Source organism: Homo sapiens, chromosome 2, assembly GCF_000001405.40.
Source record: "Homo sapiens chromosome 2, GRCh38.p14 Primary Assembly".
Classification (NCBI taxonomy): Eukaryota; Metazoa; Chordata; class Mammalia; order Primates; family Hominidae; genus Homo; species Homo sapiens.
The window spans coordinates 137,958,818-138,102,996 of record NC_000002.12 but is presented as its reverse complement, the minus strand read 5'-3'; the positions used below and the strand labels follow the sequence as shown (position 1 = coordinate 138,102,996).

Below are 144,179 nucleotides of genomic sequence, written 5' to 3'. Positions count from 1 at the left end.
AGACAAATATAATTTGATTAGACCTAGCCTTCAGAGATCAGTTTTCAGACACTGTGATCAAACTTTTGTGATGTTCTTTGAGTTAGAGGAGGTAGAATACACCATAAAGCATATCTAAAAAATATGTATGAGTCAGCATTATGGATATAATGGATATCAAGGCAGGTTTGCAGGCTTTGTCTAAAAATGGTGAAGCTCAATTGTTATCTTTGTAGTGCCTAGCAGTTTATTATTTGTGGGCAAAGTATTTGTAGATGTCATTAGAATGGCTATTATTAGTTTTTTTATTTCCACAGATAACCTAAAAATGAGAAATGGATATCATAGCAGCTGAGCAGAATGGTAATTGGGGTATCTGGGGACTTTTCTTGCATATCTCCATTAGCATGGAACATTTAAAGGCACACTGCACACTTGGGTGTAGCTAGAGATAGCTGAGTCTCAAAGATGACCCCGAGCTTCTTATGTGGGATGAGAGTGAACATGTGCAATTTGAGTACAATAAAGAACATATGCAACTGTGTTAGAAGCATAGAACATGAAACCTTTCTCTGTTCCTCCCTTATTCCACCTAAGAGAAAACCTGTACCTCTCCCTCAACATCATCTTCAAATCCATTCCATTCCCCTTCTCAACAAAGCAGCCCCCCTGAATCTTGTCTGGATACTGTGGAGGCAGAAGGTAACAGGGAAGAGTAGAAAGCAAGTTAAAAGGATGCGATGGTGAGAGAAAGAAAAGAGCCATGATGGGCCATCATGGTAAGGAGTGTGACTACTTAGAGCAGAAGCAGAAGGCTCAGATTCAGACGGCAGGTAGCTTGCTGGCTTGAATCAAGCCGAGATTACCATTCCTCTGACCTGAATTAATACAAGTTTTGCAATAGCCTTGATCATGGATAGCAGATAGATTTCTTCTGGAATGCTGGTGGCATTTGATGGGCAATGTATCTGGCATATTGTGTTAAAATAGATTTTAAAGCTAAATTTGGACTGAGGGGGAGAGAAAGTTGTGATTCATTAACAATATCTACCACAGACATGACAAGGGAGATTGCAACATGTGAGATATTTACCACCTCTGCTCCACATGGGTCTGGGGTAGCCTGCCAAATGTGTGTCTTCTTCTTTCCACATTCTTAGGTTCTAAGGTCACCTTGACGCTTGGTGGCATTGTCTGTTTTAAGAGGTTGGCATGTGTATGACAATTTTTGCATTAGACTATTGCTATATTTTTCTGTCCTTCCGTTTCTAGAAGGCACAGGGGATTCAAGTCTCCATGTTCATTTTCACAATCCTCTTCATTGATCCTGTTCCCAGAATAATTTTCCTAAGACTATTCCAGAGATGCCTACATCAGTCTCTGTATTCTTGAAAATGTATGACAAGGACAAAAATGAAACTATTATGAAAGAGAGAAGACTCAGGAGGATTCTTTCCCTAGGCCCTGAGATCCTCACAATAGTTCAAGGGAAATGACAGCCAAGGGCTTCCTTATCTGTTCCCTTTGCTTGACCAGCCCCTAGAATGTGAACAGTTGTTCAGGAAATCCACATTATACATTGCCTGTTCCCTCTATTTATATTGCATTTTAATGTAATTGGTTGCTTTCCCTCATTTGTTTCAGGGTGGTGACACAGCTCTGGGGGCCTAAGGATGATGAAGTGAATGAGGACGGAGAGAGAAAGAGAGTACACACATGAAAAGCCCTATCAGCAATACTTCTTCTTATTTATAGTGACAACCCCAAGCAAAATATAAAAATATATTTAGAGAGATGACAGCTTTGCTGCTTCTTGATCACAAACCAACACTTAGGAGTTCCCTTTTGTGACCAGATAAAAAGGGCTGCACCTCGATAAAACAGGGTGAGAAAAAAGGAAAGAGAGAAACTGGATGAAGGGCACTGTGTCCTGGATAAAACCAGTACAAGAACCAATACATTAAATAGAAGGAGCCTCAGAATATTGCCTGTGGGTGCCTTGGAATGAAGATGGATGGAAACCTCCTCCCATCCAGAAATCATAATGCCAAGAAAGCAAGAGGTCTTTAGACTTGCCTTCCAGTCCTAGAACTTATATTTAATAAATAAAACAATTAGTCTTCAATTTATTTCAAAATAAGAGAGGGGAAAAAGGTGCATGAAAATATTTGAGAGGGGCATTAGTTATTCCTGTGTTAAGAAGAGGCAGTCACAACTTATAAAAAAGTCCACCTTCAAACAATTCAACTTAAGTGTGCTCTCTGCAAAACCCAAGTGGTACAATGATGAGTAAGACACAGACCCTGTTCTTAACAAAGTCGTGGCAATGGAACCAAAAGTTTATTTGAACGTTGGTTTGAAACTTGTAATGCCATCTCCATAGAGTTAGTGTTAAATATGGCAGTTGGTTTTCAGTTCACGATTCCTTTGTTCCTAAAACATAATTCTGTTATAGTCTGAATGTTTGTGTACCCCCAAATTCATGTTAAAATTCTAACCCCCAGGGAGATGGTGTTAGGAGGTGGGGCCTTTGGGAGGTGATTAGATCATGAGGGTAAAGCCCTCATGAATAGGATTATTGCCCTTATAAAGGGATCCACAGAGCTACCAGGCTCCTTCTACCATGTGAGGAAGGACATAGCTAGAAAGTGCAGTTTTTATAAATCAGGAAGTGGGTCCTCACCAGACACCAAATCTGCTGGTGCCTTGATCTTGGACTTTCCAGCCTCCAGAATTGTCAGAAATACATTTCTGTTGTTTACAGGCCACCTATTCAGCTTATATGTTGATATACCAGCTCTAACAAACTAAGATATATTTCTTTTATTTTCTTCCTTTATCTTCAATTTTCATTTTAAGCTCAGAGGTACATGTGCAGGATGTGCAGGTTTGTTACATAGGTAAACATTTGCCATTTTGCTGTGGGGGTTTGCTGCACAGATCATCCCATCACCTAGGTTTTTGTTTTTTTTTCTATTCTTTTCTTTCTTCTTCTTCTTTTTTTTTTTTTTCTTTTTGAGACAGCTTCTCACTCTGTCACCCAGGCTGGAGTTCAGTGGCACAATCTTGGCTCACTGCAACCTCCGCCGCCCAGGTTCAAGCAATTCTACCTCAGCCTACTAAGTAGCTGGGATTATAGGTGCACACAACCACACCCAGCTAATTTTTTTCTCATGGAGACAAGGTTTCAACATGTTGGCCAGGCTGGTCTCGAACTCTTGACCCCAGGTGATCCACTCGCCTTGGCCTCCCAAAGTGCTGGGATTACAGGCATGAGCCACCATGCCCAGCCTCATCACCTAGGTATTAAGCCCAGCATCCATTAACTATTCTTCCTGTTGCTCTTCCTCCCCACACTGGCAGGCCCCAGTGTGTGTTGCTCCCCGCCATGTGTCCATGTGTTTTTATCATTTGGCTCCCACTTATAAGTGAGAACATGCAGTGTTTGATTTTCTGTTTCTGCATTAGTTTGCTGAGGATAATGGCTTTCAGCTCCATCGGTGTCCCTGGAAAGGACATGATCTTGTTCCTTTTTTATGGCTGCATAGTATTCCATGGTGTATATGTACCACATTTCCTTTATCCATCAAACTAAGACATACTTCTATAAGGCTATTTCAACATTTATTTCTCTAGCACTGTGTTTATATTATTCTTTTTTAAATGTGGGCAAAAGAGTATTTCGAGCTCCAATCTAGTACTAAAAAGTGCCTTTCTGAATGCATTCATTCAAATATCTGACTTCTCTGATATTGATTCACTTTAAAAGTGAGAAGAGCTGGGGGTGGGGAGAAGGGCAGAAGGCTCCCTGTTGCAGAGAGTTCAATGTTCACTCTGTATGTGAGGACCTGAAAATGCCAGTTCTGCCTTTGGCTGAAGACCTCTCACCAATGCTTTGGACATTTTTCTCTGGTTCTGTCCTTGCTATCCATGCACAGTTGGTTCACTTAACCTGACTGGCTTTGAGGGCACATGCAAGTTTACATAAATGCCCTTCTGCAGGTAGTACCATGCCCTATCTGCTCACCATGCATCCACATGCCAACCTTTATTTCCACTCCCGGTTTACCTCTTCATTTTTTTTAGCTCTTTTACCCTGACTCTTACTCTGAATACTCAATCTCCATAAATCTGCTTTTACCTACCAGTTAACTCTTATTAATCCTATACTTGCTTAACAGAGTTATCTCTCTAAGTCAGATCACCCACCCCTGCCAACCCCACCAGTTGATTTGGAATGGCATATGTTGGTTGATATGGGAATTACTAAATCCTCAGTTACCTTTGTGAAGGAAGCATTTGTTTGGTGACTGTGGTTGTCAAACTTTGCTCCATTAGAATCATCTTGCAGCTTTCAGAAAATCCAATCTAGGTTGCATGTCATGCCAATTAAATCTGAGTCTCTAGGAGTAGAACCGGGGCATCAGCATTAAAACTCTCTAGGTGATTTCAAGGTGTAGACAAGTTTGAGAAACATGGTTTTGGCTGAAAAAAGCAACAGAAATGGAAACACTGTGGAGATGGAATTAGATGTACTGTGCAGAAAACTGGATTCAGGATCTCTTCACCTCACTAGCTTTGCTCCTTTGGATAAGTCATTAAACCTCTTACTGCCTTGTTTTTGTTAATGAGAAAGTGGAATTAATTATTACTTCCTAGGCTAACCCTCAGAATTCTGCAGGGGATTTAGGATATCATGGTTTTGTGGTTTTGGAAACACTCTGTGATTATAACACACAATTTAAATGTGAAGTGTTTTAATAGAATGTTATACGGTACAAAGGCCAATTTTTCAAATTGTCCTATCTCTCATTTCACTCAAACACCATTCACAAATTTGTAAGCTGCATGAAATCTGTGATAGGCAGACTCTCTCAAACTTGTTTTTTGGCCACTCCCTTCTCTCTCTTGGTGCTTAGGACAAGATTCACAGTATCTTCACAGTATTCACTGACTATCCAGGACCATAGCCCTAATCACCATCCTGCTCTGCTTTCACTGTATTCAGAATGATGAGAGGAAGAGGGTGACTTAGGCAGCCAAAGGCTAATCTTTGAGCCTGGAATTAGTGAATAGAATAGTTCATGATGTTTGGCTAGGATTCCAAGGACTGCAAGTAGTGTCCTCCTTTCTGGGACTATTTTGTTATTTCCATTATGGTACTTCCTTTTTAAAAAACTTTTTGACTGGTAGCTTAACTTCTATGCCACCTTATTACCTTCTTTCTCTGTCTTGAATTCTTTTGAAATTGCCATAATATCTTGTATTGAGTCTTTCATTTTTTATCAGCTAATGCTTCTGCTCAACACTTCTGTTCAGTGACTAACGACTATATTTCTGGTTTTGACTGGGGCCCGAGCCTCTATTTCTCACAACTATTTGCTTAATGCATTGGTTTTAGATCCACATCACCTCAGAACCATGGTTAGCACAGGGATATTAGGACTGGCCTTGTCCTCTAACACACCTGCATTATTATTGGTCTGATCTTGCTCACTCATTATCAATTCTTTGATCCTTTACCTACTAAAATACTTAATGATACAATATTAGATAATAATTGTGTGCATTTTTACAATGGATTTTTCAATATACCATACCTTAAATCAACAGAATGACTGCTGCTTGATACTTTACATATTAAAATATTTAATGATCTGATTCTAGATGATAATAATAGTGTGCATTTTTCTCTATTTATTTTTTGAAATAAATAGAGAAACATAGGTTCTTGACTTGTAACCGAAGACTGAAATTATAAAAGTATAAAATTCTACCAAATAAACTTGTAGGTTTCATATAATTTCAATAAAAAATTGTTAACCTGTTATAACTTAAATAGTCTAAATTTCCTCTGAACGAGTAAACATATAGAGATAGCCAATACAGTTTTTAAAAAGAAAAAGAGCTCACTTAAAAATGGAGATCTCACTTTGATGACAAACCATGTAGTAATTTATCTAATAATCTTAAACAGAATGGTGTTGGTGCTAGATTCAACCAGTAAATCAGAATAGAACAAGCAGCACTGCCTATGGAATATTTAGTACATGGAGGATGAAAGCAAACATGAGCATACAATGTTTTAGTTAGATATAGGAGTGGGGAACAAGTAAAATTTCCCCTTTACCTACTGAAAAACATTCAGGCAAATTAGAAGTTAATGAAATCCTATCAGAACTGGGGGGAAAAAAGAATATCAATAATTATTTGATCTAAAAATTAGGAAGGACTGTCTAAGCATAACAGCAACAAAGAGAATCACAGCCAGAAAAGTCATCAATAAATAAGCTTAAAAATGGAAAATTCTGTGTCATATATAACATTTAAAGATAAATGTGCATTAGGAAAGTATTTGAAACATTCATGACAAATAATAGAAGCTATCAATCTATAATATGCTCACGCAAATTGATTAAATGAAAAAAGTCCTTAAACCCAAGAGAAAAATGGTTAAAATGTCACAGCAAGCAATTCTTTGAAAAAGAAATACAAATATTCAATAAATACATAAAAATGCTCAGTTTCATTTATAATCCAAGAAATGCACATTAAACAACTATAGAAAATTATTTCCCACCCTTAAGAGTGCTAAGGGAAAAAAATTTCTCATGCAATAATGGGAAGATGTTACCAGTCTGTCATTTTATTCAGAGTAGCATAGAATTTATCTTTTTATGTATTAATTTTTGGAGACCCATCCTGAAACAATAATCAGATAAATGATCAATTTATTATATTATGGAAGATTTAAAATTATGCATCCATACATTTAAAAGGATTTTATGTAGTCACTAAATTATGTTTGCAAAGAATATTTGATAATATGCAAAAGTTCTCATAAAGTCTCATATAGAAATAAAACATGATACAACATGAGATAGCAAGGCATAATAAGAGTTTACCCACCAAATGATCATATTAAATCACAGTTTGTATATTCAGGGCACTTCCTCGTTCATCACTCATTTAATCCTTATTTGGTAGGAAATGGAAGCATTACCTACTTGTCTTCTTGAGTTGATAAAGAAATAGATTCAAAGCTGATGTTTTCTCATCCTGGCCCCCAACTTTTTCCTTAAGTTTAGTGCCATGGACAAAGAGCTACATAAAATAATTACAGGGTATGTCAATTTTCTGGAACTGTTCCTGAGTTCCTTGTACCATTAAATATAAGGTAATGTATTTTTGGAGTAGCTAATATGTGGTAGGGTCTTGTCTGGGCACACGAATACTCTGGTGAAGAAGAATGAGATGTTTTACTTCTTTTGGAATATAACACTAAGGATGAAAGAAGATAGACCAAAAGCAAATACAAAAATAAACAATATAATTTCCAGACTTGATAAGTGCCAAGAAGAAAACAGAGTGGCTTGTTAGAGAATCAGCATTTGTGGAGTGACAGGAACAGGAGCTTTATTAGAGTAGTCAGGGAAGACTTCCAGGAGGAGGTGACACTTGAGCAGAGTTTTAAATGATGAGAAGGCAGCCATGGGAAGATCTGAGAAGGAGGGTTTCTATCAAAGGAGAGAGCATGTAAGAAAGGCCCTGAGGCAGAAAAGAGCTAATAAGAAAGCCAGTGAGACTGGATCATGGTGTCTAAGGGAGAGAATAGTGTGAGAAGAAATTGAAGAATGCTGAGTTCAGATCATTCTGAGCTGTGGGGTCTAGAATAGCTCATAATATGTGATTGGTGTATATTCTACTGGAAGGCAATCAGAGGAAGTGGAACTTAAACTGACCAGTTGCTCAAATAAGTAGTATTTATGTGGACAGAATGGTGAGGAATACCATAGCATCAACTAGAGCAAGATCATGATATAAAGCAGATTTATATGATAACTATGTGATACAAAAATACATCTGTTCCTTGAGTTATTCCATTCATTAGATAGGGAGGGAGGCTGACTAGCTTTTGCCAATAGCACTTTTGTTTTAACTAACATTTTAAGAAAGTTCAGGTATAGTTGCTGTGAAGCTCTTTTAGAATCCTAGTTTTTCCTTTATCATACTACCTTATATTTAATGGAATGAGAAACTCAGAAACAGTTCCAGAAGATTGACACCCCATATAAATCAAAAATATCAAAAATTGTTCCACACTTTGTACAAGTTATAAAAATTAACAATAGAAAGTTTAACAATAAAAGGCAAATAAACAATACTGTCCAGAGTCTTATCAGTCATGTGAGGCTAATAATAAATGCAACTCAACTGATCATAAATTTAAGAAAAAGTGAAATATTTATTGTTAAAGAATAAATATGAGCCTGAATCCTTAGCAATGCAACATAAATGAACAAAAGATTCCCATTAGATTTCAATGCTTGGTCGATTTAATTTTATTGCAACTAAATTCATCTCTTTTCTGTGAGCAGATTGCAATGTAAACGAATATTTATGATGTTTTATAACTATTCACAGTTCAGTGTTAAGAAAACATCTAAAGTGCTTTTTAGTTATGTATTTTGAGATAGGTAAATTTGAATACCTACAGAAAAAATAAGCCAGGCTCCCTGTTGTGCCTTTGTTGTATTTTGCTAACTGCTTTTTGTATGCTAAAGTTTAACTGACTACAAGAAGAAGAGGAAAAATAAATTTAGAAAGTTTAGGATCAGTTCTTTCCTATTCAACCAATATATCATGACCCACATTCAAACATCCCACTCCTTTTCACCTCTTTTGCCCCTTAGCCTTCTGAAGTCCTCTCCTTACAGAAATCTGATGCTGGAAGAGCTCAGCTATTTGCTTTCTCTGCTTCTCTCCCAGCCTGCCATTGAAAGGCGCCCCAGGAATTATCACTAATACAGGACCTTCATCCTCTGCTGAGCGCCTGACGCTGTACATAAGCCTGAACTTTCCCATCAGCATCTTATCTTTCCCCATGCCTACATTAATTTCCTCAAGACCTCTCTCTGCTCAGCATTCTGCTTCACACCCAATGATTGCCTTTCAATGCATTTCTTCCTTTGTCACAGAAAACAGATGCCTTCCTAAGGGTCTCCTTAAAGTTTTTTTTTTTTTTCCTAGCCACTCTGGTCTTAACACTTACCAAATTATCTTTGCAGCCTCCCATCCTTGCTGCACCCCAAACACTGATGTAGAAGAAGTTCTTGATCTCATCTAAGCTGTTTTCCCCACATCTTCCTTAAACTGTGTTACCTGCCTGCTTATCTAGGCTTAAGCAGACACACTTCCCAGGAATGACCCTTTACTCCTGTCTTCTGTCACTGAATCCACTCAAAGAGGTATTTTAATTTTACCTTTTTTACCTTTTTAAATTTCTTATATCTTGTCCCTTTTCTGCATTGACACTGTCCTGTATTTGGCCCACGTTCTTCAGTTTCTTCTTAAGACTTGTTACCTGAAATTCGTTCAGTCAGCAAATATTCATTAAATGCTGTTGTAGGCAGACTCTGTTTTAGGTAGATGAGACACACAGGGGAACCAAATGTGTTCTTGAGGATCTCTACTCTCTCCTCTTGAGGAGCCTATATACTCGTTGGCAGAGAGCAATAACAAACATAAAATATAATAAGCGAATACCTTATTATATTGTAAATTAAAATGTGGCAAGTGCTATGGAATAGAACAGGGTAAGGAGCACCACGACAGTTGGTGGGGTCAGGGGTTACCATTTAAGATAGGATGCTCAAACTAGGCCTTTCCAAAAAAAGGTGACATTTGGGCAAAGACTTATATGAGGTGGGGGAATATAGAGAGGAGAAATTTGGAAGAAAAACAGAAATGCTCAATAGAAAGAACCTAAGGAGAAAGTATACCTGAAGAGTTTGAAGACCCACCAACCAGTAAGAAGGCCAGAATGGCAGAAGCAGAGTGAGCAAAGGAGAGAAAGTAGATTGAGGTTTAAAAGGTGAAGGGAAAGGCAAGGTAGGTATTTCAGGTACCTTTGCTGTTACTGAGGATTTTTTTTTTAAGCAAAGAGTGATATTCATGTTTCAAGAGGATTGTTCTATTACTGAGTACAGATTTTTAGGGAGTAAGAATGAAAGCAGAGAGACCTGTCAGGAGGTTTTTGAAATAGGTGATGATGGCTCTCTGGTCAAGTAGCAGCAGTGAAGGCGGCCAGAAGTAGAAGAAGTTTAGCTACCTCATGACAGTAGAATAAGATTTGCTTAAGGATTGAATGTGGGACATATAAGACAGAGGTAAGCTAAGGTAGTCCCCAAGAGTTTTGGTCTGAACAACTAGAAGCAGTGAAGTTGCTATCCCTGGAGATGGACAAGGCTGCCAATAGAGCAGGTTTTGTAAGGTAAGACCAGGAGTTCAGTTTTGGACATGTGAAGTTTGAGGTTTCTATTAGATGTTCTAGCGGAGGCGGCATTAAGGAAGCAGTTGCATATGTGAGGCTGGAATTTGAAGGAATGGGTGAGATTTTTATTCATATATATATGTGTGTGTGTATATATATATATACACATACATATTTGAGGTGTTGACATATAGATGTTACAACTGTAGAGAGAGAAGAGAATCAAGAGTGGTACCCTAAGGCTTTCTAACATAGAGAGTCGTGGAAAAAATCTGAAATTCTCTCAAAAACAGAAAAAGAAATGACCAGTGAGATAGAGAAAAGCATAGATAGATAAAGCAAACATAGCTAAAGAAAATATGTGCCTTGGAACCAAGATCAAGCAAAGATATTTAAGAAGAGGATTTATGCAACTGTATTATGTTGATAATAAATAGGTCACTTAACATGAGGACTAAGAATTGTCCGTTGGATTTAGATGAATAACTTCTGTGGAACAGAGGGGCCTAAAGCATGATGAAAGTAGGTTTACAAAAATAAATGGGAGAAGAAAAATTGGGGCAGTGAGTATGGACAACTCTTGTGAGATGTCCAACAAAGAGAACAGAAAAACATGACAGTAGCTGGTGGGAAAAACGAGTCAAGAGAAAGATTTTTAGGATGGGAAGAATGAGAGCATATGTGTATGCTGATGGGAATAATCCATGGGAAAAGAAAAATGTCTTGCAAGAGGCAGGGAGAATTGCTTGGAGCAGGCGAGAGGGAATGGCATCTAGTGCCCACGTGGAGAGATGCTTTTAGCAGGTGCACAGGAAGCTCACTGCTGATGTCTGGTAGGGGGTCCAGGACATGCAGGCTCTGAAAGTGGTAGATGTGGTGTTGAGGGTCTGTGGAGGTTCCCTCTGGTTGCTTCCATTTCCTCAGTAAAGTAGGAAGCAAGGTCAACCACTAAGTATGAGGTTGGGGAGGAAGAGGCAGTTTGAGGGAAGAAGAGGGGTGATAAATATCTGGAAGGTGGAGGAGTGAATGGCCATGCAGCCTGATTGCTGGGCAGCACAGAGAGCCCATTCCTGGTCATGCAGATCAAAGGCGATCTGTCAGGGAAACTTTATCTCTCCAAGTACCTGGTTCACTCCATCTTGGTCTTGTTCATAGTGAGAGTTCTGTAGCTAGGACAGTGCCTGGCACACAGCAGGCACCTCATCCCCATCCTGCCTCTAACCTGGCCTCCCTCGAATTCATTCTTCACACAGTTGTCAGAGGGAGTACTGTAAAAACAATGCTTATCTAGTTGCAGTGATTTTCCTTAGTCCTCAGTACAGCTCAAACTTGTTACGGCAGGACAGAAAGCTTTTCATGGCCTGGTCTTTGGTTAGGTTTGAAACTGCAGCTGTTGTGTTTATCCTCATGCCCCACACTGTAGGGGCAGTCGTATTGGCCACCTAGCAATTGCCATGATGTTCAGTGCTATTTCTTTCTGGACTATCCTCATCACCTCTAGCTTTCACCTAACTAATTCGTACTGATGCTTCAGAGATTCAGCTCAGACATCACCTGCTCCAAGGAGCCTTCACTGACACTCTCTCTAACACTTCCTCCTCCCAGGCTGCACTGGATGCCCTACAGAATCCTTCGGTGACTTCTATCTCACCCTTTCTTATGTGTCTCCTCTGTTCAACAAAATAATATTGGTAAATTCTAGGATGTCAACATGGTATTTATCTGTATCCTGAGCTCCTACCATGGTGTCTGGCATATAACATGTTCTCAAAAAATGTCTGTGGAATGAAGGAAGAAAAGACAAGAACCAGTAATGACTGTCTATTGTCTATCAAGACAGGTTCCAGTAAACATTAATACATGATACATAGCAGTAAGCTCCAAGGCAGCCATTCTGGACTTCTTGGATTATTTGCTTAATTCTTTGACCCTTTCCTACTCCTAAAGTTACTTTATGTATATCTCTGATTTTTACAAGTAGAATAGTTGTGATGTGTTTAAGATCTGATTTGCAGACATGGCATCAGTAAGACATACCCATTGAACAGTTTTTCAGAGTCTGGAGTTAGGTGGCCCTGAGCCATGCTCACTTACCTATGTATGATTAGCAAGGAGCAAGAAACACACATCTAGAGGCCTTTAGGCTCAGGCTGAATCTACACTCCCTCCCTTTACCTCTAGGAGTCTCCATTTCCTCATTTGTGATAAGCTTGCCTGGAGTGATATTCTAAGGATGGCATTTTGTAGATGAACAAAAAATGCTAGTTCGCTGTTATAATCATGACCCAGGATTCTCATTGTTTGGGCAGCTGCCCTAAATAACAAGTGGCTACAGATCTGAATAAAACAACTCTTCCACTTGACAAACTGCCTTTCTCTACTCTCTGAGGTCAGCCTGCTTCTTGTTCTTTAGGTCTTAATTTGAATGTCCTCACCTTCTTCAGTCACTCTGTCTAAATCAATTCTCACCACACCTTCCCCATTCCCCACTTACCTCCCCCTTGTCATCTCAATGCTGCAGTCCCTTCATAGTGTTGATCAGCATTTGCAATTCTAGAGTTCAAGTCCCATAATTATCTTGTTCAGCGTTATATGTCCAGTGCCTAGAGTCCAAAACATAGATAACAAGCAATCCATAAATACCTGAAGAATGGATGAATTGCACTATGCTTTGATCATACTGGACAGCTAATTTGCCTAGGAATTCTAGGAGTTGTTTAATTTTACCAAGTCACCTAGAAACTTTGAAGAGAATGTTTATCTCTCAGCTTCAGGTATAAGGATCATCCCTTCTAGACTTTTCTTCTGTCTCCCATTCCTAATGGCTTCACCACTGAAGATTACGACAACTATATTCTGTGCTTGCAGAACAATTTGTAAGTCTAAACCATCTTCAAAAGTTCTTAGCAAATGCTTGGAAACAGAATATTTAGAAAAACAGGTAGCTTCTTAAATGAAGCCGCTGTATGTATGTATGTATGTATATATATACATATGTATGTATGTATAATAAAATCTATTGGCCGTGCTTTAGGATTAGAATCCCAACCTGCCTCCCCATTCCACCAGGAATTGAAGGAGCATGCCAGAATGCGTTGGAAAGCTGATTACGCCCTGCAGTCGCTTACAAACTGGCTCAACACGTCAAGACTGACGTGCTTGAAATCTAGTGAGAATCTAAGTCAATATAAATCACTGGCTAAACTGTGTTTTACTGGAGAGTCGTGAAGTTACTCTAACTTAAATACAGGACGCCCCAGTGGGGGAAGATCATTGAAGGCTAAAAGCTTCCTCCAGGAGGTGGGGCTTGAGAATGAGTGGAAGAGGCTTGGAATCTGGGAGGCATGGCTAGAAGGGGTCGGGGTCGGGGTCGGGGGCATGGCCCCTGCCGGTGATAGGCTTGCAGTTCCCAGAAGGAGGTAATGCAAGGACGCGAACCTAGGTGGGCGATGAGGGAGGTGGGAACCTTGAACAGCCCCGGGTCTGGCACACTGTGCCGCATGTTGGATGGTTCTGCAAAAGCTGTGACTTCCCCTCTACTTGTTTATTGCCTCCTGCCTTCCCCAGAACAAAGCAAAACTAAACCAACACCACCAAACAAAAAAAATCTCTTCCCGCAGGATGGGCAGCAGGTGGAGATTCCATGCTCTTGCTAAAGGAACCATAAGGACAAGTGTTTATGAAAATGTGTCTGGCTAAAGAGTTACTTTCCGTAAAGGACGAGAGATTAAAAACAAATGACAGCAGGACGCAGAGCATGACTGTGTGTGCATATGTGTGTACTGTGTGCACCTTTGTGTGGGTGTACAGTATATACCCATGTTGTGTATATGGGTGGTGTGCTATAGAGTGTGTGTGTGTGCGCGCAGGTAGGTGGGTGAGTGTACAGTATATACCCATGTTGTGTGTATGTGTGGTGTGCTATAGAGTGTGTGTGTGTGTGTGTGCACAGGTGGGTGGGTGAGTGTACAGTATATGCCCATGTTGTGTGTATGTGTGGTGTGCTGTAGAGTGCGGGTGTGTGTGTGTGCGCACAGGTGGGTGGGTGAGTGTACAGTATATGCCCATGTTGTGTGTATGTGTGGTGTGCTGTAGAGTGCGGGTGTGTGTGTGTAAGGCACACATTTTTCTCCTTCCTCTGGCACCTGCTTGGGCATCCTCAGTTCTTGGCTTCTTCACAGCCAGGAGGTTTGGGGCACGGCCCCTGTTTCCTTTTCTGCTTCTCTGTGTACCTGGTGTCCCCTTGTGCTCTGCTGCCCACTGCAGGGACCCTTCCCCTCACTGCTGCCTGCTTTCCTTCCCAGCCAGAGGAAGGGGGCCATGTTCCTGGGGAAGGCGGGAAGGCCAGCAAGTGACTTTGATGGATCGCTTTGCACGGGAGACCCAGCTCTCCCAGATTAGAGAGGCTGCAGCTCGGCGCCGGTGCCTCCAACTGGGGGTTGTTCCGATGAGATAATTTTTCTCATTAACCTTGATAACTCTCTGCTGATATACGGATCTGTTTGCACTAACGCAGAACTTTTTTTTTTTTTTTTTTTTTAATATTTTTCGGTCTTCTACACCTTCCAGGCAGGAGAACTCGGAGCTTGGTGTCAGCCTCCAGGCTGTTGAGTAGCCTGGGTGCCAGCTTCTGGGTGCCCCGGCAGACCTGCAGGGTGGAGCTTAACAAGTCCCTGTGTTCAGTATCCTGGATTTTCTTGGCCATAAAGCTGTCAACAAATGTGGAATAGGTGTTGGAGTGAATGAGCAGTTTAGAGATTTAAGAAACCCATGAGGCAGAGGTGGGCTCATCTGCTCCCACTCCCCCTTCACTCCCTTTAGCCTGCAGCAAAACCCAGCTACTTGTTGTGGCTCCTTGCAATAGCTCTGATTTCAGACACCTTGGCTTCTGCCAGAACTGTCCCTGTGCTGCAAAGTGTAATGGCAATGTGCCAGAACCATTACTTGGGGCATGTCTTTTTCAGCAAGCTTTCTCTTCCCTAATTAAAGTGAATTTCTGTATTGTGTACATACTACCCTTACGGTATTTATTATAATAAATTGTGCCTATTGGTCAAGTCTTTTTCCCTGGCAGTCTGTGAGCATTTTGAGAATACAGTCTGTCATTTTCATTTTTGTTTCCTCAGCATTAATACACGGTCTGGCAACAGTGAGAATTTGGGGAATGTTTGTTGACTTTTGAAGAGAATTAAACAAGACACAAAATTAGGAAGTGCCTTGAATGCTTCATGGAGTTTAGTTTTATGGGGGAAGTTATTAGCATAGGTTGAATTGTATCCATCTGGGGCCTAATGTTGGGCCCTTACACATAGAGCATCCTAAGTATCTCCCCAGAGCCCCTCAGAGTGGACAGGGCAAGTCAATATATTGAGGATCCTGGTCAATTACAGTGAATAATTGCAAAAATGGGCCCCAAGAATTTAATAGACTAACAGATTAAACACCTTTATGAAAACCCACTGCAATACAATTATGTTGTCTATGAGGTAAATTTTAATTTTTTAAATAATTCACAATACACTACAGGCAGTGTGATCCAGTATGAGACACAAGAGAAATGATGGCCATCTTTCAATTTTGACAGTGTACTTCTGTGAGTTTATACAAAGTGATTTAAAAATTATGTCAAAGTTCTAAGTTTAAGCTTCTTCATGAATGTGATGCCTGCACAGTAGCTTTGCTTGACTTTTAGTCTCTGATTTGATCCTTCACTACACACGCATACAACAAACACCCTCTCTCCATTTTTTCCTTAGCCAGGCAGCCTTTGCTTATCAACTGACACTCCATTTTGGAAAGAGGTTATGTATTTGGGGGGAAGTAAAATTAACCTTATAATTCTTTAATGAGGCTGACAAAGACATTGTGTTGGGTCATAAAGGCAGGACAAGTAGAATGTAAAGAACTCTCCAGATGCTCTCCTCTCTGAAGAACACAGGGAGGTGTTTGCTGGCAGCTGCTGCAGTGTTGGAGCCAGTGTTGATGTTTGAAAAAAGGACTCAGACTGAAGGGAGAGGAATGATGTCATCTCTTGAAGCAGGGGCCAGTTCTTAAACTTAACACTCCTTAGAATAGACTGTGGAGATGGAGTGAATTCTAAGAATTTGTGCTTCTTACAAGTTTCTGGTTGTTGTTGATGTTGCTAGTCCATTGCTCTAAGGGAAACTGCATAAGAAAAGTGTGCCAGGTTACCCCAGAATTATTAGAGATAAGAGGAACCAGTGGGTGCTATTTGAATTATAGAGAATTTAAGATGCAAAGGATCTGATAAATCATTTGATCCACACCCTCATTTTATAAACAAAGAAATAACAGAGATCTAATGAGGGGTAGTAATATCATTTTAAAAATAAGTGAGTTGATGTTACAAATATTTGGTCACAAAGTCATCTAAAACCACCCGAGTGGTTGTTTCAGCTACTAAAGATACTAAAAAGATTATAGTGATATACAAAATAAAATTAAGAAGTGAACACTTTTCTTTATCTAAAGATTCTGGTTGCTAAATTCAATGTGAGGAGAACTATGTTCAAATTGTGCTTCATCTAAATGATTTCTTCCTACTATGTGCCAGGCACTGTACAAGGTCCTGGGGAAATAGCTTACAGTCCAGTGAAGGAGATTCACTTTTGACAGTATAGAGTTTGCCGAAGAGAAGTTTTCAGAAAAGCTCTGCCTGCAGGAACTTTTACGGAGTATCAGCCAAGTGACAGAAACTGAAATGGTTGCGAAGAAGTGGGCTTACCAGCAAATGTACCCAGTCCTTGGCAAATGTAGAGATATGTCTAAGGTCTAAGGTCAATAAAAATTATTATGCTTAAAATTGAGAAATGGGGTCTAATTAAACTAAAAAGCTTCTGCACGGCAAAAGAAACTATGATCAGAGTGAACAGACAGCCTACAAAATGGGAGAAAATTTTTGCAATCTATACATCTGACAAAGATCTAATATCCAGAGTCTACAAGGAACTTAAACAAATTTACAAGAAAAAAACACACTGCCCCATTAAAAAGTAGGCCAAAGACATGAACAGACACTCTCAGAGAAGACATTTATGTGGCCAATAAACATATGAAAAAAAGCTCAACATTACTCATTATTAGAAAAATGCAACTCAAAACCACAACGAGATACCATCTCATGCCAGTCAGAATGGCTATTATTAAAAAGTCAAAAAACAACATATGCTGGTGAAGTTGCAGAGAAAAAGGAATGCTTTTACACTGTTGGTGGGAGTGTAAATTAGTTCAACCACTGTGGAAGACAGTGTGGCAATTCCTCAAAGACCTAGAGGTAGAAATACCATTTGACCCACCAATCCTATTACTGAGTATATACCCAAAGGAGTATAAATCATTCTATTATAAGGATACATGCACACATATGTTCATTGCAGCACTATTCACAATAGCAAAGATACAGAATCAACCTAAATGGCCATCAATGATAGACTAGATAAAGAAAATGTGGTACATATACACCATGGAATACTATGCAGCCATAAAAGGAACATGTTTATATCCTTTGCAGGGAAATGGATGAAGCTGGAAGCCATTATCCTTAGCAAACTAACTCAGGGACAGAAAACCAAACACCACATGAACTTCTCACTTGTAAGTGGTGGCTGAATGGTGGGAACACATGGACACATGGCGGGAAACAATACACACTGGGACCTGTCAGTGGGGTTGCAGGAAGGGAGAGCATCAGGAAAATTAGCCAATGCATGCTGGGCTTAATACATAGATGGTGGGATGATCTGCGCAGCAAACCACCATGGCACACGTTTACCTATGTAATAAACCTGCACAGCCTGCACATGTACCCATAAACTTAAAATAAAAGTTGAAGAAAAAAAATGTTATGCTGTTATCTCATATATTTTGAGGAAGCCTGGAAAAATCCAGCCAGAGCAAGTGCTTCTTGATTTCCACTCTCATTACAGGGCTTTCACTCTCTCTTGGCCTCAGTTTCTTGTGTAGCAAATGGTGTGAGGATTTAATAGAATGAGATGAGGAGAGTAAAGAGGCCTCACTCAAGGCCTGGCATGTGGAAGACGAGCAATAAAATTGTAGTTTATGCTATAACTTTAGAATGTTTAGAATTCCAGATATGCTGCTTTGCCTGTGTGCTATGAAGTGAATAATATTATTATTCTTCCTTTGTTAAGAAAAAAAGGTTCAAAAAGGTGAAGAAACATGCTTACACAGTTAGTAGCTGTAGATCATGAATTCAAAGCTGAAGCTCCCTAAAACCAAGTTTCTTTCTCTCTCTCTCTTTTTTTTTTTTTTTTTGAGGCAGGGCTCATAGTCACTCAAGCCAGACTGCAGTCATGTGATTGTGGCTCACTGCAACCTCTAATTCCTGGGCTCAAGTGATCCTCTCATCTTAGACTGCAGAGTAGTTGGAGTAGTGGTACTATAGGCATGCATCAACACTCTTGGTTATTTTATTTTTTGTAGAGGTGGGTCTCTCTATGTTGCTTAGGCTGGTCTCAAACTCCTGTTTCGAGTGATCCTCTTGCCTCAGCCTCCTCAAGTGATCTTCCTGCCTCAGCCTCCCACATTGTTGAGATTACAGGTGTGAGCCATCTTGCCTGTCCTATTTTCTTAATTATTCTTTCTTAATGATACTGTAGCCTATGGGATGTAAAAGTTCTGGAAAGAGTTGCTTGTTATCTGATCCAAAGAATTAGTTGATCTATAGTACTTTTTGTTTTGAGGGGGTTGTGTGTAATCACTTCAGCTTTCTTCACATTATTTCCATAAGTTAAGAGTTAAAAACTGGATTTGCGGCAAGTTGCTATAGTCCTCATCATACCTTTTATCTTATACCTAATCTGCTTCACTTATTTGTGTTACCTGCCACTTCCCTATGGCATCTGAACTTATGGTCCTGGAATATTCCTTTTCTATTTCTTCTTGCCAAAGAATCCTGATGTATCCACATAAAGATTTATACATATAAGCTCATAACAGATTTACTTAAGTAATAAAACAAAACAAAAAAATAGAAACAAGTCATACATCTATCAATGAGTGAATGCATAAAAAATTGTGGTAAGAAAAGAAAGGCAAGAACATGGATGGATATTAAAAACATAGATAATGACTGAAAGAAGCCAGAAATAAAAGGACACAGTGCATGATTTAATTTGTATGATATTCTAGACCTATAGTTCTGCATTGAAACTAATCCATAGCAACAGAAAGCATATCAATGGTTGCCTTAGGTCAGGAGGGGAAGTGGATGGGGGATTGACTTCAAGAGACACAAGGAGCTTCTGAAGAGTAATGAAAATTTTCTGTATCTTGATTGTGGTGGTGATGATTACACAATTGTATACATTTGTCAAAATCCATTGAACCATATACTTAAAATGGATGGGTGCATTTAATTACACGTAAATTATACATCAATAAAATTGATTATTTAAATTAGCTCTTGAAGGGCCAAAGAGCTTTGCAAAAGAAACAATGCATGTGTCTGCAGAGTATTGGACTTCCAGCTAGGCGACCTTAAGGTTTCTCTTAATCTCATCACAAATTAGAGCTAAAACTGCATAACCCAAATAAAACCAACTGCCTTGTGGACAGTTCAACAATATTTAGGTAGAATCATTTTATATTTGCTAGAGATGCTCCTGCAACAAATAGTGATGGAGGCAAAATTTCAGAAGGTTTGTCATGTGTGGGATATCACTCTTCTTTAATTGTGGGGGATGGCACTGCCCTTACTTATAAAAGATACTTTCTGTGTGGTTTTATTTTTTTAAACTGAAATACAACCTGTATACAGTATACATATCATTAGTGTATAGCTTGATGCATTTTCATAAACTGATTACACTCATGTAATTTTCACCCAGATTGAAAATAGAGCAACCTCAGCATTCCAGACACCCTCTCCTGCTACTTGGCACCCCATTATTCACCTCAGAAGGGTAATCTCTCTTCTAAAAGTTGGCACCATAATTTGATACTTTTAAGACATTATGTAAATGGAATTGTATAGTATGTACTCTTTTGTGTCTGGTTTCTTTGATCAACATTCTATTTATGAGACTCATTCATACTTTTGCCTGTTGTGAAATTAATTGTTCTCATTACTGTGTAATATTCCATTGTGTGAATATACTATAATTTATCAATTCCTAAAGTTGCTTTTTGACTAATGAAACCTTCTTTAAAATATTTGTAGCTTGACATAAAAAGCACAATTCATGAAAGGAAAAATTGATAATTATTTTTTATAAATTATAAATTATAATTGATAAATTATTGAACATCTCCAAAATTAACTTTTGCTCTGTGAAAACTCATATGAAGAGACAAAAAAGACAAGCTACAGACTAAGGAAAACCATTGCAAAATCCATTATGACAAAGGACTAGTTTTTAGGCTATATAAAAAACCATGAAAACTCAACAGTAAAAAACAAATAATTCAATTAAAAAATGAGTAAGAAACATGAAGAGATTTCACTGAAGAAGCTATACAAATGGCAAATAACTACACAAAAAAGGTTCAACATTATTAGTCATTAGGGAAATGCAAATTAAAACCACAATGAAATATTATTATCCACTTACCAGAATGGCTAAAATAATAAATAGTGATGATACCACATGCTGACAAGGATGCAGAGAAACTAGATTGTTCATATATTGCTGGTATAGATGTGAAATGGCACAGCCATTCTGGAAAAGAGGCAGTTTCTTATAAAACTAAGTATGCAATTACTGTATGTACCATCGTTTGCATTCCTGGGTATTTATTCCAGACAAATGAGAACATTTGTTCACACAAAAACCTGTACACGAATGTTCACAGGAATTTTATTTGTATTAGCCAAAATCTGGAGTCTGCCCAGATGTTTTTCAATGGGTTAATGGTTAAACAAACTGTGGCATAACCATACTGTGGAACACTAGTCAGGAAAAAAAAAAAAAAAAAAGGAAAAAAACCCACTGAACCACGGATATAAACAACTTGGATGAATCTCACAAAAATTATATGGAGTGGAAAAAGGGTACTCAAGGAAAGCCACACCTTCTTATTTCCCTTTCCCCATCTGTAAACCCCAGCAACCACTGTCTGTTCTCCATTTCTGTAACTTTGCCATTTCAAAAATGTTATATGAATAGAATATGAATGGAATTGTACAGTGTGTAACCTTTTGGGATTGTCTTTTTCCAATCTGTATACACATACTGCATATGTGATAAAACCGTATAGAAGTAAATACGCACGCACAAAAGTGTGTACATGTAAAACTAGAGAACTCTGAGACTGGTGAGTTATATCAGTGTCAATATTCTGATTGTGGATTTTGCTATTACAAAATGTAAGGGTAAGACTGGGTAAATGGTACATGAGCTCTCTCTGTATTATTCCTTATGACTTCATGGAAAGCTACAATTATCCCAATATAACTCAATAAGAACTTGTATTTATTAGGTTTAGCGATCATTTCTAACTTAGAAATAAATTACTATAATGCGATTGTATTATTCCTAAAAAGCTGAGATCAGCTTCTTTCATGATTGTTTTTGATCAATAGTAATTATTATTGATAAGAAATAATAATAATGGTTACTAAAGACTTGGAGTGGGATCATTTTGAAGCGTGAAATTCTTGAAATAATCTAGGATTTATCAAAGTGGCGAGCTTTGGCCAGCAAACGGCACTTGGGAAAGAAAGGTACCAGGTAATGGAATATGGTAAAACTATGTTCACTTTGCAAACATGCTGAGGGCCTGATGACAGCAGGCTTTCTCATCCGCCAAGGGATAAGTGTGTCAAGGGCTGAGCCTGAAGAATTCTAGTCTCATACTCCAGATTTGTTTCACAGAGGCTTTACGAGAGAGCAAGATGAGAAACATATAGAGCTCATATTATGGTGGAAAACATAATTAAAGAAATAACCCCTCAAAGAGACTTTAACATTCCCTTGGATTCTGAGAATTTTATCAGGAACTTGAGCCCATGGTGGCAAAGGACTGGTTGCAGAAGTGACAGAAAAATGTGAACGAATGGATTGCTTCTGAAAAGGCAGTTCGTACAAAAGGACAGTCATGGGGGAAAAAACTCAAACTGTTTTTCCTCTGTTCTCATATCACAACAATAATCAACACAGAAGACTTCTGTGACCAAATGTGTGGGGGGGTTCTCCCCACCAACAAGCAAGCAATCAACCTGCAGCAGACGCCAGCTGGGTTTTCTTAATTAATTTCCAGCACTATCTACCTGGGGCTAGCATCAGATCCCACAAGGTGGGTGCTCAGTCCACAAGACTACTTCTCACTTCCAATGACAATCCCAAGCCCCACGTTATTTTTCCTGTGCTTCTGACTGACCAGCTATAAATTCACAACTGTCTCCTTGGTTATGATTACATTTGCTGGAGTAGCTCACAAACCTCAGGGAAACACTTACTCTCATTTATTAGTTTATTACAAAGGATATTTTAAAGGATATAAATAAGTAGCCAGATGAGGAGATACATATGGCAAAGTCTGGAAGTGTCCCAAGCACAGGAGCTTCTGTCCCTGTGTAGTTGGGGTGTGCCATCCTCCCAGCACATGTTTGAGTTCTTGCTCACCTTCCTGTAAGCCTCCATATGTTCAGCTATTCAGGAGCTCTCTGAAACTAGTCCTTTTGAGTATTTATGGAAGCTTTATTACATAGGGATAATTGATTCAACTATTGGCCACTGGCGATCAACTTAACCTTCAACCCCGCTTTCCTCCCCAGTTGTTGGTAGTGGGGATTAAAGTTCCAATCCTTTAATTCTGCTTTGGTCTTTCCTGGGATCAGCCCCATCCTGAAGCAGCTAGGGGCTGTCAATTATCAGTCAACTCATTAGCATACCAGAAGACATCACTTTGGAGTTTCTAAGGATTTCAGAAGTTGTATGCCAGGAAAGAGGATTGAACACCAAATATATGTTTTACAATATTACAAAAAGAAAATTATATTATCCTTCATCTGAAATTAAAAAATAATTCCAATATTTCTGAATGAATTGTTGAGATTGGGTTAAGGAATCTAGTTCTCCAAACAAGCCAGACTAAGTATGGTCCAACCATAACTAAAAACAAAACAAAATCTAAAATTGGAGATTATTCCACCTGTGAGCTTTTATTTGTGATATTTGATCTGAAACTTGATATCCCATCAATACGCAAATAATGGAGGAACTTGAAGATTGGCGAATGGCAATGTAGACAGTTTGTGTATAATACCTGGAATTCACCAAAAATGCTTTATTTTATTGGTAAGTCACAGAGATTCCCCAGCATGTACCTGGCATAAAGTAGGAACTAAATAAATCTTTGCAAGAAGAAAGGGCACACAAAAAGAAGAAAGGAAGGAAGGAAAAGGAGGAAGGAGGGGAGAAAAGACCATATTTTAAGCTTTGGCTGAATTTATACACCTAAAGACAAAAAATAAAATGTGTTTGATTAAACTATTCAGTAAGTAAAAGACATCGACATTTCCTCACTTACTTCATACCTTCTAACCCTCTCCCCAGTAAACCATTGATTAGTGAGTTAAAATATACATTTAGAATAAATTCAAAAGTTCATAATTATGAAAAGTATAAATTGAGATGACTGTTTAAAATGGATTTCTTTCTCTCTCTCCCTCCCTCAGAGAACTCCAGGTGAGGAAGGAAGAAACATGGTTAGACTACAGTGATGCCATTTCCTTATGTAAGCATTTGACTTCAGAAATTGAAACTGGCCATGATTATTGAGTAGGCACGGCAGTTCAGCTGAAGGATGATCAATGGACTTCAACTCAGATGCAGATCTTGACTGACAGAAGATAATTATCATTCAAGCTAATGGGGAACTTGAATTGGACTCAATGGTGTTAGAAAGTGAAGAAAGGCTAAGTCTTCCTAAATAAGAAAAAAATAATAATATCTTTGGTGAGTTCATCCTTTTAGCCTGAGTCTCTTTGATAGTTGACAGTAAAAAAGTTTGCATCTTCAAATAATTGTTTTCAGTTTAGATTATTATCAATGTTCTTTGTTGCTGTTATTTAGTATATTTCCACAGAAAGAGGCTAGAAATTGCCTTCTTCCCTCTAGGTGAGAGTAACTGAGCATTATAAAGGTTTTCTGCCAAAAGCATGGAGCCTCAGATAAGTAATCTCATCCTTCACCTATGATAAATAAGCTATTAAAAATCAAGAAAAAAAGAAACAGAATGTGTGAAATGCACAGACAATGTTGTAGAAACCTCATTTGTGAGACCATGAGTCTTCCCCATTGTTTCGCCACAATGCTGAATCTTCTCTATTTATATTTTTGTTTGGGGATTTTTTTCTTTCCCAGGCTGAAATGTTTTGTGCATGAGACTGAAAAGCTGCCAGGACTGGTCCATCTGGCTGGCCAAATGGATTGTGCTCACTGGAGCAATGCCACACGTATACCAGCAGAAAGTTTAATTTCTGGGCAGTCTAACACCCTGCCTCTTTTTCAGTGTAATAGAGACCACATTTCTGTTTTCCAGAAACTTCTCCAATTGACCTGAATGTTGTCACCTCGTCTTGCCTCCCATAATCTTAATCCCAGTCTCTGGAGAGTTCAAGAGTGCAAATTCTTCTTTCTATCAAGTCCAAAGCAGTGAAATGAGTTTGATGAAAAGGGTTATGGCAAATGAAAAATAACTAAATTATATTTGATTACATTTGTCTGACCTTGAACAATCTTAGGAGCCAGAGTAGTCATTTCAGTTAAGTAATTTAGTTTAAATTACTTAATTAAGAAATAAAATTTCGTGGAATTCCCTAGATTAATTTGCACTTATACTTACAAGCATCAACATTTATAATCAATTTAAAGAGGAAATAGGCCTAGAGTATTTTATAGTTTGCAGTGAAATCTAATTGGATTCATTTGGGCTGAAATAGGAAATACAGAGAGATCTGATATATTTTTAATTTCCCAAATCTTAAGAACAATAATGGCCATTTAATCTTAGTGAGACACTGAGTTTTGGACCTGGAACTGCGGAAATTGTGGATTTTGGAGATAAGTGGCTGATTCCCCCCATGTTCTTACCTTTCAGGGAAGGTATTCACCAGTCTAGATTGCAGCAGGAACCCACAGGCTGTGTTGGCTTCTGCATCAGCAGAGCAGGGAGGGTGCCTGAATCTGCCAGGGCCTGCTCTTCTCAGCCTCTGCAAATGTTCTCTATCCAAACCTTTCCTTCCCCTCTTTCTCCAGAAAATTTAAATGAGAATGTCAAGATTAGATATGAGTGTTTAAGAAGATTCTGTCTGATGTTCAGGACAGTGATTTGAGAGGGAACAGACTGAGACACAGTGGGGCATTTTTGAGGCCACGTGTCTGTCCTAGTCAGAGATCCTAAGATCCTGAAGTAAGACAGCAGTAGTAAAAATGGAGAAGAGATATTCTAGAGGTCATATCAAAAAGCTTGGTGATCTATTGGGACAAGTTGGGAAAAAAAAGGATGAGGGAGAAAGAAAAAGCAAGGATGGCTCGCAAGTTTCTGTCTTGGGTGACAGCTAGTCCCCCATGCATCTGTATATTCAAGCTTGTCTGGAGCTGGGCAGGATTATGCCTGTAGTACCATCCTTTTATTTTCCAGTGTGTTTCAGTTTGGCGGTCAAATTTATGTGGTCACTCTAGTAAAAGAATGAATGGCAATCACATTGGGAACTTCAGGGAAGAGACGAGCTGAAAGGAGGTTTTAGACCTATTATATCTGAAATGCCTATGTTACAATTGGATTTATTTTCTCACTTCCTTTAAACCGTTGTTCAAACATTCCGTTTTCATTGAGCTTCCCCTGACTATCTAATCCTTCAACTTCCCCCTTGACCCATCTTTAATCCTCCTTTTTTTGCTCTACTTTTTCTTTACTCATAGCACTTTACACCTTCTGACATGCTGTATACTTCACTTATTCAGGATGTTCATTGACCACTGCTTGACCTCTGCCAGGATGGAAGCTCCCTATGGACAAGGATCTTGGTCTCTTCTGTTTAATGATGTATCCCAAGCACTTAAAACAGTGCCTTCTATTTAGCAAGTGATCAGTGAATAATTTTGGAAAGAATGGATGAGTGAATGAATTTACAAGTATAGATTGCATGCCTACTGTGTCCCAGGATGTTCAGCACAAAGTGAATCATATAATTTCAGGAACAAGAGAAGGTCTACACTAGAGTTATGAGTGTGTGTCTGTAGCAAGTAGATCATGTTTGAAGTTGTGGCGTGATTTCCATAGGGAAATCATTTTAAGTGAGGTAAGAACAGGGCTCGGGACTGAGCATAGAAATTAACAACAATTAGGGAAGGTGTGAGAAGAGAAATTTGGATGGAAAATGAGTAGGAGTGGCCAAGAAAATAAGCAGAACCAGGAAAGGATACTGTTGTAGAAACTGAGGGGGATTAGAAGTTTTTTTTAAGAAGGGAGTTGTCAAGAGTATGAAATAAAATGCATTATTCAAGTAAAGCCTGAATAATTGTTACCAAATTTGTTAGCAAGATGGTTGTTATGGGCTGAACTGTGCCCCTTCCACCAAATTCATATGTTGAAGGCTTAATTCCCAATATGACTGTATTTGAAGACCTTTAAAGAGGTGATGAAAGTTAAATGAGATTATAAGGATGGGCCCCTGATCCAGTGGGATTGGTGTTCTCATAAGAAGAGAGAAAGACATTAGTGGTGCACTCATACAAGTGAAAGACCATGTGAGGACGCAGCAAGATAGTGGCCATCTGCTCGCCAACGAGAGCGGTCTCAAGAGAAACCAAACTTGTTATTACCTTGACCCTGGACTTCCAGCCTCAAGAACTGTGAGAAATATATTTCTATTGTTTGAGCTACCCAGTCTGCGGTATATTGTTCTGGAAGTCTTAGCATACTAATAAAATTGTCATTATCAGAACGTTGTGATTGAAATCACAACATTTTTCAACAATATCTAAAGCTGATACCACATAGCAGTAGGGTAAGGAGTCAAAGGAGGGGTGAGTATAATCCCCTCTTATGGAATGGTAATTATATGGGAGGAGAGAAATGACCCAGGAACCAGAGCCTGTGTGGGAACCCCAGGAAAGAGCCATAAAAAGTTGTTGCCATGAAGTAAGACAAGTTGATAATTTTCACACTATAATTTTACAATATTATGCATATCGATGAGGGGATATTTATTTGTTTTGTAACCAAAGGAAATTCTTGGTAGTTTTAAATTTGAGACAAGTAGGAAACTATTATGACTATATTAACAATGAAGCTAATACTCTTTTGGCATGATTTCTGGGTCACTGAAACAGCCTAGACCTATGGAGCTAAAAGTTGTCTTAGGTGGTGTTTAAAAAAAAAAAAACCAAAAAACTAATAGTATTTAAGGCTACTACCCACCTTAATTCTTTCACACTGCTGAGTTTAAAGACTGCCATATGAATATAAAAGCATAGCCCAATTAAGGATATAGTCTCTTACTTAGAAATTGATAGGTTAGACAATGCTGTAGTATCACTGGAAATGGAAAGAGAGAAAATTAAATTTACCAAAATTTCTCTTAGAATGAGTATTATTTGTAGTTAAAAGGAATAATGTTATAGTCTGCTTCTGGGTTAGGATGGGGAGGCCATGGAGAATATAGCTGAGTAACAGCAGATGATCACTAGACCTACTTCTTTAGAAGGTGGAAGTTAAATGCAAGGATTTATTTAAATTAGTAAATATCCAAACTAGACTACTGTTTTCAGCATTCTTTTTTTCTTCTTTTCTTCCCTCAAATGTCTTCATTTCTTCTCTAGATAAACAAGGAGCAAATACTTTTAAAATATGGGTTTAATGATGTTCCAGGTATGAGCATCCCTGGACTGGCCACATTATTATCTCTATCACCACCTCAAATCTTACCTTCCTGAAGGGTATTGATTGCTCCTGAAGGGTCCTTTAACCCCATCCAAGATTTTGCCTTCTATACTAATTGTGATGGACAGATTCTAAGGTGGACTCCACCCTCATACCCCCTGCCTCCTGTCATGAGTGGGACCTGGGACTTGCTTCTAACCAATAGAATATGGAATATTAGTGGATATTACTCCATGATTAGTTACTATCAGAGTTGCTCTAGAGATGCACCTTGCTAACTCAAAGTTAGCACCTTTTTTGGAAATATCCATAAGGTGAGGAACTGAAGGCAGCCAAAGACATCAGTTTGTTACCGTAGTTACTAAAATCAGTAGGAGAAAGAATGAAAATTCCAATGTTTGAGCCAGACAAATTCATGTCTTTTGAAGGCAATTTTAGGACAGATTGATAACCTTAAAAAAAGAAAGTGAAAAATACCAGTGGATAAACTCAAAACAGAATACACATATACACACTGATTAATCCCATTTCAATTCTATTATCCTTTACCTATTATAAGGGATCAAGAGAGTCCCTGTACATGCACAGTTTTTAAAATGATGCCATTTTGGGTACAGCTGCATTTGTTTCCTTTGTAGGAAGTTAATTTTTCTAACAGCAGTCAAGAAAATCTTCACAAAATTACTCTCATTTTTTAAAGCTTTTTTGAAACTTTTACAACATTAGGCAGAGTGTGAAACCCTGCCTTTTTTCTGAGTAAGAGATGAAATTGTCTAATACAAATCAAGTATGGGTGTGGAAAAGAGAACTTTCAGAAAACTCCCCAAATGCAAAAAATACATGATTCCTTTACCCTGTATTTGCTAAATAACGCCCTCTAAGAGCATTATCTTTTCTTCAAGTACCTCTTTCTAGGAAAATACAGAGTTGAATGTAGTTTACAGCCAAGGAAGATTGGAGACACTGACTTAAAAGTATGTCTGCAACAATGATTACATAGTTAATAATAATAACTTATGTTTGTATGTTGTTTTACAAGGGTGTTGATGATTTTACAAAATTTAAGGCAGAGATTACATTTGACATTTGGAGAAAGGGAGAGAGAGAAGGAGATAGAGTGAGTAAGCAAGGGAAAGAGAGAAAGCCAAGACAAGAGTGGAGGTTTCATACTTTCTACTTTAAGGCCTTACCATCATTCCACCTCATTTTATTAGCATCTGTGCATATGTGGACACTGGACTTTTATCCATCTATCACTCATTCAGGGACACCAAAGAGAGGGAGGAGATTCATCAACTTGTCCAGAAAATCCTGATTCTTTACATCAGTCCTCCTTCCCAAAGTGTAAGCACTAAGTTCTGAATCTTTGAGCACTAGAATTGATTCTTTCAGAAAGAAATTGGGGCCCAAAGAGGTTGCATACCTTGTCCAATAAGAATACAAGCTGGCATATAAAAGAAGGTGCCCACCATTTATTGAGGTCTTACTTTGTATTGGCCAGTTCATATACATCACTGTTAATGCTTTCAGGAAGCCTTATATATAAGAGGAAAGTGAGACTCACACTTTAAGGTACTTGCTTATTAACACAATTAATAAATAACATATGGGGGATTTAAATCAAGGTCTGTTTAATTCAATAGCCCATGCCCCTTTCATTAACTAGGCACTACTTAAGAATCCAGATCTCTTTATTCCCAGCTATGGCTTCTACTTTGGCAATGAGTCTGACCCAAGTTCTAAGTCCAAGTCAGTCTTATGAGGATTTACCCAGAGATTGTTTTTCTCATACAAATAGCTAGAAGTTGAGCTTGTGAGAAGGTAGAAGGGTAGCTATTGGGAAAGGGTCCTTATGTGTATGGTGTATGTGTGTTGCACTCAGGCAGGAGCACACATGGCTCTGCTATAAGAGGTGCAGCAAATGGTGCATGTTCTCTCTAATATTTATGCACAGAGCTATGTTTTTATTTTTATTTTTTGCCATTTATTTGAAGTATAGCTTTTCATTGCCTCCACATGAAGGTTTTTATCAACATGTATCTTCAGATACCTGTTTGAAAGTCCATGGTGACTCAGCCAGTGTAAGCCATTTCAATTCTGGTTAGATCATCATTCCTAAGACCATCAGTTTGATGTCATGGACCCTAAGCCTCCTTGCTGTTTCCTTTAGGAAAGGCAGTGGAAATTTACAGGCACTGAAGGACCCTGTCAAAGGCACCAGGCTTTGGATGGAGCCCTGAATGCAATGTGTCACAGTGAGTATTTACACACCAAATGGAAGGCTTTTCAAGAACAGAAGGTGCAGACAGACACAATAGTCTCTTAGTCATGCTTTAATGAGCTAGGGCTCTTGGCTGAATGGATGCTCAGTAACAGGACGTCTGTGCAATGAGAAAACAAGCAGAGGATGCTTGGGATTTGCTTGGGCAGGTGTCTCCAAAGGGAGGGAAACATGACTCATGACACTTGCGCCTTGAGCTAAGTTGACACCACTGCCATCACCCTTGGAATGCAATTTGTGGGCAGAGATCTAGGCTGTTTATAAAAATGACGTGAACAGCAGTTTCAGCCTCAGGAGGCTCCATAGGAATGATAAAGAAGAGGATTACAGAAGCTAAAGCTTTTGTTTAAAGAGAGATTACAAAGCATTTATTTCGGATCAAGTCAGCCTGAAGCTTAACAGCTAAAACTTGCCCTTTTTTCTGCTCCGTGATGAGTTTTGCTCTTAAACTGAGTGCTCAAATGGGAAGATGAAGATGAGGCTTTATTTGGAATGACCTCAAATGAGGCCGTTGGTTTTTCACTCTTTTGTTAATATGAATTCAGGAAACACGAAGATTAGTAAAGATTCTAATCAATTGCCCAACATTAGTTTTTCTAGTAACAAGGGCAAATGTGCTTTTTAAGTACTTGAAGGTGAAAAGAAAATCAGACAGCAAGAAAGGGGATGCAACAAGGTTAATGCCTCAGAGCTTTTCATAAATTGTGGTTTCTGTGTTGGAAATTGTTCAAAGTAAACACTGCCCATGTTGGGAAGGTAAAAAAAAAAAAAGTTTAAAAACACTCAATCTCTACCCCTTCTGAGGCTGAATTGCATTGACTGCATGGCTGATCCAGTGACTGCAAAAACCTACACATTCAGGAGGTGACTTTTACAAAATGAATTGACAGTGTGGCTGGCAAGATGGCAGAATAGGAACAGCTCCAGTCTGCAGCTCCTGGAGAGATCAATGCAGAAGGCAGGTGACTTCTGCATTTCCAACTGAAGTACCTGGCTCATCTCACTGGGACTGGTTAGACAGTGGGTGCAGCCCATGGAGGGGAAACCAAAGCACGGTTGGGCGTTGCTTCACCCGGGAAGTGCAAGGGGTTGGGAACTCCCTCCCCTAGCCAAGGGAAGCCCTGAGGGACTGTGCCGTGAGGTACAGCACACTCCGGCCCAGATACTACACTTTTCCCATGGTCTTCACAACCCACAGACCAGGAGATTCCCTTGGGTGCCTACACCACCAGGGCCCTGGGTTTCAAGCACAAAACTGGGTGGCCATTTGGGCAGACACCCAGCTAGCTGCAGGACTTTTTTCTCATACCCTAGTGGTACCTGGAATGCTAAAATCCACTGGTTGGAATTCTCACTGCCAGCACACAGTCTGAAGTCTATCTGGGACAGTCGAGCTTGGTGTGGGGAGGGGCATCCACCATTACTGAGGCTTGAGTAGGCAGCTTTCCCCTCACAGCGTAAACAAAGCCACCAGGAAGTTTGGACTGGGTGGAGCCCACCTCAGCACCACAAAGTTGCTGTAGCCAGACTGCCTCTCTAGATTCCTCCTCTCTGGGCAGGGCATCTCTGAAAGAAAGGCAGCAGCCCCAGTCAGGAGCTTACAGATAAAACTCCCATCTCCCTGGGATAGAGCAACAGGGGGAAGAGGTGGCTGTGGGAGCAGCTTCAGCAGACTTAAACATTCCTGCCTACCAGTTCTGAAGAGAGCAGCGGATCTCCCAGCACAGCACTCAAGCTCTGCTAAGGGACAGACTGCCTCCTCAAGTGGGTCCCTGACCCCTATGCCTCCTGACTGGGAGACACCTCCCAGCAGAGGTCAAAAGATACCTCATACAGGAGAGGTCTGGCTGGCATCTGGCAGCTTCCCCTCTGTGACGAAGCTTCCAGAGGAAGGAACAGGCAGCAATCTTTGCTGTTCTGCAGCCTCTGCTGGTAACATGCAGACAAACAGGGTCTGGAATTGACCTCCAGAAAACTTCAGCAGACCTGCAGCAGAGGGGCCTGTTAGTAGGGAAACTAACAAACAGAAAGGAATAGCGTCAACATCAACAAAAACGATGTCCACACCAAAACCCCATTTGAAGGTCACCAACATCAAAGACCAAAGGTAGATAAATCCACGAAGGTGAGGAAAAAAAATCAGCATCAAAAGGCTGAAAATTCCAAAAACCAGAACACCTGTTCTCCTCCAAAGGATCACAACTCCTCGCCAGCAAGGGAACACAACTGGACGGCAAATGAGTTTGATGAATTGACAGAAGTAGGCTTCAGAAGGTGGATAATAACAAACTACTCCCAGCTAAAGGAGCATGTTCTATCTAACCCAATGAAGGGAAGCTAAGAACCTTGAAAAAAGGTTAGAGGAATTGCTAACTAGAATAACCAGTTTAGAGAAGAACATAGATGACCTGATGGAGCTAAAAAACACAGCACGAAAACTTCGTGAAGCATACACAAGTGTCAATAGTCGAATCAATCAAGTCGAAGAAAGGATATCAAAGATTGAAGATCAACTTAATGAAATAAAGCATGAAGACAAGAGAAAAAAGAACAAAAAGGAATGAACAAAGCCTCCAAGAAACATGGGACTATGTGAAAAGACCAAACCTACGTTTGATTGGTGTATCTAAAAGTGACAGGGAGAATGGAACCAAGTTGGAAAACATTCTCCAGGATATTATCCAGGAGAACTTCCCCAACCTAGCAAGACAGGTCAACATTCAAATTCTGGAAATACAGAGAACACCACAAAGATACTCCTTGAGAAGAGCAACCCCAAGACACATAATCATCAGATTCACCAAGGTTGAAATGAAGGAAAAAATGTTAAGAGCAGCCAGAAAGAAAGGTCGGGTTACCTACAAAGGGAAGCCCATCAGACTAACAGAGGATCTCTCAGCAGAAACCCTACAAGCCAGAAAATAGTGGGGGCCAATATTCAACATTCTTAAAGAAAAGAATTTTCAACCCAGAATTCCATATCCAGCCAAACTAAGCTTCATAAGCTAAGGAGAAATAAAATCCTTTACAGACAAGCAAATGCTGAGGGATTTTGTCACCACCAGGCCTGCCTTACAAGAGCTCCTGAAGGAAGCACTAAATATAGAAAGGAAAAACTGGTACCAGCCATAACAAAAACATACCAAATTATAAAGACCATCGACACTATGAAGAAACTGCATCAACTAACAGGCAAAATAACCAGCTAGCATCACAATGACAGGACCAAATTCACACGTAACAATATTAAACTTAAATGTAAACAGGCTAAATGTTCCAATTAAAAGACACAGACTGGCAAATTGGATAAAGAGTCAAGACCCATCTGTGTCCTGTATTCAGGAGACCCATCTCATGTGGAAAGACACACATGGGCTCAAAATAAAGGGATGAAGGACTATTTATCAAGCAAATGGAAAGCAAAAAAAAAAAAAAAAAAAAAAAAAAAAAAAAAAAAGAACAGGGGTTGCAATCCTTGTCTCTGATAAAACAGACTTTAAACCAACAAAGATCAAAAAAGACAAAGAAGGGCATTACATAATGGTAAAGGGATTAACACAACAGGAAGAGCTAACTATCCTAAATATATATGCACCCAATACAGGAGCACCCAGATTCATAAAGCAAGTTCTTAGAGACCTATAAAGAGAGACTTAGACTCCCACACAATAATAGTGGGAGACTTTAACACCCCACTGGTCATAGGGAGGGCAACATCACACACCGGGGCCTGTAGGGGGCAGGAGAATAGGGAAGGGATAGCATTACGAGAAATACCTAATGTAGATGATGGGTTGATAGGTGCAGCAAACCACCATAGCACATGTATACCTATGTAACAAACCTGCACATTCTGCACATGTATCCCAGAACTTAAAGTATAATTAAAAAAAAATAAATTGACCAAAACCCAGACAATTTGTGAACTACTTGTAGACTTGGTCTCTGCTCAGATAGGGATGATTTGTGATCTTTTCTATATCAGGGAGATTTTTTGCTTGACTCTTTCCCTTTCTTTGGGAATTAAAATCTGAAGAAAAATGATACCATTTCAAAGGTACTATATACAAAGTTGGATGTATGGTTGATCATTCATTTATTCAACAGAGAGACATGGAACATGTACTAGATGCTAGGTTCTATTCAGAGCACTAGAAATCCAGGGACAAACAAGACAACTCCTTATATTTAAGTTATTGTAGGGAAGACAAAAACCGAATAGTTAGGCAAAGAAGGATATGCAAAAATATACTTTCAGGCTGGGTATGGTGGCTTACACCTATAATCCCAGGACTTCGTGAGGCCAAGGCGGGCAGATCACTTGAGGTCAGAGGTTCAAGGCCAGCCTGGCCAACATGGCAAAACTCCATCTCTAATAAAAATACAAAAATTAGCTGGGTGTGATGGCACACACCTGTAATCCTAGCTACTTAGGAGGCTGAGGGGTGAGAATGGCTTGAACACAGGAGGTGGAGTTTGCAGTGAGCCGAGACTGCACCACTGCACCCAAGCTTGGGCAACAGAGTGAAACTCTGTCTCAAAAAACCCCCCAAAATATACTTGCATATCATGATGTTACCAAGAAATTAAAGGAGGTGCAATGTAGGAAGTGGTAAGACTGCTTTAGATGTCAGGAGAGGCTTTCCTGAGGTGATATTTGAGAAGAGACCTGAAGATATGAAAGAGCAAGCTGTATAAAGTTCTGACAAAGAAGTGTTCAAAAGGAAGGGGATGGCAGGTGTAAGGGCCTGGGAGCAGAAAATGAGCTCATGGTATTGTAAAAACTTTAAGGAACTAGTGTGGTTGAAGTGGAAGGAGTGAGGAGGAGCAAAGCAGGAGTTAGGTTGGAGAGCCACAGAGAACAAGGGAGCCCACAGCAAAGAGCTGGGCTGTCCTCCCCCATGCAATGGGAAACTGTGGTAGAGTGTTGCAGGGGAAGGGACAGAATCTGAGGTGTAGTTTGAAGGAGCTCTCTGGTGACTGTGTGGAGAATAAACTATTGAGTGGCAAGAGTAGAAGCAACACAGACAGTTTTGAGATAATATCTAAAGTCTGTGAAGGAGATGGTTATCTCAGAGAAGTGTGATATTTGAAAAAGTGAACAAAAGTAACGGGACTTGGATATATTTTGAGAGTAAACCCAGTAGGGCTTTCTAGTGACCTGGATGTGGGGCTGTTGAGGTGAGAGAAAGATTTGAGATTATGGAATGAATCATTTCAATATCTAGGCATCTAGAAGAGCAGTGTACTACCTTCCTTTAAGCACAGGCCCTGATTGAGCTTCAGCAAGTAGAATGTTGGTGGCTGAGATGAAGAAGATAGTGAGAGAGACCTTTTAGGGATTTGAGGTGGAAAAAAATGTGGATATGAACAAGTTATGTTTTAAGCACCTGTGAACTACTGCTAGTACTACTAACAGTAAGTTAGAGATGAGTCTGGAGTCTGGAAGAGGTCTGGATGGGGAATACAAATTGGGACATTATCAACATGTAGATTCTATATGAGATCACGGAAATGGCAGATTGCTGAGGGAGGCAGAGAGAGAACAGGGCAAAGGACCAAGAATGGGGGCAGGACAATATTCAAAGAAGGATATAGAAAAAGAAACCAGCAAACAGAACTGAAGAGGAGCCATCTGTGCAAAAAATAAACTTCACAGAGAATAAAGTAAAGAGAGTATTCTGAGCTTTCTGAATGTTTGAGTAATACAAGGACATAGAACTGACTGATGAATTTACTGCAATAAAAGCACTGGTGACACTGATAAGAGTGATGAGTGAGGATAAAAGCCTGATTATAGAGTTAAAAGAAAATGGAAGGTGAGAAAGTGAAGAGTGAATATAGAAAATGCACTCATTTCTTTTTTTTTCTAAACATAGAAGAAAAAATTGAAGATAGCTGGAGGAGATATAGGATCAAGATTTTTTTTTCACAATGTGTTTACATGCTTTAGTGGTCAGGATAGGCTAAATTATGCTGCAGTAACAAATTGGACCATAAATCTCAGTGGTCTACAACAAAGGTTTATTTTTCACTTATGCTATATATTCAAGGAGGGTTGGCTGAAGGCTATGCTCCCTAGTTTCTCGAGTTCACAGTCTGATTGAGGCTCTGTTGTTTTGTATCTGTCATATATCTGCTCCGTATCTCAAATATGGAGACACCTCATTGCTGCAGCAGAAGAGAAACACTAGAAAAGAATGAATGGGATTTTCACTCTTAGCCTGCAAGTGATGCACATCTAATTGGTCAAAACTAGTCACATGACCTGCGTAACTGCAAAGGCCATGGGAAATGTAGGATAGCAAAGAAAATCTTTTGTAGCATCACTGCCTCTACTACATAAGCTGATAGGAATTATCCAATAGAAAGAATAAATTTGATGTAAGAGCCAAATTCCAGAGCAGACAAGAGGGAATGGAAATCAGTACACTTTGGAGGAACAGTTTCCAGCAGCCTTATCTGAATAAGGATGTTTTACCCTACCCACTGTGTCAGGAAAGAGAGTAGGGTGTATGGATAGAAATTCGTGGAGCTTGGTAGATGGAAAGATGAATGTGTCCTTTTCTGAATAATTTATTTTTTCAGGGAAATAAAACCAAGGTCATCAATTAAGAATGAAGAAAAGGGAATGATTCTTGTAGGTTTTAAGAGAAAGTATGTGTGTAAATATTGGTCTCTAACAGTGGAGAACCAAGTTTACTAGAAACATGAGAGATGACAACAGAGGCAGTATAATGTGCTACTTACTAGTCACAGACTGTTGGGCCAGAGTGTCTGCGATCCAGTCTTGGCTGGGTCACTTATGATCATGGCCTCAAGTAACATCCAGCTAAGTGCCTTAGTTTTGTGATCTGTAAAACTGAGATAATAATGGTACTTACACCATAGAGTTGCTTGGGAGTTCAAAACAGAGCCTGGCACTTTGAAGTGTCAGCTGGTATCATGAGGATAGCCTAACAATGGGACAACTTCAAGTTTACAGTCTTAAAAATGAAGTGATGCCAGTTAATAAGGCTGTGTGGTTTTCCTCTAGCCATGTCCAACTGCTTAGGAAGTTCCACTGCTCATCTTGCTAGGAAGCAGGTGTAGAGTAGGTAGAGAATTCGATGTAACCAGGGTTAGACAAGATGTGCATGAGATAGGGCATTTTGTCCAATGCTCTACTGCTAGGTTTCTCCCTCTCCCAAGTATAAAGATGTTGCATTTCTTATCTGAAATCCTAAGTATTTTTTTTTTATTTTCTGTGAGCTATTTCAGATTTTACAATGTCAAACTTTATAAGAGCCCTATAGAATATTAAGAGGTTTAGAATTCTATTTCTGATTAAATTAGTCCTTCTTCAAGAAAAGCACCATTTATGATTCCATAAAAGTGGCACATTTAGCAGAGACCAACCTACAAGCCTCTCCATGAGAAACTATCACCAAGAGCCACAGAAGTCAGGTAAATTATATTCAAAGCTTTCCTCTTGAAGGTGAAGGAGATGATTTCTATACCAAATAATATTACATTATTGGGATAAAGTTCACATCATATTTTCCATAGGTGACTGCTTTTTTGTCTATTTTACATCCCTGAGTATCTGAACCTTGATCTTTAGGGGGAAAAATACACCACAGTGTCCATTTCAATTTTTCTGCCAGCTTACATACTGCTTTCTTGGTTGCTAATGATCTGAAGCAAATGTCACCAAGTAGAAAAGAGGAATGATTCCAATGAGACTAAATGGGCAGGCCAACTCTACCTCCTCTTTTCACACAGGAATCTGCGAGGTGGCCAACAGAGGAATCTGTTATTGTATAATGATTATAGGACAATTTTCTCCATGTTTTTCTTTGCCTTTAGAAATTTTTTACTTTGGCCTTTTCTGCCAAAAATTGCATCTAGCGTCCTTAACAACCCACACTTTATGGAAACCCTTACACTCTTTGGCAGTAGATCTTACTCACTATCAATTCATTGGCATTCCCCATCCTAAAAATAATAGATTTCTGATTTAAAGGGGTGAGTAGCCTCTTCCAACTATCATTAAAATACAATTGTAAGTATATGCAAATGAAAATATAGAACTAGCAAAATATGTAAATTTAGGATAAACAAAAATTGGAAAATAATGTAATCAAAGAAAAATTATAATATTTATATTGCAAATGGAGCCAGATGGGAAGACACTCCCCATTCCATTCTTCTATTCACAGATGCAGAGACCTAACACCTGGAAAACCAAAGCAATAAGCAATTCTCCTATGGCATTATATTTATAATGCTTACTTTATTTGCTTGGGGAAATTGTGAGTGATTTTGAAATTTTTTCTAATTTTTATTCTTTACTTTGTAATTTTTTAGTCTAAATAGCTTTTAAAAGAGAACATATATTTCATATATGTTATATATAGTCTTTCTGTTTTATATTTCCAAATATTTTTACTATATTCGTGAATTACCTTATAATTAGGGAACAAGATATAGTCTTTAAAAGACAGTGCTTTGGAAGACTTAGAAGAAATTGGTTTTATTACCTCTTATTTTAAGTCAGATTTGCAATAAAATATTTTCTTCCCTACTTGGTATGTTTTATCACCGAGGTGAAGATTATCCTTTTTTTAATGAAGAAGGTTAATTTATATAGTGAATTTTGTTTGGCAAGCAGAGAAACAAAATAGCTGTCTGGGTTCTTGTCCAAAATGGAGGGTATGTTTGTGTCTGTTTCGAACTGTAACCTGATTAGTATGCAGAACAGCCATGAAATAGCTGGATCACCTTAATGCCAAAACTGAGGATGAGTTTTTAATACAAATAACGTTAATAATGTGGAGAGAATTATTGAGATGGTGTGTGTCATTGGTAAACTTTCTTTGGGTGCAGGGGGAGCTGTGGCATATCCTAGGATATAGGAGTCATCATCAAAAACTACAACTGAAATATGATAAGAGACCCTTGTAACTGCCAATTTGGAAGCACCTGTTTTAAAATGTATTTTTTAATATTGTTGACATTATTGTTATTACTGTTATTATTAAACCATCATTTATATACATTGAAACATACAGCTCTTAACTGTTTAGGTGTAACTGGCATCCATATGAAGATAAGGAACACTTTCATCACCCCAGAAAATTCATTCAGGCTTCTTCCCAGCTAATTTGGTTTCTTTCCAGTTTAGCACTTCTATGCATAAAGAGGCTGTTCTTGTATATTATGGTGAACATAAGCACTCATTTCTGTTGGGCATATGTCTAGGAATGCGATTGCTAGGTTGCAGGATATGTGTATGTTAAGATTTAGTAAGTACTTTAAAATATTTTTTCAATGTGATTGGACCAATTTCCACTCCTCCAGCTAGGCAAGAGAGTCACAGTTGCTTCATAAACTTGCCAACACTTTGTATTGTTCGTATCTTTAATTTTACCCAACTTACAACCATGATGGGTTCCTATACATACGTAAAAGTGATTCATGATTTGAGTCATTTTTCATGTTTATTGGGTATTTTGCTACCCTGTATAATAAAAAGCCTGTTTATCACAGTGTGTTTTAAATGTTCATTTTCTTATCTACAATTGTGACCTAACAATTGGTCTCTGATTTCCTAAAGGTGAGGGATGCCTTTAATAGGTCTTTCTATTCCGAATGCTTAGCACACTGCTCTAGCACATTGCAGATTCTTAAAAATATTGATTTGAATGAAATGAGGATGATTATTAAATAGCTCCTCCTATGCTCCAGATGCTTTTCATGTATTTCTCAGTTAATCCCCATACCAACTTCATTTACAGATGAAGAACTTGAGGTTTAGAGAGTTTTAGGTACCTGCCATGGTCACAGAGCTACTAATTGGCTTTCATTGCTATAGTCTGAAACCAAGATTTTTGGATTCAAAAACTATTTTCTTTGTTCCTCCATTCACCACAATGGCTTCAGATTAAAAAGAGCCTTCCATTGTATTCATTCTGCACCCATTTACTGAGCAGAATGGCAGAGGATGCTGTCCCTTCCAATATCCATGTCTCTCTTCTGTTCTCTGGGCACACAGCTAAACTACATTTCCCAGAATGCTTTAAGTTAGATTGCATCTGTTATGACACTGGAATGTGATATAAAATTGTATACCATTTCCAGGTCTCACCTATAAAAATCTCCCACATGCAACCTTCCACTTACTGCTCCTGTGGAACATTTGGAGTCTACATACTGAACATAGAGTTGCCATAATATATAAGAAGCCTGGGTCCCTGAGTGACTGTGTGGAACAGAAAATGTCACCCCACCCCCACATCCACACCCCTGCTATCACAGTGGTCTTTCACGAGTGAACATTGAGTTCTCATTGTGATAGACAACAGAGGTTTCGGGGTTTGTTAGAACACCTCAGCCTACTACAATTTTTCTCTAGGTGTTGGTGCAGAGATGAACAGCTGTTAGCCTTAGGGAACTTCAGTTTGATAAACAAATGCAGTTGATCCTTGAACAATGAGAGGCTTTGTGGTGCTGACTCCCTGCACAGTCAAAAATCTGAGTATAACTCTGGACTCCCCAAAAACTTAACTAGCAATATAGCCTAATGTTGATCATTAGGCTTTACCAATAACATAAACAGTCAGTTAATACATAATTTGTATACTATCTGTAATATATACTGTATTCTTACAATAACGTATGCTAGAAAAAAAGATAATTTCATTAAGAAAATTGCAAGGAAGAGAAAATATTTTTACTATTTATTAAGTGGAAGTAGATCTTCATAAAGATCTTCATCCTCATCATCTTCATGTTGAATGGGCTGAGGAGGGGAAGAGGAGGGACTGGTCTTGCTGATTCAGGGGTAGCAGAGGCAGAAGTGATCAAGGAGGTAGAAGATGAGACAGAAAAGGAAGGAACACTGAGTGTAAATTCTATTGAAAAAAATCCACATGTAAGTGACCTTTGCTGTCCAAATCTGTGCTATTCAAGGATAAACTGTAATTCTAACACAATATGACAAATGTTATAAAGCTACAAATGGAGTTCTATGGCAAATGATGGAGACGGAACAATTCTGTCTTATAAACTTATAGAATATCTCATTGAGAGGATAATATTTTTATGTGGATCCTGAAAGATCAAATCAAAGCGATGGGCCTTTCAGGTTATAGAAACACTATGAAGAAATGCATGGAATAATAAAGAGCATGGTGTACTTTCTCCTGGAGATTTGTGAAGTTCTAGGTAGCTGGAGTGCAGCTCTCAGAAGGAGCATGGTAACAGAGAAGTCCAATAAAATAGACTGGTGGTTGAAATTGAATATGCTATAAAAAGGAATTAGAACTTGGTCTTATGATTAATGGGGAGCTATCTCTTATGAACTGTAGGGAGAAGAAATTAGAAAATGGAAAATCATTTGAAGATATTGCAATTATCCAGGTGAAAAATAATGAAGATCAGAACTAAGACACTGTAAATAGGAATTAAGAGGTGGTAGAGTCTTAATAGTGTTATGGATGCAAAAATAATAACATTTAGACTATTCCTTTTGTTGAACGTCTCCCACTATTAAAAAAGTATTACATAAATCAAGTCTGAATGAATCTTTGGTATTTGCAGGTCTCATTTTAGAATCCATGTTTCCAACTTCTCAGAACGTCTAGAAGCCTTGTCTATACACAAAATGTGCTTATCGATAACATTTTATCAATGAAAAAGCTGAGCTTTGATTCTGGAATTATTAATTTTTTACATGCCTTTCCCCAATTTATCATTTCTTTTTCTGCTTTACATGGAAGACAAACAGTTTAATTCCACAAACAGTTATTGAGCCCCTATTATGTTCTCATATAGCAATAAATACTAATGATAAAGAGGAGTATAATCTTTTATCTCAGTCTTTATGAAATTCCTGGCCTAGTAAAGGTAGAGAGAAAGTAGGCCAAGAAGGACAAGATCACAGCACCAAATGGCTACAATGCAGTCTAAAGGAACTGTTAAAATCAGGTGGTATGAGGGTTCAAGTGCTAAGAGGGTTCAAAGGAGTGATGTTAAAGGATTAGGTGTGGTTGGTATTAGTCATGGTTCTGTGCAAACCACAAACAATGTGGTACAGGTTTTCATGATGAAGACAAGGGTGATGAGATGATTGTGATGATGACGATGATGATGGAGAAGGAGGACAAGTTCCTTTTAGCATTTACAGTTTTATCAGCTACTGCTGACATTGTCTGTGGGCACATGGCCAGGCAGGCCATTCATCCACATTGACATCTGGTTTCCTGCATTATGACTCAAACCACTGATTATGTAATAATAATGATAATAACTGTTAGGCAAAGAGTCAATTTCCACTGTTTGTTTTGTATCTTCAGGGGATTAAAGGCAGTTTTATAAAACCTCCCTTAAATTTACAGAATAAAGCAAATACACAGGAGGAAATATACCACCAAGGATTAAAGAAGCTCATGTCAGGACCAGGGTAAGAGACACCCAGAAGCTTAGCAAAATGAATGAATGAGTAGTTTATTTACTTTTGCTCCTGAAAATATATGTACAAACAGAATCACAAGTGGAGGGGAGAAGAGTAGACCATTGTATAATGAGGGAAGGTAGGGGAAAAAAGTAGAAAACACGATTTTAACTTGTTTTTAGATTAAATAGGGCTGATTCCAGAAACATCATAAATTTCCCAAAGGGGAAAATTTTGGCAGAAAATCAGAATCACGATTTTAGAACTGAACGTTATTTTTCTAACTGTAACAAAAAAACTCTAAATTTTTCAGCCTGAAAATGAATTTTGGAAATAATATAATAGATGCATTCATTTATTCTCTAAGCACATAATGATAGTCTCTTATAGACCAGATCCCATATTAGGTATTGTTAGAAAAAATGCTGAGACAGTGTTATCTCCCTCTAGGAGTTTGCAGTCACATAGAGTGACTCCCAGGGAAATCAAAACAACCAGTAACCATGGTGGTGAGTATTGTGGAGCTATGTGCAAGGGTGCTAAGAAAATATGGAGAGATGAAGTCTTGGTCTGCCTGGGACAATGTGAAAAGGTTTCCCAGAGAAGAAACAATCTTCAGCTGGGATAAGCCATATAAGCAGGAAATAGATAGGAGAAAAAAATGGAGATAGGCATTTAAGGCAAAGAGGAAAAAATGAGAAACTGATCATGCATCAGTAATAGTTATTGCAGGTAAAATTCACTGATGAGTCTTAAATTTATTGGGTAAATCTTAAGAAAAAACAAAATTTACATACCCTCAAAGCATCTCCTCCAGGGTATGATTGTCTACAAAGGCAAAGATAATTTTACAGAGGTAAAATCTGGCAGAAACAACCTTCTAATGAATGGAAAACAGCATTACCAGTAATAAGACCTATCAACATTATGAGCTCTGTGATATGATGCACTGAGAAAAACACAACATCATTTTGTGGTGTTCTTGCCAAAAAAGAAAAAAGCATAACTTTACTTTGATCCTAAGAAAACATGAGACACACCACAACTGAAGAACATTTAGCAAAACAACTGATCATTGCTCTTCAAGAGTGTCAATGTCAGGGAAGAGAAGGAAAGACTAAGGAACTATTACAGACTGTGGCAGACTAGGAGGAAATAACAACTAAAATACAAGGTGGGATTCTGAATATGATATGGAACCAGAAAAAAGTTAGTGGAAAAAAGGGTGGAATTTGAATAAGGTCTTTAGTTAATAGTATTTCCTCATGTCAATTCATTTTACTTGATAAATAAACTATTGTTACACAAGATGGGAGGGGAAGAGTGAGGAATATACAAAAAGTCACTGTAATATTTTTTCAACTTTTCTGTAAGCCTAAAATTGGTTCAAAATTTAAAAGTTGAAAAAGAGGAAATGCAAGTTTAAGATAATGAAGCGTACATATGGCAGATAAGTACACTGATAGAGTCTAAGTGTTGGGTATTCTGGGAAATGAGGTAAGCCAAGCCCTTCCTAAGGACTTTGGGCTTAATCCTATAGATAATAACAGACTATTGAGGCAGTTCAGCAGCAGAGCACCATAATGACATTTGTGGTTTATGAACAACCTTTGTTGACAGTGTGGACAAGAAGATAGAAACAGTGGAGTTGTGCACACTTCTAAGTAGCTGTAGGCTCAGGGAGAGATGTTAAAGGTTTGTACCAGGATAGTTACAAAGGGAGTGAAATAGAATGACAGAGTTCCACAACAGTCTTTTGAAAGATTAATCATCATTCCCATGCAATATAATTAAACTGAAATATGAGTGCTCCTAGGCCTATATTATATATGAATGTTTCCAAGGCTATTTTTCATACTCACCACCCATATACCCATGTGTGTAGTCTACATTGTTGTCCATTTTATCCTGATTATGAATTTACTGATTCTCTGTCTTCTATGCACTCCGTCCTCAATTTTAGCTTGAAATTTGGTGTTATTACCTGGAGAGCACCTATGCCTCACAAGAACAAGTAAAATTTCTTTCAGTGGATCATACGAGTAGACAATGCATTTTTTTCCTTCCCCAAAACATGCTCCATGTAGGCATCAAGAAACAGAGACAAAGAATTTTCACTCTTTTTCTGTGCTAAAGTTGCCAATCCGTCTAGCTGATCAAGACAGCTAGGGCTAAGAATCAAGTAAGTTTTTAGCCAAGAGTAGCATTGAAAGAAATAAAGAAAGAGAGAGAGAGAGAAAGAGAAGGAGAGCAAGAGAAAGAAAGAGAGAGAAGAGGCCGGGCACAGTGCCTCATGCCTGTAATCCTAGAACTTTGGGAGGCCAAGGGGGGTGCGGATCACCTGAGGTCAAGAGTTCGAGACCAGCCTGGCCAACGTGGTGAAACCCTGTCTCTATTAAAAATACAAAAAAAAAAAAAAATTAGCCAGGCATGGTGGCGCGTGCCTATAATCCCAGCTACCTGGGAGGCTGAGGAAGGAGAATCACTGAAACCTGGGAGGCAGAGGCTGCAGCAAGCTGAGAACACACCACTGCACTCCAGCATGGGCCACAGAGGGTGACTCTGTCTCAAAATAAAGAGAGAAAGAAAAGAAAGGAAGGAAAGAAGAGAAGAAGGAGAGAGAAGGAAGGAAAGAAAGGAAAAAAGGAAGAAATAAAAAGAGAAAGAAAAGAGAGGTAGAGAAGATAGGAAGAAAGGAAAGGAAGAGAAGGAAGGAAGGAAAGAAATAGAGAAATGAAGGAGAAAGAAAGAGAGAGGGGAAGGAAGGAAGGAAAAAGAAAGAGAAGGAAGGAAGAAAAGATAGAGAAAGAAAGGGAAGAAAAGGATTGTCAAAAAAATTTTCTTGAACCTAAAAAAACAAAAAACAAAACAAACAAAAAACCTCACATCCCCAATCAGTTCACTTATTTGGATTTGCCACTACTTTGATGTTTTATTACTCACTGCAAAATTCAACAACTTGTGCTTCCATTTGAGGCTGTTAAGTTTTCCTGTGTTGTGATTTACTCTGGAGCTTCTATTTTAAAAGACACAGAAGTGGGAAGGGCTTCAGTTACAATAAGAAGGCTGGCAAATGTATCTTTCTCCATCCTGCATTCTCTACTACTTTCTCAAATGCCTCCCTGAAAATGGAGCCCAGGTGACCATCAGGTGGCTTCACAGTAAAGAGTTTTGATTTGATAAGTAGAGGAAATAAGTTGCCTTCCTGGGTGATTTTCCATCTGGGATTTATGCCATGCCTTTTAATTAAGCATATTTCCCTGTTCTCCCTAAATATTTTTCTTTTCTTTTTTCTTTTTTTTTTTTCTTTTTTTTTTTTTGAGACAGGGTCTCCCTCTGTTGCCCAGGCTGGAGTGCAGTGGTGCGATCTTGGCTCACTGAAACTTCCACCTCCTGGATTCAATTAATTGCCCTGCCTCAGCCTCCCGAGTAGCTAAGATTAGGTGTGCACCACCATGCCCGGCTAATTTTTTTATTTTTAATAGAGACAGGGTTTTATCATGTTGGCCAGGCTGGTCTCAAACTCCTGACCTCAAGTGATCTGCCTGCCTCGGCCTCTCAAAGTGCTGGAATTACAGGCATGAGCCACCGCTCCTGGCCCCTAAATATTTTTCTAACAAAGAAAAGACTCCTGATAGGAAGGCTACATTAGGCCACCACCATGTCTGTGTGTTCAATGTTATTAAATCCACTTACCTTGAGTTAAAGCAGGTGGAAAGCCTGAATATGCTGGACACCTTCAGTGGAATTGTGGCATAGGATCCAGTGCAAAAAATATACATAGTGGAGATCCTTGCCTTCCAAGATTCCAGGCCTCCAGGTATTAGCAGAGTACTTGATTTATTCCCATGTCTCCTGCCCTACTTCATCATATCATGCATAAGATTGCCAGACCCATCAGGTACAGAGCTATCCATTGCCTTAAACATAGGAGTAGGTAAGGAGTAATCTTGGACTTGGGTGACAAAGGGTAGAAAAGGATCCCTGAAAAAGATCTTGAAGGGAGTAAAAAAGAGACTTTTCAACCAAAAAAAAAAAGGAATTTATTTTTTTTAAGTGAAGATACTCCAAAGATAAATAAATAAATAAATAAGTCTAATGCCTAAGTTGAGATGGGGAACAGAAAAAGTGAGGGAGTGGAATTTGTAACCAGAGGGCAGGGCATAGCCTGGTGACAGGGAAAGATGCATTGAAGAGAGGAGCATATAGTGCTTGAATCTAGCTACCTGGAACGTAGCTTTGCTCCCATCAACTGGTGTAAAAAAATATGATCAATGTAGTAAACTCTAGCAAGTTTGGTGTTCAGGATGCTGAAACTCTTGGCCTATTGTGTGGCCCTGATATGGGAGTGGTGGGATGGTGGGAGATAAGTCCAATAACAACACCAACCCTAAGAGAACTAGGGGGTATGTATTTGTTTTAGGGGAGTTATCAAAATATTATGGAAGAGTCACACTCTTTCTCAGAGTTTAAATTTATTCATTCATTTATAAAACAATGGGGGTGATTAAGAAAATTTAAGAAAAATTTTAGACAGGTTTTCCTCAAAGTCCTTTTATTTTCTACTCAAAATGACATTAATAATCAGACATTACCCACATTGATTTCTCAGCTTGCTCTGAGTGAGTTTTTTAGGCCTTATTTTTTTTTTTTTTTTTTTTGATATTGGAGTATAGATTCAAGATCTGTTCTTTTTTAGAAGGAGGAAACAAAAATATTTTTTCTGTTGTTAAGCTGTTGCTTATGCTTCTTCCTTCTTAAGGGGACTCATTCTCTGTTATACTCAAGACTATTAGCAGAAATAACAACTATACGTCATTCCATTTCTTATTTGAGAGTAAGAGGTAGGTTCTCTCCTTTCTGTTACCCAGGTTTTACAAAGTAAAAAGCAGGCAAAGTTCACAGGACATACTATAAGATATAAAACCCAAAGAACATGCTACATTTGCCTTCCTGTTCCTTGCTATAAATCGTACACTGGCGTGTGCCACGCTGTTGTAGGGACAGTACTCTCAGTCCCTTATACTGACACAGAGGCAATGGTCAAGTAGAATTGTTCATGCGACATGTAACATGGTTCCAAAGATAAAACCTCATCTATTTCACAATTTTGCCCTGAACCAGCCCTGAGTCTAAGGAAAAGTCCTAACAACAGTGTGGTGGTGGCTCTGTTGCCATCACAACTCCACTAGTCAGGACTATGGAACCATAGCCCCATCATCACCCGATTCACAGACTCCCCACCAGTGGAGTGAATGGCTGCTGGCAGGATGCAGAGGTTCTTTATGGGCATGGGCAGGATTTCATAACAATTACAAAAAAAGCTAGTTTTCAGTCAACCTCCATGAAGTATGATGTGCTATATATTAAAAATATTACTTACCACTGAATAATTTATCCATGACCTTTTGAAATATGAAGAATTATCTTGTCATATATTATCATACTAAATCATCTCTCTCTTTTGTTTAATGGCAGACATTTTTAATATGCCTATGAGGATCTACTTTAAATATTCAGCCTAATATAGAATGTCTGCATACACATATCTTTTGCAGATGAAGTGGGTTGCCTTTCTTTTGCCTTGGAGGTTCTGGGCTTTAGATTGAGAGATGGCTGGGCAATGTGAAATGTTGAAAGATTTGTTTATAATTCGACTGCTTCATGTTGAAGTACAAAGCTAAGGCTAAGATGTGAGTTGATTGTCTTAAATTCTTGGGCAAATCAGAAGCAAAACCTAGACTCAAACTGAATTTTCTTGATTCTCTGTCCAGTACTCTATCCTGCACATTGACTAAGAGTGGGGTTTAGAAGCAGCTGTTGTCCAGCAAACCAAGACAGGAAAAGGATGAGAGGAAGAAATTCATGACATATATAGTGAATGATGTTGTCTAATACTGTGCTGCCAGGAAATTAATTATTTGATTCTGTGGAGAATAAAGAGTTCTACCTGAAATCCTAACATGGACCAAGTTACATGTGTACTAGCTTTGGGACATTTATTCTTTAAGAAAATATTTATTAAACACCTATAGCATGCTAGACATTATCATCAATGTTGTCTAGGGATATGGGACACTGGGGTGGGGACCTCCATTCCCTGGCTCACTGTTTCTACAAGAAGAAGAACATCAGTAAATATATCACACTTGGCATCTCTAAACCTCCACACTCACATTTTCCCAGCCTGGGAGTGGAGGTGGCAGTGACTTACCACGAGGAAGTTCCAAGTAGAAATTTGGCATAGCTCTTCCCCTTGTTCTTTTCCTTCTTTTTGAAACCTGCCTGCTCAGCTCTTGGACATGTGTTAAGCTGAGCAGTAAAATTTCTGTTCTAATGGGGGTCAATGTGTGGTTTCCCTCACTGTTTGTGACCAGAACTGTCAATCTGTCTAATACAAAGGCTCCACATCATGAAATCAAATTTGTCTCACATCTATGTGAAGTTTCCTATCAGTTATATTGGTAATGAGGTGGGTTGAAATCAGGCAAAGGGGTGCCAGGTCTACAAACAGCCTATGGGCCATCACAGCGCAGGCCTTCATTATGCGTGTAGGAGCAGTGCAGTCACACAGGGCCTCTGACTTGAAGCAGCCCACGTTTCCATTTTGCACTAAGCCCCACAAATTATGTCGTGGATCTCTCCAAAGTTTTTAGCCCAATGGAAGGTACTTACTTATGGTACCAGCTGCGTGGCTAAATCTTAAACTACTCAAGTTCAGCTTGAACAGGTATTGGAAGATCATTTTAGATACAATAGGTAGAATATTTGTCACTTTTAAGCCTTAAGGTGGCTGAGACCTATACACAGAGCTCTGGTAAGGTTCTAGTATTAAAATGTATTGGATTGTATTAGATCTGTTATTCCAAATTCAATTCAATATTGGGAATGTGGAGAAAACTCTAAGTCCTGGGGCTTATTAGATGCCTCAAGAATCACCCTTCTCCTACACACACACACACACACACACACACACACACACACACACAAATTGACCTCACATTTGTCCTGGATTAATTACTAAACTTTTTCTGTATTTTATTGTATTTGAAGAGCACATGTTAGAGATTTTGGTCCTCAGCGCCCCCCATTACAAATTTCAGAAACAGCAAAAACTATTTCAGTTCCCAGATATTGGTTCAACTGAAAGTCAGATACGACAAGGGAGAAACTTCTTCTAGGAGGCAGGTGTTTTAGGCCTAATCAATTCCATGGCAAGTAGTTTTGTTAATAGACATTGAGGAGTAAGAATGCCTGCTGGCATGGGAGTGAGCAAATATGCTTCCAGAAAGACCCATGCTCCGTGGGTGCCAAGGACACAGGGATCAAAGGAAACATGGAAATTAGGGAGGTTTAAATGCACTTAGTGGGAAATAATGTTACTTCAAGAAAGACTTGATGATTGGACTGCCGCCACTGCATATTTGTAAACTCTAGAAGACACAATGCAGTGTCAAATGGCCCTTTCTGGAATGGGAGACAGAATCCCTAAGTGAAATTCCATCTCAGATAAGATAAATGTACAGTGCCCAAGTTAACTTTTGTTCAAAAAGATCTCCTAATTGAGTTTAAATTTACAGTTGATCGTCTTCTTAAACAGGGATGGCCTGATTGGTACATTTGGAGCTGAAATCAGAATTTTTTTCACCTACTCACTTTTTTTCAGATACCATCAAATCTTTGCTATGGTCTTTGGAAGCCTTAAGCTCTGGGTTTCTTTATCTGAAATGAGGTCTTGAGGAGTAGGAATTCCCTTTGTTTCTGTATGTTTAAGGTTTGCAGCAGTACTGGAATAAACTCTTGTGTTTTAAAAAATCTTTGGACTCATTAAAAAGTGAGGTACATGACAGACTTGACGTTGAACTAATTCAGTTCCTGAGGTTCAGAGAAATGGCCTGTATTCTAGTGATGGATAACACTGGCTGTGGCTTCTAAAGGAAGCCAGGCATTGAAAATATCTTAAGCTAAGACCGAGTAGAACACAAAAAGGACTTCCCTTTCTTTGGCTTTACATAGCCAAGGACAATAATATTTGATTTTGGACTTAAATTACTTTGAATTTTGTTTTATCTAAATTTGAATTTTCAAGGGGATCTAATCTATAGACTTAATTTTCTCCCAAGGAATTTGATCCTGGAAAGAAGTTTATATTCAGCTATTTGGAATTTTATTATTGTGTTAATTTTAAGTTTCCTGTTGATTTATATTTGGCAATGTGCTGAGAAAATAGGCAGGTAATATAGGTACCTACTTTTACAAGATTGTTATAGATTAAATGAGTTAATGGAAAACGCTTAGAAAAATACTATATCAGTGTTTTCTGTTAACCTTTTATCTTATCTATCAATTTGTTCAAAATTTGGGGGGTGGTGAAGAGAGAAGCTGTTGGGTCTTCCATAAAGTCCAACAATCAGTACTAGTTACGGACACACAACAGTATTATTGTTCTGGCTTCAGTCTAATGATAGAGGCAGATGAATAAACTGATAATTGTAGTACATTATGTGTTATATTATAACAAAGATGTGATATACTGTGGAAACTTGGAGATGGGAGCAACTTACAATTCAAATGTTACTACAGCTGTACACAAGACTAGTCCAAGATAAACTGTGAGTCTGAGCCTAATATTTTTCAGCCCTACAGCTAAGCCTTCCTATTACTGCTCCCCACCATTTATCTGCCAGATAGGGACCCATGTCCTTTCACTGGCTGCTCTCCTAGAGTTGCTCCTTCCAATATTTAGTTCCAGATTCAATAGCAGGTTGGCACAACAGCTGCCTGAAGCACCCATCCATATGAGCTGCCAAACCATCAGCTGAGGATTTAAAACATCACTGGATACGGAATAAGGTAGAGAAAATTAAGTTTCTCAGAAAGGAAAGGACATTGTGTACTAGATGAGATTTGCAGATCTAGGCAACAGAAGCTAGCTTAGGACAATTAAACAGAAAAGGAATTTATTACATATATTTAGCAAATCACAGAATTATTAAAAGAAAGTTGGAGGCTAAGTGTTCAGGGTAATGCCTTTAAAGCACACTGTGAAACTGATCTGGTAAGAAAACTGCACACTGACTAGAAAATACAATTTGTACCAGCACTACTTGTGCATCAAGAACTCACTGCTTCTGAAAGCACTATTGTTCCTTCATAATGCCCCTTTGACATAAGAAAAGCACCTTTGCAACTTCTGCAGCCACTGCAGACTTCACATGCTGGATACTTCACTAATCTTGGGAACAAAAACAAAATGGATTATGTGTAATTCTTTCTTCCTCACACTGCTTGCTTTCTATCATATTTTGCAAAGTGTATTCACTTGGTGGAGTCTAGGTAACATGCCTGAATTCAAGCTGCAAGGAAGCTGGCAAAGCCATTTCTATGGCTTCTTTGTTGGAGTGGTGTTGGGAAAGTCTTAGTCAATCAGAAAACATGACAAATGTCTGTATACTAATGATAACTTTGGAGGAGGAGTGAAACTCTTTAAAAACTTGACTAAATAATGATTGATATCACAAAATATCTTATAACGTGCTTCTGTTTCAAATTAATGGAGAGGTTTTGCTGTGGTCTGAATGTTAGTGTTCCCCCCAAATTCATGTACTGAAACCTAATCACCAATATGATATATTAGGAGGCAAAGCCCTTGGGGGTGATTAGATTAGGTGATGGGCTTAATGCTCTTACACAAGAGGCTCCAGAGAGCATCCTTGCCCCTTTCATCATGTGAGAACACCACAAGAAGGTGCCATCTATGAACCAGAAAGCAAACCCTCACCAGACACTGCATCTTCTGGCTCCTTGATCTTGGACTTCCCAGTCTCCAGAACTGTGAGAAATATATTTTTGTTTTTCATAAGACACCCAGTTTGTGGCCTTTTTTTTATAGCAGTTCAAATGAACTAAGACATAAAACAGTTTTTCTTTTTTATTTTACATGAAAGTTTGGAGCCAGAACTCAGAAAAAACATATGCAAGTCCAAGTATTTCCACTATGAGCTTCTGTTATTCAACATTCCCCAAACAGTGCTCTGCTTCTCTTTTCAGTGCTGAGTATATATGAAAAGCAATTTGTTTTTTGTTTGTTTGTTTGTTTTCTTGAGACAGAGTCTCGCTTTGTCACCCAGGCTGGAGTGCGGTGGCACCATCTCGGCTCAGCACAACCTCTGCCTCCTGGGTTCAAGCAATTCAGCTTCCTCAGCCTCCCTAGTAGCTGGGACTGTAGGCTCATGCCAACATGCTTGGCTAATTTTTGTATTTTAGTAGAGGTGGAGTTTCACCATGTTGGCGGAGCTGGTCTCCAACTCCTGACCTCAAGTGGTCTGCCTGCCTCGGCCTCCCAAAGTGCTGGGATTACAGGTGTGAGCCACCATGCCCAGCCCAAAATGTAAATTATTTTGAAGATGCATCTAGTTATTAGCCTACCTGGGGGCACCCTTGGTATTAACATTTAACCATGTGTCATAGTAAAGGTTCCCTCCTTTCCTGGAATGGACAGTATCAAGGACTCTTGTTCAATAAATGGTGTCAGATATTGTCTGATAGTCAAAGCCTTCTAAAATCTGGACTAAATTACCACTTCATCTTCTGCTACATTTTCTCCTTCACCAGATGCCACAATGACACTGGACACTGCAGGCTTTGCCCAAATATATTATTCTATTTGTCCCTCTCAGTTTTATAAATTCAGGCCTTGATGCCAAATATGCTTTCAAGTTCTGGCTGTGCAATGTCATAGATAAGATATATTGGTCAAGATTTCCTCCCTAAAGTAAAAAAATGGTAATATTATCAAGTAATTACATAGAAAATATTCGCCATTGTTATTGTCTTTGTTTTTTCCTTTACTTCTCTCACTGTTGAAGTTCTACTTAACCTCCAAGTCAAAATAAAATACAAATGCTCCCAACAAATGAACTCCCCACTACCACCTTCCACCCTCAACACCATGATGCTTGGTTTTCCACTTATTGCACCAATAACAGTTTCACACTGTCATCATCTCCATTGCAGCCTTCCTTCTCTGTAGAAGTCAGAGTTGGTTTCATCTTTGTATTCCCCAAACAAAAATAAGTTGCTTATATGGAGCAGAATTTCAGCAAATATGTGTTGGCTTGAGCTAAATAGTGATTATTATTTTGTCTCATACTCCTGCCCTTTGTTAATTAAGCATAGAGAGGTTAAAGGATTTTAATGGAATACAGAGTTATTGCACCATCTAACTTATTTATTTTTATAAAGGGTTTCTGGAACCACATTGCAAACTTCTTAGGTGTAGGCTACACTTGAGTTGAATGCAGCACCAAAAAGCACTTCCAATCTGTTCTTCCCTTGAAAGATCACTGATGGATGCTGGTGGTATTAGTCTGTTCTCATGCTGCTGATAAAGACATACCTGAGACTGGGTAATTTATAAAGGAAAGAGGTTTAATTGACTCACAGTTCCACATGGCTGGGGAGGCCTCACAATCATAGCTGAAGACAAATGAGGAGCAAAGTCACTTCCTATGTGGTGGCAGGCAAGAGAGCTTGTGTAGGGGAACTCCCCTTTATAAAACCATCAGATCTCATGAGACTTATTCACTATCATGACAATAGCATGAGAAAAACCTGCCCCCATGATTCAATGACCTCCCACCAGGTCCCTCCCAGGACATGTAGGGATTATGGGAGTTACAGTTCAAGATGAGATTTGGGTGAGGACACAGCCAAACTATATTATTGGTCTAGTGAAAAACTGCAGTGCTGGACATTATCAGCCAGATTCTTCAGTGACATTTTTTGGTAATAAAATCCCATTGGCTAAAGAAACTGAAACAGAAGGATTAGAAAGGCAGCTTCTCCATCTTTGGACATGGAAATCAAAGGGGAAGAGGATGGCTAACACTTTTCTAAACTTCTTCCAGGGGATTGATCTAGTTTTATTTCAATTTGGAGAAATAAAGTGTGTCATCAAACTTGCATCCTGAACTTTTACATTTTTGACCATGTTTTTACTGTTAAGGCAGTTATGCATGTGTGCCTATATACACAGATAAGGTCTGGGGAAGACTGTGAAGCTGCAATGGGAAAATACATAACAGTATAAAATATAAGCATAGTGATTTAATCTGTTTGCAGATAATGTCAGCCTTACTTCAAAGCAAGTTCTAGTTGCTATTTAGTCTTCCATTGTCTTGAAGGATCTTTTGGAGGGAAGAATAACAGAATGTTTGACTTAGAAGGAACTTGGAAATTGTACAGCACTTTCATATGATGTAGAAGTATCCTAAAGCCAGTGCAGAAGTGAGACCTGATAATGGTCACATGGAGTAAACAGCACCAGTGAGACTGGAATCGGATGTTTCTGTGCCACTTCGTTCTGATCAAAAGCTACCTATAGTAACTACTCAAAGATAGCATTCTTTGCTTTCTTCCTAAGCATCAGGCATGCTTTATTTCAAGCTGTTTCCTTTGCAAAATTATTACTTTGCAAATATTAGCAGCTATGTTGGAAAACAACACAATTTCAGTGTTCGCTATGATATGAAAGGAGAAGGAAAGCTTTGCAAATATTTTTCTAAATATAAGTAATCCTAACTATGGGGCTAATCATTTTCCTGTCACCTTCATCCTCAATCTTAGTCTAAAAGTATATGCTGTTGAAAAACTTGTTCTGACAAGTACTTTTTTTTTTTTTTTTTTTTTTTGGATAGCAACACTTTTCTTTGCATCTCTTCAACTTTGGGCATCTGCAGGTCCTGCTTTGGCTTTGTTCCTAATTACTATATTATTAGCTGATTTTCATCTATTCTTGGCCATTTAGCCTACGTGGACTTGTTTTTTCTGCCCTACTAATTAGGAGTTGAGCAGTGGGGTAGCCAAAACAAGACTGCCCAGATTCAAGAGATAACCTCATTCAGTATCAATTTTCTCATTTCAACAAACTAGGGCTTCTTACATTTTGATGCATTCGCTTTCAATCCTAATCCGCTATTTAATAAACCTCCCAAATTAACAACCCTGGGTCCATGTGGCTTATCCAAGAGAGCCCTGTGAGCTCCTGTTAATTCAATCTCAGTGGCAGAGTCTGGGCTTGATCTGCTTCCTGAGAAGCTGTATCTAGTTTTAAGCTTCTGTGTTTGGCAGCTTCACTTGGAGAGAATTTACTAATAACTCAGAGTGTAGTTTCCTCTGGGTGCCTCTGAGTGTGTGTAGGTTTTACATACCACAAGAGAATGAAACTATTGATAAAAGTTGAGCTTTACTTCACTAAATAGGAAACTCACGCTGGATGGAAAAGAAACTTAGACTCTTTGAATTGTTCCCATTAAATCTGAAAAGTCCTAATTAATTCTCTTCAGTGGTCTGCATTTCCAACCATTTATGGATTACAGTAGAACAAGGAAAACAGGGCCTATGAAGAACCCCCACATGGTTGAATGCTCATCTGTTGCTGTCTTGAAACTCTAAAAGCTGTAATCTTTGAAGGTATGTTTTGAATGTGCAACCTTGAAGCATGTGGTTGAACAAAGGATGTACATGGAAAAAAGGTAAATGCTTTCCCCTGTAATGACACTGTTGTCCAGCTTTTTGAACAAGGCTCTCCCTTTTTCATCACTGCCCCGAGTAAGAATGAGGAATATATCAGAGTCCCTACTTCAGCATGGCCATTTGTACCCACATATGGCCCTGTAACCTTCTGTCCTGGCTTGCATCCTACTCACACATCACCTTAATGACTCAGGTTCTCTTTTTCTCTCCTTCACTAGCAGTTGTTTAAAACTATTTATTTAGCACTCGCTCTATGCCAAACACCATACCCAGCACTTCACCCACATCGCTCATGGAATCACCATAGTGGCTCTCTGGGATCAGTGTTCTCATTATTCCCATTTTATAGGTGAGGAAATTGGAATTTAGGTTAATAACTTGTCCTGAGTCACATGGTAAATGTTCGAATGAGGATCTGTTAGGGTTTGAATCCTGACAGATTAAAGTCAGAGCCAACGCCCTAGAAACATGAATACAGGAAAAACAACATTTTAAAAAATGCCCAACTCAAGAATATGATCTGAATATTACACCCTAATTAATCCACTCCATGATTTCATCAGTGGTCTTTTAACATTTTATTGATTTATTTTTGCTTTTTTAAAAAAGTGTCTTCAATATAGTAGTATATTAGATTGTGATCTACTAAAATCCATCTTAACGAGGCATCAATGAGGGAATGACAGCTGTGATAATAGTAATAATAATGACCATCTACTTTCTCTCATTTCATTTTCGTTATTTAAAAAAGGAGTAGCTGAGTAACCTGTTTTTCTGCTTAAGGTCCTTAGGTCAAAATTGCACTTTCATTCACTTTTTATTATATTTATTTCCTGATCTCTCTTTCTGTCTCTCTTTCTCAATCTGAGACTAGGTTTAGAAAAATGTGTGTGGTACAAGTGGCAAGTTCAAAATCTGTAGGTTTCAATTTCTAGAACCTGATTCCTTAAAAGGACATGTGGCCTCCATACCAAACCTGCAAATATTTCCAAAAACTCCTCTTTGTATAATTCACCATTTATGTCCAAGAACAATCCAAAAGCCTTGCTGCAAGACACTCTCTCCCTTGACTGCCACGTGGGTCACTGCAAATCCTGATCTTAGATGATATTTCAGTCTGAAAAGAGGGAGAGTGGTTCACTTTCATGTCATTCCTCATCTTCTTCTATGGCTACTAAGTCAAAATCACATTGATACACATTTTATAATGTTTTCCCCAAAATCCATGTGTTAAAGCTCTAACTCACAGTGTCTTACTGTTAGAATGTGACTGCATTTGGATATAGGGCCTTTAAAGAGGTTATTAAGTTAAAATGACAGCATTAGGATGTGCCTTATTCCAATAAGACTGGTGTTTTTAGAAGAAGAGGAGATTCAGCACACAGACACACCAGGGATGTGCGTGCACAGAGGGACGACCATGTGAAAAGACAGCAAGAGGACAGCCACCTGGATGCCAAGGAGAGAGGCCTCAGAGGAAACCTACCCTGCTGCCATCTTGGTCTTGAACTTGCAGGCTCCAGAACTGTTAGAAAACAAATTTCTTGTTTTTTTGTTTGTTTGTTTGTTTGTTTTGAGATGGAGTCTCACTCTGTCACCCAGGCTGGAGTGCAGTGATGCGATCTCAGCTCACTGCAACCTCTGCCCCCTGTGTTCAAGTGATTCTCCTGCCTCAGCCTCTCAAATAGCTGGGATTACAGGCGCCTGCCACCATGCCTGGCTAATTTTTGTATTTTTAGTAGAGATGCGGTTTCATCATCTTGGCCAGACTGGTCTTGAACTCCTAACCTTGTGATCCACTCACCTTGGCCTCCCAAACTGCTGGGATTACAGGCATGAGCCACCACACCCGGCCACATTTCTGTTCTTAAACCACCCTGCCTGTGGTATTATGTTACAGCAGGCTTAGCTGACTAATACAGGATTCTTCTCATTTGCAGGCAAACACATTCTTAAACTGCTCACCTTGTTCCCTGTCCCTTCCAGCCATTGTCTACTATTTTGAACCCTTCTTCACGGTCAACTTCCTAAATCATTTATGTAGTCATCCTTGACTTTTTCCATCACTCATACTTAACATCCAGTTTATTAGTAAATTACACTACCTTTAGCTTTAAAATATTTTCAGATTTTGATTTTTTCTCACCATTTGACTACTACCATCTGGTGCAAGCTGCTATTATCTCTTACCTGGATGACAACGATAGTCCCCAATGGCTCTCTCTGCTTCTACCTGGTCCACCTTGCAGCAGCTTCTGATGAAAACCTACTAATTACCTTGCAACTTAGAGGGAAAGACTGTCTTTGAAAAAAGATTTCTAAAGCCAGACATGGTCTACTCTACCACCCCCTTTCACCACGCTGACCTCACCTACTACCCCTTTTTACTTCATGCATTCTACTCAAGCCACACTGGGTGTTCATTGTTGTTTCTTATCAATGCTATTCATGAAGCCACTTCAGGTCTCTTGTATGTACTGCCTCTTCTGCCTGGAATGTACTCTTCCCAGATTTTTATATATATATATACTTTAAGTTCTAGGGTAAACATGCACAACGTGCAGGTTTGTTACATATGTATACATGTGCCATGTTGGTTTGCTGCACCCATCAACTCGTCATTTACATTAGGTATTTCTCCCAATGCTATCCCTCTCCCATCCCCCACCCGCCGACAGGCCCCAGTGTGTGATGTTCCCCGCCTTGTGTCCAAGTGTTCTCATTGTTCAGTTTCCACCTAGGAGTGAGAAAATGTGGTGTTTGGTTTTCTGTCCTTGCGATAGTTTGCTCAGAATGATAGTTTCCAGCTTCATCCATGTCTCTGCAAAGGACATGAGCGCATCCTTTTTTATGGCTGCATAGTATTCCATGGTGTACATGTGCCACATTTTCTTAATCCAGTCTATCATTGATGAACATTTGAGTTGGTTCCAAGTCTTTGCTATTGTCTTCACAGATACTTTCATGGGGCATGCTCTCTCTCATTTTCTATAGGTCTGTGCTCCGACACCTCATCATGAGAGAGGACTTCCCTAGCCAACTTCTCTGACCTCCCTAGGTAAGACAACAACCATATCCACTCAGCACTCCTTTAAGTCCCTTTAAGTCTGGCTTAATGCTGCATTATTCTTTCCAGCTGACATATCACATATTTATTTGTATGTCTATTGTCTTTCTTCCCTCTACAACAGAAGTAACTTGAGACACTGTCAATTGACTGCTCAGTCCCAGCATCTGTAGCAGTGCCTGGAATGTAGTAGGTCTCAATAATTCTTTCCTGAAAAATAGCTCCACTTTATTATTTCCCCTTTATTCTCAAATTTATTCCAAACTGGTTTTTCCTCTTGTCTTCTGAATTTTCTCTTATCAGGGTCTTCAATGACCTCTGTTCTGCTAAACCCTCAACTAACTTTACCTCTCAGATGGTTTTGACAGAATAAAAAATGACCCTCCTTTTGAATCACTCTCTCTTCCTAACATCTGTGATTTTTCTTCTGTGCCGCTGGCCAATCCTCACTTTCTCCTCCTTTATGCAAACCTGAAGCTGTGCAGTTCTTCAGAGATCTCACCAGAGTCCTCCTCTCTTCTCACACTTCAGTTTCTCTCCAGGTGATCTCATCGCCTCCCATGGCTTTAAATACCATGGGATATTAAAGTCAGGAAATCTATTTTCTCACTCAGCATTATCTTCTGAGCTTTAGGCGGATGCTGTCATTAGGAATCTAGGTGTGATGTGTGGAAACTAAGTGGCAAACCTATTTGTCCTTGAGTGTTACTTCCCTCAGAAAACATTTGATTGCTTAACTTGGAAAGCTGGGAGTCTCTTCCCTTTCCCTTACTTCTCAGATTCAATTCACTAGCAAGTCCTGTCCATTCCACTGTTGAACCATACCTTCTGTGTCCGCTGACTTCTCTTCATCTCCTTTATCACAGCCAAACCACCATCATTCCCTACCTGAACCACTGCAACACCCATCTAAATGGTGTTTCTGCTTCTGCTTTTGTCTTCTTTTAATCTGTTCTCTATGCAGTCACCAGTATAATCATATGATCATGCCACTTCCTTGCTTAAAATACTTCAAGTGACCCGCATTGCAATTAGGTTTTTAAGTCCATCACGATCTGGCCTCTAGCTATTTCTTTTGCATGACGTCTCATATCTCCTGCTCCCACTCATCATCCTACACATGCTTGAACTCATAAATAGCTCTTATTTATTGAGCACCTATTATGTACATTGTGGTAGTTATTTAACCTATTTACTGTATCATTTTCACATTATGCAAAACAAGCATTAATGTCCCTAAATTTTAAATGAGAAAGTTGAATTCCAAGGAAATTAATCATGCAACTGAAATCATATTTGTTAAATGGATGAATAAATGAATGAATGAATTTGACCAATACCACACAGTTGGATGTTATAGATATTATTCACCACACAGGTTTATTGGGATGATACACAGGCCAATTTTTCAAAGCATAAAGTACCAAAATATAAATTTTTAAATCATATTACAGTTTGAAGTTTGTGTTAACCTGTATTAAAAAGGCACTCCTGCTGGGTGGGAAATAGACAACTAAAAGGCTGAGTTCTCAACATTAAAGAGCTTATTTTCTCACTAGGCGGGCAGGGCTTACATACATTGAACTCATAAGGAACAATAAAACATGGCATTTAAAAATCCCTGGGCGAACAACTGGAAAAAATCCTGTTTTGCATGCTGTTGCAGAAGGACACAAATAAAGAAAGGGGGCCCCAACCGATCAACACAGTCAACTAAGTTAGCCAATGGAGTGATGCATTGTAGACAGTCTCTGACATACAGTGTAAAAGCCCCTAGAACTTAGCCCTGAGCACATAACCAACAAGAGTGTGTCAAATCTGAGCTTACCAAATAGTACCTAACAAATGAGGTCTCCGCTGACAATATGTGCACCCCACTCCTACAACTGCCCACTCCATTAACCTCCATACCCTTTAACCTGATGTATTCTCTTCCTTCTCACCACCTGACACCATCTAATTATCTGCTTGTCATCTGCTTGTTGTGTCTCTGGTCTGTAACAGGGGCTAGCACTTGGCAGTTGCTGGAGAAATAATGTGTTACCTGCATGAATCATGAAGCACTAGATTGAACTGAATCCAGTCCTTAACTGAGGGACTCAGAGATTAGGATGGTCACTGTAAAAATTATGGATTCTACTGTTACCCCTTCTTGACTGCAAAATACTGCCTAATTTTCTGCTGTCAGTGTTCAGGATAGGTTTCCCTTCCTTCTTAGCACATCTTGTAATAGGGAAAGCTGCAGCCCCATCCACCCATTGTCCCCAGAGAGTATGACCAGAGGCACAGGCCAGGCCCTCTTTAAAGACCCTCTGAGAGCTTCCCTGGGTAACTGTTTGGTGTCTCAGTGGCCTCACTTCCTTTGCTGCTGGCTCCAACCCAGAAGATCACCAGCTCATCTCCAAATGTGCTATTTATGACGATTCATCCAGATACAGCCTTCCAGAACCCAAGGCCCCACACCGGCTCCATTCAGCTGAGACAATGTGCCCAAAAGCTACTGCAGGTTTCACTAAATTATGGAGCAAATGTCAGACTTCCCTCGCATTATCAGACACACATTTTACATGGCCTCTTTATTGGGTTTTTATATCTTGAGGGGGTCTTAATAGGATGAAAGGGAGGCTTGCTAGGTGCAAATGAGTGCCGTTCGACTATTTAAAGGCACATTTAATTAAACTGGATTCATTGCCTGCATGGGGCAAGTTAAATGAAAACTAAATAGATGGAGTATGATTACATATTATTAAGAAGAGAGACAGCTCTGGAGACCAAATTCTTTTAACACAACATTAAGCTGAGCTCATTTCATATGCACAGTTTAGCACCGGCCTGTAAGGAGAACGTGTTTTGAGAAAATCAGCAGAATGGTTATGAGCTCTAAACAGCTTTTAATAAAATGCAATGTTTCAGGGAAGGAGCAGCTTCTAAGCTTCACTTAAATATGCTAATTAAAGAAAATGAAGTTTCCCACTGATTCCAGGTTCCCTTTGTGTTCCCTCTATTTTTTATGTTCATCGCACCCAGGCTACTTTCTACCTTATTTTGTAAACTCCCAGAAATGCTCCAGATTCCTTATTAAAAAGATATCTGTGCTCACTGTGAGTTGGGAAGAGAAGAAAATAAACCCAAGTCTGCCAAATTGGTGACTTTATTCAAATTGGCTCTCTGGGTCTGGGTGTCCATAGACTGAAATAATCCTCAGCTTCTAGCTAGAATCAAGACTATTTTGACAAATGGACCTCACTGAGTTTAGCAATAATAATAAAAGTAGTTTCCATCTGTTGAGTCTTTGTACTGGGACAGGTGCTTTATAGACATCACCTAATTTGATTCCCACCATCACCCGGGAAGATAGGTATTGATATCTCATTCCACAGAAACAGAAAGGACAAGGCTATTTGCTCAGGGTTACACAGTCAATGGTGTTGCTTGGATTTAAACTCAGGTCTGACAGGCTCCAAAATCCCTGCTCCCTCACTGGCAACGACATCTGCCCTGATCCCATCCAGGGAGTCATATCCCCAGGGAGGGGGTGGTATTTTAAAAGCATGTAAAAATAGTCAACATAATTTTGTATCACAAAAGAGGAGAAAAAAGAAAAACTTACGCTGACTTTCAAAGCATGAACCCTTTTAAAGTAATCTTCTTGGCTGCTGGTCCACAGGTTAAAAAAAAAACAAGTTGAAACATAATTGATCTGATTTACCCATCCCCAAGTTACAATGTTCTGCCGTGGCCCCTCCATTCCTCTTTCTTCTGATAGCAACATCTTGGTGTTACTGTGGAGTCAGCTCTCCCCTACTTTTGGTCCATGTGGCCTAAGCTGTATTTACCCTACCCTTTAGTTTCATGAGTTGGCACATGCCCCTGGACTGGGCAACACGTCCCAAATTGGTTCACAAGTCCCACTCCAAGAAATGATCTCCAGCCCCAGTACTTTTGTCTCGAGCTACTGAGAGAGAGATCCTCCCTGTAGCTGCTAAGCGGATAGGATACATTCTCTTAGTGGTCCTCTTGGCACCACTGTCAGGCAAGGTGAGAACTTTCCTGAGAATGAAGCCCAGCTGAGAGACGGAAAGGTACAGAAGCCCAGTGACATTGTTTGAGAGCTGAACCCAGGCACACATGAAGTCAAATATCTGCACATGGACTTTCTAGTTCATTACCCAATCAGCTCCATTTTGTTTTTAAGCTAATAGGAATCAGTTTTCTGTCACAGGCGTCTGGAAAAGTATGGCTCCCAACCTCACCAATATTACAGTTGTAGAGTCTGAAGCCCAGAGAGGGAGAGTAGAATTTCTTAAAATGTTTACCACTAATTAGTGACATCTTTAAGCTAAGAATCTAGAACCCCCTCCTCTCCAGCCAGATTTGTTTCCTTTACCATAACCTGCTGGGCCATTGCTTCTCAAAGTCCGATCACCAGACCAGCAGCATCAGCATAATTTGCAACTTGCTAGAAATGCAAACTCTAAAACCCCCATCCAAGACCTACTGAATCAGAATCTCTGGGAGTAGGACTAGCAATCTGTATTCTAAAAAGTTCTTCAGTTGACTCTAATGCCTGCTGAAGTTTGAGAACCCCTGCTCTAGATCAATGTTTTTCCAAGTTTTGAATCCTCATCACAAGAAGACATTTTCCCTCCACCATTTCTGCTCAAATTTTCTGTAATTCCTGAAGCTCGATTTTAGGGTGAGATGTTCACTAATCTCTACATAAAAAGGGGCCTTTTGAATATTTGCAGAATTAGAAGGGGGAAGTGGGGTTGGGGAATGCACACCAATGGAGATCTGCCTTGGGAAATCTCAGGGCCTGTCCCAGCCCTCCTCCAAATCCAAATGTGGATGTACACACGGAAGAGGCAGCAACTCTTTAAGGGAGCTCAAGATCTGAAGCTTTGATGTCTAGAAATGGTGTAGGAAGCTAGTTGTTAATATATTCCCCTCAAACATGGGGAATTCAGTAGGGCTACTTCATGGCAAATGTATGAAAAACTGCACGTGTTATGGAACCTGGAACTCTCCTTGCTGCATGCTCAGCTATCCTTCCCTGGGGAAATTCGGTCTTTTCCAAAGAGAATTGTATCTATTATACCTGTGTACTCTGAGGCCTCAGCGCTTTGGCGTTCTAACTTCCTAGGATGGATTTCAGGAGACAAAACTGTGTTCAACAAGAAAAGGGATCATCTGCAGGGGAAAGATTTGGGGGCAAGCTGGTTTTATAGCCATCCTAGGAACACTAGGAATGCTTCTGCATCTTTACAATGGTTAGTCATAGTTATAATTCCCGAATGCCCCACAACCTTAACTCAGGCTATTTCCAACAATTTCTACTTATTATTTTATAAGGTCAACTATCCCTTTCCTTGTAAAACTATTCCTGTCTTCCTTGACATTCTTTATTTTGTGTGTGTTACCATTGATTCTTATGCATGATTTTGTTACATTTATCACGTTAATATTAGGAATAATTCAACACTAAGAATAATTTGTATAATAATAGATAATACATTTTATACTTATTATTATCTATTTTGGGGCAGCCAGGGAGCTCACCATCTTGAGAAGTTAATAACAGCTGCCATAAATCCAATACCTGACATAAACCAGGTACAGTGCCTAGTGAGTTACAGACATTATCATAGGTGAGGAAATTGAGGCACAGAGTTTGTTGCTTGTCCAAGGTTGCATAGCTGATGAGTGGTGGAGCCAGGACTGAACCCCAGTCTTAACCCCAGTAATTTGTCATATAATGACAAAATTATTCTTGCCATTATATCTATCTCCCTCTCTCATTCATTCATTCATTTAACCTACACTTAAGTCACTTCAGGAGAACCTTCTCCTTACTGCTTCCACAGTGTGGCTAGGCATGTGGACATCCTGAGGGAATACCCTTCAGGGATTTCTGACTTCCACAAGCTCACAGAATGGTAAAGAGAAAGGCCCCAATACTGCAAAAAAATAAATAGGCAAATACAATCCGGTAATGATAAGGGGCTCTTGTCTTGGATCTTCATAGTACTGCTCTTTTACAGACTGCAAACCTCTCAGTACATCAGCAGTGAAATCATAAAAAGATTGTTATTGTTTCGCTGTTTTTTGTTTGTTTGTTTTTTTCATACAGAAACAAAGTTCATTACTTTGCAACATCTTCAGGCTCCAAGGAAGATCAAATTAAGCAGGTTATCTTGGTACTGTCCATTATCCCAGGCCTGCTTGCCTATCCCAGCTCTAATTGCCAGCTTTCCTGGGCAGAAATAATTCCAAGCTGCATGCTCTGCATTTTCTCCTCCTTTTTAATATCATCAGATTTGAAATAGACATACACGGCAGCAGAGTTGCTGGAAGTATTATAGAAGCCCAGTAGGAGATATTTGCATATTTATGAAAATAGTTTACCTTCTGCTATGACAATAACAAATGTTCACAGTCTCAGCAATTTGCCCACTTTATTTGAGGAAAACCAGGAGTGCATTAACAATTTAGGAAGGGCTTTTGAGGGGTAGTTACACCACTATCTTATTTTCCTTGAAGTTATCATTTCGAGGGTATTTTTTGGTGCAATTTCTAATGCAAGGAATGACCATCTTCTGACAATGATAAACAGGGAAACTTTTTCAATCATCCCCAAAATGTGCTGAGAGTTTAGGTCAGACTTTGACAAACTTAGTGTTACAGTTTATACTAGGAATTCATACCCAACAAATTTAACTTTTGCCTATTTTTCTGATAACTACTTACGATTGACTCGTCGGTCTCTTGAATTGTTTTCAGTTTTCTAAAAATATTTCTGATGATGTTAAGCAAAGAAGGATGCGAGTCTGACTCAGCAATAGTTAACTTGCAACCTTTCTCTAGAAAGAGAATAAGGATGTCAGAAAAAAAATGTTTTCAAGAAGAAAGATGAGTACGGTGCCTTTAATGACACTAAGTCTCTGTCTAGCAGCCAATATTTGTATAAGACTATTCTATCTACAAGAACAGTTTACTGTAATTTTAAAATGGCCTAAAATAAATGAGACCCAGGTGGAAGAAGCTGAATGGTATACTAGAAAGAGCAGAAGTTTTGAGGTTAGACAGACTTGGACACAAATCCCCACTGACTCACTTACTTGTAGTGGCCTTCTGGAAAACATTTTAACCTTTTTGAGCCCCCATTTTGTGAGCTGTAAAATGGGGATAATCTTGCCTAGGGTTTCATAAGTTTGAGCTGACAAAAAGAGCCTCTAGTTCTGAGCACATAGTGCTGGTAGAATGTGAGTAGGTGCTCAGTAACCTCTCTCACAGAGTATGTGTTCCATGTTTTACTATTATTTGTGTTATAGTTATCGTACAGTTTAAATGCTGTTACTTGTATTAGTTTTCTGTAGCTGCTGTGACAAATCACCACACACTTGGTGGCTTACAGTAACAAAAGTTTTTTTTCTCTTAGAGCTCTAGAGGCCAGATGTCTGAGATTAAGACATTGGCAAGCCTGTGCTCCCTCCGAAGGCTCTAGTGGAGAGCCTCTTCTTGCTCTTCAAGCTTCTGGTCACTCCATATATTCCTCAGCTTGTGGCTGCAGAGCTCTAATCTCTGTCTTTGTCTTCCTGTGCCTTTCTTCTGTTTGTCTTCTCTTGTTTTGCCTGTTTTAGAGACACTGGTCGTTGGATTTAAGGCACACCCAGATAACCCAGGCTGATATCATCTTGAAATTCTTTACTTAATGACATCCTCAAAGATTCTTTTTCCAAATAAGGGCACATTCACAAGTTCTGGAGATTGAGACATGGACATATTTTTTTGAGAAGCACCATTTAGTCCACCACACCAGTATATTGTGAAACTACCATGAGCCAACTTTCACAAGATGATTTATTTCAGTTGCTTAGCTTTAAAAAAAAAAAATTTGCGCCGTTATTAAGCTGAAGAATAACTAACTCAAAATATTGCAGAGATTAAACAAGAATTGAGAGCTTTGGGTTTTGTTGTAATAAGAACCTTATATCTTGGTATAAACTTTGATAATTTATAGCCCCACTGTCCATAGTATCTTTAACTCAGGGGATCTTTGATACTCGCCTCACACCTTTGGTTTGTTGCCTCTTGATCTTGGGATTCTCAGGCCTGTCATGAACTTTGCTCCCTGATAAGTAGCTGGATGGGTGCTGGGATTTAGACAAAAGTACAGTCATTTTCAAATCTCACTTTAAATAAATACATCAAATCCATATTTTAATCTTTCCTTTGCCTTTAAAAATAAACCAATATAGATAGAACTTTCTGACACCCTTATAAGCTAGTTTGAGATCACTCAACTCATTTGCATGGATGACCTCTACTTGAACTCATTTCTCTGGAAATAAAAGTTTAGTGCACTACTAATTCAACTTAGAAAGTAATTGGAAGACTTCAGCAAATGAGGAAAATTCTCATTTTATAGGGACTGGGGACTTAATTCAAATGAAAAAACCTTCATTGATGACATGAGTTAATTGTGCAGTTAACATAAAATAACCCTACCTAGAATTATAAAGACTCTGAAAGTATCAATTTGCAGGTATCAATGATTAAAAGATTCTTTAACAGAATATCACATTTGTTGAATTTTCTGCGTATTGTATATTAAAGAAGACAGTCAGTGACCACTAGTAAGTCTAATACTTTATATAATTTCATTTGATGGAACCCTATTACAACCTCAAAATCTAGATATAGTGTTTCTTCAGTTTCCAAGACATCATACTCTCTCTTTTGCTGAATCCTTAACTTCTACCTCTAAACGTCAGAGATCTCACAGCTCAGCCGTAAACCGTCCTATCTAGTTACATACCTCCTTGGAAATTCCATCCATTCCTCTGGCTGTTAATACTATTCACATGCTACTAATGCCCAAATACTCTATCTCTCTAAGGTTGAGTCCTATATCAATCTACCTATTTGATGTTATTACTTGGATACCTCATAGTCATGTCAAAAGTAACCTGCTGAAAATTAATTCTTTTAGGTTGGGTTCCCTAAAAGCAGAGGCTCAGACAAGAATTCTCAAGTAACTTATGATATTGAAATTGATTTAGTGATAGTCAAGTGATTTATTTAATTAGTGCTCTCAGAAGGGGAGTGAGAAAAACAGGAGAGGGCTGGGCAAAAAATGTAAGTGAGTCTAGCTTCAACATGATCCCATACAGAAGCTCTGGAATGCAAATTGTGCACTCAGCTCGTCCCACCTTGAGGCAAGGAAGGAGACTGGCCTTTTGTTGCCACATGTCAGTTCCAGCTTCCTCAGGAGTGACAGATTGTAGGACCTAACTTCCCCAACACTGCAACTACTATCTTGCTGGGGAAAAGCTCCAGAGAAGGTAGCAGCTGTGAGCAACTAGCATCCAACACTCATAGCAGATGGGAAATGGGCAAATCTGCCAAGAGAGAAGGCAAGAACAGGGCACCAATAACATCCACTATAGCTTCTTAATTAATCCTACACTACGTGGTCAAAGTTCTACCTACCAATTCTCCCTGATATCCACCATCTTTCTGTTTCTTCTCCCAATAACCTAGTGATGCAGGATTTTTCTCAGTCACTTTGCCAGCCAGGGACCTCCACAGCCAGTGACATCCCCACCTGGGCCTTGCTCAGTCCTGGGCCTGCTACAGGAGGTGCCCCATTCACTTGGCCTGCTGGGTCACACCTGGCTTGCACACCAGCCTGGATCCTGCACTCGCCGCAGGTTCTGTGCTTAGCCTGTGGCTAGGCTGGGCCTGCCCCAGCCGACTTGTGTTACAGCTCATACCCATGTTTGGTGGTTCCCAAGTTCTTGTCCTGCATCTAAGAAGAATAAGGTTATGTGGACAATCAAAGTGTGAGGAGGGCAGAGAAGAATTCTATTGAGTGACAGAACAGCATTCAGTTCCTCACAAGCTGAGGAATGTATGGAGTGACTAGAAGCTGGAAGAGCAAGAAAAGGCTCTCCATTAGAGCCTTCAGAGGGAGCACTGACCTGCCAGCATCTGCAAGGGTGGTCTCCCTCCCAGTGTAGCTGGATCCAGAGCTTTTATGAGCTCAGAATGGGGAGTATGTGCTGATTGGTTTGTGAGTATGCAAAAAAAGCTTAAAACAAAGGCACCACTGAAAGGTGGGCACAACAGTATAGAAAACCAATTAGGGAAGGGTAGGTATATGTAAAATAGGTGAAGGGTGAGGATCAATCAGAAGAAAGCCACCAAATGGGAAAAGAGACTCTCAATCCAGAACGTGGATTTGACTCATAGCTTGGCTTCCAGGCTTTAAACTGTCTCGGCTTGAAGGTAGGGTTTCATGGGGGACCCGCCCCTGTCTGTCTTCTGGCACTATCTCTAGGCCAAGCTACTACCACGTCTTATTTCAACAAGTAAAATGCTTCCAACACATGCCTCTATGTCCACCTTACTCATCAGCAATACATTGACCTCAGAAAAGCCAGGATTATTATTTTTTAAACACAAATCTGGTGGCTCCAAATACTTTAATGTCTTCTTATTGCCTTTATAACTAATTTCAAAACCAAGGCCAAGATCTCAGAGCCACTGTGGCATTAGGCCCCTGACTCCAATGCACTCTCCAATGATCTCTCCCTCTGATATACTATGCATCTGATGCTTCTGGTACTTTGGTCCATTCCTATATCACTAGAAGCTTCTGCCTTGTGACCTTCACTCATGTTATTTCCACTAATGAGATGAGAATACTATTTCTTTTTTTGAGATAGAGTCTCACTCTGTCACCCAGACCGGAGTGCAGTGGTGCGATCTCAGCTCATTGCAACTCCTGCCTCCCAGGTTTAAGTGATTCTCCTGCCTCAGCCTCTCAAGTAGCTGGAATTACAAGTGCATGCCACCACGCCCAGCTGATTTTGGTGTTTTTAGTAGAGATAAGGTTTCACTATGTTGGCCAGGCTGGTCTCAAACTGCTGACCTCAGGTGATCCACCCACCTTGGCCTCCCAAAGCACTGAGATTGCAGGCATGAGCCACTGTGTTCAGCTGAGAATGTTTTTTCTAAGTCTCTGTTTAATTTTGTTTGTTTTCATCACTCAGGGCTCAGGTTCAAGGACAATTGCCTGAAAGAGACCTCTTCTGATCTCACCTTGTTCACAACGGTAATCACAATCCACAAGGTTATTTGTTCTCTGAAAAACCTAACTATTGAATGAGCTGGATTTGGTGTATGAAAGCAGAAAACAATTTTCTATTAACCTTGATCTCTTAACTCATTATCCTCCACACTGGGTAATCCTATTGCTTCTTCAGCTTCTCTCAGATATTAAAATTCCAATCCAGTGAAACATCCACACTTTTAATATCTTTGACTTATACTATTTAAAGCTTTTTATCTCCCCCAACTTGGATCTGCCTTGGGCTGGTAAAACGGCATTGAACAAGTAGGGCATGATCAACTTCTTTAGGATTCCCCTAAGCTTGTGTTCATCTCCTGGCTGCACCCAGCTGTCAATGCTGAGATTTAACTAAATAAAAAGTAGCTGTAAAATAATCTGTTATTAGGTGGGAGATGTAATAGGTATACCTGCTATTTTTGCAGGTAGATGACAATATATGAACAGTTCCATCCAGAAAGTCATGTGATTCTACTCAGTTTGCGATTCAGTTTGTGATTCTACTCAGATAATGAGTCAAGAGATAAAGGTTAATCAAAGAACTAATCAAAAGTAGTTCTTTCCCATCATTTAACTTTTTGTAAAAGAAGGTTTCATATTTACTTTTCTATTTGGGACCTACTGTAGGCAATTATAGCTTTCACAATATGATCCTTTAGAACTATGGTTAATAGCTTAATAGCCCTTTTGAGAATTTCTGGATTCTTGAAAATCGGAGCCCCACTAATGCGAAGGAAGTTTGCCAACAACTGTGAACACTGGAAGTGAGTGGGAAACTGAGTGTTGGTGCCCAAGTCCCAGACACAACCTCCCACTGAATGGGTCTGTTAGTGAGAGAGGGATGACCCTAGTGGGAACTGAAACAGCCTCAAAGCTGGAGGCCCTCCTCTCCCTCCCCTTCTGCACTATCCTAAGTTTCTGTCAGCACTCCACAACAAAACCTCACCACCTTACCCCAAGCTGTTAAGTGTAAGCTTGGTTGTACTTCATATCTTGAAGATTCTTATAGGCATCTTCAGATCTTCTGGGGTAATTAACTTCTGACTGCTAGAAATGACCAAAATCCCAACTTGTATGCCTGTTCATGGAGCTGTTTACCTTCAGATCTGTTTCTCAAATTTCCCCCTGCTCTGCTATGTATCACAAAGGGTGGGGAAGCAGTGGAGGGAGAAGGCTAGCTGACCCCTGCAGACTGTGTTTTCCAGGATCCTATGCCAAGAAAGGTACTAATGGAAGATTGGATGTGGGTGGGAAGGAGGGAGAAATTCCCTCTTCTGCATTTAGGGTGTGATTCCCAGGAGCCACTGTTTCTCCTCTGGGTCTCCAGAAAACCCTGTGATGAACTGCCCTGATTCCATTTTTCACCAGGTGACTGTCACCCCAGTGCTCCAGTAACAACACTCCCTTCTGGTCCCTTCAGACTTAGGGTAGGAGCTTCCTACCATCACTCATTTCTGGTTTGCCTCCCTCTGTACTGGATGCTTTCTCAGCATCCTCCCTGCATTCTATATAGCTGTGGAAACAATTCTCTGTGTTTGTTTTAACTCCTCAGAGTGGGTTCTGTACTTCTAGTGGGACCCTGGCTGATCGAGGCTGACTTTAGAAAAGGTGGGTGGGGTGGGGCAGGGCAGTGCAGAGATGAACAAAAACCTATGACTATGGTATACAGAAGAATGAGCATGCGGCTAAAAATGAACAGGTCATGAGAAATGATTCAGACTGAAAATAAGATGTTGTTATCTCCCAAAATGCTGCATTGCAGGAAGGAAGGGAATTATTCACCACCACCTTAATGCTAGCAAACCATCATACCCAAGGCCTTAACACATCAAAACCACAGGCTTTCTTTCATGCAAGAGTACATTACTGGGCTTCCCCTCTGAGAACTGCTTCACTCTCAGCAGGAAAGCAAAGGGGTCCTATCGCTCATGGAGTAGACAAGAAACCTTGTGATATTCAGGATGGGTGATGGGGATGCAAGCCTCAAAATGGTTACTTGAAAGAGGTATTCCTAACACATTCTATAACTATTAGTGAGTTCCTACCATGTGTTGTGTTGTTTTAGGTACTGGGGATAGAGCAGTAAGCAAATAAAAAAAATGTCCTGTCTTCAAAGAATGTATAATATTGCAGTGGAAGGATGGGAGAGACAAACAGACAATAAACAAAATAAATAAATAACATTTTTTTTAGTGGGGATATATGCAACAGAGAAAAATAATGCAGGGAAGTGGATAGTACGTGTTGAGAATAGGGGGTTGAAATTTTAAATACAAGGTCAGGGAAGGCCTCAGAGTGGCATTTAAGTAAAAATCCAATGGAGGTGAAGAAGAGAGTCATGGGTTTTCTGGGTAAAGGACATTCAGGAAAAGAGGTGGAAAAGATTTAGCATCATTTTGGGATAGGATGTGAGAAATAGAAAGGACTCCAGGAAGAATTCAAGGTTTCTGGCCAGAGTTTCTGGAAGAATGGCATTATTTGAAATGGGGCAAAGATGAGATAGAAGATATTTGCTTGGGGTTGGGGTCAGGAAGATCAGAAGCTTAATATTTAGACACATTAAACTTGGTAAGCCTATTAGACATTTAACAGGGGATGTGACATAGGTAGTTGCTTCTATGAATCTAGAATTCATAGACAGAGAGAGAGAGAGAGAGAGATTCTAGAGTTGTCAGCATATCAACAGTACTTAAGCAGTATGTAAAGCCCCAAGAGAATGAAAGTGAGCATAAACAGGAAAATAAAAATTCCAAAATGAAGTCCTTGGTACTCCACCATTAAGAGGTCAGGGAGATGAGGAAAAACTCAAAAAGAAGTTTAAAAAGTAGTGGCAAATGAGGTGTGAGGCAAAACATCAGGGGTGGGGGTGTCCTGAAAGTCAATTGAAGAATGTGTTTCAAGATAGAACATGTAAAATACTGCTAGTAGATGGAATAAGTTGAGCACCAAGGACTTACCACTGGATCTGAGGTCTGCCAAGAGCAGACTGATGGGGCTGCCAAGAGCAACATTAATGGAGTGGTGTGGAGAAAACATGGGGTGGAATCAAGGAAGAATTATGAAAGAAAATGAATCCCAGCAAATATAGAAAACACTTTCCAGGAAATTTTCTGTAAAGGGAAAGGCAGAAATAAATAGTGGCTCGAGAATGAAGTAGAGGTAAAAAGAAGGTAGAAGAATAAAAAGCAAGTTATTATGTTGGTGAAAAAGACTTAATAGAGAAGAGAAAATCATGGTTTGGGAAAAAGAGGGGATAATTGCTGCCGTGATGTCTTCAGACAGCACAGAGGAGTTGGGACTTGGTGCACAAGTAGAGACACTCACATCAGCTAGAAGCATGGACATTGCATCTATGGTACTGTTATAGGAGTTATTAAGAAGTTACTTTTGGCAGATAGAGAGGAAAAGGGTTCCTTGGGAAGTTTTTGTTTCTTTTAAAGCAGCTCCAGAAATGTTTGTTGTCTAGCAGGAAAGCCCCAGCTCTTAGATGGGCCATGCTGGCCATTAGAAACTGGGTCCACCCAAACATGGTGATTCCTGCATTCTTCTTGCCCTTGGCCCAACATGTGCCTGGCAACATGGCTGCCCCCATATATCCCCACGTGGGTAGAACATCATGGTGGCCTGCATTTACATATTAAAAAGCTAGAGTGGGAGGGCCAGATTTTTTTGCCGGCTACCATGCCTAGTCAAACCAATATCCTGAGCCCTATACAAATCAGTCACTTCCTCCTCCAGCCTCCTTAGATAAGCAGCCACTTTTCCACAGCACACAGAGTTTCCTCTTTCAGCTTTGGAGTTCCCCTCCCTCTGTCTCTGTATGGGGGAGCTTCCTCCTTCTTTCTTATTAAACTCTCTGCTCCTTAAAACCACTCCATGTGTGTCTGTGTCATTTTATCAAAATCGGTATGAGACTAAGAACACTGGTGTTCCTCCAGTCATCGGAACCATATCAGTACCAGAAGGAAAAGTAGAGTATAATAGGTACAGGTGCAGGCAAGCGAGTAGATGTGGCTGGAGTTTGCAGAAGTTCTTTTCTGGTTGCTTTTATTTTATCAGTAAAGTATGTTGCTGAGAAGAAGGAACCAAGTCATCAACTAATAAGGATAGGGGAAGAGGTATTAAAGATTTAAGGAAAGAACTAAAAATATGACATACTCCACTGGTAGAGTGGGAGAGAAATGGATATGGAAATATATTTTCCAGTTAACATTAAGAGCCCACTTGAGATTAGTGGTCATGAATTTAAAGTGAGGCCATTCATCACGGTTTTACGCTTTTCTTCAGTCGTATTCAGTTGCACAGTTGCAGGCATGGAGTAGACAAAGAGTTAGATTTAAGTAGGGCTGTGTTTTTGCCTATGATGAAGTGAGAGAGTGACAAAAAATTCATGCAAGGGAGGGATTATAATTATTGGTCACCAGAATTTAAGCTGGATTAAAAGAGGATTGAATTGAAGGCAAGCCAGGAAAAGTGTAACATTGATATCATGGAGAAATTGTAGATTCTGATGAGGTCAAAGGGAGGTTGGAGAGGAGTTCCTGGAGGGAGTGGGCTGGAAACATAGCAGAATGTGATACTGGGAATGGAAAATATGGAGGGCACATGGTTAGGGTAAGACAAGAGAGCAAATGTGAGCGAATGGCTGGAAAACATAGATGAGAGGAACATAGGAAGAAAGGAGGTCAGTGACTTAGAAGCCAGGATATTAGCAGGGTAACATTAGGTTGGAGGGAAATTGAAATTACCAAAAAGCAGGAGTGGTATAAAAAGAGTGACAATGAGCCAGGATCAAAAATCCTCAAAAATCAAGAGAAAATGGTCTCCAAGTATGAGTTAATAACAGAAACAAGGAGGACTGGTATTTGGGATAGCCTGATGGCCTGAGATTCAAAGTCGATTTTTTCATGGAGAAAGAAGAGAAGATAGGAAGGAAATGACAATGAAGAGATAAGAGGACACCATCCTTCCTTCAAGCACAGCACATGACAATGCAATGGGCTAAGAGCTATCATTTGAAAGGGCTATGGGGAAAATGGTATCCTCAAAACAGGGCCAGGTTCTGGAACATAGGGGATTGAGAATACCGATGTTTTTAATGATAATAGACAAGAACTTTTAAAATTCACAATGGAAGAATTTTACAAAGTGAGGATAGTTAGAAGATGTGATCAGAAAAGGACTTTAGAGAGTTTAGGGTACCCCAGCAGTCCTGCCCTCTAGGGCTGCATTTCCTCATCATAAATACGAGATCCATTGAGGACCAGTGTCCTCTCAGACCTTTCACAGCACCCATTTGGGTGGCAGTAGGTACAGTGGGAGGAATCTTTGGAATGCTGTCTCAGACACACTTGAGCCTGTAGAAATACACAGCTTGGGGTGTAGTGTCCTCTGTGGCCCCTTCCTTCTCCTTCAGGCTTGGCTACGCAATATTAGAAGTGACAGTTTTACTCTACAGTAGCTGCCCGTGATGACAGAAAGATTTCTCCGTGAAGTTTGCTATCTTCCTGGGCTTCACCCAGCATGGAACCCAGATATGCTGTACTATCAGATCTCTAAATTTAAAATGGACTTTTGTGTTACTGCACATATTTGGCATAAAGTTGAGCATATGTTCTCTCCCCAACCCTCAACGGCAAGCAATAGTTCTCTCTTATATCTAACATTCTTGTTTTTCCAATTACTCTCCTCCCTATTCTGAGTTTGAACCATCTTTAGCTCATGAGGGCATAGGAACTCGGCCAGGGCAGGGAAAGCAAAACATTACTTACTGAAGTCATGTGCTTTATCACTGAGGGGCATTTGATGTCCCTGTTCTTTGGTTCTCCATGAAAGAAAAAAAAAAATGGTGATATCACTGGATAAGACACATGGTAGATTTTCACTTTCTCCTGAATTATCTATTTTTATTTTAGTGGAAAGCTTAAGTTGATAAATGAAATTATATGCACAGCAATTGGTAAATGCTTTGAAAGTAAAAAGCTATATGAATGGAAATAATTGTTTTAAATTCTTGAGAATGAGAAAGGAAGAATGAGCAGATGGCCCATCATGCTTTTGCTGGCTTTCGGGTTGGTTCCAAATGGCAAACTGTTGCCTGGGCAAACATTTGGAATCAAAATGACCATACTTTGTTTGCTGAGAATCTTTCAGTGCATTGTGTACTCTGCAAGTCATGTTCACCACTATGAAAGGACATTAAACTTGATAGAAAAAAAATGTGATTTATTAGAGCACTAGGAAGGAGTTTGAAAAGAAAGCAAGTGAATTAACAGATAGCCATATCCAAATGGCAAAGATGCTAACATGGGAAGAAAAGAGTCCAAGAACATTGTGGAATTTGAAATTAAAGTGGCGGAACTTTTATCTAAATGTGAGCAAATTTTATATGCATGATTGTCCCAAATACCAGAGCTATTTTCAAATGAGAATTGGATCCTGAATTACAAATTTTGTTCTAAATAAGTCAGAGAATATTATATAATTTTGACAGAATCAATAAACTTTATGAGAAAATAACATTTTACTCATTTTACCTTTTTTTTTTTTTTTTTTTGAGATGAAGTCTTGCTGTGTCGCCCAGTCTGGAGTGCGGTGACGTGATCTCAGCTCACTGCAACGTCCACCTCCTGAGTTCAAGCAATTCTCCTGCCTCAGCCTCCTGAGTGGCTGGGATTATAGGCATGCACCATCATGCTTCACTGATTTTTGTATTTTTAGTAGAAATGAGGTTTTACCACGTTGGTCAGGCTGGTCTCGAACTCCTGACCTTGTGATCTGGCCGCCTCGGCATCCCAAAGTGCTTGGATTACAGGCATAAGCCACCGCGCCTGGCCTATTTTGCTTTTAGTTAGACATGAAATCACTGTTTTTGAAATAGCTCTTGAGGATAAAATTGAAGCAGGGTGGTACATATCTGAAGAGCACCAATGAAATTATTTCAGAAAGAGAAGAAAAAAATTGAAATATAGTTAATTGGTAATAGGAACTAAGTTTTAGAGGGCGAGAACTAACATTCTTAATGCTCTCTCTAATTTATTATTTGAGACTAAAAGACAACAATGGAAGTAAATGGCAGCTAGAGATCATGGTATTGCCCAAGCAGTAAGTAAGCCAAAGTTTGAATTTCTGTGGTACCTCCGAATAGCTGTTTAATATTAGGCAAATCATAACCTGTCTCAGAACTTGCAATTTGCCTAAGTATCACTTTCCTATTCTATAAAATGGAAATATTAAAACCTACTTCATGATTTGCAATCATTTAGCATAGTGTCTGGGACACAGATTTGGGATTTTGTATGTAGTCTCAGTAAATTATCTACCCAAAGCATTGATTTAGTATTGTCTGAACTATTTGATTTTTTTTTAACACATTTGAGAATAAATTCAGTATAATGAATATTTGCTGTGTTTTCCCTCACTTAATGACTGAGTAAAACTGAAGTCCTATTGTCTCATTAAAAGGGGGCTAGAAGGACCCAGACATTAGGATTTCCCTAAAATAAAAGAAGGTTTATTCTAGCTGGCTACACTTTGGTTGTTCCCAATCACTCTAAGCAATTGGTATACTCTGACAATGAATTTGTATTTGTAATTGTTAGAAGTTGGGCAAGTATCTGCTAGTCCACCCTATCCAAGCTAGTGGTCATTCCTATAGTACGAATTTGTTATTCTCCTCACATTGTAATGCATCCCAGGAAAGGGCATTGTGTTACATGATGGGGTGAGGGGTGGAAGCGGGGAGTATGGTGGTCTCTAAAAAGATGAAATTCTTGAAGATCCTGCTTAAATGTGTCCTGTCCATGATGTCTGTTTATTTAGGCCTCCAGTAAAAATTAATCGCTTTACCTTTCCTCAAGTACTTTTTATAGCTCAATTTTGCATTTACATCTCACTCTGTCTTGTATAATATTTGTATTCTTACTTGTCAGTCTTCCTTAGGAATTAGCAACCTCTCTGAGAGCTGAAACCAGTCTCTTTCTTCACTTTTACCTTTCATGTGGTACCTGGCATCCAGGCTTGTATGCAACTGGTGTCCAAGCGCTCAGATCAATTCATCACCCTCTATAGAAACTTGAGACTCGAGAGTTTTAGTTGCTGTCAGTGTATCCATAGAAGTGAATGCCCTTAATTTGGGAATTGGGGAAATTTTTCAAGTAATTGTAATTGTCTGCAACCCCAATTTGAGGTAAGAACGATTGCAGATTGTGGAACCAGTCCATTATGTAATGCAGAAAGCATTTTCTGGTTCTGCTGGCTTCCAGCTCCTTGGCTGAGAAATGTCACAGACTGGTAAAGCTCACCTCCAAGCCAAAGGCACATCTATTTACATGGTCATTACTATTTCTGTTTCAAATATACATCTGCTTCTCAAATGTTCCTTTCCCTTGACAGCAATGTGTCTCACTGCTCCATGTAAATTCTTCTATTTTTCAAATTATTAATCTGAAAGGGATGGAAATGGAGGCTCTTGCATGAAAGGAAAAATCCCCTGACATATGTAGTTACCTTGAAGGCCTGACATTTGCTTTTAGTTGTTACCCTTCAAAAAGATAAATAATGTCCTTTTAAGGCATAAAAAAGGAACTATTAGAAACTCTGATTTTAAATATCCATAGGTATTCTGGACCAGATATAAACATATTTTTCTTGGCCGAAAGTGTTATGTTTTACAGATCTCTTTGATACTATTGTGCTCAAGCCAGCAGACCTCTATTCTTCCTGATTGGAAAATGTAAGTCATATTTAAGAATTGTTTTGGATGTAAAGTTGCAGCTCACTGCAGATTACGATAGTTGAGTTACAACTCACTGAAAATCAAGGGTTTAAAATGGAAACACTGACAAACCTTCAAGCCAGGGCAGCACAAATGGCGCCTTGATAATTTATAGTCTACAGACAGCTCTCGGGTTTATTATCACAATGACAAATGCACTGTCATTGTTAATAGGATATTTCCCAGCAAGGACTTCTTGTTATGCAAGCCAGGTCCAGTATGTCATGCTGCATGATAGCAATAAAGTCTACAAGAATTTGTAATGAACTTCAATTACTAATAGATTATGGTTAATGGGAAATATGTGCAGTAAAGATATGGGTTTTTATATGCGCCTTCTGGTATTCTATGAGGCAATGATTTATGCTACAATTTATGTTAACATTTTCTACTATGAAAAGGCTCAATTTGGTAGAAAGCCACTTCATCCATAACAAATATTTAAGATAATTTTGCACATAATATAAATGAAGGTATAAAATTAGATATTAATCTATTTAATTCTAGCATTTTTATTTTTATTGAAAGTGAAGACTTTTTTTCCCTCTACCTAGTAGTACCATTGGTTCAGAACTCTTGCTATAAAACAAAAGCATAAAATACATTGATGTCTTTGAGTTTAATGTGACATCTTGTATGTTAATTTCTTTGTTTAACTTCCTTTTGTAATTAAGGACCCCATTAAAATTTGATGTATACTGGTGTCTTGCTTATGCAAGTATTATTTTAAATTAAGAAAATGCACAAGTATTCATCTTAAAATGAATTTGTAATCCACATCATGCTTTCTGTCACTGTAGAGATCGACAGCTGGGATACAAATGTGGAAGTACATATATAAATGATTTGTGTGCGTCTTTATGTCTGGGTGTGTATGACACACACACACAGATATTATATGTAGGCCAGGTGTGGTGGCTCATGTCTGTAATCCCAGTCCTTTGGGAGGCTGAGGTCGGCTGATCACTTGAGGTCAAGATTTTGAGACCGGCCTGGCCAACATGGTAAAACCCCATCTTTACAAAAAATACAAAATATCTACTGGGGGTGGTGGTGTGTACCTGTAGTCCCAGGTACTAGGGAGGCTGAAGCATGAGAATCCCTTGAACCCAGGAGGCAAAAGTTTCAATGAGCCGAGATCGCACCACTGCACTCCAGCCTGGGAGACAGAGCAAGACTCCAGCTTAAAAAAAAAAAAAAAAAAAAAAAAATTGAAAAACGCTAACCATAACTTAGCCAAACATAGACAAAAAAAAATCGGTAAAATTAAACTATAAAATTGAAACAATTCACAATATTTTATTAAATCATGGTGAATTTAAAATTCTGAAACTAGAGTCATCACAATCTTGGGAACCCGCTGAAAGCATTTTTACATCTCTAAAGTGTGTGTGTGTGTGTGTGTGTGTGTTTGTTTAAAATTGCTAAAATGATTTATACGAAGCTTGGCCTTTTAGCTCAGAAAATGTGTTTTTATGTTCTCTCTTTTCTTCTAATCCCTGAACTCATGTCTTTTCACAGATCCTATATGACATCTTGCAAATGGCAGGTACAGACATTCTGAACACCTGTGTGCTCACTATTGCTTACTTGAATAACCTTTGAGCCATGATTTTTCTCTCTGAATGATGACAGCTCCAAGATTCCATGAAAGACCTTCCTGTCTAAGAGTTAAACACCTGGACTGTGGGGGAGAAAAATCCAGAAAAGGCCCCACGCTATCACGTTTTAGCTTAGACTGTGGGCAAGTCTATCTAAACCTATCAAACCTCAGACTCTTCCTCTGAAAAATAATAATAATTTTAAAGACTGACTTTTTATTGTGAAAACAAAATGAAATAATACGTTAAGAATTTTATATAGTCCTTGGCAAATATAAGTACTCAATTCACTGTGGATAATATTATTATTAATTGCAGCAATTTGATAAATACTGGTCGAGATAGGTAAGAGTATGATTTTAATGTTTCTATAATTATTACTATTTTTTATTGTTATAACATTCTTTCCAAACCTCAATATATTGCAGGTTTAGGTGTTTTGGTGAGCCAGAAAATCACCTGGTCAGTTCACAAAGACAGATTCCTGAACTGCACACATGGTTCAGATTTGGGACGGAACCAAGAAATTTACATATCTAAAAAGCCACCCAGGTCATTCTTCAGTCCACAGAAATTTTAAAAGCAGTGCATGGGCACCATTCATAGAATCTGTTAATGTTCATATTTTTATGTTTTATTGAAATCTAACTAAATACCATGATGAATGACTAAGTCATCTGCTCATCTTTTGGGTATTTGACATAATGCAGATTAAATATCTAGGACTCAGGTGACTGATAAGATGAGTGCACTTCTCATCTTGGTATTTTGGCCCCATTTGAAAGAATGTTTTTCTTCCAATGCAGTCATCCACTTTCCTACCCTCAATATAACTTATGTTATATTTTCCAAGGTTTTTTTTTTTTTTTACCATTTTCATAATATTTCTTGTGGCTTCCTTTGCAGATTAAAAAAAAAGATTCTGAAACAGATGGGAAATATGTGGGTCAAATTAAGCTACCTATGGTAGTTTGGGCATGGTTTCAGTTGCTATTACTCTAAAAAAGTTAACATTGTATGTACAAGGTAGAATGCCCTTTCTCTCTCAGGTGACACTCAGAGGGTAGGTAGTCCACCCCAAAATGGCAACTCTGCTCCATCAGGTCCAGGGATGTGGCTCCTTTTACCTTGTTTCTCCACATTTCCTAGGGTGTTGCTGTCCTTGTCTGCATGGTCTGGCATAGCTGACTACCACATTCCAGCCATCCAGAAGGAAAAAAAGTAGAAGAGGAGAATATATCTCTTTCTTTGTCATCATGTTCCACAAATTGTGTTATTTCTTCTCACATTCTATTGCCTAGAACTTAGTCATGTGGCTATATCAAACTCCAAGGGCGTATAAGAAATGTAGTCTTATCTGGGCAGGCTTGTACCTAGTTAAAAATTTGACACTCTATTACCATAGAAGGAAGGCAGAGGGGGCTAGTCTCTGCCACCTCACCTAATGACTCTGTCCAGCTGGAGCCACACTGGGCTCAATATTGCTGTTAAAAAGGCTTTTGTTATCAGATGCTCAGTAACTGAGGATATGTTTATACAAGGTCAAAATAATGGATCAGTTTACTGGGATTGTTCTCTCTTGCCCAAGAGACCAAGCCACAATCATACAGGAGTAGCCTCTTGAAGATAATGTATTTTGCCTCTTGAAGATAATATATTTTGCCTCTTGAAGATAATATATTTTGGGCCAAAGTTGATCAAGTCAAACAGGTACTATCTTTATGCTAGAGTCACCAGGTGAGATCCGTCCCTGGGAAATAGGATAAAAATTAAGAAGCTAGGAGATAATTCCTATATGAAACTTAAAGAGGAAGAAAAGGGACAGAGAGGCAATGAAGGTCAACATTATTAAAGACAGCAAGATGTAGTGGTTATGAACATGGTCCCTGGGGTTAATTCGTGTGTATTAGAATTCTGGCTCCACCAGATGTAAGAATGAGGTACACATTATATAATTTAATATATAATTTAAACCTCAGTTTCCTTCTTTGTGAAATTGGAATAGAAATTGTAACTAACTCACTCATAAGCTTGTTATGAGGATTAGGTTGTATAATGCCTATAAACACTTAACATGAGCACAACACGTAATAAGCCCTCAAGAAATGTTAACTATTATTAAAATGGGGTCTTTTAAATCCCTTATGGTCTGTTTTATTTAGCAAAGAATCTTCCTCCATGATTAACTCTTTTTCAAGCTGGAAACTATGAATTAGAATGGCCAAAGAAAACAGAGGGAAGCAGCCAAGCTGAAGAGCCAGTTTTTGCTCCACCATTCCTAGGACACACAGATGGGAAACTCATAAGTTGCCAACCTTGCCCAAACATATCCATCCCATGAGGCTTCTACTGGAGCAGTAAGCCCTGGCTAATTTCCTTGCCTGGGTAACTTATACAATGAAGAATAAGTCCAAACTCCTCTCCCAATCAGTCCTGGAGAAATAAAAGTAATTATAAACAAACCACAAGGAGGGTAATGCACCTTCCATTAAAGGCTATTGTGGGGTAGATGAAGTCTGTTGGGAAATGTGTGGCATGAGGCAGCAATATCTTGATAAATAAGCTAAGGCTGCAATGTGCTCCTGCTGATAATAAGCAGCATGGAGCAACTGCCTCTTCTACAAAACCCTGGGATTTATGTCCAGTCTGCCTGCATTGAAAACCAGAGAATTAACTCATGAAACCCATATATCAACACATGCAGAAAAAGGAATCACAGTATAGAAATGAAATTAGCATGAAATTAGTTAGCTGTAGAACATAAATAAAGGTACTGACACTTTTCTGCATCTTCTATAGCAAATGTCTTTGGAGAACTCACCAAGGTTGGACTATACCTCATGGCCCCTGTGATTTATTTCAACATTTTCTATCCTAAGCAGGTTGTTTGCAAAGTCCTTCAAGTATCATTAAGACAAGCCAGGAAACACAGATAATTCTTCAAGAGAAGAATATGATCATGGAAAGGCACTGCTTATACAGAGTATCCCCATGTGTCAGTGCAGCCTCCAGAACGGCGTCTTGCTGTATTTATTAATCCATTGCCACAGAGATTACTACAATCTGACTCAGAGCCCTAATTAATTTTTGGCACATTTAGAAATTGTGACTGTCGTTACCCAGGGAGCCCTTAAATCAACCCCCCTTTTACTGCAGTTGCCTTTTTATGGTGTATATCACACTGAGAAATGGATTACATGATCCTTAGCTTTAACTATCCTGCATTAGTTGATCATGTACTATGGATGTGTATTGCACAGTTTATGAATCATAGGGGAGCTAGGGTATGAATGACAGATAATTTAAACATGAAATTGGTGATGTCTGGGACCTGGTAGGAGGTGAGGCAGAGAAATACAGGCAAAAGTTAAGGCAATGGGATGGAAAAATCAGATATTTATGACAAGCTTAAAATGAACTTGTTACTGAAGTGTAGTATTTAGAAAGAGTACTATCTCATTATTCAAGGAGGTGATTTTTTCATAGTACTCTGATCCTCTGATTGCTTCTTCTTCCCTTTTATAATCAGGTCCCCTTCAATGTACAAGTGGATATTTGGGGGCAAAGGTGATTTAGTTCTATGAAGTCATACTCCGCATCTAAGATGAATGAAGATCACATATTTAACTTGCCCAATATGCAGACATACAGTGTGAGTCGGCCGGGCAGGTATAGGGTTTGGCTAACTTCCTGTTATCAACTTGCTTTGGGAGCTGGGTTAAATTATTCAGTGTATTAGTATCTCAGTTTCCTCACCTATGAAATAGGATAATAATAAATAATCTTTCTAATTCATGAGGTAACAACCAAATAAGATCTTCTATTTTGCTCTACCTAAGACATTTGGGAGGCAAGAAGCAGACACCCACAAGGATACCTGGAGTAAAATGGTATTTGTTCAGGTTAGACACAGATGGGAATAGAAACTGCAAGAACCCTTCCTTGAGACAGCCAAAGCTCATCTCCCATTCAAAGGCCATGTGGTCTTAGACTCCTGGCATCTCTCATTCTCTCTGCAAGTTGGTTCCATGCCTCACCTTCAAACCATGGCATCCCAGTGAGGTCCTCCCACATGTGGCCCACAGTGGCAACTCTAGACTTGAATCTATCTTAGGACCTTTCAGCTCAGCTACTATAGAAAGCCACCTCGCCTTCTTATTGTCCTTTAGATATGTAAAGCTTATTTCCACATCAGGGCCTTTGTATTTGTACTTCTTCAAATGCTTTTCTCCCAACTCTATGCATGGTTTGCTCCTTCACTGCATTTCAATCTCTGTTCAAATCTTGTTCTTTCAAAGAGAGCTTCCCTGATCACTCCACTTAATATTTCCCCATCTGGTACTCTTTTCCCCTTATTTACTTTTATTTTCTTAATACCACCTATCATTCTCTGGCATATATTTATTTTTTGCCTATTTCACCCACTAGAAATCAGGTCACTGAGGTCTGGAACTTCGTTGTTGTTGTTGTTGTTATTGTTTTGCTGTGATATGTCCTTTGCTTAGAAAACTCCCTCACACCAAAGAGGTACTCAATAAATATTGATTAATTGTACATATCACGAATAAGTGAATGAATGTCTCATTGCCCCAGATTTGTAATTTCACATTTTTAAGAGAATTTTTGATGGATGCATTTCATAATTTTCAGAAAGACTGTTTCATCAATTTCTGCCTATAGGTTTCTATCCATGTGCCAGCTGGATAGTCTCATCAGGCAGGATTGAGATGGGGCCATTTCACATAGTACTGAGCACAGGCACTTAGAGCATGGATAGCTCAGGGAGGCAGATCCCTTAAGGTGGGGCTTGGATGGTGGAATCCTGATGGCACCTTGAGTCTCTTGGAGGACCAGCTTAGCTCTGAAAGACACAGAGGCCATCTTCCTGTGGCTAAGAATCACAAGGTCAGAAACTAGGTCGGCTCCTACAAGTACTAGCTCTCTGGCCTTAGTTGTAATTTTCCTTAAACTTTTTATTTACTCTGCATTTTGTATTGAGTTTCCATGAGTAACTAATAACAATGGTGGTTAATATTTTTGAGTATTCCTGATGAGTCTAATGCTTTATGTGCATATTTATGAAGCTTAACTCCTGGGCTTCTCGTAACCATCTTCTGAGGTAGATACTATGATTCACTTCATTGTGTAGATGAAGAAATATGAGAATAGAGAGAAAATAAGTTACCTAATGTCACTTGGTGAGTAATTAATACAACCGGAATTTGTACCCAGTAAGTCTGGCTCTACAGCTTTATTTAACAAGGTTATTTTAATCCACTCACTCCACTGTGGGACTTCGCAAGAAGCCCACATTTTTTTAGAAGTAACATTCTGATGAGGTGACATATAAATATGATTTCAATAATAAAGTATTATGTGCCAGCTATTCTCATTAAACAAACATTTAAAATACATTAAATATACATTTGGGTCTGTGCAGTTCCACAGACTTAAGATCTAGTATTCTCCTATGGCCCTTGCATCTCTTTTTATGGTTGTGCATTAGAAATTACTTAACTTTTATGGCCCAGAATGGCAGGGCCATAAAAAAGTCACCAATTTTTATAATAAGCAAATATCAAGCCCTAAAATGCTGTGCTCCACATCATGCTTTCTCTTTGGGTTTTGGCAATATGCCCCAACAATACATGCAAAAAAGTGTCTGAAAGAGTCCTAAATAAGTTAAGGTTTACACTGGCAACACATAACTTTATTGGGTTTCTTGAGCTCTGTTTATAATAATAATATGAACACACAAGGTATAAGATAAATGTTTGAGAAGGAAATAATTCATTGATCCCGCTTTACTTAGCATTTACCATATGCAAGGCACCATGTTAAACACTGAGAGATCCACAACAATACATAAAACAACATTCCAAATTCATGCTGAGCACTTTTTTCTGAAACACAAGAACAAATCTGAAAAGTTAGTATGTGACTGTCCCAAATTTTGGTATTATCATACAGTGCAGGAAGAAAACAGGGATAGGTTTATCCCTTGAATTTATACAACTTCCCATTGCTGACTAGTAGGTTTTCATGGGAATTTCTCTCTTTAAAAAGGCTTATGTGTTTCAATTGCACTAAAATTAAGCAGGTGAGAATTTATTTATCCTTGTATACTAAGGGTTTAATAAGGACGAGAAAAAGGCCATATTTACAAACACCAATCTATGGACTGCAATTCTTTTGTATCTTTCAATAGCATTGTTAGTTCTAATTTTGTTTGTTTTTGCACGTGTGCTTTATACAAAAGACTCTGTAAAGTCTTGATTTCCATACTTCTGGTGAAGCTCTTCAAGGTCTTCATGGCCCCATACCCATCAATCATGTGTGCCTCACAGATTTCCTTTGTCAGTAGTACATATCAGTATGATTAACGGTTCAGTGTTCATTTTCAGGAATCTGATTGGATAACTGTCGTTTCATTTGTTGAAACATATAATTCAAAAAGCATTGATGAAGTTGTCCAAAAAAGAGAGCAATGCAAGTCCATTTTACTTATTATGAACAACAAAGCTTGGTAGTTTATTAGTGTAAATAGGCTCTCTATGCCAGTGTATTCCCTGGGGATAAACTAGGTGATTGAGATGGGTCGTTTAACTTTTTAAAGTGATTATACGGCAACATTACATGGAAGCCCTATTGCATGAAAGAGTGAGTATCACACGGGGTTGAAGGCTTCCTCACTGGCAGAATGAGGGCTCATGAGCTGTTTAGTAAAACCTTACTTTTGTTTTGTTTGTGACAGGGAGTACTAATTATTTACATACTTAAAATATTTATTTATTAATTATTAAATGTACTGTTTATGTCAAAAATAACAGAGCGTTATTATTAAAAATAAGAAACATCAAATTTGTTTTCAAAACCCCCCTGAAATCCTACAGTCCAAAGATGACTCTTGGTCTTATAGGAGTTCTTGAGAGTGACATAAGAAACTATAAAGTATCAAAATGCATTGAAGGTTTTCTAGAACCTTGCATTTACCCAATTCCTAGAAATCTGGTAAAAGCTGCATTTTAAGCTAGAACAGGTTTAGTTTTGTGTTTCTTTGTTCTTCAATAAATTTTGTTTATACATCTGGCTATTATTTTGAGGGGAAACAGTTTGTTCTCACTGTTTATACTTATCTAAATTTCAAACATAGTAAAGATTTCATTTTTTAAAAAAAGCAAAACTATAATATTATTTTGATAAAATGTTAGTATTCTAAAACCTTGGTTTTAGAAGGTCTTTTAAAATGTATCAGAAGCCGAGACTTAAAAAAAAATCTGGCTGAATATAATAGAAAACTTCAGTATATCAAAAAGACAAACAAAAAGCTATTAATTCACAGATAAAATTACAAGAGAAAACACAATGGGAAGAAATGACAACATGTGATAAAGAATTAATTTTTAATATTCTAAAGGTGCTTACTCTTACAAATTAATAAAAATTAGATAGAAAGCACAATAGAAGAACGTACAAAGATAAATGTTTCTTCACAAAACGGCCAAATCAGTAACACAGGCTTTGTGTTCAAAGTATTGATTAGTGCATACTTCACTAATAAAGAATCTATAGTATGTATTTTATTAGTATTCTAGAAAATTTCAGACAATCAGCAAATGGAATGAATTTTATTATCAATATGCCATAGAAATTCAGTCATCTAATTTTTCTAGCTTATGTTATGTTGAGCCTGCTTGTGGTCTCTCTACCTGGAGGAGGGACAGGATAAGACCAGCAGTATCCCATATGATTCCAAATGGAAGTCCAATAATGTATTGGAATTTGCTACATCTCATATCCAAACAGTGCTTTATCTACATTAATGGATGAGTTTGTGATTTTAATATGGAAATAAATGAGTGATTCGAGTTGTTCAAAATATAATTTTTGAATATACTTTTGTGATTGATAGTTATGCCTCAATCACTATGAAACTCAGAGTATTATTAAAAAGAACCTTCCCCTCTTTCTTAGCACTAAATTCAGGCTCTTGTAGATCTTTCCCAAGCTCTGCTCTGAGATCAGGTGGTGCTGTGGCATTAAAGTTGCAGGTTTCAGTCAAAAAATCCCAAAGCAGGTCTCCATTTTCATTACCATCAATAAAGCAGTCAGATATATCCATGGTGGACAAAAGGTCATAGCACTCATACTTAAGCCCTAGGTTGTCCAGCATCTGAGTGAGGTCATCTGATGTGATATACTGGCAGAGGTCATCCTGGGGAAAGCGTGATCCGTACTTTTTCCACAGCTTGTCCCAGCCACTGCTTCCTGTGCAATAAAACACAAGTCATGCTTTCATTTATTCTTTCTTTCATTTGCAGTCTGCCAGAAAGTACACTAGATGCTTAGAATAGAACAAAATAATAATCTTGTCCTTTGTGCAGCTCATATTTCAAGGAGTACAGGAGGAGAGAGAAAAATAAGTAAATATATGGTGATAAATGCTAAATGAAAAAGTAATCTGAGTAAATGCTAAGAGGGTTAAAGACTTTGATGGGCTGCTGTTTTAACTAGGGTGGTCGCAGAGTCTGTCTAATAACCTGACATTTGAGCAGAGACCTGACAGCAAGACATGGAGATATCAGGGGGAAGATGACTCCAGGAGAGAGATGAGCAGCTGCAAAGGACCTGAATACAGGATGATACTTGGCCCATTAAAGAACTAGCCAGGAAGCCAGTGAAATTGGAGCTGAATGAGTGAGGGCAGAGGGAAAAGAGATGAGGTTGGAGAGATTAGGGGTGGGGAGTGGATGAAGGGCCCAGATCACTTGGGGCCCAATGGGAAACCACTGTAATGCTGTCTGATAGAATTTTCTGAACCAATGGACACGTTCGATATCTGCATTGTCCAGCAGGATTGTCACTCACCACTTGTTGCTATGGAGCACTTGAAAGGTGGCTTAGGACTTGAGTTTCAAGTGTTACTGAAGACCTGAATTTTAAGTTTCATTCATTTAAATTAATTTCAGTTTCAACTTCACTACTAAAACATGGTTTCTGTATGGAACAGCACATTAGAATGACTCAATATACATTTAATAAGGTCACCCTGGCCTCACCGATGGGAAGAGAGTACTGGCGCATAAGGGCAGAGGTGGGGAGAACAGCGAGAAGGCTACTGTAATCACCTGGGGGATAGGTGGGGGTGGGTCCCACAGACCAGTGAGCTGGGAGGTGAAGAGAAGTGGTGGGAGTTTTTATGTGTTATACTCCGAGATCCAACAGGGCTCGCCAACAATTTGGATGTAGGATATGGGTAAAAAGAAAGAATCAGTGATGACCCCAGTAATTTCTGTGAGGGCGCCTGAGAAGACAGAATTGCCATTGTTGGAGAGAAGAATGAAGACGAGCAGTTTTGTATCATCAGGCCTCTGGTTTCAGGAATATAAATTTGAGATACCTACTGGACATTCAGGTGGTGATATGAGGAAGGTAGTTGTTAGTCTGGAATTCAGACAAGAATCTTTAACAGTGAAAATTAAAATGGAAAGAAAGAGCACAGTAAATGGTGATTTACTCAAATCAATGATTTTTTACTCTCATCTCTATATAAAAAAAGATGCTGCCTTGGACTGACAATAACTAGGTGGATTTCTATAAATCTTGTCCCCAAGTTTAGAAGACCTTTTAGCAATGTTTGTAGTACTAAACTGAAATTCTAACCCTGCAGAGAAGCTACGGAATACCTTATCTGAGGGAGACAGACATGAGCTGAACTCTTCTTCTGATGCTTTATGAATGAGATGAGGCTTGTTATCTAGCCTCTCAGAACTTAAATTTCCTCATCTGTAAAATGGGGATTATCAAACTTACCTTGAATGCAACTACAAGCATTACATGAGATAATTTAAGTGAATTATTGCGTAATGGTACGCACATGAAAGATGTGTAATAAGTGCTTATAAAATACATGAATTAGTTTGCTAGTGTATTTCCACTGATTGCATTCTTGAGACTAAAAAAGCAAGCCTGCTATTCAGAAATCTATAATAATAATAATGAGTTTCTATTTATGGGCCTTCTAATACATGCATATTACATACACAGTCAGTACAGGGCAGTAATAAAGAGCATGGTCTCTAAAACCCAACTGCCTGAGTATGAAGCCTGGCTTTCCTTCTTACCAACTTTATGAACCTGTGTCTCAGTTTTATCATCTGTAAAACAGGGGTGATAATATAATCCATTTATAGACTGCTACAAGGATTCACTGAGTTAATAAAGTAAAGACCCTTAGAACCATGACACAATAGTTAACGTTACTGAAGTGTTAAACTGGATTTGGCAAAAGCAATATAAGAGACAACTTATACTTTCTTTGTGCTTCTAGGATTAAATGTCTTGAGATACTTTTGGTTCCCAAGTCCCCTTTATGATCTAGTGAGAGTAACTGACTCTCCAGAAAAATACACAAACAATACATACCCACACAGTTCTGCATAAGATTATAGAATGCTCAAAGACCCTTGGCGCTCATGCATGGATTAAGCTAAAGTTCCCAGATCTAATTTAACTCAAGAGATGAACCAAGACAAATAATAGGCTAAATAATAAATAGCCTAGGATAATTGATGTTCTACTTATATTTCAGAAGAGGGAGAGGTAACTGCAGGATATGCTCTAGGAGAAGGTGGAATTGGAATGAAGCAGAAAGAATAAAACCTCTGTTCAATGAAAATAAATGAGGGTTGTGAGTATTTATTTAAAAATCTTTTATTCCAAAGACAGTGGATTGTCTTCCTAAATAAGAGTTTGCCGGCAAACAAGACATTACAAGAAAATCAGCATTTCAGTGGTTGAAGAGAGGCTCTGTTATCATCATTATTATTATTTTTAACCTGGCAGAGAAAAAAGAACCAAACACTAATTGCAAAAAATTTGCTGGTGTCAGTGCTGTGACTCGGTGCCATTTCTGAGCTGAGCAATTATGCACTTCCCGACTAATGCATTATCATAATGGCTCTCGGTGGGCACAACATATGGTGTTACTTTTGTTTTCAACATGATGTAAGCCAGATTTTCTTTTTCTCACTGCACTAAAAATAACACACAATGATTTTCCTCCTTCCTTACTCAGGTAAGGAGAGGACAGACAGAAAGCTTCAGTGATCTCCTTCTGGCTCATCTCCCTTAACCAGACAGGCTGCCTTTTAAACAGCAACCCTCCCAATTGATGCTTGGCTATCACATTTGCAGAAAAAAACTTTTCTTTGATACCATTTTAGTGTGGGATACTCCACATTTTTTAAAGAAATCCAACTCTCTTGTTCTTATATCTCTTCTTTTTTATCCCCAAATCAAATTTCTTTCATCTCCATTATCAGGAACTTCTACTAGTTATCACTAAATGACAGTCTCTTGAGTTAGGGTAATTCTGTAATGGATATTTAGAAACACAGAGGAAAGGTTGATTTCCATCAAGCAACATATATTTCCATAAGCTGACCAGTAAATGTTGTCATTTAATTCTGATTTCAATTTCTTTTTCTTTCCCTAAAAATACACAAATAGTTTTAGTTGTTTGTTCTTTATTGCTTTTGTCTGGCTGCTTCCATTTGCTGTGTGTGTGTGTGTGTGTGTGTGTGTGTGTGTGTGTGTGTGCGTGTGTCTTTTTTATTGAGCCTTTTATTCCTATTTATTAAACTTCATCTGCAAATATCCAGAACTTCCTGTGTTCTCTGATTTCGTCAAGTCAGTTTTAGCTGAAATATATTCTCTTTTTTTGGATGTATATTCAGAGCTTATTGTAGTTCTGATATCATAAGGCAGAAATAATAAACAATTATTCAGTTCAATTAAAACATATTTACTAAGTATTGTCTCTGTGCCAAAGTCTTTACAAAGATGTAGGAACAGAGATGAATGTCCCTATATGCCTCCCTATATACCATGAGTACTCAGTTTTGTGCATTGGAGAGCAGCTATGGATGACAATATTACCCTGAAACAAATGAACATACACAGAAGCATCTTCCCTTTTAGGTAATTATGAAGCAAATTCCATTAAGAAAGTGACCCAAAGAATCTTAATAAAAACAGAACTTAGTGTAAACCAATGTGGTATAGACATTCCAAGTTCTGGGTCAATATTCAACTTTAGGAAATGTTTCAATCTGTTGAGTAAATGAAAAATGGGGTTTAAAGAATTATAGCTCTGGTGGAGAAGGCAAGCTAGGCAATGGTTCCTAAACAGGGGTAAGGAGGGATGTAGATGGAACACCTCGGCTGATGAGGTTTCTCAAACTTGTTTTCTTTCCACTGACTAGTCTAGCAGATAGGGATTTGAAGCTACATCATTGAAAGAAAACAATGAGTAGTAATTTTGTGGATCATTCCTATGTGTGTTCACTGACATCAATATGAAAATGTCTGATTGGAAATTTCTTGTGATCAAATTTGTTTCCAATGTTGGAAACTAGACTTGATCTATTTTTCCAAAAGCTGACCAATATATTTCTATTGGGTATGTTAATACAACAAAGCAACTATTGCTATTTTTTTAAAATAGGAAACTACCATCACCCTCATCATACACTGAGGGGGGCAAAACAATTTATCTCAGGGAAATGTGTTGTTGTTAAGACAAGTTCATGTGTGCACAGGTTTATCTAGGTGATAGAAATAGAACAAAAGGGATTTAAACTACTCTATAAGAGGGTTGCTGGGTCAACTGGTAGTTCTGCTTTTAGCTCTCTAAGAAATTGCCATACTGCTTTCCACAGTGGTTGAACTACTTTACATTCTCACCAACAATGTATGTGTTCCTTTTACTCCACAACCTCATCAGCATCTGTTATTTTTTGTCTTTTTAATAAATAGTCATTCTGACTGGTATGAGATGGTATCTCATTGTGGTTTTGATTTTCATTTCACTAATGATCAGTGATGTTGAGCTTTTTTTCAAATGCTTCTTGGCCACATCTCTGTCTTCTTTTGAGAATTGTTTATTCATGTCCTTTGCCCACGTTTTAATGGGGTTGTTTCTCTCTTGTAAATTTAAGTTCCTTATAGATGATGGATATTAGACCTTTGTCAAATGCATACTATGCAAATATTTTCTACCATTCCGTAGGTTGTCTGTTTATTCTATTGATAGTTTCTTTTGCTGTACAGAAGCTCTTAAGTTTAATGAGATGCCATTTGCCAATGTTTTTATTGATTTTAGTGTCTTTGTCACAGAATCTTTGCCTGTTCCTATGTGCAGGATGGTATTGCCTAGGTTGTCTTCCAGGTTTTTATAGTTTTAGGTAGTCTTTAAGCCACATTGAGTTGATTTTTGTATATAGTATAAGGAAGGAGACTGGCTTCAGTCTTCTGCATATGGCTAGCCAGTTATCCCACCACCATTTATTGAATAGGAAGTCTTTTCCCCATTGCTTGTTTTTGTCAGCTTTGTCAAAGATCAGATGGTCGTAGGTGTGCGGCCTTATTTCTGGTCTCTCTATTCTGTTTCATTGGTCTATGTGCTTGTTTTTGTACCAGTACCATGCTGTTTGGTTATTGTACCCCCCTATAGTATGGTTTGGAAACCTATTACTGGGTATATACCCAGAGGAATATTAATCATTCTGTCATAAAGACACATGCACATAAATGTTCATTGCAGGATTATTCACAATAGCAAAGACATGGAATCAACCTAAAAACCCTTCAGTGACAGAGTGGTTAAAGAAAATGTGATACATATACACTATGGAATACTATGCAGCCATAAAAAATAAAGAGATCATGTCTTTTCTGGGGACATGGATGGAGCCAGAAGCTATTGGCCTAAAAAACTAATGCAGAAACAGAAAACCAAATACCGCATGTTCTCAATTATAAGTGGGAGCTAAATGATGAGAACTGATGAACACAAAGAAGGAAACAGCAGACATTGAGGTCTACTTGAGGATGGAGGGTGGGGGGAGAAAGAGGAGCAGAAAAGATTATTATTGGGTAGTGGGTTTAATACCTGGGTGATGAAATAATCTGTTTAACAACCCCCCGGACACGTTTACCTATGTGACAAACCTTCAGATGTACCCCTGAACTTAAAATAAAAGTTAAAAAAGAGGGTTGCAATAGAAAATGAGGAGGTGGCATCTTAGCACTGAACTAAGAGGATATGAGGGAAGACTGAGAGAAGTTATGAGAGCAGGTTCAACGGAAGTGTGTCCAGATTGAGCAAGAGAAAGGTGAGAAAAAGAGTCACGGTGGGACCTTAATGCTAAATTCTGTTCTTTGTTCCTCTTTCTCCCCCACAGGTCCCAAAATCTGTCAAAAGCAAGAATGGTGTTTTGGAGAAGGAAGGAGGTAGGACTATGTCCATGTTTAAGGCAATGTGAAACAAGATGAGAAAGGGCGGCTGCAGCACATGCAAGATTTGGGGAGAAGAAATCAAAAGTTGAACTTGGAGCACACAGTGGATGGCAATCACCAGGAACATTTAAGTCTGACCCCCAGGAACCCTCAGGAGTAAAGGAGTGATGATGAGGGGATGGATTACCCAAGTTACTTGAAATGAGAACTCCATCATTTACTCTGGATCTTTAAGAGTTAAGTATGACATGCCGATAGGATTGGAGAATCTGGGGACATTCCAGTTCTACTAAATTGATGACAATGATCAACATATTTCACAATTCTATTTCTCTTTTCAGGTAGAATTATTTTTCACTGCAAAGTATTCATTATTGGGAAAAGTAGGTTTTAAAAAAAATTAACTTATATTTAATTTATTTATTTTCTTAGCATTCTGACAAATAGAGGCAAAAAAAGCCAAGACATTCTTAGGCTTAGGAGAGAGAGACGTAGAAAGCCCCAAATAAAATATCGAAATCTTTCTTCTACTTTTGCGAAGTGGTTTTTCTTTTAGGAAGAAATAGATGGCTATAGCTGTGTAAATCTCTTCTCAGAAGAAGTGATATGGTAAAGGAAGGAGATCATCAGAATCTCTTTAATCATCTGTCAAATGTTATTCGTTGCATTCTATTAACAATGTTTTCCTCTTTGGAACAGCTGTCTCCTGTGCTATAAGCAGTAATGAAGAATTGTTAACTGCATATTGAGAAAGTGAGTAAAACATTTCCATCATCAAATACTTTGGTTAAATAATTTTTGACTAAAAATACTTTTCAAAAAAAGCTAACTGATTGTTGAGTCTTTACTCCCTTTCTTTTGATTTTTTTTATGATGAATGCTTATTTACAGATGGTACTTATGAGCCACATATATGAAAAGATGTAATATAATGCAGATAAGGTTGTCCAGAAATAGCCCTTGAATAAACTGAGATGCAGAGACCAAATTCACATAGTTAAAAGTGCCTCAGTATTCTTGCACCATGTATTAACATACAACACATTTCATTGGGTTTATTTTGGTCTTCAAATTTCTTGATGCCAATAATCATCAATTAATTCATTCATGATACAGCCAGCAGAATACTGTAGCCATAAGGGCACTTAATCAGTTCTCAGTTACTTGTGGACTATTCATGCTCCCTTCTAAACTTCAGGCTGGCTTTGTCTTATTGGTAATATATACTTATAGAAAGCTAACTTCTGGGTGCTCAGATACTTAATTTCTGAAAATATGTTAGAATAAGCCAAATATAAATAAGAGATTAGACCTACTATTGAGATGAAATATATTCTAAGATAAAAAATACATGACTTCTCAATGAATTGTTATTTCCGTCTACAATACTTTTTCTGTATGATTGATGAATATAATCAAGAATAGGCTGCCTACAATGTTGATAACTAAGTTTACTTTGCAATTCTAAATGCAGTTTATAGTGCTTTACTAGCTCAGAGAGAGGTTAGTAGGATGAGTCCAGTTTCCATAAGCCCTTCTAAATGGGAAATGAGACCTCTCCCACATAAATGAGTATTTTTAACTAAATAGAGATAAAAATAGTATATCTAAATGTTCCCTTGCAGGAGAGGTTGTGTACAGGAGCTCTCTATTGCCAAACTTTCACATAAGGTCAAACCCAGGATTACAAGCTATAACCATGCTTGCCATCTTTAAAGCAATTCTTCATATTTAAGAACAAGTCAATTTTGTGACATACGGTGTTAAAGTATGGGGTCTGGTGTAACCTTAGGAAGACAGAGTCTGCTGTGTATCTAAAATCAACCTGTAAGTACTGGTAGAAAATCCATAAAGATTGCTGAATGAAAGAAGTAATAAATACTGTCCTCAACAATGTCAATGTTTCATTATCTAAAAATGTTTACTTGGGTTCTCTGTGTGATACTTACTAAATCCCTGGCAGCAACTGGACATGCTCACATGCCTCCTTGGAAAATAAAACACCAACACAAAACAAAACAAATGAACTGTTTTTGATAGGCATTTGAAAAAACCTATAGCAAGCAGTGTTGATCATGGCTCTAAGAATGCAAGTCAATTAAAAATGATGACATCTGAAATAGTTTAACCTTTATTTATTAATAAACATCATAGAGGGAAAAGAAACACTCAAATGACACGAAGTAGGTAAAATAAATGTTTACTATTTTTAGTCTCATTTAAAATCTTTTGTCAGTTGAATTTAAGCTATATAAAAAGGATTCATATATAGAAGACAAAGACATATTTTCCCAAAAGAAAGAAGTAGACAGATGTTTAATTCCACTATACCTTCTAAATTGAGAACTGTTGTGAATGACTTCCCTAATACTGTGAAAATTAATTGGCTATGATTAGAGGCCAAGGCAAGAATTTCATAATGAAGACAAAATATATAAGCTTCTTTCAAACACAGGAATCCATGCATACGTGTATTATTGCTGTTTTAAAATTCAGGCTGAATGAAAATAACTTACCTGACACAACAATAATGAGCATCTTAGCATTGGTACCTAAGAGACTATGGAAGAATTTCAGGGTAGCTGGGATGTCTTTTACATAATACAGCATCTAGAAAGGAGGAAAAAGAGAAATGAGCTGCTTCTGTATGTTGAAGTCTTTATTGCTTGGGCTAGATACTCCTAGAAAGTTTGATTTTCTAGTTGAGTGAATTTTTACCCAAGAAAACACTTAAGAAATTTAAAGATTAAAGACGTTGCATGAAGACATAGAACAATAATGTGAGAAAATATTTGGGGAAATGGAAAAGTATGGTATTTGTTCGACTAGAGTCAAATGGTTTTAAATTTACTCTTTCTGGCTTCCATAGCACAGACATTTATAGCTGGAGACACTTAGTCACCATTCCACATGGGGACATGAATCCTATGCCTATTCTATAATTCGTGAATTGCAGTTCTTCTGGGAGAAAATGGTTCTGGCACCATAAAAACAGACCCCATTTCATGGAACGTTACTTTACAATTAAGCCCTTTGCACTAGCTTCTCCATATGCTCACAGATGCTTTTTTAAAATCACAGAAAATGTGACAGCCTCTGATGATGACAGATTCTGTAGGAAGTTGGACTAAATAAAGCATGAGGTTATCTGCTTGGTCACAGGGTGTTTAGGGGTCAGGACACCCATTTTTAATAATTCTGGATCAATCTCTAGTGAAGTACAGGCCTTTCCACCCAACACAGAACTTGGACTTAGGCATTGACGTGGGAAATTTTTCCCCATGGCTTGCATCTTTGGACCCCACCCCCATAGACACTTCTTATATCTCATCTTCATCTTTGTTGGACAAGAATTCAATATTCCATATAGCCTGTCCTTAGAGAATTCATTGCACAAAGGAAAAGTACTTTAGCTGTGCCTCTTTCATATGAATGAATGAAATAAAATGGACCTGACCTGTGCATGGCTCATGGTGCCTTAGGGGCCACACTCCACATTTTCCACCACAGGGACCATAGGCAGGTACCCAAATATAGTGAATCAATATGATGGCTAACAATCTACGATATGACCTGGCTAGAAATGTGGAAGTGGGCCATAGAAGATACCTTAAATTTTTCTCAAAGACAGTGAAATTTTCTGAATTGACAGTGAGGTTGTAAAAGTATCATAAGAGTGTGAGGACTATAATGAGTAATAGAGAGGCAGAGACGCTGCACAGAAAAATGGGGCATAGACAGAGATGGAGAGAGAGGAACAGGATAGAGATTCAGAGGGAAACAGAGTTGTTATAAGAAAGAAGGAACAAACATGGAAGTTTTAAGAGAAATAGGAAAGAGAAGCTGATTCCTGAAATCACAATATTTATAACAGAGAAAAGAATGGGATCCAGGGTTAAGCAGAGGGAGTGGTTTTTGATAAGAGGAGGTTTTTGCAATAAGATGGAAGAAGGAGATGATGCACAAATGCAGTTATGTTTGCAAAGTTAGAGGGTAAAAAATGAGTATCTGGCAGTTTCTATTTTCTCTATACATTATGAAGTGAGGTCATTGGCTCAGAACGAATGGTCTGGGAGAGATTGCAGGAGTGGTAAGGAGACAGGGGAGTTATGAAATAGTTATGTGAGGAAGTGGGAACAAAAGCAAGTCTGGTAGAGAAATATCTTGGCATCCTGGACAGTGATAAGTACTACCTGACAGGCAAAAGATTTCATCAGCTAAAGAAGCAGAGACATAGAATTGCCTGTATATGACACAATTGGAGTATTTCTTCCTTTGACTTCTTGTAAGTTTATTCTTTTGGGGTGATTATCATTGTAGACCAGGAAGAAAAATAGTGTTTTGTCGTTAATCAAGTGGTATTGCCAAAATACGTACATTTCCCGTTGGTAACCAACTTCCAAAACCCATACATCCCTTATGCTATTCAGAAATGTTAGTTATCTCTGGAAATCCAGCCCCATGCTATCTACTCAATAGTCACTCCCTTTCTTTTATTATTATTATTATTATACTTTAAGTTTTAGGGTACATGTGCACAATGTGCAGGTTAGTTACATATGTATACATGTGCCATGCTGGTGCGCTGCACCCACTAACTCGTCATCTAGCATTAGGTATATCTCCCGATGCTATCCCTCCCCCCTCCCCCCACCCCACAACAGACCCCAGAGTGTGATGTTCCCTTTCCTGTGTCCATGTGTTCTCATTGTTCAATTCCCACCTATGAGTGAGAATATGCGGTGTTTGGTTTTTTGTTCTTGCGTCACTCCCTTTCTATAACATGTATGAGTCAGTTTGTCGGATCTGGATAATGGAAGTAAAAATTTATTGAACTGAGGCATCATTTAACCTGCCCCTTCGACCATATGTCCACTACAGAAACACTCTGGGACATTGGTCCACCCAAACCATTAGAGCCACTAGAGAATATGTTATGATGCTATCATTCTCAAATCTCTATATAAACATCCAATGATATAAAAATAAATTAAAGACTGGGTGCAGTGGCTCACACCTGTAATTCCAACACTTTTGGAGGTTGAAGAGGGAAGATCACTTGAGCCCAGGATTTCAAGACCAGCCTGGGCAACATAGTATGACCCCATCTCTACAAAAAATAAAAAATTAGTTGGGTGTGGTGGTGCACACCTGTGGTCTCAACTAACCAGGAAGCTGCAGTGGGAGAATTGCTTAAGCTCAGGATTTTGAGGCTAGAGTGAGCTAAGATCATGCCACCGCACTCCAGCCTGGATGACACAGCGAGACTCCCATCTCAAAAAAGAAATAAGAATTAAGCCAACATTTTTAAAAATGGATAACTTGTAGAGGTATTTTGATTAGAGAAAACTGGTTTTTGGAATGTTAAAGAGAATCTTAGTATAATAAACATCTTTACCTTTTATTTGGGCAGATCATGGTCACTTGTAAAATTAGAAATCAGAAGATTTTCATTTACCTTTTAAAAATTAGAATAGTAGATATTCATTATATATATATTCTGAAAAGTCTTCTTTCTGAGTATATATTATAATACATATTTCTTACTTGAATCATATGAATAAAGTCCCACTTTTGAAGCTCCTTTTTCTCCAACATTCTACTTTGGTATTCAGATGATGTCTCCTTATGCCAAGCAAACTTTACGTTCTCGAGGTTCGATGTCTTGGCTACAAGCTCTAAAATACAGAGAAGAGGTGACACACCATCAATTTTAATTGCAAATGTGGAAACCATTTCCATTTAGAATTTTAATGCAATCAATGTTATATACAAACAGATAGAAAGAACGTTTTTCTTTCTTATGTCTGGGAGACCAGAGAGTTCATACTGCTTTTTTTGGTTTCTAGTATTTAATGAAATTAGAGGTGAAAGAAAGAGTCAGGAAGAAATAATTACAAGAACCCTGGGCAGAATAGGTTATATTGTCTTAGTATTAATGAAGAATCAACTGGTGAATTTTATCAATGGAAAGTGAATTGGAAACAGATATGTTTGTATAATTCAGGAGAAGACAAACTACAGTCCAGGGACTATATCTAGCCTGCTACTTATTTTTGTATGAACCGCAAGCTAAAAACATATATCGTTCTACTTCCTGACTTTGTGTCACTGCCATTCATGTTTCACGTCATTATATTTTTGAATGATTTAAAAAAACAAAAGAAGGATGCTAATTCATATGTGAAAATGATATGAAATTCAAATTTTAGTGTTTACAAATAAAGTTTTATTCAAACACACCCATGCTTGTTAGTTTACCTATTTTTCTTTTTGGCTGCCTTTGTGGCACATGGCAGGTTGATTAGTTATGGCAGAGACTGAATTGACCTTCTGAATCTAAAATATTTACTATTTGGCCTTTGCCAGGAAAAGTTTGTGAACTTTTACTGTAACCCACTAAACATAAGCTCTTTAAGGTTGGTTTAAATAATTCTGGATCAATGAATGAATCTGTACTTAAGCATAAACATCAAAAGGTAATCATTGATGACAACTGGGGAATGGATGAAGTGTTAATAGAAAAGGGAGTTTATTATTCACTGTTCACATTTTGAGATGTTTAGTCATGCCTGCCAAGAACTAATTCAGTTCTTCTCCCAATAAGCTTGTGAAAAGCATACCACAGTAACTATATTTTTAATCATTCAAGGGAACAATTTGAGTTAAGTCTTTTGGGATAGGATCTGGTGTAGAGGACCAGGAGTTACAGGTACCTTTGTATTTGGCAATTTGTTCAGCACTTGGCTCAACAACTTCATTGTTGATACAAACTCCTGGGTATTGAGCCTGAACTTTGGAGAGAATTTGAAGATCAATTTCACCTAGAAGATAAACATATGGGACAGGTCACATCATTCCAGCAAGAAATGATTAAAAACAATTTTAGCTGATTTATTATCTGCCCTACCTTTACTAGGAAAGCCTAACATAAATAAAGAATAATGTTCAACTGCTGCCCTGCCATGATGCAGGGCAGCTAGGTTCTAAGTAGGCATAGTAATGTGACTCAAGGAGGGCTGTGAGTGCCATCCATTCGTTTACATGATCTTTAACATCTATCACTATATTTCATCAAATCAAAGATGCTGTTGATTGTAGAAGGAAATTAACCCTTATTTTTGTTTCACCAAGTTAGAAAAAAGCCACTGTCAATTAAAATTTTAAGATTTTTATCAACTGGAGAGCATAACAATATCAGAGGTATTAAAATACGAAAAAAAAATGCACCTCAGAACTGGCAGAGTAGGCTAGGCCAGAAGAGTACAAAAAAATGTCAGATTAAATAAAGGGTACAAGCATATGTCAGGTAAAATAAAGAAGAAAAACATGTCAGATATCTGCCCTCATAAACACTATTACCTGTTCACAGACACAGAAATAGCCCTGGCTCAGTTGAATCAAGGTAGGAAGAGGGAAGAGAACATATGGGGAGAGGACGAGAGATGATGCCAGAGTGATGATGCTTCATGGGGGAAGATCACTCATGAACTCTGTCACTCCCAGGGTAAGTGGGAGTTAGCCCAGAAACTGTGGGGAAGTGAGGGATTGCAGGTACAGGGGACAAGATGACAGATGCACACACAGAAAATAAAAGAGTATATTTGGAACTACTAGCAGTCTAGATTTCTTAGAATATTGAGCAAGGCAGGACTTCCAAGCAAGAATCCCTGCCCTGGTGAAAATTCAGCCTGTAAGGGTTAGTGTAAGAGAGATGACAATAAGTCAGATGGACTTGAGTTTTAAACCTGTCTTCTTCACTTACTCGGTGTATACGACTTTGGGCAATTTGCTTTACCTCTCCAAGCTTCTTTTTTTTTTTTATTAGAAAAATAAAAATAATAATAGTACTTAATTTATTAGTTGTGAGGGTTAAATGAAGTAATGCATATAATGCACAGTGCAAAATAAAGTTGGCAGTGAATAAATGTTAGCTGTTCATTATTTTTATTGTTATCTTGAGTACATCTATTTGAAAATATCTCTTCTCTCCCTCTTGCTGATGCCTCCAACTTATGTTTTGCACTTTTATTCAGTTAGGTTATGATGTTGACCTTCACTAAAATGGAAATACCTCCTGGCAAGATTAGCATAGGAAAATGATGTTAGTCTTTAACATTTGGCATAAATGACATTAGCAGAAACTTTCCAAGGCTGCACATAGCAGGAAGCAAAAGCAGAGGTCATAAGACTGGGAGGTCTGGAAGGAAAGAGATGAGGAAGATAAACCAGGAACAGAAGATGCTAGACTGGGAAAAGACAGTGGTCCAGGTGCATATGAGAGTCCCAAGTACTGACAATAGGAGATGGCGTACATGGTGTGTGTGGAGGGAAGGAGGGAGAGTGGGAAGGAAGCTGAAATAGAGTATGAAGTCACTTATGTGACAATTTTCTTCACAGCCAGCCCTACCTACTTGAAATCATGTATTTCTTCACTGATGACTATAGCTGCCATTTATTATTGGCCACCTACTATTTGCCAAACACTGTGCTAGGCTTTTTACCTGGAACATCTCATTAATCCTGACAGCAAGTTCCATGATATTATTAATATTCCCAACTGGATTAGGTGATTTGAGTATGTTGACATTCAAGGGATATTGATATACCTGAAGTTTAAGTCACATTTGTCTAAATCTACAATGTTTATTCTTCTAACTCATTCAACTAAGAAGTAGAAAGATCACAAATGCTAAAAAGACATGAAAAGCCTTTTATTCTTCTGTTCAGCAACTATTCTGAAGGGAAAAAAAGACAACTAAGACAAAAGGCTGGTAAGAATAGCTGTGGGCTAATGGGAAATAGATTCCAGCTTGCCCCCAAAAGACTAGAGACCAAAATTTTCTGTTCTTGCCTCATATTAACCTAGCCATACATTTTAAATGAAAAATTATCAATTATGAGGATCTCAAATTCGACATTTTGAAAAAGATAACTGAAATGCAATTATATCCCCTCAGGGCTTGATGAGCTCTCCTCCAAAGATGGACCTTGACATTTCAGGTTGGCCTGGTTGGCAAAATATATCTAGCACAGTCTGGGACATGTTCAGAGCCAGGCAGTCCCTCTCCCTGGGGCACTGATAGAGGACACAATGCTAGAATCACAATTGACATATGGAAACCATTGGTTTGCATAACAGCCTCTAGAGTATAAGCTCATGTGTGCTGGATTCCTGACAAAAATAAATTAAGTTTAAGAAGAGGTGATAATGCAACTATTTCCTTAAGAGTCAATTAGAACGTAAAATCTATTTCTGACCTCATAAGTAGGGTGACCATACTTGTTTGTCAGGGACATTTCCATTTTATACCTGTTGACTTAGTGTCCATCTGCTTTCGTTTTTTGGTCCTAACTTGTTCATTTTTAATAAAATATCATTAGCAGAATTTTAGTTTTGGAAGTAGTTTTTAAAAAAGAACATTTCATAAATTTACTAATATGAGAAATTTGTTCAATGCATACAAATTTCAAAAATTATAATAATTTTAATTATTTTACCTACTCTTTCCAACTAATTCTCTAAAGTACCCTACATTGGACAATAAATAATACCACTGTGCTCATAGGCGATTACATTCTGTGCTTTTTTTTATTTCTTCTGAGAAAGAATGGAATATATATGCAGAATGTACAGGTTTGTTACATAGGTATACATGCACCATGGTGGTTTGCTGCACCTATTGACCTGTCTTCTGTGTTCCCTCCCCTCAACCCCAACCCCCAACAGGCCCTGGTGTCTGTTGCTCCCCGCTCTGTGTCCATGTGCTCTCATCGTTCAACTGCCACTTATGAATGAGAACATGCGGTATTTGGTTCTCTGTTCCTGTTAGTTTGCTGAGGATGATGGCTCCCAGCATCATCCATGTCCCTGTGAAGGACATGAACTCATTCTTTTTTATGGCTTTACAGTATAACATGGTGTATATGCACATTTTCTTTATCCAGTCTATCACCGATGGGCATTTGGGTTGGTTCCATGACTTTGCTATTGTAAATAGTGCTGCAGTGAGCATACATATGCATGTGTCTTTATAGTAGAATGATTTATATTCCTTTGGGTATATACCCAGCAATCCCATTGCTGGGTCAAATGGTATTTCTGGTTCTAAATTCTTGAGGAATCTCCATACTGTCTTCCACAATGGTTGAACTAATTGACATTCCCACCAACAATGTAAAAGTGCTCCTATCTCTCCACGGCTTTGCCAGCATCTATTGTTTCCTGATGTTTTAATAATTGCCATTCTGACTGGCATGAGATGGTATCTCATGGTGGTTTTGATTTGCATTTCTCTGATGATCAGCGATATTGAGCTTTTTTTCATATGTTTGTTGGCCACATAAATGTCTTCTTTTGAGAAGTGTCTGTTCATATCTTTTGTCCAGTTTTTGATGGGGTGGCTTTTTTTTTCTTATAAATTCATTTAAGTTCCTTGTAAATTCTGGATATTAGATCTTTGTCAGATGGGTAGAGCACAGAAATTTTATCCCATTCTGTAGGTTGCCTGTTCACTCTGATGATAGTTTCTTTTGCTGTGCAGAAGTTCTTTAGTTTAATTAGATCCCATTTGTAAATGTTGGCTTTTGTTGCAATTGCTTTTGGCATTTTTGTCATGAAGTCTTTGCCCATGCCTATGTCCTGAATGGTATTGCCTAGGTTGTCTTCTAGGGTTTTTATGGTTTTGGGTTTTACATTTAAGTCTTTAATCCATCTTGGGTTAATTTTTGTTATAAGGTGTAAGGAAGGGGTCGAGTTTCAGTTTTCTGCATATGGCTAGCCAGTTTTCCCAGCACCATTTACTGAATAGGAGATCCTTTCCCCGTTGCTTGTTTTTGTCAGGTTTGTTGAAGATCAGATGGTTGTAGGTGTGTGGTGTTATTTCTGAGGTCTCTGTTCTGTTCCATTGGTCTATATATCTGTTTTGGTACCAGTACCATGCTGTTTTGGTTACTGTAGACTTTTAGTATAGTTTGAAGTCAGGTGGCATGATGCCTCCAGCTTTGCTCCTTTTGCTTAGGATTGTCTTGGCTATATGTGGTCTTCTTTGATTACATATGAAATTTAAAATAACTTTTTCTAATTCTGTGAAGAATGTCGATGGTAGTTTGATGGGAATAGCATTGAATCTATAAATCAATTTGGGCAGTATGGTCATTTTCATAATATTGATTCTTCTTATCCATGAGGATGGAATGTTTTTCCATTTGATTGCATCCTCTCTTATATCCTTGAAAAATGCTTTGTAGATCTCCTTGAAGAGGTCCTTTGCATCCCTTGTTAGCTGTATTCCTAGGTATTTTATTCTCTTTGTAGCAACTGTGATTTGGAGTTTATTCATGATTTGGCTCTGTTTTTGTCTATTGTTGGTGTAAAGGAATGCTTGTGATTTTTGCACATTGATTTTGTATCCTAAGACTTTGCTGAAGTTGCTTATCAGTTTAAGAAGTTTTTAGGCTGAGATGATGGGGTTTTCTAAATATACAATCATGTTGTCTACAAACAGAGACAATTTGACTTCCTCTCTTCCTATTTGAATACCTTTTATTTGTTTCTATTGCTTGATTGCCCTGGCAAGAACTTCCAATACTATGTTGAATAGGAGTGGTGAGAGAGGACATCCTTGTCTTGTACTGGTTTTCAACAGGAATGCTTCCAGCTTTTGCCTATTCAATATGATATTGGTTGGGTAAGTTTGTCATACATAGCTTTCATTATTTTGAGATATGTTCCATTAATATCTAGTTTATTGAGAGTTTTTAACAAGAAGAGTAGTTTAATTTTATCAAAGGCCTTTTCTGCATCTATTGAGATAATAATGTGGTTTTTGTCTTTCGGTCTGTTTATGTGATAGATTATGTTTTTTGATTTGTGTATGTTGAACCAGCCTTGCATCCCAGGGATGAAGCTGACTTGATTGTGGTGGATAATTTTTTTTAATGTGCTGCTGAATTTGGTTTGCCAGTATTTTATTGAGGATTTTCCCATCGATATTCATCAGAGATACTGGCCTGAAGTTTCCTTTTTTTTGTTGTGTCTCTTCTTGATTTCGTTATCAGGAAGATGCTGGCTTCATAAAATGAGTTAGGGAAGAGTCCCACCTTTTCAATCATTTGTAATAGTATCTGAAGGAATGGTACCAGCTCCTCTTTGTATTTCTGGTAGGACTCAGCTGTGAATCCATCTGGTCCTGGGCTTTCTTTGGTTGGTAGGCTATTAATTACTGCCTTAATTTCAGAACTTGTTATTGGTCTATTCAGGGATTCAACTTCTTCTTGGTCTAGTCTTAGTAGGGTGTATGTGCCCAGGAATTTAACCATTTCTTCTAGAGTTTCTAGTTTATTTGTGTAGAGGTGTTTATAGTATTCTCTGATGGTAGTTTGTATTTCTGTGGGGTCAGTGGTGATATCCCCTTTATCATTTTTTATTGTGTCTATTTGATCCTTCTCTCTTTTCTCCTTTATTAGTCTAGCTAGCAATCTATTTTGTTAATTTTTTCAAAAAACCAGCTCCTGGACTCATTGATTTTTTTTTTGGAGGGTTTTTGGGTCTCTATCTCCTTTAATTCTTCTCTGATCATAGTTATTTCTAGTCTTCTGCCAGCTTTTGGATTCATTTGTTCTTGCCTCTATAACTCTTTTAATTGTGATGTTAGGGTGTCAACTTGAGATCTTCAGGCTTTCTGATGGGGGCATTTAAGTGCTATAAATTTCCCTCTTAACACTGCTTTAGTTGTGTCCCAGAGATTCTGGTATGTTGTCTCTTTGTTCTTGTTGGTTTCAAAGAACTTCTTGATCTCTGCTTTAATTTCATTATTTACCCAGGAGTCATTCAGGAGCAGGTTGTTCAATTTCCATGTAATTATGTGGTTTTGAGTGAGTTTCTTAATCCTGAGTTCTAATTTGATTGCACTGTGGTCTGAGAGACTGTTATGATTTCAGTTCTTTTGCATTTGCTAAGGAGTGTTTTATTTCCAATTATGTCGTAGATTTTAGAATAAGTGCCAAGTGGCATTGCGAAGAATGTATATTCTGTTGATTTGGGGTACAGAGGTTTGTAGATGTCTACTAGGTCCACTTGATCCAGATCTGAGTTCAAGTCTTGAATATCCTTATTAATTTTCTGTCTCATTGATCTAATACTGACAGTGGGGTGTTAAAATCTCCCACTATTATTGTCTGGGAGTATACCTCTCTTTGTAGGTCTCTAAAAACTTGTTTTATGAATCTGGGTGCTCTTGTATAGGGTGCATATATATTTAGAATAGTTAGCTCTTCTTGTTGAATTGTTCCCTTTACCTTATGTAATGCCCTTGTCTTTTTTGATCTTTGTTGGTTTAAAGTCTGTTTTGTCAGAGACTAGGATTTCAACCCCTGCTTATTTTTTGCTTTCCATTTGCTTGGTAAATTTTCCTCCATCCCCTTATTTTGAGCCTATGCATGTCTTTGCACATGAGATGGGTCTCCTGAATACAGCACACTGATGGGTGATGGGTCTTGACTCTTTATCCGATTTGTCAGACTGTGTCTTTTAATTGGGACATTTAGCTCATTTACATTTAAGGTTAGTATCATTATGTGTGAATTTGACCCTACCATCATGCTGCTATTTGTTTATTTTGTACACTAGTTGTTGCAGTTTCTTCATAGTGTCATTGGTCTTTATATTTTGATGTGTTTTTGCAGTGGCTGCTCCTGGCTTTTCCTTTCCATCTTTAGTGCTTCCTTCAGGAGCTCTTGCAGGGCAGGCCTGGTAACAACAAAATTCCTCAGCATTTGCTTGTCTGGAAAGGATTTTATTTCTCCTTTGCTTATGAAGCTAGTTTGGCTGGATATGAAATTCTAGGTTGAATTTTTTTTTTCTTTAAGAATGTTGAATATTGGCCCCCAATCTTTTCTGGCTTGTAGAGTTTCTGCTGAGAGGTCTGTCAGTCTGATGGGTTTCCCTTTGTAGGTGACCTGGCTTTTCTCTTTGGCTGCCCTTAACAATTTTCTTTCATTTCAATCTTCAATCTGATGATTATGTGTCTTGGGGTTGAATTTCTTGTGGAGTATCTTAATGATGTTCTCTGTTTTTCCTCAGTTTGCATGTTGGCAGTCTTGCTAGATTGAGGAAGTTCTCCTGGATAATATCCTGAAGTGTGTTTTCCAGCTTGTTTCCATTCTCTCCATCTCCTTCTTGGACTCCAATCAATTGTAGGTTTGGTCTTCTTATGAAGTCTCATATTTCTTGGAAGCTTTGTTCATTCCTTTTCATTCTTTTTTCTCTAGTCTTGTCTTCAGACTCTGATATTCTTTCTTCCACTTGGTTGATTCATCAGTTGATACTTGTGTATGCTTCAGGAAGTTCTCGTGCTGTGTTTTTCAGCTCCAACATGTTGTTTATGCTCCTCTCTAAACTGGTTATTCTAGTTAGCAATTCCTCTAACCTTTTATCAAGGTTCTTAGCTTCTTTGCATTGGGTTAGAACATGCTCCTTTAGATCAGTGTAGGTTTTTATTACCCATATTTTGAAGCCTACTTCTGTCAATTTGTCCATCTGATCCTCCCTCCAGTTCTGTTACCCCGACGGAGAAAGGTTGAAATCATTTGGAGGACAAAAGGCACTCTGACCTTTTGGGTTTTCAGCATTGTTTCATTGATTCTTTCTTGACTTCGTGAGTTTGTCTAGTTTTGGTCTTTGAGGCTGCTGACCCTTGGATGGAGTTTTTGTGGAGACTTTTTGTTGTTCTTGTTGTTGATGCTGTTGTTGTTGCTTTCTGCTTGTTTTTTTTCTTTCAATGGTTAGGTCCCTCTTCTGTAGGGCTGCTGCAGTTTGCTGGGGGTTCACTTCAGGACCTATTTATCTGATTCGCTGCTGTGCCTGGAGATGTCACTCAAAGAGGCTGGAGAACAGCAAAGATGAGTGCCTGCTTCTTCTTCTGGGACTTCTGACCTTGAGGGGCACCAGCCTGATGCCAGTAGGAGCACTCCTGTATAGGGTGTCTGACAACCTCTATTGGAGGGTCTCACCCAGTTGGGTGGCATGGGGAACAGAACCTGTTTAACACAGTGCCTCACTTGCGGGGAACCCACTTGTCTGGGCTGCCTGGATTCCTCAGAACTACCAGGAGGAAAGGCTAAGTCTGCTGGTCCACAGAGACTGCAGCCATCCCTCCCCCTAGGGACACAGGACCAGGGAGATGCAGGTTCTGTCCCTGAGCCTCTGGCTGGTGTTACTGGAGTTGGTGGGGGAAGCCTCACCCAATGAGGAAGGATGGGTCAGGGTCAGGCCTGAAGAGGCACTCTGGCCACAGACTGCAAGCAGATGTGTTGGACTGTGAGGGACAAGTCTTGGGACCAAGCCGTCCAGCCTCCCTGTCTCCAACAGAGGAAAAGCACAGCCTGGGGCTATAGAGATGGATGCCTCCCTTCCCCTGCCCAGGGAGCTTTGTGTTAGGCAGATGCAAATCCCAGTACTGGCTGCTGCTCCTCCCACAAGGAGCTCAAATAGCTTTGACAGCAGGCAGCCACACCCAGTTCTGGTCACCCCTCCCTCCAGGAGTTCCGTAGGCTTAAGCAGATTCCTTCCAACCGAGAAGCTAAGAGTCTGTGCATTCCTGGGTTGGGACGCTAGTCCCTGGTGGTGTGGGTTCACGAGTGGGATCTTCCAATCTGTGGGTTGCACAATTCTGTGGAAAAAGCACGCTCACCCATTGCCTCCCTTGGCTGGGGGGGAGGGGGCTCCCCCACTCCATGTGGCTCTCATGTGGGCTGCCACACCACACTGTTCTTCTTTCTCTCCGTGGGTCACACCAACCTCCTAGTCAGTTCTGATGAGAGAACCTGGATGCCTTGGTTGCTGGTGAAGTATTCACAAGCTTATGTTTTTTTTCAATGGGGGCCTCCAAACGCTGCTGTTTCTAGTCGGCCATCTTGGCCCCGCCCTGTGTTATTTTTATAATAAGTATAGTATTTCTTATTGTGATATATATGTAATAAATAATACAATTATCTACTTCTATATCTAGCTATATAAATATCTACTTCTATCTATTTACATACATATATGTATCTTTATAGAAATGTGTGTATATGCATAGATCGATATATGTGTGTGATATTATTTTATATATCTATATGTTTTTATCTATGGCTCCTGGCTTATGATTCCCATAGCCCTTGTTAATAGTCTTTTATTATAATTTTATGGTGCTTTTGGCCTCAGGAGCAGACCTCAGAAAACCTTTCACCTATACAAGGCAGGACTATAACGTGTTTCCACCTTTGTGATTGAGGGTCATAAGACCTCATTTCAGAGGAGGTCCTGTCCCATATCCTAGAGGAATTAATGCTGCACAGAGAGATCAAGAAGAATCTGAACAGATAGGCCTCACTGGGTTTTCCCACTCAGCCTATCAGCATTAGATTATAACCTTTTCATCCAATCACATTACTACATGGTTGTCCATGCTTCAGTCATGCCTATCCAATGAAGTTTTCATAAAAGGCCCAAGAGAACAGGATTTGAAGAGCTTCCAGATAGTGAACATGTGTAGGATCCTGGCAGGTGGCATATCCAGGCAGAGCATGAAAGCTCTGTGTACCTTCTCTCATACCTTACCCTATGCATCTCTTCATCTGTAGCCTTTGTAACATCCTTTATCATAAACCAGCAAATTAAGCCAGTTTCCCTGAGTTCTGTGAACCACTTTAGTAAATTAATCAAACCCAAAGAGGGGTTGTGGAAACCTCAACTTGAAGCTGGCTACTGAGAAATTCTGGAGGCCCAAACTTGCAACTGGTGTCTGAAAGGGGACAGTTTTGTGGGACTGAGCCCTCAACCTGTGGGATCTGACATTATTTTCAGGGAGACAGCATCAGAATTGAATTGAATTGGAAGATACCTGGAAGTATCTGCTGCTTGGTGTTGGGAGAAAAAAAAAACTCATGCATTTGGTCACAGAAGTCTTCTGTGTTGATTGTTGTGGTGTGAGAGCAGAGGAAAAAGTTTGAGTTTTTCCCTCAGAACATATACATATGTATGTACATATAAATATGTGTGGGTATATATACATATCCATAAGATATAAAATCATAAAATAAAATATTCCTTGACATTGTATTCTACATGATTTGCTTTTCAGTATCCCTCAGAAATAGCAGACATGTATTTTTAAAAAATAATTTATACCCATAATCTGCAATATAATATGGAAAGAGAAGAATAAAGTTGGAGAACCGACACTATCTGACTTCAAGACTTACTATAAAGCTATATGAATCAAAACAGCCTGGTAATGGCAAAAGAATAGACAGATAGATCAGTGGAACAGAATAGAGAGACCAGAAATAGACCCACATAAATATAGTGAATTGATCTTTGACAAGGGAGCAAAGGCAATACAATGGAGCAAAGATAGTCTTTTCAACAAATGGTGCTGCAACAACTGGATACCCACCTGCAAAAAAATGAATCTAGACAAGGACCTTACATCCTTCACAAAAATTAACTCAAAATGAATCATAGAACTATGTGTAAAACATAAAACTGTAAAATTCCTAAAATATAACACAGAGGAAAACCTAGATGACCTTGGGTACGGCGATGACTTTTTAAATAGAAACCAAAGGCATAATCTATGAAATAAGTAATTAATAAGCTGAACTTTATTAAAATTAAAAACTTCTGCTCTACAAAAGAAAATGTCAAGAGAATGAGATGACAAGCATGAAAGAAAATAATTGAAAAGAGCATATCTGATAAAGGATTACTATCCAAAATATACAAAGAACTCTTAAAGCTCAACGATAAGAAAACAACCAGCCCAATTAACAATTGGGCCAAAGACCTAAACACCTCACCAAAGAAGATATACAGATGACAGATAAATATATAAAGAGATATTTCATATCATATGCCATCAATGAAATGCAAATTAAAACATTAACAAAATACCATTACACACCTGGAAGGGCCAAAATCCAGAGCACTAATGACAACAAATGCTGGGAAAGATATGGAGCAACAGGAACTCTCATTCGCTGCTGGTGGGAAAGGTAACTTTGGGTCCACTTTGGAATACAGTTTGGCAGTTTCTTAAAAGACGAAGCATAACCTTACCATATGATTCAGTAATCAAGCTCCTTGGTTTCTACCCAAAGGAGTTGAAAACTTACAGTCACACAAAAATCTGCACATAGATGTTTATTAGCTTTATTCATAATTGCCAAAGCTTGGAAGTAACCAAGATGTGTCCTTCAGCATATAAACTGATAAGTAAAAGAACAAACAAACAAAGAATCTGTGGTACATGCAGACAATAGAATATCATTCAGTACAAGAAAGAAATGAGTTACTAAGCCATGAAAAGACATGGAAGAAACTTAAATGCATATTACTATCTGAACGGAGCCAATATGAAAAGGTTACATGCTGTGTGATTTCAACTAGATGACATTCTGGAAAAGACAAAATTATGGAAACAGTGAAAAGATCAGTGGTTGCCAGGGGCTGAGGGGTGGATGTGAAGGGGTGGAGCATAGATGATTTCGGGGACAGTAAAACTACTCTGTATAATACTGTAATGGTGGATACATGTCTTTATACATTTGTTTAAACCCGTGGAATACAACACCAAAAGGAAACCCTAAAGTAAACTATGAGCTTCTAGTAATTATATGTCAATGGATGTTTATAAATTGTAGCAGATTGTAATTCTGGGAGGGAATATATATATAATGGGGAGACAATGCATGCTTGAGAGCAGGGGTTGTATGGAAAATCTCTGTACCTTGCTGTCAATTTATCTGCAAACCCTAAACTTCCTTTAAAAAACCTTTCTTTAAAATAAAACAACAATGACAAAAATATTTATTTTTATTTTTTTGAAACAGTCTTGCTCTGTTGCCCAGGCTGGAGTGCAGTGGTGCAATCTCGGCTCACTACAACCTCTGCCTCCCAGGTTCAAGCGATTCTCCTGCCTCACCCTCCCAAGTAGCTGGGATTACAGACACGTACCACCATGCCAGGCTAATTTTCATATTTTTAGTAGAGACGGGGTTTCACCATATTGGCCAGGCTGGTCTCGAACTCTTGACCTCAAGTGATCTGCCTACCTTGGCCTCCCAAAGTGCTGGGATTACAGGCGTGAGTAACCACGTCCGGCCAACAAAAAGATGTATATAATCCTCTTGCCTGTTTAAAAAAAAGGGGGGTCAATAGTTCAGATCTGTCATATTATAGTCTTGTTTAACCATTTAACATTTAGTTTTAAAGTATTATCTTTTCTTGAAACATTCACCCATGCTGTTTGCTATCCATCATCACTCAAAGTTTCTTCTTCCTTTATCTTCCTTTCCTGGCCATCAAGAAGTTTACTTTCTCAATTCTGTCCCTACTAGCTGTGCTCTTATTCAGGTCAAGATTATTCACATTTGGAATACTGCAATAATATCCTAAAAGGTCAGCCTACCTCTGGTCTTGTATTCCTCAAAGCACTTACCATGATAACCATTTTAAACCCTGCTAAGCAAACCTATCACTTCCCTGCTTAAAATCTTCTAGTGACTATAAAATGGATGAAGGTCAAGCTTCTCCACTAAACATAGACTATCTGGCCTGGTCCTTATTCTCATCACTCACAGTTTTATATTCTGAATTTTGCGGCTCCAGGAGCCCTGAATTGCTTGCATTCTACCCTCTTTCCTTTACGTACCATCCTCTCCCATGCTTTCTCCTCTGCCTAAAAAGGTCTCCCTCACTTCTTCACTTCAGCTGGCTAACTCCTACACATCTAAAACTCTACCACTCATAGCTGGTAATCTTAGTGGTCTTTCCCACAGAGCCCAGAAGCAGCATGAGAATCTTCCAGACACTAACTACCCATCAATTGACTGGAGTTGGCAACACAGATAAAACACACTTGTCTTTCCTGATCTAAATTATTGCTCTTCTTCATTTATATGATGTACTAGCAAAGGCTTGCTTCCAACAAGTTTGTTAAAAAGAACTAAGGATACTTAAATGCTGGATTGAATAACTGAGCTGATTTGATCATTAATCTTTGCAGGCATATGAGGGGTTACTATACCCTATAGAACCATAAGCCATCAGTATAAGAGATTCAAAGTAAAAAAAAAAAAAAAAAAAAAAAAAAAAGTGGCCATTGTCCTTTCTAACTGAATCCTTCAGAGCAGGACCCACAATGTTATGACTATGTTCCAGAATCAGGTATGGAATGCCTTACAAATGCTTTCAGAGAGAACACAAGCCAAACTAATGTGTCAAAATAATGGCAGAAAGTAAACTAGACTTGAGTCAAATAATTCAGAAATTCTCAACAAATTCAGGGGTAAGTGAAAAAAATGTGGAAGCAGCAATCTACTTTTATTGTACATTGCAAAACTTTCTAGGAATCTTAAACTTGAGATCCAGAAAATGGCATTTAAGGGGAGTAGGGCAATACATGCTCAGTTTATAGTCAGTCTCTTCCCACATGTGACCTCTCATGACCATTGCTTGGTCATAACTCTGATGATTGAAGGCTACTTATTTTTGACCCCCTAAGGCCTTTAGATACATACACACCAACAGCTGTTTGGGTTAACAAAAGCCCTATTAAGAAATGACATTAAATGTTTCTCCCTAAAGAAACAAAGGCTACAGCATTTTCTGTGACAAATAGAGAAATAATTTTGATGATTAAACAAACTCTATTCAAACATATCATAGTATTTTCTTTCTTTTTTTCTTTTCTCCCCTTCTGTGAATAGCAAGGCAAATTAATGATTTTTCATTCTGTGCTTGTGATGATGATGTAACTGATTTTCTCAATTGATCCCTTGTGTGTAATTTTAGCAAAGCTGGGCAAATCCAAGTATGTATCAGCATAAATCAATGGGATACACAGCACTTCATTTCAATATACAATGTTTAGAAAGATATGCACCAAATTCAAATCAAGAGTTATCTAATGGCGATAGAATTATAGCTTATTTTTAATTCTCTTTTTTTATCTATAATTTGAAATGTTTCTATAAAAATTTATTCAAATTAATTATTTTCGAAGTGTTTATCTTCCAATTAGAAAACCTTTCTGTGATGGTTACTTTTATGTGTCATCTCTACTGGGCCATGGAGTGCTCAGACATTTGGATAAACATGATTCTGGGTGTGTCTGTCAGGGCATTTTTGGATGAGATTAATGTTTGAATTGGTAGACTGAGTAAAGCAGACTGCCCTCCCTCATCCAATCAATCCAAGACCAGAAGAGAACAGCTTGAGCTGGAACTGGTCATTTCTGGCCTTCAGACTCAGACTGAAATATCAGCCTTTGTTGAGTCTCAAGCCTTCAGGCCTGCTGGCTTTGAGACTAGAACTTACACCATGGGCTCTCCTGGGTCTCCAGCCTACCGACTGCAGATCTTGGGACTTGTCAGCCTTCATAATCATATAAGCTAATTCCTTATTTTACATATTAAGGTATATATATATAAATTGTATTTATATTATATATATATAATCTCGTTGGTTCTGTTTCTCTAGAGAACCCTGACTAATTACTACAGGTCTAAATTTTTTCTTTTATTATTTTGTATGCAAGTGACTATTCCAAGGCATTTATCAACATATATAAAACAACTCAAATTAACAACAATTTGGCCTTTAGCTTACTGTAATCATTTAACCTCTCTACGCTAATTACCATATTTACCACTAACACTAGTACCACATTTACCATTATGTATCTAATTAAACATTTTTATTTAATTTTAATTTTATTTTATTTTTTGAGATGGAGTCTCGCTCTGTCGCCCAGGCTGGAGTGCAGTGGTGTGATTTTGGCTCACTGCAAGCTCTGCCTCCTGGGTTCAAGGATACTTTATAATGCAAGTTGTTCTCTTACATCCTGGAGGCTTACATTTGGTTTTGTAAAATCACGTGTATTTGATTTTAAAAGGCATTGCTGTATTATAGTAAATGTTAGTATACTGAAGATGTGACTATACCTTATATCATATATGAACTTTATCTGGTGACTCAAAGAACTGGTCTTCTGAGTGGGAGACTGTCTGTTCTGGGCAAGTGCACTAGTAAAAGAGGCTACAAAATGAAATTTTTATTGCTTAAAAAATATGGATAAGTAGGTAGACAGCTGGTTAGACGGATGCATGAATGCATAGACAGACTCACAGACTGCTACTAGTAAGATAGTTACTTGGATGACTAGAAGAATAAAAGTATGTAGGAAAGAGAGAAGTCACAACTTGGAAAAATAGGTTTTCTAGGTGCTCTGCTGTTACATTTAAAAAAGCATGTTTAAAGGGTAGGATGTGAAGATAGGCTGCAAGGAAATCCCTAACAAAAGCTCTACCAACCCTCTACGCTTTAGCTAGCACATTATGTGAAATCCTATTCTTAGGACACGGCTTTAAATTAGACATACACTTCCACTTGCATTGTTGATGGACATACATTTCTGCTATTTGAGATCCCAAGGCAGTCAAGGGATGGAGTTAGAGCAGTTTTATACATTCTTAATCTTTTTTTTTTTTTTTAGTTTCGGTTCCTGTGGCACTGCCTTTAGCACACACCAATTTTGTCCATGCACGTTTTAGGCAGATAGTGAGAAGCTGAGAGTCTTACGTGTCATGTCTCTTCTATCTTAAACTGGTCTGTCATTATAAAATTATAATCCTAGTTTGCTACTATTCAAAGGCAGAGAATAGAACTTCATGACATGATTGCTGGTATGTCAAATGTTTTATTAATCACATAATGATTATAATTAACTCATGCCAGCCCTAGCCAAATGGCCCAATCTTTTTATTTATCCTTATAGTGCTACCAGAATTCTGCATGCTTTTCATAGGGTATTTAAATCTCTCCTGAACTCATTTGCTCATCTACAAAATGGGAAAATATAACTCACAGTCACTCCTTACATCATATGGTAACTTTTAAAAAATGTTATTTTTATGATTTTTTTAAGTTTAATTTCCCTATGTCAAACTTACCAACAATCTTCGACTGTAAAATCAGGACAACTGATTAATATAGTTAATTACCTCAAAAACTTAATTCCAATATTTACTTAGTGTTCAGATTTCGAGATAACCAACAAGTATCAAAAATCAAAGCCTGAGACTAATTTGGGAATTTTGCATGCTATAATGTCTTTCTTTCAATCATACATCCACTAAGGATCCATTATATGCCAGGAAATGCCCACTGTTGGGCTTATAGAGATAATTTCTTAAAAAGTTAATAGGCACATTGACATTGCTCAAACTCATTAATAATCAAAGAGATGAAAATTAAAATGGCAATACAATATCACCTGATGCTTGTTGGACTTGCAAAACATCAGAAAGCTAAAGAATGCTAAGTGATGTCAGGGATATTCAGATAGAGAAACTTCATCCAGGCCACTGAGAATATAGACTGGAGCAGCCACTATGGGGACTAATTTGGTAATACTTATTCGTATTAAATATATGCATAACCTACGACCCAGGAGTTCTGAATTGAGAATGTAATAAAAATGCATAATCCAAAGAAATTCTCACATGGGTGGATAAGGAGATACTGAACCACGTTCACTACAGCATTGCTTGGGATAGAAGGGAGTTAGATGGAAAGTTATAAGGCAGAAAAATTGTGGTGGATGCACAACACTCAGTATTCTGTAACAGTCAGAATCCATAGATCAGATCAATACTTAGCAATACGGTAATCTTCAGGGTATAGTACTCCATGACAATGCAAGAAAGAGTAATATATTGAGGGAAACCAGAATAGGTCACCTCGACATCTGCCTCTTTGACAAGAAAATTGTTTTTGAGCTAAAGGCAATTAAGAAGCAGCAAATGGAAGGAAAATTTTCCCTATCCTCCTACTCTTCTGCCTAAGGGCAGGTTATAAATTCTCCTTTACTGGAGACAACTCTAAACTCTTACCGTCCCAGAGACAGCACCAGAGGAATCTGCAAACAAACTTACTCATATTTTCCACCCATATATTTACCTTCCCACAGTTTCCCTCCCTTGGAAGCCTAAAATAATTTTCCTTTGTCCTGTCATTTCCCCACAAATTTATTGTTTTTTGTTGAAGATGCTCTATGAGCCAGAGTTCCAAACCACTACTTCGAGTTACTTTTCCTTGGAGTGTATCCTGTATGATGAGCACTGCACGTTAATAAACGTGTTTGTTTCCCTCTTATTAATCTATCTTTTGTTATAGGGACCCATCCCAGCTAAGAATTCATGAGGGTTGAGGGGGAATTTTTTTTTGTTCCCTACAATATATATTGTATACACTATATGTATATTGTATAAAAATATACAATAGGAGAATAAAAATGTACAGATTGGTAATCGGAAACATAAAACACATTAAGTGCAATAAATTACAACAATGGTATAATGGAATTCTTCAGGGCAAACAGTGAAAATACAAAAGCAGAGTTAGTGACTGTAGTGAGGACAGGGGAGGCTGAGTCCAAGAAGAAGAGCAGGAAATACTTTGTGGAGGATGTGGAGGATATACCCCTTGGGCAAGTCTGTGTATTCTACTGTTAACTGTCTTCCTGGTTTTGGGTCACTTACTTTGGACTACTTTAGGCTCTAGAACTTTCTCTATAATGAGCAACTACATAGGTTCTGCATGATATTTATGGATGAGGCTTTGGGATAATAGGAAAAAATCATGCGCTTCAGGAAAAATCCAACCTGGGCTTGGAGATCGGCTCCACCGTCTATTACTTGATGAAATGCATCTTAAACCATCTGAGCCTCAAAATATCTGAACCTCAGCTCTTTCATTTTTAAAGGAAGTCCCCACAGAGTTTCCATTAGAATAAAATGTGATTACATATGTCAAGTGGCTAGCAAAGTGTCTGGAAAATAATAAGCCTTCATAACACTTAGCCCCTCTATGATTCAGCTTCCAAAATAGCACTTAGGCAGTTTATGTTATTACAGCATATAAAGGGAAAGAAAACACTTTTTATTAAGCAATATCGATGAGCAAATTTTTGGAAGCTAGCTGGCTATACATTGCTTAAAAATTCAATAAATTTTAGTTTAATGAAAACTTGTTTTCTAATCAGCTGAATTGTGGATTTTTTTCTTCACTCCTGTGTAATTTCCTACCAAACAGAATATGCTGGCTTTCTGATTTGGGAAGTTAATGAAAACTGAATTATTAAAAATCTCCTTCTCTGTAAATCTCAATTTTTGGTACCACCGTGTCCCTCAGATCTGCCACAGATATAGAATTAATTCCCATGTTTCCATTCTGGGCTATGTTGAGTATTTTACTTAATTTTAAAGTCAGATATGTTTGTGGTTATAATATCCTGCTTTCACACAAGCTGTATGTTAAATGCATCACACTTACATTCAATGAAGGGCATGTAATTGAGATCTCTGAATGTGGAACTTGTTAAGTTCAAAAACAAAGAAAAGCAGTGTCTCATTTTCCAGACACCTATTCTCCACTCCCTGAAGTTCAAGGATACGTTTAATAAGATAGCAGAGGAATGTTGCATTTTTTAAAATCCAAAGGCATTTAATTTAAAATGGAAAAAAATCGTGAAAAGAAAAAATTAAGGCTGGGCGCAGTGGCTCCTGCCTGTAATCCCAGCACTTCGGGAGGCCTAGGCTGGTGGATCACTTGAGGCCAGGAGTTCGTGACCAGCCTGGCCAACATGGTGAAATCTCTACTAAAAATACAAAAATTATCTGGGCGTGGTGGCGTGAGCCTGTAATCTCAGCTACTCGGGTGGCTGAGGCACAAGAATCACATGAGCCTGAGAGACGGAGGTTGCAGTGAGCCTAGATCGCGGCACTGCACTCCAACCTGGGTGACAGAGAAAGACTCTGTTTCAAAATAGTGATAATAATAATAAGAAGAAGCCTGTAGAGAGACAAAAGAACGCAAATTTCTTATTCACTAGAATTATCCTATGCAAATGTGTGGGTCTCTCTGTCCTTTAAATTGCATATGTGTAAAATGGGTATAACATGGTTTATGTTATAGGGTTAGAGGTGTTGTAAAGATTACAGGCATTATATGGAGATAATTTACCACAGTTCATGATATATAGTAATTACTCAAGAAAGTGAAGTTATTATACATTACTTCAACAAATATTATTGAGCACCCACTAAATGTCAGGTTCTAACCATTGGAGACGTAGCAGTGAATAAAACAGGCAAAAACACCTAATTTTACGGATGGTGGGAAGTCCCACGGAGAAAACCAAAGCAACAAAGAAAGGGGAAGCTGCGGTGTGAAGACTTTGCAATTTTCAACTGTGTGATCTAGTAGGCTTCATGGAAAAGATGACACTTAAAAGAGGATGAAGGAAACTAGGAATGAGGGAAATGCAGATTTGCTTTCTAAACGGGCAGCTCCAAATGGCAACTCAGAAGAGCGCTCATCATGGATCCTCATGCCTGGCTTGTCTTTCTGACGGGTGCTACACAAAATGAAACACGAATTCCGCTTGAGAACCCTGGAGCTTCCCCGAATGAGACAATCTGCAGGTCAAGAAAATAGGGGATTAAAGACTGTGGCCATATCTCCTGCCATTCGATTTCAGCCTATCCCTGCTTCTTTTCTCATATCAAAATATATATTATCAGCAGGAAAAATTTAATTCTATTACATGTTGCATTAAGATTATTATCATTTTTGTTCCCTCTACTAGAATATCAGGCAGAAAAAAAATGGTTTCTAGGAAGAGCGATTGCTCATATAACTCCGTGCTTGGAGATGAAAAATAATTTCAGGTGTGGGTTTGCAGCCAGAGAAAGAACAATCTGATTGTGAACTGCAATATGAAAGACAGAAGATTCCTGACAAGATCCTTTCTTTTCTTTACTTCTCTTTTTCTCTCTCTATCTCCCTCCAACACCCTGGGTACCTCAGTATTAAAGCAGTTCTGTCTATATGAAAATATGAGTATAAAATATTAAAATAGCTGTAGAGTTTCAAGAAGGGGGTTATAAATATAAATTCTTAGTCAAAAGGGTGTTGCCATTTGTTTTCATGTGTCTTCTGGTTCTTGGCCCAGGAAATCTACTGCCTGAGGGTTTTGCAACATCAGGAAGTCTAAGAAAAGTCATGCAACCAAAATGTTCTACAAAACACAAACTTAGAGAAAATGCTTCAAAGGGTGCTGAAGACTGAAATGTACAGATATTTGATGGAAAACTCAGAAAAGATACAACAAATACCTCAAGAAACAGAGGATAGCCACCATTCTCTTGATCAGCATCATCCTCACTGTCCTCAGAGCTGAAGTATACTCGGTGCTAGGCACTGAGAATCTATAGGCTCTGAAGAAAAGCTCTGCTAATCTACAACATAGCTGGGATTGCTCTTTAAATATTTGCACAGGTATAAAACTGTTACAGGACCGGGCATGGTGGCTCACGCCTGTAATCCCAGCACTTTGGGAGGCCGAGATGGGAGGATCATGAGGTCAGGAGATCGAGACCATCCTGGCTAACACAGTGAAACCCCGTCTCTACTAAAAAATATTTAAAAATTAGCTGGGTGTGGTGGCTGACGCCTGTAGTCCCAGCTACTGGGGAGGGCGAGGCAGGAGAATGGCATGAACCTGGGTGGTGGAGCTTGCAGTGAGCTGAGATCGTGCCACTGCACTCCAGCCTGGGTGACAGAGGGAGACTCTGTCTCAAAAAAAAAAAAAAAACCTGTTACAGGTGAATCAAAATCTTCTGAAGAAAAACTGTCAGGAAAACACACTTGTGGGAGCAGTGCTTTGGGCTTCAGCTGTTTAGCTGAAGGAGATGAAGGAGAGGCCGGAGGTCTAGTCCTTACCATCATCTCTCGTATATAAAATTATAGTTTTGTTTTTTTCTCTCTCTGGCTAAAAATTAATAATGCAGAAAACTCAGGACATAGAGAAAGGTAAAAAGTAGAAAAGAAACATCTCACTGCTTCCTAAACTTTTATTTTTCTCCATTGATCAAATCAATTTTTTTCTTAGTCTATCTAGGTGAGATTATTATGTATATAAATTATTTTGCCTTTCTCTTGAGTGTTAAACTATGAATATATCAAAATTTATTTTAATGTGTTATTTGTAGTGGCTATACTATATTCTCTTAAATGGACATGTGAAATAATTCATTTAATTATTAATCTTTCATATATAATATAAATAAAATAAAAGTATGGCCGGGCGTGGTGGCTCACGCCTATAATCCCAGCACTTTGGGAGGCCAAGGTGGGTGGATCACGAGGTCAGGAGATCGAGACCATCTTGGCTAACAGGGTGAAACCCCGTCTCTACTAAAAACGTGGTGATGGGCGCCTGTAGTCCCAGCTACGCGGGAGGCTGAGGCAGGAGAATGGCGTGAACCCGGGAGGCGGAGCTTGCAGTGAGCCGAGATCACACCACTGCACTCCAGCCTGGGCGACAGAGCAAGACTCCGTCTCAAAATAAATAAATAAATAAATAAAAGTATACATTTATGTAAAATTCATTTATATTTGTATTTATATATACTTTATATATGGAAATATATATGGATATATTTTATATGTGAATATATAATTTTACATATAGTTTGTCTTATATAACATAAATTATACTTTATATATTATGTACTATATATAACACATAATATATATAACTATACTATAAACATATATGAACTATGCTATATATTATACAATTTACTATTATAGTATGCCTATATAGTATATTATATAAGAATATTATATAATGTATTACCAATTATATATATTATATATTACTTATTATATGTAATATAATAGATTACCTATTTTATGTATACTACCTATTATAATTATGTAATATGGAGTATACTTTATACTATTTATTATATAAGACTATTATATAATACTAAATTATATAATTATACTATATTACATAATTATAAAGTATTATATAATACTATATTACATAATTATAAAGTATTATATAATACTATATTATATAATCATATGTATTGTATAATACTATATTATATAATCATATGTATTGTATAATACTATATTATCTAATCATATGTATTGTATAATACTATATTATCTAATCATATGTATTGTATAATACTATATTATCTAATCATATGTATTGTATAATACTATATTATATCATATGTATTGTATAATACTATATTATCTAGTCATATGTATTGTATAATACTATATTATCTAATCATATGTATTGTATAATACTATATTATATAATCATATGTATTGTATAATACTATATTATCTAATCATATGTATTGTATAATACTATATTATCTAATCATATGTATTGTATATAATACTATATTATATAATCATATGTATTGTATAATACTATATTATATAATCATATGTATTGTATAATACTATATTATATAATCATATATTATATAATTATGTAATATTATATTACAGTTAATATATACATACATAACTGTAGTATAGTTAATATATACGTATATAAATATACTTAAAATTCACTATCGTTGGTCTCATATATAGTTTTAGATATTTTGGTATTGTGAGGAGACTGAAAATGAGCCATAAATTTTTGTGCAAAAATCTTACTTTTTTAAGTTAATTTCCATAATGGGAATTAATGATTGGAATAAGACTCTTGATCTCTGATGATATTTTTAAAAACAGTGATAAACAACAATAACAACCACCACAAAAAGCTCAAGTCCAAGGGTGGCAGGTGCTCAGAAAGGATGCAGGCTGAGGAACTGTAGCACAGTCCTAGCAGCCCTCCTGGACTGGCAAGGCCAGGCCAATTGCTGGAGCCCTGGAGATGGGGGGTGGGGAGGCAAGGTGGGATATCCAGGAGAAAGCACTGAAGCAGTATCTGGGGCTGTGATAATATGGAAGAAGAGTAGCTGTTTATCAAGAATTTCAATATTTTTAACAACCAGCAGGGCCAGGCCAGGGCATATTAGATGAAAATCAGAACTGTTCTTGCTATATAATGCCAAATTACTTTCAGGGAAATTTTAATTTCATACCTTTACCTTTTGCACATGAAAACTTCCATATCACTGTAACCTCATCAGTATTATATGTTATTAGCTTTTTAAGTCTTTTTGAATTATTCTTAGCAAACATTTGAACTTTTCTTTAAATTTTTTATATTTTGAATAAAATATATTATTAGCTAATTAACCAAATATTTTTTCGTCGTTTCTCTCAGATTGTTATTGTTAATAGAGATCAAGCTGAAGGAGACCCAAGGAATTGATCTCAATCCCTGCAACCCCCCCAATCCCCTTCAGGCATATATTATTAGGTTCACTATCTATAAAATGAAGATAACAACAAGTCACCTACACCAGAGTTGCATGACTGTGTATATTAAATTGCAAAGTTTTATACAGCATGACTGTCAGGAGGAAACTTATTCACTGATTAAGAGATTGCAGACCAAAATGGCACAAAAACTGGCAAGATACAAATTTGCCCTTCAGCAAAATTACAGATAAACACATGCCATGGACTTTTATGTAGATTGTAAATAATCAAAATTGGGAATGGAAAACACTCAAACGTTAACAACAACAAAACAAAATAAGAACCTAACATACTGCTTTTTTTCTATTTTACCTGTTTAAGCCCATTGCTGCATTCTTATTAATTATAAGGCTTTAGAACTAAGTTTATTTGCTTTTGTAAGTATACAGTCATTTAATCTGCAATGATAGTTTTGTCCTCACTTGGTTCATTATCCCTTGTTTTGCTGTTTCTAACCTTATTGAATTAGCCAAAACAATCTTGTTTACTCTGCTTTTAATGACAATCACTCCAGTGTTCTAACACTATGCTCCCTTCTCTTGAATCTGTAACTTATCTGTCTTTAACAATAGCTCAATGCTCACTGAAAGTTTTAAATACAATACAATGGGGTAAGCTATTTTGGTAAAATTATTTATGAAGAATACTTTATTTTTTAATCATATATTTAACAAATGCCTTTAATAAAATGATGCCCCAAACTATAACTGTGTTTATGTAAAGTAGTTCTAAATCTTGTAGATTAGTTTATGATTATAATCTATATCCTTCTGGTAAAGGAGTTAACTGCTATGATGCTGCATATAAGTACTAGTTTTTACTCATTTTTAGTTATAAGCAATTAAAATCCATTCCCAAAGTTGTCTGCAGGTCTAGAAACCCCATTAGAATACCGCTTCCTCAATACAGCAAACATGGTAATAGCCACACTACTCCGAAAAATATTCCTACCTCTTTTCTAGAAGGTGACTCATAAAACAAGATTTCAAGACTGAAAGCACGTTTGATGGCCCAAACACACAAGAAAATCAGTGCCTAAGTCCCTTCCATAACATATCTGTAAAGTATTTCTCCAACCTGTGCTGACACCACTAGAATGACTTTTTATCTCCCAAGGAGTGGAAGTTATTTTCTATTTATAGACAGGTTTTTTTTTTTTTGTTTTTTGTTTTTTTGAGATGGAGTCTTGCTCTGTCCCCCAGGCTGGAGTGCAATGGCCCGATCTCGGCTCACTGCAACCTCCTCCTCCCAGGTTCAAGAGATTCTCCTGCATCAGCCTCCCGAGTAGCTGGGATTGCAGGTGTGTGCCACCATGCCCAGCTAATTTTTGTGTTTTTAGAAAAGCCGGGTTTCACTATGTTGGCCAGGCTGGTCTCAAACTCCTGACCTCAGGTGATCGGCCCCAGTTGGCCTCCCAAAGTACTGGGATTACAGGCGTGAGCCACCAGGCCCAGCCAACAGGCTCTTACACTGAGCCAAGAAATCACTCTCTGAAGCTTTCAACCATTGGCGCTTTGAGGGCAAATATTCTATTGTTTGCCCATCAGAAAATATACGAAAATGGCAATAAGCACAATCAAATTCTTTTTTCCAAGCAAAAAATACCTCAATTCCCTGTATTTTCTCACACATTTTAAGTTTGTTGATCTGTACTGTTGGCTTACTATGGATCATTGGTAAACATTAACCTTTGCTTCCTGCCACCTCCTAGTTTCTAAACCTGACACACTGGATCTTCCAGTTCCTACTTGAATTACATTCATTCTACTGCCATCCAATCAGCTTAAAGTATTAAGCTTCTGTGTTACCTTAACATGTTATTTATGAAAGGAGACAAGGTTAATAATCTGATAAGGTTAGATTTTCAAATAGCTAGTCATTGCTAAGTACCTAATCTCTCCTGTGAAAGGAAAATAAAATCCTGGGACTCCAAACTCACTATGTTAAAAGGAAGAGTTACACTTGAGAACTGGGTCACACAAAAACTGCCTTCCCTTTTGTACCTAAACAGATAGGTGCAATGACAGAAGGCCACTATTTCTCCATGTGGCCCCCCTCCTTTTACATATAACATGTGGATTCAGTGAGTACTGATCAAACCCTCACAAGAAAGTGACCACTTACCTTACTCCCTACCCTCCCTATTTTTTTCTTTCCTCCTTCTCTCCTGCTGCTCTTCCCCCTTTAAATATTGAAGCCTTCAAACACCTCTTTGGAAAAAGCACAGATCACAGATGCTACTGCAACCTAGGTCTCTTTTTCTCAGTTGCATCCTCAACCTTGGTAAAATAAACCTCTAAATTGATTGAGAGCTGTCTCAGACACTTTCTCCCTTACCAGGTTAAGAATTAACTATTAAATCTGTTTAGTACAATTTGTTGGACTGGACTAAAGTCAAGAGATCTGGGTTTTCTTCTGCCTTGATGGTCCCCAGGTTTCTTATTTGTGAAGTGAGAGTGTTGATGGTCTGTAAATTTTCTTCTAGGTTTTAACCTCTGTAGAAATGCTGGTGTCTATATGCTGCAGAACAGGAGACCCATCAAACTGGTCTCAACATATGTCAGAAAAATTATTACAAAAAATATTATGAGGGTTGATAACACCTGTATTTCATATATGAGTTGCTTGAGTGGGTTAAAAAATTTATCTATAAATGTATATACAATTATTGGTATAGCAATGGTATAGTGGTTGAGTTAATATACAATAGGTTAATGAAAATAGAAGTAGGAAGCTGGATTAAATGTGATTATTTGAGTTACAGCTCTGTCTAACTCTTAAAAAACTTTCTGGCATTTGAACATAAGAACCAAACACTGGGACAGATAAAATGATTATCCTTTAAGCAGAGCCCAGAGCAAGGAGAACACATTGGCCGTGACTGCTTTCTGGAACATGTTTTCAGGTATAAATATATGCACTGTAAATTAATAGCATTCTCTCTTACCAAAAAGAATATGGGTTTCTTTTTTCCCACGTACCATCTAGCATGAAGACAACACTCATTAGAGGTTGAATAATAATGAAAACCCCCATCAAGAGGTTTAATTTAAGGAAGCACCAATGTTGATGGACCCAGAAGCATGTTCTATGAGATTTAGAATATATGCATTACTCTCAAAACCTAAAAACAATTGCAGAAATTAACAACATGAATACTTCAAGACCCTGAATAAAGCAATTCTGGCCACTCATTTTGTCTCATTAAAGCACACAAACTCATATACATGAACATACATGCATAACTTTACACTTCCAAGTTTGGTCTCTGTAAAAGCTACATGGTCTGTTTTTCTGTTCATGGTTTGTTTTCCTCTCTTTCTTCCTATTGGGTTCATATAATATTTATTTCATACATTTTCCTAACATTAGAATGTGTAATCTATGGATAACAGTGTTATTTACCAGTTATAATTTATTGATATGGTAGATGACTCAGAGTCATCTACCTTTCTTTTGAACTTCTCAGAGCCCTAATAATTGCTTCGCATCTAAACTGAAGTGCCAAGCACCTTTGCAAAAACCTCACAATCTCTCTTAAACTATGAAAACTCTTTCCACACAAACACCAGACTCAAGAGGAGAGGCTAATCGATAGGGCATATGTGCATCCCCTCCCTGCTCATGTTTCTGAAAAAAATCAAATAGACCACCCCCCCCCAAAAAAAACCATGAGAATTAAGTGGTATAAAAGTAGCAGTTTCATCTAGGAAGGCTTTTAGCTGGTTTTCTTTTGTGTGTTTTTGAAGCACGGTGGGAGAAGTGGTAGCACCATTATGAATGCTTAGAGAATATTTGCACCAAAGCCATGTGCCTATCTATCTGTGCAAACAAGGAAAGAAACTTGAGGTAATAAAACCTGTAAACTAAGACAGAAATGGGACCCTATGAGATACATTACAGGAGCTGAGCACAAAGGAGTGAACAGGATCAATGACCTCATTTGCTAGGGACTGGAGTTTAATGAATGATTTGGAAGGATACTCAAGCCATGGGACAATACAAAACTCTCAGGCACCCTGTAGATCTTAGAATATGTGGGGAGACCATTTCTCTAAGGCAAGGATAGAAAGTTCCTTGCTGTATAGTAATGCATTGTTCTGCCTGATGCTTGTAGTCAGGCCATAATAGGTGATTAGATAACCATCTCCCAGTTGCTACATGAGCACTCAAACTAACTGAAGTAGAGTGTCCTTTCCCCTCAAAACACTGTTCTTTCAAGCAACAGACACCTAGACCTAGGGATTTTAAATGCATTGCTTTTGATTTCATATAACTTAGTTGGGTAGTGAAAGCTAAGTATATATAACTTAAATTTTTCTTGGAGTTTTTCTTACATTTCTGATTGATTTCTTATGAAAAGTGACCTTAAAGGGCACCCACATTCTCCCCAAGGTGGAGTTTGTTATTAATACATTATTAGGGCTCAGTCAGAAGAACTCCAAGAGTTGTTCCCTTTATTTTGTTAAGTTCTCTGTATTAGCTTCCATGTGCACCTTTATGTAAGGACTCACTGTGCAGGCCAAACGTTCCTTTCTCTAGATAGCTTATAAGCATCTGGATAAATTTGCATTAGAAATTCAATTAACTTTATATTAAAAGGTCAATTAACTTGGCCATGATAGAGATTGTTTTTAATTACTTTTTCTTGTAGGCCTTCTCTTCTTGTCCAAGCACAAGTGACACTATCAAATGATAGTCTCATTGCCTGTTGGTTGCCTGAAACTCATATCCAAAACACACAGGAAATAACTGTCTTGGTTAAATGAATTAATAAGACATTCTTTAGACAATTCATAACTATTATAATTTTGGGGACTTAAAGTATAACCAATAATAAAGTATTTTAGCTTAAATACCCTCTATGGTATTGTTCATGACAATTCCCTTCATTGTCTGTCTTTGTTGGTTTCTATTTTCTTGGTGAAAGATGATAATAAAGTAAAATGATTTTAATGATTAGTTCTTATTACACTATATCACAGTGTATTTCATGAAAAATTAACAAATAATGACATTAACAATTAGTGATCTCTGTCGGGCATGGTGGCTCATGCCTGTAATCTCAGCACTTTGGGAGGCCGAGGCAGACAAATCACCTGAGGTAAGGAGTTCGAGACTAGCCTGGCCAACATGGTGAAACCCTTCTCTACTAAAAAATACAAAAATTAGACGGGTGTGGTGGCAGTTTCCTGTAATCCCAGCTACTCGGGAGACTGAGGCAGGGAGAATTGCTTGAACCCAGGAGGCAGAGGTTGCAGTGAGCCAAGATCATGCCACTGTACTCTAGCCTGGGCAACAGAGCGAGACTCCATCTCAAAAAACAAACAAAAAACAAAAACAAAAAATCAGTGATCTCATTTCATTAGAGAGCTCTTAGTTATCTTTGTGTTAATATGAGCCACAGTTCAACTCATTCATGGGGCACTAGAACACTTATACTTAAGAGGTTCAAGGGATTACCACTTGGCATTAAGTTACAAGTGACAATAGTGTCCACTTGATATCGAGTTGTAACCATTACTGAACTATCACTCAGACAAAAGAAAATAACTAAAGATAAATATATAAATAATATATCTACATATTTTATATATTAATGCATTAACCCAAACTTCCAGATGACTTAAAAATAAGGCAAACACTGTTCAGGAGTTGATATTAGGAAAAGTCTTGAGATGAAACTTATTTTACTTTTGCAGAAGGGAATAGCCTTCACTCTCCAGGAGCAATAAGAATGTCCTAAGCACTTTGTAAATGTTACCTATATCACTCTCACTACAACCTTATGAGATAAAATTCATTGTTCCCATTTTACTGATGTTTTAGCCAAGATCATAAATTTCACTGGAGGCTGAGTTACCTGTGTCCATCTACCTTTCCAGACTTTAAATTTTCCCCTAGAATGAAAGCACTGGATCTAAAAGTAATGACACTATAAAATGCCTATAAAAGTATGCTTAGGGCTGGGCATGTGACTCATGCCTGTAATCCCAGCACTTTGGGAGGCCAAGGTGAGTGGATCACAAGGTCAGGAGTTTGAGACCAGCCTGGACAAGATGGTGAAACCCCGTCTCTATTAAAAATACAAAAATTAGCCAGGTGCGGTGGTTGGTGCCTGTAATCCCAGCTACTCAGGATGCTGAGGGAGGAGAATTGCTTGAACCCGGGAGGTGGAGGTTGCAGTGAGCCAAGATTGCACCACTGCACATTTCAGCCTGGGCGACAGAGTGAGAATCCGTCAAAAAAAAAAAGGTGCTTAGGAGTTATCTGAATGCTAGAGGTAATTCTAAGCATTCAGTTTTGGAACTGAGTAAGAGGAAGGGAACAGATTAGGCCCATGCCACTCAAAGAATGAGTTCACAAGAATGTAAATTAACTCTGTCACTGAGCACATTTTTCCCCATGGTGAGACTTTCTCAATGAAAAAAGCTGTGCATCAGTTTATATTCCAGTGCACATTTCTTTTTTCTTTCTTTCTTTCTTTCTTTCTTTCTTTCTTTCTTTTTTTTTTTTTTTTTGAGACGTAGTCTCGCTCTGTCACCCAGGCTGGAGTGCAGTGGCGCGATCTCGGCTCACTGCAAGCTCCGCCTCCAGGATTCACGCCATTCTCCTGCCTCAGCCTCCCGAGTAGCTGGGACTACAGGCGTCTGCCACCACGCTTGGCTAATTTTTTGTATTTTTAATAGAGACAGGGTTTCACCGCGTTAGCCAGGATGGTCTCGATCTCCTGACCTCGTGATCCGCCCCCCTCAGCCTCCCAAAGTGCTGGGATTACAGGCGTGAGCCACCGCGCCCAGCCTCCTGTGCACATTTCAGATCTTCACATGGACCAATAACAGTTTGAAAACAGTAACCAGTCCATGAACAAGGTTTTAAATGGCACAAACTTAAGAAGCTTATTATGAGATTTTCCTTTTCTGTGAGTATTTTAATCATTTTGGATAAGAGTTATCCTTAAAGTTATCCTATTTGATTTTTCATCTATCAAAAGAACAAGTCACATCACTTATTCACAATAGAGATAGTAATGAAGGCTAATGTCCTAAACCCTGTAAATCTATGGGGGCATTAATGTTAGTTGAAGTAATATTGCTAGTTTTAATAAGCCGATCTCTTCCAAAAGCAAAAAAAAAAAGTCTTCCTAAAAAATGAACAATATTGTCATCACACAGCATAATGGTTAAAGTGAAATATGAACTTTAAAAATATATTACTCATACCTGCACCTCCGCCTATGCTTAGAATCTTAATTTCTGATTTTGTGTCTCCAATCCTGAAAGAAAAAAATTATGTAGTTTTAGAAAAATGTGTTAGGTGCTTTGTGAAATCTGATTATCTAGTCTAGTTGAAGAGAACAGACTAAAAATACAATGAATGAAAACTAGGCCAACATGAAATGTCCCAATTATATCAGTTATATTGCCATCTTTAGAGTATATTTCAAAATATAGGTTTTATTCATTAACAATCTTTAACTGGGAGACTTGGAAATGGCAGTATGTACATATCAGAGGTACAAAATGCCATTTGTTTGGTTATGGCTTGGAGAACAAGAACAGAAAAAGTGGAGTTTTGAGTCTAGTCATATAATAAGCCACTCATCGTAGATAAAGGAAAGGCTCAGCTGGTTCCCACTATCTATAATGTTTGCCTTCTTTCCTCCCCCTTTTTTTAACCTTCCTTTTAATGAACAAGTGTTTATTAAACATGCATTATGTGTATTCTATCCTAGGCATTAAAAAAACAGATATCACTTTGCTCTCAAAATGAAATGTGAGATAATAAAGCCCGAATTATGACTCAGGTACTAGAAATAGAGTGGAGTGGACAGATTGGGAAATAAGCCAGTAGGACTTGCTGTTAGATTGATGTGAAGAGGTCAGAAAAAAATATGAATGCACAGTGACTTCCCTGTTTCAGGCTTGGATGACTGGGCAAAGGGTGATGCCAAAAAGGAAGCTGAGAAATACAGTTTGGCAGCAAGCTTATGTTTTGTCAGGGCTTTTAAAAAAAATAAATACGAATTCAGCAGACATTTGGATTTGCAAGATTTAAGCTGGGAGGAGAGAAATCAGGGTCAATGATGTATTCTGGAGAATCATCATCATAAAGTAATGGTCAGTGCTAGAAAAGTAGATTCCATCACCCAAAGATATTGCAGAGTTATAGTAGTAGTGGATGGTGATGCAATACCAACTTCTAAAGATCACTGGATTGTGAAGAATATACAAAGAAGACAGAGAAGAAAAGAAATAAAGCACAGAGAGGTACCAGAGTAATTGGAGGCAGAGAAAGCCCGTCGTCATGGCAAAAGCAGCAGAGTGTACTACTTAAAAAAGGAAAAATCTCCATCGAATTTGGCAATACGAGTGTCTTTAGTAATGGCAGTTGTAAAAGAAGATTGAAGACTGAAGTCAGATGGCAATGGGATTAAAACTGAGCTCAAAAATGAGGAAGCAGATCTAGAGTCTGTTGAAACAGGGTGAAAGAGAGAAGGAAAAGAGATGACTGCTGTAGGAGAACCATGAAGGGAAAAGGATGGTGTTTGTTTCTTTGGACTTTGGGATGGCAAACAAAACTGTGTTTTGTCTACAGTGCAAAAAGCCTGCTCAGTCACAGGATGGGAACAAAAATTGAAGTAAGGTTCTAAAGGAATCTTGCAAAGTCTAGGGTCGAGAACACCTATAAATGATTTGCCTTCTTCAATTCTAATTATCCTCCAACTCATAATCCTGAGTCCTAACACATCCATTTCTATCTACACCTTTTGTTCATTCTTTAAAATGCTTACATCTATGACAGCATAGGGAGGCTATGAAGCAGAGCACCCAAGTTGAAATCCCAGGTTACTGTTATGTTACCTTGAGCAAGTTATTTGACATCTCTGTGAAATAAGATAATAATATCATCTCTCTTGTAGGATTATTAATAACTGTTTCTAATTCATGGAGAAGTTGTGAGGATTCAATGATTTAATTCATGCAAATCTCTTAGAAATGTATCTGCACATGACAAGCACTCCACATATATTAGCAATTATTATGATTCTAGGTACATGTAAGTGATTTATGTGAATTAACTCTTTGAATCCTTGAAATTCCTCTATGAGTTAGATACTATTATTCATCCCATTTCACATATTATAATGACATCAAATAATTATTGAAAACTTACTATTTTCTAGCCAAGGATTTAAATGTTTTATATGCAACAACAATAACCAACTTTACTATTTATAGTTATTTACTATAATTTTTCCTGCCCCCAAGCCCTGCCCCACCATCTACCCTCAAATAGGGGATTGAAGAATTCCTCTATAGGGAAACAAATCATCTCAGTGATAAAGTTAACATGATTTTATATCTGAGGATCTCCCAGGAAAGAGCTGAGTCCACACTCAATTATTCAGTGAGCTACTCACTCAACAAACCCTGCCCTGACTTACACAAAGAGAATCTGACTACCTTTTAGTGCCTCATTATTTGATTGAATAGAAAACCAAGGCTCTTTAGGTGGTTGGGGAGCTGTCTAACATAAGAAACAGAGATGGAAAGAGGCAGAGAGAGCAGAGGAACATTTTGTAATGAATAAGAAGGTATTACATCTGGGAATGATGAAAAGAATGCTATAGAAAACATTCTTGGAAATTAAAAATATAATAGTAAAAAGTTAATACATGGGCTGAAAGAGGAAAGTTGTAGCAAACTGGAAATATAAGAAAATTAGGTAATCAATCCAGGAAGTATTTGATGAATAAAAGTTCCAGAAAAAGAAAACAGTGGTGAAGAATGATTACCAAAGTTCCGCATAACTGAAGGATCTGAATCTCAATTGAAATAGCCCAGGGAGTACCCATAAAATGGGTAAAAAGGAACCATTTCACAGCTCAGTATTTTAAAATTTCAGAATACTAGACGTAAGAAGATTCTAAAAAGTTCAAAATAGGGAAAACAAAACACATAGCAATGTAAAAGTTATTCCACATGCCAAGGATGAGAATTTTGAGTAGCATTTGATTTATTTTTTTCTCTTGTTTGAGACAGGTTCTCACTCTGTCATCCAGGCTGAGAGCAGTGTCTCAGCCATATCTCACTGAAGCCTCGATCTCTCGGACTTAAGTGATCTTCCCACTTCAGCGTCTGGAGTAGCATGTGCATGCCGCCTTGTTCAGCTAACTTTTTCACTTTTTTGTAGAGATGGGATCTTGCTATGTTGCCCAGGCTGGTCTCAAACTCCTAGGCTCAAGTAATCCTCCCGCCTCAGCCTCCCGAAGTGCTAGGATTACAGGCGTGAACCAACACATCTGGCCAGTATTTTATTTGTTAACAGCAATTCTGGTATCTAAAAGACAGTGGAAAAGTACCTTTAGATCTATTATACAAAACCATTTTCAGTATAGAGTTCTATATCCAGTCAAACGATTAACATAGAACCAAGGGATTTTTAAACATACAAAGTCTCAAAAAGTTTACCTCTCGTTCACTCTTAAAGTTCTTAAAGAATTGTTCAGGAAACAAAGGACCGAGGAAACAAAGAAAAGAAAGGCATGAGATATAGAATCAGGGAATCAAATAATGGAGAAAGAAAATGATTCTCAGAAAGTGAAATAAATTCCCTCCTTAATAGTTGTATAGCAGGCCAAAGCAGATCTTCCTAAACTGAAAAAAAGAACAGAGGGCTTCAGAAAAGTTGTTCCCTTGGGGTAAAATAAACAGATTCCTTGATATGTTTGCATATATTGAGAGGAGATTAATATATCTGCTTGGGGATCAAAATAGTAATAGGTACATGGAGAACTAAGAAAAGAAACCAAAATCAAGGCAATAGTCAACTCTAGGGAGAACAAAAAGTTGTACGTAAAAGGAAATATAAGCATAGTCGAATATATTGCTCAATTATTAAGAATATGTACATAGGCAAAATAACATAAACACTCAAATTATTTAACCAAAATTTTGACTACATATAGTGACATGATAGGGTGGGAAATATGCATGCTTACTTAGCTATTTTAATACAGCGAAATGAAGAAATAGAACAATAACATGTTATTTTGAATTATGAAAGAAAATTCCATAAATAACTAAAAGATTTCAAAGTGCTGAAAGTGGTTGCTTCCGGAGAGTGGGAATCAAGAATGGAGTGGGTGGGGTTTGTTATAGTCCCCACACACTTTAGAACCATTTGATGTTTTAAAATATGGCATGTCTTGCTTTAATAAAAATTTAATAGGCTCGCTCCACACTCAATTAGCACAGTGAGCCACAAACTCAACAAACCCTGCCCTAACATACACAAAGAGTATCCTAATCACATTTTGGTACTTCATAACTTATAGACAACTCTAAGTAACAATTTTAAAAGTCCTTCAGCTAAATCTTATTTCAAACATTACCTTCAGGAAAAAAATAAATGACACTGAATCTGATCATTCCTAACTATATACTACTGTTATAAGACAAACAGTGTGCCCTTAAAAATTCTTCAGTCTTTCACAGATTTTATAATATTTCCAGTTAGATTTAAACTTTGAAGATAAGGAAGGGGTCATTCATCATCGATTATGTTATCTCCATCCACGGTACCTCTTCAAACCAAACTGTGTATGGCTGAAGAAAACCAAGGATCTGGTAAGCTACAGACATGAGCAAATACTTTTAGTACTGAAAAAGAATTGAGAAATTAACTCATTACCTTTAACTTTAGAAATGAGCAAAGAAACCCAAAGAGGTTAACTATAATTAGTTCCTAGGTAAGAAGTTCTCTATATTTGCTATTTGCTTTGATGTTTGCATCCTTATCCTATTACATATTAATTTTTAATATATAATATCCTATTTTTTGAAAGCTAACATTTAAAATCTGAATCATGTTAAATAGAAAAGGAAATAAAATTTTATGTACATCTAATAATGCCTGCTCTGGTCAGACATAGGTACTGCCCTGGTGAAAGAATTTCAGGCCTGCAATAGAGAAATTCAGCAAAAGATAAAATACCACTTTCCTTTGCTGTTTGCAAATTGGATCCATAGTCATTTCTTCCCAGTTTTCCATTATTATTTCCTGAAGTAGAATGAGTTACAGCAAATCACCCCCAGATAGGTGATTTGATTATCTTTAGCATGTGGAATCTGTTACTCTCATAATGCTTATCAGCTCTGGCACAAATTGAACACATTAATCACCCAAAAAAAAGAACTCTGCAAGAAGGATAGGAACCAGTGAGTTTCACTGATAATGGGAAAATGGTTCTTTTTTTAAGGAACACATTGCTAATATTAAGCTGAAAGAAAAAGACAATTTTGAGGAAGAGAGTGATAACTATAACAATGGATAAGGAAAATTAATTTAAATGGATATTATGAGAACTGAGGCACTCAATCCTCAGGGCAAATCGTACTTTGGCAATTATTTATATTTGATTCTAATGAAAAGCATACCAGACTCCCTTTGGGACTTTTTTGGGATGTAAAATTTGGAGGAGGGCTGAAAAATCTGAGTTCGAAGATTAGCATCTTATCTTTTCCCAAATGAACATGGATTTGTGCCTTCAAATGGTTAACGCTTATCTCTATGCAGCTGGAAATACAACACAAATGGGAGCCTTTGAGTGTTCAAAGCAAACGTGGAACCAAAGCACTGCAGGAGAAAGGCAGGGCAGGGCAGCGAGGAGGGGACGACGGGGAGCTGCTATCAGTAATTCGCCCTTATCCCTGTGCCCAGCCTGCGAGGCTGAGCGAGACCCATCTATCACTGACGCACAGCCAGTCTGAGGCTTGTCCCTTTGACAACAACGTCCCTTTTGTTACCTTCCTATTATGCCTGGCAGCTTCTTGTCCATGAATTCCTGCATGCACTGGTGTTCCGTGGAATGGTTGAGAAACCTCCGGAAAGATTCAACATATTTCCCGTGGTCAGAAAACAAGCTCCTCATGGAAGATGCCATATTTGGTTTTCTGAGAAAGACAGAGCAGGAAGCAAGGTTTAAGTTCCCCTCCTTCTCTTCCCAGTTCCCTCTTTCTTTCCCCACCCCCACCAGTTTCTATCCAAAAAAAAAAAAAAAAATGCTAAGCTTGTTTTGAATTTAACATGCCACAAAGGCTGGCTTGTAGAGCTCATTACTGAGTCAATATTTGAACGGGACTTTGCACTGATACTTTAACCCCTATACGGTTGTTTTGTAAGAAATAGAAGTATTAAGCAAGGCTGTAAATCCACTGCTAAAACTTTTCAAATTCCTGAGGTTGAAAGGTCATAAAAACAAACTGTATTCAAATCACTTCCTGTTTTGTCAGCAAAGCCACAAGTAAGTTCCAAGTGGGAAAGTGACTGTTCGAAGTGGCAAACACCAGGATAAAGAGGACAGCTACACAGCACTCTCAGAAATCTACAGCAGTGAAATCTTTAACGGAAGACTGTCATCTGCCTCTGTGCTTTCTACGGGATTGTTTTGGGCCTTTACATTCCTCAGCACTTGAATTTTCAACTTATCTGCTGCATTTCTTCAAATGCTGATTTGTTGTAACTCAGAAATTATCTTAAAAGGAAGTCACGAAGGAGGAGCCCAAGAACTCGTAGCTAGAAGGTGTCAGAAGCTGCATTTAGGGGAATGAGAGTGGTAAGAGAAGTCTTGGAGCAAGAATGCAGGACACCAGGGTAAAAGTGCAGTCCATAGAATCCTTCCCTAAGCGCGCTGAACACGACGAGGTCATAGATACTTCGCTTGGCTGGATGAGCCTTTGGAAACCCAGTGGTGTCCCCACCAGAAGAGCCAAAGCTTCAGAGTACCCACACACAGTCTTTTTCCTGGGAAGAGGTCTTTAAGAAGGTCATCCTTTATCTAATATTGGGTTGTTAATAATAGCATCCAACTCATGGAGGAGTGCTGAGGATCAAATGAGTTAACTCATATAAGTCTCTTAGAAATATGTCTGCTTAAACCGTCCCTTCTTCTAATTGAGTTCCCAAGCTGCCCTCTAAGCATTCAAAACACTTCCCAACTCTCTTTTTTTTTTTGAGACAGAGTATCGCTCTGTCGCCCAGCCTGGAGTGCAATGGTGCGATCTCCACTCACTGCAACCTCCGCTTCCTGGACTCAAGTGATTCTCCTGTCTTAGCCTCCCGAATAACTGGGATTACAGGCACCCGCCACCACGCCTGGCTAATTTTTGTACTTTTAGTAGAGACAGGGTTTCACCATGTTGGCCAGGCTGATCTCGAACTCCTGATCTCAAGTGATCCACCCGCCTCGGCCTCCCAAAGTGCTGGGATTACAGGCGTGAGCCACCATTCCCAGCCCCCAACTCCCTTTTATAAGTATGTTTTGTTCTCACTATTCTTAGAGCCAGTGCTTTTACCCCGGGGGAAAGTGTAATATCTGGACAGGCAGATTGCCATGGATGACTCTGCCCTTAATGAACTGTCTGACTTTGGCTGAAACATAAGCTGCAGTTTGCTCATCAGTAAAATGGGAATGAATTTTATCTTATAGGGTTGTACTGAGAATAATATAACTAATGTTTAAAAAGTGCAAGCCAGTCCCTCTGCAAAAAAAATATATATATATAAAATGACAAAAACAGTCGTCACTTTATTCACGGACATTGAAATTTGAGTTTCATATCATTTTCACATGTCATGAAATATTATCCTTCTTTGAATTTACTTTAACCATATAAAAACATAAAAGTTATTGGTAGCTCATGGGCTGCACAAATCAGGTTGGTAGGGTTGGGTTTGGCCACAGGCCTTATTTGGCCAAGCCCTGATTTAGCTCCTGTGCCCTTCACTCATCCTTAGATAAGGTCTTTGCTGGTTCTTTACTCACATCTCTATCCAACCAGCCTTCCCTTTCCTCAGATGGGCTCTGACAAACTTTTGCTTCTATTACCATCTTCCATTTTTCTCTTTAGAGCTCAACCCAAATCATTCATTCATTCATGTGTAACATCTATCTGTTTTTGTTTCACTTTAACCAAAACCAAAAATGGCCAATAATGTATTCATCTATTGAATAAAAGTTTAGTAAGAGTCTCTGTTTGCTATTCTGCTGAGGAATACTCCTGACATGACTTTCTCTTGGAAAGCTGCTGTTAAGGCCTCCCTTAACTGAAACTTGGTCTTCTGAGACCATCACCTCCCTTGCCTGCTGTCAAATATTCTCCAACAGAGCCAGTTCTTCATGTGGATCCCAGTGAGGACTTCCTTTCCGTCTCCACTGTTTCCACCTTACTTGAGATTCTCTTTATTTTTCACTTATTGTGCTTTTTTTTAAAAAAAAATTAAGTTCAAGAGTACATGCACAGATTTGTTACATAGGTAAACATGTTTTATTGGGGCTTGTTTTACAGATTATGTCACCACCCAGGTATTAAGCCTAGTACCCATTAGTTATTTTTCCTGATTCTCTCCCTCTTCCCACACTCCACCTTCAATAGGCCCCAGTGTGTGTTGTTCCCATCTAATGTTTCCATATTTTCTCATTATTTAGCTCCCACTTATAAGTGATAATATGCAGTATTTGGTTTTCTGTTCCTGCATTAGTTTGCTAAGGATAATGGCCTCCAGTTCCATCCTTGTCCCCACAAAAGACATGATCCCATATTTTTTATGGCTGCATAGTATTCCATGATATACATATGTCACATTTTCTTTGTCCAGACTATCACTGATGAGCATTTAGGTTGATTACATGTCTTTGTTATTGCATATAGTGCTGCAATAAACATTTACATGCATGTGTCTTTATAACAGAACAATTTATATTCCTTTGGGTATGTACCCAGTAATGGGATTGCTGGGTTGAATGGGATTTCTGTCTTTTGGTCTTTGAGGAATCGCCACACTGTCTTCCACAATGGTTGAACTAATTTACACTCTGACCAACAGGGTATAAGTGTTTCCTTTTCTCCACAACCTTGCCAGCACCTGTTATTTTTTTACTTTTTCATAATAGCCACTGTGACTGGTGTGAGATGGTATCTCATTGTAGTTTTTATTTGCATTTCTCTAATGATCAGTGATGTTGAGCTTTTTTTTATATGATTGTTGGCTGCATGTATGTCTTCTTTTGAAAAGTGTCTATTCATGTCCTCTGTCCACTTTTTCATGTCTTTTTTTTATTCTTGTAAATTTGTTTAAGTTCCTTATAGATAATGGATACTAGATCTTTGTCAGGTGCATAGTTTGCAAAAATTTTCTCCCATTCTGTAGGTTATTTATTCTGTTCATAGTTTCTTTTGCTGTGGAGAAGATCCTTAGTGTAATTAGATCTCATTTGTCAACTTTTGCTTTTGTTGCAATTACTTTTGGTGTCTTCGTCATGAAATCTTTGTCCATGTGTATGTCCTGCATGGTATTGCCTAGGTTGTCTTCCAGAGTTTCTATAGTTTTGGGTTTTATATTTAAGTCTTTAATCCATCTTGAGTTAATTTTTATATATGGTGTAAAGAAGGGATGCGGTTTCAACCTTCTGCATTTGGCTGGCCAGTTATACTATAGTGTGTGTGGTTTTTTTTTTTATTGGCTTTCCTGCTTTAGGAATCACACAGATCCTAACCAATTTTATTGCCACTGTCAACTTCATGTTTTTTTTTAAGTAAGTTTGGATAAAGACACTCTTTTCTTTCTCTCATAATATTTAGTCTCCCCACTGACCCCCACGTCAAGTACAAGATCCATTCTGTAGCCCCCCCAATAATTATCCAGAATTGTGTCTCATTTACCTCTAGTTTGCATTTATATCCCCTTCAAACTGTGCTGCTTCTCTGGATACATTCCTGTGCTTTTTTGCCTACAGCATCTCCTCATAATAGTCCCTTCTGTAACATGCTGCTTCCTTTCTTACCGCATCCATTGAAAAATTTTCTATTCTTCATATGCTACCACTTTCATATAGCCTTCCATATTTCCCTCAAAATAATCAGCACTCACGCTCGTAATTTCTGAGATTCTTGCAAGCATTCATCCTTGTGTTATTGTTGTTTAATATATTTGCCTTAACTCCCCTGCTTGTCCCCATGTGACTTAGCTCATAAAGACAGGAACTGAGTCACAGCTACTTCCCGTGATGTGTTGCCTGAAGTAGACTTTCAGTTCTTTTTTAAATAATTAAGAATATGCTTGAACATTTACACTATTGAGTTGTTCTCTGCTATCAGATGTCCTCCATCCTTTTCATTATTGAGTAGCTCTATATGTTACCAATAACACCAGAATTCCATTTATTGAGCACTTACTATGTGCCAGGAATTGTACAGATCTTTTCAAATTTAATGTAGGATTTACTCTTTGTGGTACCTCCATCAGCTTCCCCCTATTACAAATGAGAAAACCAAGTTTCTGAGAGATTAAGCTGCCTAGCCAAAAACTGCAGGACTGCTGTTGAATTATAGTCTGTCAAACCCCAGGACTAGCACTCTCACAACAATTTTTTATTCAGCCAAAACCTGCTGCCCTATAATTCTTAGATACTACTCCTATTTCTGGTTGCTTAAACTAAACAGAAGTAATCCAGTTCTTTCTCCATATAACAACCATTAAGAAACTTGAAATCAACTGTCAGGACAACCTTACTCCCCAGGTGTCTCTTTTATAGTTCCTAACTATTTATTCTACAATATAGCATTATATAATTCATTACTCTGGCCCCTCCTTTGGAAAGATTCTAGTTTGTCTGGGTTCCTTTAAAAGATGATGTTTGAAAATAAACACAATATCCCCAAAGCTACATAAAAAGTGGAGATTTATTTTCCAGGCATATACTAGTGTTTCCCAAAGTTATGCCCAACCCAACTTCTTTCAGATTTTACTCTGCAAAAAATGGGTTCCATGGTCAAATAATTTAAAAAGTGCTGAATTCAGTAGCTTCCTCTGGATATTCATAATGCACATTAGTATATTAAAGATTCATAAAACCTTTGTCACATGTCCTCTTCAGATGCAAATATATCATGGCGATGACATTTCTCTGATTAGTCTTGCAGCCCCTCAAAAGAAAAAAAAAAGAGGAAATCTTGTTGCTTTCAGCATGTTTTGTGTTTGATTAAGTGCTGGTTTCAGCAATCACAACTTCCTTTTAAAATTGCATATAGAATATCTGTTTCATAATCCATACTGCATCTGGAATTTCCTTCTAGCTGGCTGGTTGGAATTACTGAATCTTGAAAATCTTTTTTTCCCTTTTTTTTGGAAAATTGAAGCAACAATCTACCACATCTATCATTTGCCATGACTTTTCAAAAGTTACCAGCAGTGACATCAGTATTACTTTTATAAGTTCTTTCAGCACATTGAAATGTAATTTTTTTAGACCTTAAATTATTGCCTAATTTAAAATTCTTATTTATTTTCTTACCTATTTTGGGCATCCATCCCCTATTATATATCAATTATTAAGCTGTTACTGTGTCAAAGCACCTTATATACTTCTAACACTCTGGGGGATGGAACTATTGACACCATCAAGTGAGACTCAGAGCAGATAAATAGTTTAAGACCACATAACTCCTAAGAGAAGAGCCTCGGTCCAAATTAATGTTTGATTCCAAGGCTCATTTAAAAAATTATGCCATATTACCTCTCACCACTCTGTGTCTTTCCAATATGAAGATTGTTTTGGA

General features: G+C 38.3%; 1 protein-coding gene and 3 long non-coding RNA genes across 10 annotated transcripts in view, besides 1 other annotated feature; 2 read left to right on the top strand and 2 right to left on the bottom strand.

The window, feature by feature from the left end:
• The window catches only part of LINC01832 (long intergenic non-protein coding RNA 1832), a 4,022-nt gene extending 2,909 nt beyond the window's left edge, over window positions 1–1,113 (bottom strand). Inside the window, exon 1 of the long non-coding RNA NR_135526.1 lies at window positions 1,076–1,113. This is a non-coding gene — a long non-coding RNA (long intergenic non-protein coding RNA 1832). The remainder of the gene's footprint in view (window positions 1–1,075) is intronic.
• Window positions 30,426–30,927: an enhancer, noted in NCBI's record as "NANOG hESC enhancer chr2:138829640-138830141 (GRCh37/hg19 assembly coordinates)". NCBI's record gives its function as "activates a minimal SCP1, AML or CMV promoter by ChIP-STARR-seq in naive H9 embryonic stem cells {active_cell/tissue: H9 hESC(naive)}" and the evidence as "EXISTENCE:reporter gene assay evidence [ECO:0000049][PMID:30033119]".
• On the top strand, window positions 41,163–57,517 carry LOC105373636 (uncharacterized). 2 transcript variants are annotated; one of them, XR_923367.2, is made up of 3 exons: window positions 41,163–42,849; window positions 43,291–43,349; window positions 56,187–57,517. It is a non-coding gene; the product is annotated as an uncharacterized LOC105373636 (long non-coding RNA). The 2 variants fall into 2 exon arrangements; XR_923366.2 differs by lacking the exon at window positions 56,187–57,517 and adding an exon at window positions 44,804–45,104.
• A 1,741-nt stretch (window positions 57,518–59,258) lies between these two features.
• On the top strand, window positions 59,259–97,151 carry LOC107985948 (uncharacterized). The gene is made up of 3 exons (XR_001739719.2): window positions 59,259–59,434; window positions 70,501–70,562; window positions 95,201–97,151. It is a non-coding gene; the product is annotated as an uncharacterized LOC107985948 (long non-coding RNA).
• Window positions 86,633–138,524, bottom strand: HNMT (histamine N-methyltransferase). Of its 6 annotated transcripts, none has more exons than NM_006895.3 (6): window positions 138,369–138,524; window positions 132,780–132,832; window positions 101,972–102,079; window positions 100,803–100,933; window positions 97,772–97,865; window positions 86,633–89,222 (listed from the first exon to the last, which is right to left on the bottom strand). In NM_006895.3, exons 1-6 carry the CDS (start codon window positions 138,503–138,505, stop codon window positions 88,867–88,869), a joined length of 879 nt encoding a protein of 292 aa, NP_008826.1. In that variant the 5' UTR covers window positions 138,506–138,524; the 3' UTR covers window positions 86,633–88,866. The 6 variants fall into 6 exon arrangements, with proteins under 6 accessions (NP_008826.1, XP_016859437.1, XP_011509366.1 ...); XM_017003948.2 differs by lacking the exon at window positions 138,369–138,524 and adding an exon at window positions 135,611–135,900; XM_011511064.3 differs by lacking the exon at window positions 132,780–132,832.

Coding starts and splice junctions, on each gene's coding strand:
- HNMT (NM_006895.3), bottom strand. CDS start 138,505: ATGGCATCTTCCATGAGGAGCTTGTTTTCTGACCACGGGAAATATGTT. Junction 100,934..101,971: donor ACAAATTGCCAAATACAAAG/GTACCTGTAACT, acceptor TCTGTATTTTAG/AGCTTGTAGCCAAGACATCG. Junction 89,223..97,771: donor GCTCATTATTGTTGTGTCAG/GTAAGTTATTTT, acceptor TTTATTGCACAG/GAAGCAGTGGCTGGGACAAG.